The 144179-nt window shown below is 39.1% G+C and overlaps 1 protein-coding gene across 2 annotated transcripts; it reads left to right on the top strand.

The window, feature by feature from the left end:
- Positions 1 to 70126: 70126 nt before the first annotated feature.
- Positions 70127 to 142797, top strand: ARHGAP28 (Rho GTPase activating protein 28). 2 transcript variants are annotated; one of them, XM_077184326.1, is made up of 15 exons: positions 70127 to 70400; positions 111266 to 111465; positions 115983 to 116200; positions 121734 to 121821; positions 123728 to 123885; positions 127422 to 127587; positions 127701 to 127792; positions 129106 to 129183; positions 132418 to 132580; positions 133738 to 133820; positions 136736 to 136933; positions 137634 to 137777; positions 139887 to 140011; positions 140674 to 140738; positions 142576 to 142797. In XM_077184326.1, exons 1-15 carry the CDS (start codon positions 70270 to 70272, stop codon positions 142665 to 142667), a joined length of 2001 nt encoding a protein of 666 aa, XP_077040441.1. In that variant the 5' UTR covers positions 70127 to 70269; the 3' UTR covers positions 142668 to 142797. The 2 variants fall into 2 exon arrangements, with proteins under 2 accessions (XP_077040441.1, XP_054496531.2); XM_054640556.2 differs by having other exon boundaries at positions 139857 to 140011.
- The last annotated feature ends 1382 nt before the right edge of the window (positions 142798 to 144179 follow it).

Genomic DNA, 144179 nt, shown 5'->3' with positions numbered 1-144179 from the left:
GCAAAGGAGATTCTGCTGCTGAGGAAGTCATTCCCTGAACAGTGGGACATTTTGGGAACTCATTTTTAGTGCTATCCTTTTTCCATTGAATTTTTATTGCATTGCACTTGATAAGTTGTCTTCCACATGAAAATTGGTACTTGAGAGAAAAGAAAGGAACACCACTAGACATGAATGTGGGGTTTAAAAAGTATTCTGTCTTGGTAATGGCTGATTGGCCACCTCTTCCTTAAACTTGGATGGTTTTTTTTTTAGGAAAACAGACTTTTCTTTCAAAAAACCTGGTGAGAAAAGGCAGGTATTGGAGCAGTAACAGAAGGCCAATACTGTGTTTAAGTGATTGAGGTTTTTACATCAGGAAAAGTGGATTCTTCAGTAGAAAGATGACATCAGAGCATTAGTCACTGCAATTGATACTAACCTATACAACAAGAATGTGTTTGACTAAAACCATCTTCCATTCAGATTCTCAAAGGTGTTGAATCACCAAAATATGCATAAAGTAGGCATTTTTCTTTAGACTTTTAAGAAACCACCAAATATTAAGCACAAGGAAATTAGAAGAGGAACAAGAAAATGCCTCTGGGTACCCTCTCTATAAGTAGGGCACAGCTACAGCTCTGTAATATCCTTATGATGTAATTCTTTAAGGAATTGCCATGAGCTCTCTACAGTGCAAAGATATACCAGGAGCATTCAGAAGTTCTGCAAAAGTAAAACTCTAATACCATATTCACTCACAGGAGGAAAGAATAAGTGATATTTCATTATCCTTTTATTTGACATTCATTTTCTTCCATCAGCAAAAAATTCTTCATAATGGTGACTACTAGTTCTTGCTTCTTAATAAAGCATGAAGGATATTTCATTGGATTTTGTAATTAAATGGATCTTCAAACATATTCAAAAGAGGCCAGTGCTATTTAACCAAGTAGATCATAACTGTCCCCAATGACAGAAGTGCTCCTCACACCATCCGCCACTTCTCTGCTGAAACTGCAAACCATTCCAGCATGAGGTTTTGGGAACTTTTTTCAAAGCTCAAAAACATTCAGTTTTCTGTTATCACATGTGATCATAAGGACATTTTTTTTTTTCACTTTTGAACTACCTAACTCTTATACAGCTGGCACCTACAAAAATGAAGTCATACAGAATAGCTCAACACAGCCCTGGCTGTTTTGTGACCATTAATGCCAGACCTGCTTCCTACACTTGACCAAGCTTGGCTTTACCATATTATGTGCTACAGCTGATGAGAACAGCATTGTCCAATTTACAGCTGGATAGTCTGATTCTACCATTTCAGTATCATTTCAGAATTTAATGTGGTCAGACATGAGCACAAGCCAGGACACAGTTTCAACTCTTATAGCTTAGCGGCAATGCAAATGTGATAGTGACAAGACTAGTGATTTTATTTACAAGATAAAAATTTACACTAGTGGCTGCTTTTCATTCTCTTGCTCATTAGTGACATGTGCTACTTGCTGTAGGTAAAGCAAGGGACCATCTTGTCTGTGCAGTGCTGGGCACTGAAGGTCACTGCAAAGGTAGAGGGGAAAGCAGAGGATGGCCAAGGCCATTCTAGCTGGCTTACCCATAGCTTTTCATCAAGGGAGCTCTTGGCTTTAAACAGGCAAGTTCAACACTGAGGACAATCTAAATTTCAAGCATAATCCCTATGTAGCTTCAAAGAGGTTGGTGAAAAAGTATTTTCAAATTATTGGGCTCTCTAGGTTTTAAATGCAGAAGCTGTCCTTGTAAATAATTAAAGTAAATGCTGAAACGACTATCCAGGAGAAGATAAGTACCAAGTGCTACTGTACATCCACAGTGCCACCAGCTGCTGTGGTCATACCACATTCTCACAAAGACACCTCAAAGGGCTCACTCCCAAAGCTCAAACACTCTTCTGAAATAATTTCCAAGCATCCAGTTCAGTTAGAATATCCATGACTTTATGCCTAAGAAAAGCAAAATGCTTGACAATAATATTAGATTATAAGCTTTTGAAACCCCAGCTGATGCAACCGAGAAGATATACAAAGATGTTACAGGCCCAGTGATGCAGATATTTTTGATAATTTCTGGGGGTTTGTATGCTTTATAGAGTTCAGGTATCAAGTCCCATTAAAAAATTTACCTTTTGAAAGGTAACAGCAGTTCCAGCTGCCTCTAATGGAAATATAATTCAAGCAATGTATCACTGATAGTGTTTTCCTTAATTTGTTGCTTATTTTATCCTGTTTGCAAGGACAGATCACAGAAGTTCTTCGTTCCTTCAACACTGTCTATATCTGCATCAGTTGCAGATGTTAATGTGTATGTCCAGATTTTTCATGTACTACATACATAAAGATTCTTTGCTTAAACAAAAATTTTTAGACTTCTGATTCATTGACTTTGTTTGTAGAAATGCTTTAGTTACACAGTTGTTAGGACCTGTAGTTCCAGTAGTGTTGGATTCCTTTCATAGAGTCCCTGAGGACTTTTTCACAGGGGGAAAAAGTTTAAAGCAGCAATCAACATCTCAAACCCCAACTTACTTATCACAACCATTTACAAGACAAGGCTGAATTTCCCTCTCTGTAAAAGGGCAAATTTGACTAGCCTCATGGAGCCTAAAAAAAGAGTTAGGACAAACATAAAAATAGGACAATACAGGGAAAAAAAAAAAGAACAAGCAAACAAAAAAAACCACCAATATAATAAACAGAGTAAAGAGTCCTCTCACCTCAATTTTCCGAGGGCTGCTATAAGGTCCAGCCCAGAGAGTCCTCACTTTTGCTTCCTTTAGCTGTGTTTGAGATACTCAGTCTTTGCAGAATTTTGGTACCCAGCACACCACATTTTCACATTTTTGTACAACCCTCATCTCCTTTGTTCCTGCTGCCAGATGAACTGTGGATCAGCACTGACATTAGGAACAAATTGAAGCAATTTATTACCTGAGAGCTGCATACCACTGAAGAGAATACCAAACATTTATGAATGTGTCTACTCCGCTATAAATCCTGACATGAGGAATACAGTCTAGGAAATTATCAGTAGATACACTTTTAGCACACCAGTCTTATGAGTGTAAAGTACCATGCTCACAACTGTGCATGTGCTCTAACACTCACTACCACAGTCAAGCTGTAAGAAGCAATGACAAGACACTATATTTGTTTCTAACATTTTACTTCTGCCATCACTCTGTAAGTAAGCAACAGACCACCAAAGGAGCTCTTTTTACAATATACAACTGCAGGGGGGCTCAGAACTTCTCTGTTTATCTATGAAGCTTTGAAATGAATCCTGCTTGTTAAGTCTTGTTCTTGTCAGTGCTTGTTGACATAAAAGAATTTATTGCTAAGGAGCCAGGTGTGATGACAAACACCTGGTAACTTGATGATCTTCATAATTAAAAGCTGAGAAAATGCTGCTCATTGTAAGGCCTATCATCAGAGGAAACACCTTCTGTTAGACAAACTGGCATAAGGTTGAAAGTGCTGGTCAGTGGGATGTTCCCATCTCCTTAGGTTATAGTGAAGCAAAGATGTTCTTTTAAATTGGGAGTGTTGGATAAGTTGTAATGCAATTCTGGCATCAGTAGAAAAGAGTCTTAGTCTGTGATGGATACAGATGTTTGAACAAATGGAAATGTAAATATTTTTGAATTTGCTCATATCTTGATTGTTACATATCTGTGGCTTTTAGTTGCTCATCTTGGAAAAATATTTGGACCATTTTCACAAAGGTGTGAAAGATAATTATTAAGTGGAATTTTTGATGATGTTAAACTGGCTGTGATCTTCATGACCATAAAACAAAACCAAAAATAAATAATAACAAAAAACCCAAACAAAAAAAACTACTAAACCCCCAATCCTACTACCACTAGATGGCATTGATTCAGCATCCAAACTTAGAAACTTACTTCAGCTTTACCACAATTAAAGCTCATCCTAGTGACAGCTTTAATATTAAAAGCTCTCATAGTCATTGTTCTTCACTTTCCTTAATATGTATATTATCCATCCCATCATTCTATTATCTATCTATCTATCTATCTATTTATCTGTCTGTCTGTCTACCTATCTCACATATTAACATTGGTATTCATTGTCAAACTGCATCATTGCTGAGATGGATACATTTCAAAGATGGATGTCAGAGAAAATTTTCCTTTGATGCAATTCGACCATAGCTACCACCTGCAGAGTTTGGGTGAAACCTCTGAGATTGTCAGTTTACAACAAAATCCAGCAGGCAATGGATTTTGTCAGCAATTGTAGATTGTTTGAGTTGTATTGTTTTGGTGTCAATAGCCCCAAGAACTCCTGTTCTGGCTTGTCTTACTCTACCTTGGATTTTTGCAATCACCTGCTTCAATCCCTAAAGAATTACTTTTCATGAGCTTGAGGAGACTCCCCTCTCTCCCATTAGACAAGAAGCCTCTAGACTGGGGATTTAGTCCCAGTCTTTCCCATCTGTCCCACTGTCCTTCTGGAGGCACGTATCAGGCCTTACTGCTGTCTTGTGTATGAGCTCTGATGTGAAGCAAGAAGTTTTTTGTTCTTTCTCATTCTGTGTCAGTTATTTAAGGAGTGGAAGTGCAGTGTCTGCTGCCTGCACCATTCCTGGTGTCATTTTTGGTAGCTGATCAACCAAATACACCCTGGTGTAGGGTAATGGGAAAGGGAATATTGACTTTCTTCTTCCTGCTGACTTTTCTTCCTACCCTGAGAGGGCACTCATCGTGAAGAAAGGCCTTCCTATACAGGGTGGTGGTGCATATATGACTCACTGGACACAATTATTCCCCATATCACCTGAATTTCAGATCCCTGCTCTACCCTGTAGAGGTTTCCGTCCTCTCTTGGAGCTGAGACAGCATAGACCACCTGGGCAGCATATCAGGATGGCACTCATGTTCAGAATGATGTTTGGACCTTCACCTCTGAAGGCATGAGCATGCCAAATGTCCACACATGGGTGCACGTGGCACAACTCAGTCTAGCACCCGTGGTCCTGTCAAGCCTCTATGCTTTCTCTTGTCCTTCTCTGTGTGCTGGGATGTGTGTTGTCACCAGCCTTGGGGACACCAGACAGGACTGGGTCTGAATGATCAGCCAGGGAAAATGCTGATGACAAGGTGCAAGAGTGCACAGCACAGGAGAAAGAAGAGGACCTGTGGCCAGGGCAGAGGAATTTACTTGTGTTCTGCTCCACTCAGAGCTGTCAGGAGAGGGGGAAGCAGTGGGCAAAGGAAATCTGATAAGGTCTGTGTTGGCTTGGAAAATGAGACTAAGAGCTAGGAGGCAGAGCCTTCAGGAACCTCCTGCTAAGGAAGTCTTCTCTTCCCTCTTCCACCATGAATTCAAAAGCTTCTGGCTTCTGAAGCTTTTTCTGAACCCTCTTCCCCAAGACCCTCCTTTTCAGCTATACGAAATTATCTATCTGTGATCAGGTTTTTGAGAGAAAGTATGATTCTGAGTTATTCTAATAATACAAGCTTGAAGATATTTAGACAATCCAGACTTACTTTTATTCATGACTTTGTCAGGAAAAAGATGAAGTTCTCTCATATTGAATGAGGCAAAGGACTAGGCTCACAAAAGAGCAAACTTGCAAAAAGCAAACTCAGCACCTCCAAGTCTGTATCCCACAGAGCCTTGCTAGATAGAGTTCCTGGTTTTGGCTGGGGTAGTCAATTTTCTTCACAATAACTAGTGTGAGCAACTAGTATTTCTGTAATTTAGGGATCAAAATGTTTAGCATTGAAGTTGCTGAAGCTCCAAAGTAATTTATATGGGTTTTATAATCTGAGCATTCAAATTTGCATGTTGGATCTGTTGGAGCAGGCAATTTGATTGTGGGCAAGTGAGTAACAGAAAGTTGATCAAGTTGAACAAAGCTGAACAAATTAACATCCATGGAAGAGGCACTGAATCAGGCACCTAATGTGTCTGACACGCTGGAGGGAAGGGATGCCATCCAGAGGAACCTTGACAGACTTGGGAGGGTGAGTTTTCATGAATCTCATGAAGTTCAACAAGGCCAAGTGCAAGGTCCTGTACCTGGGTTGAGGCAATCCCAAGCAATACATGGACTGGGCAGAGAACGGATTGAGACTTTCCCTGGGGAAAATGACTTGGGAATATGTGTGGACAAAAAGCTCAATATAATTTAGCAATGTGCACCCCCAGTCTGGAAGGCCAGCTGCATCCTGAGCTGCATCAAAAGTGTTGTGACCAGCAAGTCAAGAGAGGTGATCCTTTTCCTCTACTCTGCCCTCATGAGACCCCACCTGGAGTTCTGCTTCAAGGTCTGGGGCTCCCAACATTAGAAAGACAAGAAACTGCTAGAACAAGTTCAGAGGAGTGCCACTAGGTTGATCACAGGTCAAGAACACCTCTCCTATGAAGACAGGCTGAGAGGTGGGGCTGTTCAATCTGTAAAAGAGAAGCCTACAAGGAGATCTCCCTTCCAGTACAGGAGGGCTGGAGAGGGGCTTTTCACAAGGCATGTAGTAAGAAAAGGGGAAATGGCCTGAAGCTGAAGGAAGGTGGGTTAATATTGAATATACAGAAGAAACTCTATTATAAGGGTGGTGATGCACTGAAACAGATTGCTTGAGAGAGGTTATGGACTCCCCATCTCTGGAATTGCTCAAGACAGGCTAGATGGGGCTCTGAGTAACCTGTCCTAGAATAACATTTCCTGCCCATGACAAGGTCATTGTATCTAGATGATCTTTTAGGTCCTTTCCAACCCTAACCGTTTTATTTTGCTACTATACTGTGTTCTTAAATCACCATCTGTGTTCTTCCCAGATTGCTTCTGAACAACCAAGAATGTACTGAAACTTTGATAATGCTAAGGGGCAAGGTAGTTAAAAAAAAAAAAAAGACCTGGAAGACCCAAACTGGTTTGTCTTTCTCAGACCACACTTAACAGTTTGGTTCTAAAGAAAACTTGGGAGGCAGGAGCAGAGCAGATAAACACCTGTATCCTGTAAACCATAAGGAAATCAGAGCACCTTCCTGTAATAGGAGAGATTCAGTTTCAGGTCACTTTTCTGTTTGCAAGAACTTCATCCCCCATTTCCCTGCTCAAGGCCCCAAGTTTCTGGCACCATCAGGTTTCTTTTGTGGTTTCGTGGCAGGTTGACCCTGGCTGGATGCCCAGTGCCCACCAATGCCACTCTATCATTTCCCTCCTCAGCTGGACAAGGGAGAGAAAACACAATGAAAGAATAGTGGTCAAGATAAGGACAAGGTGTCTTTTACCAATTACCATCACAGGCAAAACAGACTCTATTGGGGAAATTAATTTAGTTTATTACTAATCAAATCAGATAGTGTAATGAGAAAAAACCCCTAACTCTTTTCCCTCCTCCTGCCCAGGCTCAGCTTCATTCTCAGGTTTCTCCCCCTTTTCCCCTCCAGTAGTACAGAAGTAGTACTGTCTCTGCTTCTCCTTCATCCTTAGGACAAGGTCTCCTCAGTCTTCCCTGCCTCAGCATGGGTCCCTCTCATGGGAGACAGTCCTTTAGCAGCTTCAACAGTGTGGGCCCTTCCCATGGGTTGCAGTCCTTATGCACAGATGGCTCTGGTGTGGGTCTCCCCCAGAGTCACAAGCTTCTTCAGCAAATCTGCTCCAGCATGGGCTCTTCTCTTCATGGGCCTACAGATCCTGCAAGGACCCAGCTCCACTGTGGGCTTCCCATGTAGGGACAGCCTCCTTCAGGTCTCACCTGCTCCATCCTGGGGTACCCTGGCTGTGGGTGGATCTCTGCCCCTCTGTGGATCCCCACAGGCTGCAGGGGCGCAGCTGCCTCATCATGATCTGCTCCACAGGCTGCAGGGGAATCTCAGCTCTGGTGCCTGGGGCAGCTCCTCCCTCTCCTTCTTCAATCTCAGTGTCTGCAAGGCTGTTTATCTTGTGTATTCTCACTCCTCTTCCCAGTTCTGATTGTCTTTTTGGTTTTTTTGCTTGTCTCCTCCTTCTTATGTATGTCATCCCAGAGACACTACCACTGTCAGTGGTAGGTTTGGCCTTGGCCACCTGAGGGTCCATCTTGGAGCTGGCTGATGTTGGCTCTGCTGGACATTGTGGAATCTTCTGTCAGCTTCTAACAGAAGCCTTTCCTATAGCTCACCCTTTCCTACCAAAACCTTTCCAGGTAAACCCTAGGCTTTCACCTTTACTGCCAAATTCAAGTCCAAAACTGGACATAGGATATGCAAAGGTTGGTAATGCATTACTCAAATGCTTTTACGAAATCAGACCCTAAAACTAGTATTAGTTTCAATAGTTTTATGGGATTTTTTTCCAAGGAATCTTGGTCTCCTTTTCCAGAATGGCCGGGCTAACTTTTAAGGTTTTATTCCCTCAGAAAACAGTTTGTGGCATATTGCCATAGAAATATCCACTGAGTCTTTATTACAAAGAGAGACTTATTCCAGGTCATAAATTCTGCCAATAACAAAAGCTAAATTTACTACAGATTACAAGCGCATGGGATAAGTGGATAAATTGGATGGATATAACACTGAGGGCGGATGACTCCTGGTGGCAAAACTTGCCTAAGTCTGCAAATGAGGTGGGAGAGACATGAGAGGAAGAGAAGTCAGATTTTGTGAGGTCTTAGTGTGACTCCTTACGGCTCTACTGTGAAGCCTGACAGTAATCAGCAGGTGTTACATGACATATGCTTTTATTTCTGGATTTCCAGGTCTATGTTACTTGTTGGATCATGTGTGAAGCTTGATCCTTGCCTGACACAAAAACCCATGGAATATGTGGAAAAAAAAGCACTGCTCTAAATGCTCTTTTCTTTAACTGCAGAAGTATTAAGCCCTGGGGGGGAGGAGAGGAGGAGTGTGCTCAAAAAGAGGCAAATTTCATAGTTTGCCTGTTAACAGTGGAGCACAACTCTCTTTAGGAAGTGATTTTATTTACTGTAATTTTTTTGTTCACAGCCAGAGAGATTAACTCAATGGCAGACCTTTTAGAAGGCATTGAGCAATATTTCAGCCAAGTCAGTCAAGTCTGGTATCCTGCAGCATGTATCAATCTATTTATAGGTGTAATCAGATCAGCAGCCTATATGTTTTTTAAACTCTTTCACACTTCAGAAGGGACTGGTAGCACCCAAACTGTGTTTTGGGGTTGGTACCCTGGTTCACACAAATCCCTTAGTTGTGCTGTGAATAGCTGGTGCTGGTCCCCATGCCAAGGACCACTCTGAATGTTCACCAGCAGAGATTACCAGTTGTGTTTCCTAACATCACCAAGACATAAGCATGGGTATTTTTGACTCAATTTGTCTCATATTTGTCCTGAACTCAGTCTTCTCCTGCTAAACATAAAAAGCACTAGAACTAAAGCTTTGATTAAGTCCTCCCATATCTTAGAAAACTGTTTACCTTACCAAAACCAAACAGGATTGTGAAAATTTCACCTTTTGTAAGACACACTGATGAAACACTCATTACACAGGAATAAAAAAGCAACAGTCACTCCTATGTCTCTTGCACATAAATTCTTGTTAGTGGCCTTCAGCGCACTGGAAACAAACCTCATTGAAAAAAAAACACCTCTTTATCTCAGTATGAAAGTGAACTCCCCTCCCAGACTGGTGTACAAAGCACCCATAAACTCATGGACATTTATCATGGCACAGATGTGACTTCAGCTTCTACCCCAAGACTGTTGAGAATTAATGCACAAATGCAGAAAGCAATATTACATGGAGACACTTTCAGTGGATCCATGAGGATACTTTCACAATTCAGCCAATTAAGTCTATGTAATGAATATGTACCAAGGAATATGAAAAGAAATCACAAAGATATCTGCATGAATAAGATTCTTTTCTTATCCCATTGTGCCATTCGAATATGAGAGATTGCGTTCAGATGATATTTATTTACTTAAAAAAAAAATCAACAGAATTGCTAAAAAGAGTGACATAAAAACAGTGCTATCCATCACTGAAGACATTTTGAAGTTAACTGCTGATTTGTTCATATCTACCATATTTGCTTGAGAGATGAGCTATCCTAGGGCAACGAAAGCATCTTGGGTTTTTAAAAGTTCACTTGTGTTGCATACTGGTGAGTGCCTGACATCTGCCCCTCTCTTCCAGCATTTAATCATTGCCCTTCATGTGCCCTCACATGACAAAAACAGTCCTTTTTTTCCCCCCTCACATATTTCTCAGTTTCTGTATTATCTCTAACTTTGAAAAACCTCCACCTCAGGCTGTTTTCTCTTATTTGTACTTTGGCACTGATACTATTATTGTTTTTATGAGTTATCAAGTACATGGCTACAAAATCAAGAGAAATATTTTGAGAAGAAGAGACATTATTAATTTTAAATTCCCACATTTCTTGCCAAAATTTTAATATTTACTTCCAGTAGAACAAAGCAAAAACATTATAAAACACAACAAATCCTCCACTTTTGATCTATGGGAATTTAAAAAACCTTTTTTCTCAATCTCAGTCTTAAAACCAAAAGTGATTATCAGTTTTAACCTTGAAAAAGCAACTGTGACTTGAGATAAACTGTGGTTGGTTAATGAGGTTATCTAATGTAGCCCAATGAATTTGTCAAGGCTAATGATGATCAGTATATAGGCTCAAGGGATTTTTGCATCAAAGCACAAATCTCTCTTATGATCTTTTTATTAAATTGTTACTCTGTATGATTGTTGATAATCTTCTACAAAAAATTAATTTGTAATCATCTTCTTTTGTGTTGCTGTACAGAAATAACATACTCAAGGTTGTTGCAGGTCTGTGTAGCTGAAATCTGGCTCATTGATGGATCTGAGGACAGTATAATAAAATAGATTGATGTCACTAGAAGCATTTAATGCACTGTGAATTAAAAACACGGACAACATATTTAAGTAGAGTGGTTCAATAATTCATAATTTAGTGGACATGCAAGGGAAGAGAACTTTTTGTCTCCCCACAAAAGTCAATAGAAATGCAGATTGGAGGTCCAAATGTCAATGAGAGGAGGACATGGGAGAAAGAAGGAAAGTCAAAACTCCCCTATCGATAAGGCATATATATGCACACACACACACACACATATATATACACACATATATATATATACACATATATATATATATACGCTTGGCCATGAAGGGCACAAAGGGTGCAGTAACATAAAAATGAGTTTTAATAAAATATGCAGATTCCAACATGGACATAGCAAGTCTGTATACATTTGATCTAAAATACACCATGCTAAAAAATATTGTATAAAGCTATATTAAGTATTCACTTTGTAAAAATGCAACTTTCTGGTCTGTGGAATGCTTGCCTCAGCCTCTGTAATGCTTTCCTGTCCACTCTCATTGTTACAAGGACTGGCCCCTCCAATATCCAAATATTCTCAAGAATCCCAACTCTGTGGGATTCTTGAGAATATTTCAGGGAATCTAAAAACAGTATGTTCACCATACTTTTATGATCTACATCAAATTATTGCTGCCTATCCTTCAAATAAGTCACCTTTGTAAACCAAGTACAAACTACCACCATACGTGGTAATTCAAGAAACTCCTTTTCAGCCAGAAGTAATTGCTACTAACAGGCCTCCTTAGTGTAATTATTTACCATAACATCTCTGTTTACTTGTGCTGTGCAGCAGATCACATTTATGATGAAGTAACAAATCACGGGGGTTTTATTTTCTTTTTGCTGTGTAGACAGACACCAGAAGGGCTGTAAAAGCTAATATGGCTGTCTCCTGAAAAAGTAAGACAGAGACTTTTCCATATTAACATGCATTCATGTCATGGGATTCTGCACAAGCATTGTACTTTCCATGACAGGTGACATAGTGACAAGAAATTTCAGAGATTTTTTAAAATTCTTAGACAGATCCCTATATAAAAGACTGGTGCATATTACAGAAGATTATAATTTTTCTCCGTAAGCTAATAACTGGGAGATATGTATTAAAAGTGTCATCTAGTATTCACAGAGTGATATAATTTGGCATTTTTCTGACTATTGCATTTTGTTACTTACTAGTTTTGATTTAAAGGGTAGTTTTCCCAAATTATACTCTCTGTTTTTGCAATTTTCAGCTTCAGGTTCATGCTGAAATTTATTTTTCTTAAGGAATCTGATTGTACTGAATTGAAAAGTCATAAAAATCTAAAAAAATTTTTTACATTCATAAAAATATCACACTTTTAGATACAATTTTTTTAGGCCCCTTGAGGACTCAGAGAAATTGCTGGCATAATTGAGAAAATTGTGAATCTCTCTCTTTTTTTTTTTTTTAATAGGATAAAACACACTTATAGAACAATGAAACAAGGGGGTTTGAGTGTGTGTAATACACACTGCAAGTCATTAGTTTGAAAAGTGCCTGCCACTGATGGAGGGCTGTAACTTTGCTATCTATAATAATTTTCCCCATTATTCTGACAGACTTAATCTGCTCAAATCTGATATGAGAGCAATATCATGAAAGATAGGTATCAAGAAACACAGCAAATTTAAGAAAAGTATATGCAAACATTCAATTTAGCTGTCTGTCATCTGTCTGATAGGAGTTAATTTACTGTCTATGTGTTACAGAGCAGATAACAACACATCCTGTGCAGTCTGATGCATTTTTGGGGCAGAATCCAAGAGTGTGTCATCACTAGAGAATGTGCCCTTTCCAGAACTGCCAGTAAAATAAGACATACACAGAAACCATCTGAACATGTAAACAAACATGGAAGTGTTTTTGCAGGGAATTGGAGGAGGGTTCTGGCTGATTACAACATTGTTGGTAGTGCTATGTTGAAGTCATGGGTGGAAGCAGTTATGGACCACAGCTTCTGAGAAATATGTTCTTTTTCTCCTTAGGCAAAATTTCCTTGCATCTGTGGAAGTTTGGATGAAAAAACAAAGTATGTAAAGGTAGTTATAATTAGCTCAAATATCGTTGGTGACTATAAAGAAAGGCTCTTTTCTCTGGCTTCTTATCTGAGATGAGGGAAGTGACTGTATGTGAATGAAAATAGTATTCCTAGCTTGATCATTTTTACCTGGAAGATTTTACAGATGCTATTTACTGGAAAAACAATTTTTTTTAAAAAATGAGTGTTGCAATTAAACACAAACCTTATAAACTTCTTCTGGGTAAAATTTGAGAACATCTACAAAGCTATGCACAATACTGACTCCTACTTTATCTTCAACGATGCAGCTATTTGCATGTACAGATGCTTGTGCCCCTTCTTTGGTCCTGCTTACCTTACCAGTACTGGATCTGATAAGGTATAGTGACAGTATGTACTCTCAGTGCTCTGTTGTCGTTACATGTTTTGCACATCCAGAATTCCAGAATGGCAGAGAATTTTCTACATTGCCTCTATGCCATGGACAACAGCACTTAAGTCTCAGTTTGAGCCTACAGAGAGCTTGCAAACAAGATTAGGTAAAACAACTTTGCTTGAAGGGGATGCCTTTGATACACAAATATCCTGTCAGTATTCTTTTCATCTCTGAGCTCACTTCTTTCAGCCTCTTATTCTGCCCTCTTCTTTTCAACCTAACATGAAAATCCTAGCCAAAAATGGTTGTCTCACAAAACCTAGCCTGATAATGAGAATTGCTACAAGAGGTGATGATCCAGACAGCTCTTGATGCTATGACAATCTGTGTGTGCAGAAGCCAAACGTTTAAAGCCCAACTTCCTTTTTCGGCATTTCCTCAGTAAGTCACTGGCACCTGCAGTATCTTGTCTCCTCCTTATTTTTGCATGCAACATTATACAATCACATGCACAGTGATCTAGTAAAAAAAATTTTCCATAATACCCTCCTCCTCGTACTGGAGTATGAATTTCCTGCAGCACATCTGTGCTGCATGTCAGAAGACATATGGCACTCATGTTGCTTTTTGCCTGGGTAGTCTTTTCCAAAATTGCCTACATATCTTTGCTCTGCATGATGTTTCTTATTTCTTATAAGTGTGAAGGGAATTCACTACTTTCAAATTTCCAGTTTGAATCAATGTTGCATTTTGCAAGGGTTTTGGCAGATTTTATCATCTTGGCCCACTAAAAATGAAAGGTGGCTTAAATAATTATCTCCTTTCCCTTCTTTTATTTATCTGCTTTTCTATTATTAGGTTGTTGATACTGGATTACCTGCTTTTATGGATTTTTTTTTTCTAACCCTTCCCTCTTCACATCCTCCAAAAGGAGGAAAAGGCCCTTTTCACTAAATCCTGTAAATCCCACTGTTTTTGTCACCACTTTCTCCTGGTTAGTTATTAACACCACTGCGCTATCATCTTCTTTCAGTTTGTTATTTTGCAGTCTCCTTTACAGACCAATCATAGCATCTTAGTCAAAAATCTTCTCTTCCTATTTGCCTGCAGTGGTATGTCTTGTCCTTCCAATTCCATTACTAATTTTGGTCTTGGTTTTTAGCTCTCTTTCAAAGTTCCCCTTCACTCTGACTTGCAAATCACTTTTCTCCTCCTCTTCTTCTCATGAGAAATTCTGCTCTTGATAGAGAATTCAATTCCTGTTAAGCAAAGAAGCTGTGGATAATATAGTGGCCTCTATAGGTACTAATGAAGGAAGATTAGACCCTTTCATATATACAGAAAAACTACAGGGTCAAACATAGTGGAAAATTATGACATTTTCTACTACAGAAAAAAACACAGTGAAGGCAGAGAAAAAGGTGGAGTGGAATTTTCCCAAGGTTTGAGTTTGCAGGTATTGCATTTTTGCATATGGCTGTATCTGTACAGATCTCTAGCTCTTCCCCTACTGACCTCCAAGGTATCCTTTTTCTCCATGTGTCTCAGTGTACAGGGTAATTTGGGTTTTTACTTCAACAAACTACAAAGGCAAGATTGGTGAAGACGTAAGGTTTTTCAACCCTGAAGCCACTAACTAACAATCTAACTAAAACAAAGCTCTAAGACATGCAATAAACATGTTGTAGTTTTGTCATAGCAGCATTTGGAATACAATGCAGGATTAAGGTTCTGAGGAAAAGGGAAATATTTCTAAGGTTTCTTGGCATTTTTAGCAAAAACTGAACTTGGGGTAAAAGACAGAGATCTTTCTGGCTTAACATTAAAGATGTTGAATGTTCAACCTAAAATTAAGGAAAGAAATCACAGTGAGGAGGTAAATGAGGGCTTAAGAAATTATGGCTCTGAATTGTCATACTATGTTGAATATTAATAATACTGATAACTAATGCATGTATGTTCATGCATGTAGGCACATAAGTGTGCATGTTCACAGATCAATGCTATTCTGAATTTGTCTTGACTGGCTGACGCCTTATTGAAATGAATACTGCATTTTTTATAACCAAAATTTCAAATATGGGACCCAAAGAAGGTACTGAATCACAGCCTGTGGGAAAAATTAGTTTTGCTGTTTTGCAGGTTTTGCTTCGGTTTTGTTGAACCCGGTTTAGTTCATGTTGCTGTTATGAGGAAATGATTGTTTATATCTCTCATCTTGTGTGTATTGGAAAATTGGCAGCACTACCTTGTAATTCATCACTTATTGTGAGTCAGGGGACAATGTATTTTCAACTTCAGGGCAAAGGATTATACAGAGTCATAAAAGCAAAATATCACATCCCTCTGAGCTGAATCAACCTAATAACAGAGGTATTATACAACTTTGCAATAATATGCAACCAAATTAGCTGGTTCTCATAGCCCTTAAGTTGTATAAAGGATTTTTTTTATTTTATCTGTTTAGATTTTATTCAGCCAGCTGATGAGTCATGGTCAGAAACATCCCCTGTGAAAAGGAGGCTTTCTGAGAGCTCAGTGCTTGGTGAAGGGAAATAGAATTAACTTAGCTATTTTTTACTTTAAGTTGCTGTGTGTTTGCATTCAACTCCACACAGTAACAAAGCCAAGATACAGTATGCAGCAACGACACTCCTCTTCAAAGTTCACAAAGCAATTATGTAGTACTTGTATTGTCTGCAAACTTTACAGAGGTAATGCAGACAAGATTTTACCCTGTCTATGTAATTATCCTACTCAAGAGCAAGGGTTTGGCACTTTGCAAAGCCCAGATGCCAGCTTCTGAATGTATGACCCATCACATAATTTTCATAAACTTGAAAATATTTCAAATTCCTAAGGGAAGTTAATATTAAGACACACCAAGCAGTTCATCTTGAACCTTGTATTTTCTATCTTGGTGTGGGTGACCAGCTGGTTTGGGAAGCACAGAACTTACTACTCCCTCATCTGAACAGCATATTAATGTTGTAAACTACTTGATTATAAGCTAATTATACTCTACTGAAATAGATTTAAGTTGCTTAATAAATATGAATTTGATTCAATTTAATGTTCAATAATAATTGAATATTAAATATTCCATTTTGATTGTCAATTGTTTAAAGGAAAGAACAATATCTTTCTACAATATTTATGTGCAAATCATTAGTAGGTGCTAGCAAATACCAACAGTTCAAATGAATGAAGGTTCTGAGATTTGAAGAGTTACAATTCAAGCTAATGGCAATTATGACTCAGGAAATGTGTATTACAGGCAAACTTTAGGTTTTCTCTTTAATGACGCATACAATAATAGAAAAAATATTATTACTTAGATAGCTCTGACAAATCTAATAAGAATCTCATGTCTGGAAAAGAAATTACCCTACTCCCCTTCATATTATTTCCTTTAGTTTAAGGAAAAAAAGTTTAATTCTGTTCTAATCTTTTTTTCTCTCACTTTTTATGCTAAGTGGAAATAGAAATCACAAGACCTGTTTTCTTCCTGCAAACATGGTGTACCATTTCTTACTTCACATCTGGTAGCGTGAGTGGAAGAAATCCAACATCCTTTCCACCAGCATGCAAAGCAAGTTTATTTCTTTCTCATTCACTGTCCCTGCCAAGCTGATTGTAAAGGACAGAAATATATTTTTAAAAAAAATCCCTTAACTTTCATCCTATAACATTTTTTCAGCAGATCTAGTCACATACATGTAACAAAAAAGTTACTAATTTTTACAATTAATAACTATCTTTTTTATTTACTTTTGAAACCATTGTTCTTCTTAGTAGAGTTTTGGAGATTCTGGTGGAAGATTTTATCTCTCTTTCACCCATACCTGACATTTATAGGAATGTTTAATGAAGTAGGGGACAAAGTAGCCTGGCTCCCTGCTGCTCTCTGTGTTGCTCTTGCCAGTGCTTTCCGAGCCTCTATTAAGAAACAGCTGAACTTAGCTAAACCTGCAGCTACCAGCAGGGTTTTTGCAACCTCTTTCTTGGAGTTAGCCATTAAACTGAGGAAGATGTTGGCCACTGGGGAGAAATAAGAACCTCCATGTACACGCACCTATGTGCCCCTGTGCATAATAAAGAACTTGGCATAGAAAAACCCTCCACACATTTCCTCTATCTCTCAAGTGCGAGCAAAGCTATCTTTGAGACACAAAGTCTCTAGGCTGCATTAACGTTTTAAGTCATCCTGTCACTAATGGAAAAGAAACAGCAAAGCAAAGGCCTCTTCTGTTTTGTCACAAAAGCACAAGGCACTGAGTATGCTGGTGGAAATTACCATAACTGCATATAACTGAGCCAAAAATAACAGAAACTCTCCATTTTACATCCCATCTGACTTTAATATAAGCAGCTCAGGTTTCTGTAGGGATTATACTTTGTTTAGTCTCTGATAGAAGGCTAGTATTTAAGTAAATAGTAACCAGAAGGATGTCAATCAGTTTCACCATAAAATAGTGCATGGCAAGCTAAATCAGGAAATTCTTTGCTGCTCACTGAAAACTCTGGCCGACTTTTTGTGATTTCCCTTGTTAATAAAGTAGTGATTGAAATAATCTTGTGTTCAATTAAGTGTAACATCATGAAAGATCCTTAATAAAAGCAAGAAGAAAATGAAGTACCATATTAAAGGTCATAAGTTTTCCAAATATAGGTACTCATATTGAGCATTAAGTGTCCGTTAACATGCTGCTCTAAGACCATAAGCTCGTGCACACATGCTCTTTAGAAGAGCATGTGTAAAGAGCAGCAAAAGGACATTTTGCAGCACAAATTCATATTAGTCTGAGATAAAAAAGCAGGGCTATTTTATAATGCCTGCTTGTGTAGCCCAACCCAAATTACACCCTAACTTTTCTTTAACAAAGTTCAGAGAGTTTCTCACCCTTTTCTTTTTCCCTACTTGATTCCAGTGAGTGCTGGAGGCCTTGGACACAGAGAACTCTCACAGCAGCTGCAGTACCGAGGGGCTGAGAGCAAGGGAGGTTGGCAGGAAGGCAGGTGAGGAAGGCATTAAGGTTTTGTCTACGGCATGAAACATGTGGGCCATTAAGTGTGCTGGCAGCAAGGAAAGAGTTAATTTTAGGAAGGAGGAGGGTTTAGACCTGGACTGGTTTTAGTCTTACAGTATTAATAACAAAATATTTTACCTACAGACACTTCTTTTGGTGTTCTTCTGCTTATTTCTACAAGGTTCACATTGGTTATGTCTACACATAAAATACTTTTGCAAGTATATTACTTCAGCTCACAGGTTTGTGTCCACCAGTTAGACCATCAAAATCTTAAATTCTCACTCAGCTTAGTGCATTCAAGGAAGTCCTTACTAATTCTCCTGGCAAAACCCATGGTGTTGCCAGGACAAGCAGTGTCAATAATTGAAGAGTTAGTTACAAGGTCTGAAGGCAGGCTAGCCCCACTGGTCCTGCAGCCATGGATAATTTGTTGAGGAGGGAGCACACGTCCCATCAGCCAAGGCCAAGAGGAGAAGGAAGGTGAGAGGTCAGACTTCGTTTGGCCAATGTGAACTGATTCACTAATAAGAGAGCTGAGTTAGCCAGCTGCTCACAGATGAGATTAAACCTGAGCCTCTCTCTCTCTGGGACCCAAAGTACCCCTGCAAAACTATTATTTCTCACAGCTCATATTTACAGGGCCTGTGTACCCACAATTAACAGGTGATGGAAGAATGAGGAGCACAGCCATAAGCCAGCAATGATTTTTGACAGACACAGATTTTGTTTGAGCTCTGATAGTAGATGATATAGCTCCTATTAGGACATTCTCCTGGAAGGTAGTGAGGCATTCAGAATTATTTCTGTAGCCTGTGCAGAACTTGGGCTTATAGTAATTTTATTAAACAGATCAAAGAGCTCCCCAGCAGAATCAAGTGCCTCTATATTCTACTTTCTGAAGTTCAAGGGAGCAAGAAAAAGAAAAGAAAATTCTTTCTTAAAAGTGTCAGGATGCAGGTCTCATTAGGTGTCTTGTGGAAGCTGCCCCAGAACTGTGTTGCATTCCCCACTCCCAGCTTGAAATCTGAGTAACCCTCTCTGCAAAATCTTTGTTGAATCTAAAACAAAGCCAATAACTTCTGCTAAAGTTTATACTTGGTAGAATAAATAGGTTGTGATGCAAGTATCTGAATGCCATTTCTTAAAAGTTCTTTTGCTTGAACCATGTCTGTTTTATAATGGTCTTTGAATACTCTAAGAATAATGATCTTTGTTTTTCAATATAACATTCAAACATCTAAAACATTGCTCAAGTTACAAATTAGGTACAGCGGGTTCAGCAGCACTCAGGAGGCCAAGGTTGCTGTGTGTAACTTCTGAAATTAAACCAGGAAGGAAATCTGCAGTTTCACCCTGAGAGAGAGCAGGACTGTCACATGTTGTGTCTGAGCCTTGGAAACAAGAGTTGGGATGTTACAGAACTGTGTTGAAAAGAAATTAAACCTTACATATAGACCATTCTCCCTAAGAGAGCAACTTTATGGGTCATCAAAGAGCTTGCTGTTAAATGCAGAGTTTGAAATGCCTCTGAACTAAAGAACTGCTTGCTGTTGAAACTACTGTACATGAAATGACCATGTACCTGCACATAATTAAAATCATGAATTACAAGATGGATCATATTTTGGTAATGAGTTGCTTGGTAGAAATATTATCATGTAAAAGGACATGCAAAATATTGTCCCAGTATTTCCCAGCAAACCAATATACATAACTTTCCTGCAATTATGAGGCAAGAATACAAATTCTGTAACTTTTTGGGGCTATATTGTTAGTTTTAGCTTTTATTTCACAATCTGTTCTTCAGAGGTCTTTGCAGTGTAACAGTGTTTTGCCCTGAACACAGGATAAAATTTCCTCTATTAGCAAAATCTAGTAAATTCTTTATAGGACTATTCTGTAATTAGTTTTCAAGTTTTTAATTACAAAAATCAGTTTCTACAAATAAAGTCTCTTTTTTTTACTTTGATGAATGAAAGACTGAAATAATCATGTTACATGATTTATCAAGTCTTCCTTAGTATTTCCCCTTTATCATCTTCCCATTGCTCAATGCTATTTGCCAACAATTTCCAGTTAGAAGATTGTGCCAAAGACTTCTGGTGCTTACTGTGCTTGTGGAGACTATTTTGTGTTACTACATTAACAAGTGGCTTCAGCAGTTGTCACCTCCTTGGAAACACTAGACTGCAAAAACAGCTGGATCTTTTGTGTTGTTCCAGCTCCACCTTATCCCGGATTTCCTTCCAGGACAGACTCAAGTTGGTCATTTGCCTCGTGGGACTTTTTAGCAAAAAAAAAAAAAAAAAAAAAAATACAGGGCCCTACAAGAAATCTTGCCCCCTTGTTATGAGTCTTACCTGCTTTCAGATGACTATGCAAACACATAAAATCTGAAGAAATACTGAGCTGAATGAGAGCAAAGTGCCATCTGGAGTGTACAGTTTGGAAAATGTAAAAATGCAAGGCACACACAGCAAGGCCTGAGTACTTGCAGCTTCCAGCCAGAAGCACTCAAGATTTCAAAGTCAGAGTCTGCATTAAGAAGGTGCATTTAACCCCTTTGGAAACACCTGGGATCCAGCAGAAGTCCTGATTCAAACAGCTCCTCTCTTTCTTCATTGACTGCATAATAAACTCTTGAGACTCATGAGATTGTGTCACTGAACAGGAGACGAGCAGTTAAGTAATGTTGCTTAAAAACAATTTTTTGACCAAACAAAGCAGTGAGACTGATGGAAGCACAAAAAGATTTGTGCCATCGTGGCTGGTACAGAATAAAGACAGTACATTCATCTATCTTTATCTGTACCTTCAGCTAACAGAAGTAGGGATTATCACCTACTTCTGGCATCACACAGGCAAAACACTCACTTAGCATTTAGCTGTCACACCTATTTTTTCAACAGAATATAAAGGATCCTTGTGTGAAAAGAAATCTAGGGACACTTCATGTTTGCATTTGCAAATAGATTAGCAATAGTCATTTTCATGGTCTTTCAGAATGTTAGTTTTTGACAGTATATGGCCAATGATTGTGTTATAATTAATGTTCTTTCCTATGACTTATCACATTAAACTGAAATATTTAGTTATGGATATGTTCATTATGCCATGAATTGTTATGCAGTATTTTATTTCATGATACTAATTCTTAATTACTCTTTATTTTACATTCCTTCATTAAGAATAATTATACACATTAGGAGTGGAAAATAAATATTTTCCTTTGTGAAGGACAACTGTCTTGTATTTTCACTTCTTCTGTGCTGATGTTTAAAAATTGCAGATTAGTCCACACAATAAACAGTGCAACACTGTCAGCATACCAAGAACAGTAGCTATTCTTTAAAGCTTATCTTGTCTGCCTACTTAAGTGTTGAATAACAGCAATTTTAGCCTTATGGAGATATTTAAAAAGCAACAGTACTACAGTACAGAGGTATGCCTTAAGAAATTAGGGTGTTTCACTCTGGAAAATAAAATACTGTCAACTGCACCCATAACTTCTTAGATAGGAATGGTCATTTAGTAACAGTGACCAGATGATATCTCAGCTACTAATGTATCTTCACCACATCATTATAGTCTAAAATAATGCACCTTAATCTTTAATAATTAATTATAAGCATCTTGAATTTTTAAAGATGCATACACACATACATACATAAACAATACAAAGATTACTGAAAGAGCCTAGCACTGCAAACTGTCCATAGCTTTTTCAACAGGATAGCATAAAAATGCCATGAATGGAAGGGTCAATGTAATTTCATCTTTTTGAATACCTGATCTAAAGCTCATCAGAGTCTTTGGAAGTCATCTTAGAACATTCCAAATACTTAGTTATATTAGCAATTATTTTTGTTAATAGATCAAGATTAAAAATTCAGTTAATACTTGCCATTGGTAGCATGTACATAAATATAATGTCTATCTATCTGTGAGTAAAAGTTATTCTGCACTAAAGCTTCTTCAGTGAACACTTACCTTTCAAATATTTCTTTTCGGATAGTGCAAGGCACTTAAAGATCAGCTTTAAGTGCCTTGCACTATCTCACTAAACTCAGCCAACAGACCTGAGCACACAGATAAACATATATAAACTCATATACATACACAAATCATTACTGCATCTTCAGTGCTTTGGCATACCACAGGATTGTTGTCGTGCAAGCCTGAGTGAAATGTAATGACAGAATAAGTAAAGACAGCCCAAGTTAATCACCTAATTTCTTGATGAGCTATTGAACATTCTTGTAATAAGGATGAGAAAATGAGTAACTAGTGCATCAGAAGAACATTCTCCTGATTTGCTTCTTTCCATGACACTATAAACACCTCTAATTTCTGCAGAAAAAATGGTTGTTGTATGTCTTGTTGTTAGAGCCATCAAATCTAAGCTCTTATGAATAGATTTGTGTTATGTATAGTCATATTGCTTCATACATGTTCACTCTAAAATTCACACTCTCATTCATAAAATCAACACACATTGATTAAAAAATTAATATAAACATTTCCATTAGCTTCACCTCCTGCGGACCATATTTGTCCTATCCAGCAAGAATCCTAAATTCCAGTTACATAGATTAAATTGTATGTTGCACTGCTAAAACATAGGGGGCCTTTGCTTTGTTATGCAATCTTTCTAATATTATTTGACTTGAATACCAATTAAAATGCATGTGCTTTCAATACTGTTATAATCCATTGAATTTTTACCTGATATTAATGATAATTGTCTGCAAGTTATCAATAAGTACTAAGAACTCCCAGCTCTCTTGTTACTTACTTGGCTACTTCCAAGCCAGATAACCATCTCTCTTATAGCTTGAACACTCAGGAATTTCCTACCTGGTTGCTTCTAGGAGCTCCTTAGGAAGGTAATGATGAAGAGCTGGGTAGCAATCGGAGGCTCCTGTCTGTCACACAGAGCAGCTAATGGTTCCCTCTGGACTGTTGCCTCCTGAGCTGTAGACTGCATTTCCTCCACAGCTCCTGTAATAGGAGCTTTATTGGGGTTTTCCCTGACTTTTGTGGTTTAGGAATGGTATTTAGTGGCCCCTCCACCAGGACTCCAAAGCCACAGTTCCTCCCTCTTTCTTCCCCTCCTCCTCTCTTCTGCCCATGGGTGGCCAGAGAGGAGAACTGGAGGCACAAAAGGCAAAGCTGACCAGTTGAGATAAGAACAGTTTACTGGAAACAGCAATAAGGAAAGGAACAGTAACAGCAACAATATTAATAATGAAAGCATAAAAAAGACAGAGTGTGGAGCTCAACCCACCCACAGCCATGCCACCCAAATTGCTCCCTCTGGCTGGGACCGGTGTTACCCCACCGCTCCATCTGCCAGGCTAGCTCCACTGGAAAGGAATGCCCTGGCAATGACTTGAAATAGCATTGAATAATATTTGGGTCATGGCCACACCCATACTGTTCTAGGCTCCTCCCCCTTGCAGGTACTTCAAAATATTAATCCTGTCCGTGGTTAAAGACCTTGACAATGACTTAATTCAACTGGGAAGTATCAGATTAAAAAGCACGTATTATGCTAAAAAAATACTACCTTTCTTACCTGCATACATTCTCTGAGTTTAGAAGGGAAATTAAGCCTACATTTAATTGACTGTTTCTTGATTGTTAAACTTGCACATGCTATGTTTCAATTTCCGGTGATCATCATTTATAATTTAGCGTGCCTTTCTCCTACGTCAGTAACACAGATTTACTAATGCCTGCATTATACAGCTTGTACCATATTTAATTAGGAAACTTTATCTGATTGTTAACACAGTGCATTATGTAAAGAGCACAGCACATTAAACTATTGAGTTCCTATTCAACAACCCACCTAGAAATGCTCCATCCAATGTTACAAAATTTATGACTGCAATAAGTGACTAGAAAGAGTCATTAAAAGGCTGTACATTTCAAAACTGTGAATGCACTCACACTGCAAGGTATGAAATATATGTTCTGGAAGTTCTGAAAGAAATGTACATTTCCTCTAAAATCATTATAGTACTTTTCTTTCATAGATGTTGCAACTATAAAAGATCTATTAATCTCTAAGAAAGGATGTAGGAGAGAGGAATCCTGGTCAGTGTCTGATGAAGGCAAGATTTTGTTCAGCATGAGAAAAGAAAACATATTCTTTGTACAAGCTAAATAGATTACTCTTCAAAAGCAGGAATATGTACTTTTTTAAATAGGTCCAGACATGAGAATCTACAATTATACTTAATTGTATATCTTATTGCACATAAGTGATAAAGTTTTCAGACAGTGAATATTGTGGTCTTGACCCACTAAAGATTAATCATGTAATATCTGCCCGGGCTGTGAGTTAAAAGTCCTGGTAGTCAGTGTGATTTATTTTAATGAGACATTGGTGGGTTTAAAATTAAGGTAAACCTGCTAATAGGATTGTTAAGGTCAGTGAAGTTATCCCTGACTTCAGGCAAACTATGTACTTAATAAGCTGGCTGACTCATATTCTACATCTAAAATTTGATATTAAATTGGACTCATGTACACATTTTGTCAATGTCTCTTAAGGGTTTATGTACATGTTAAAATTATTACAATTAGAAATTATTGTATTTTGGGGACATAAAACAACTTGTCCTAATGTAGAAGAAAGAATAAAAAAACTAGCGGCAAAGAAGATGTAGGAGTCCCCCAGCTGTAAAGGGCCATTATATTGTAACAGACTTTTCTTTTTAAAAATGGTCCATATTTAATGATTTTTCTATATTTTTTCCAAAAAGATTTTTTTTCCTTTCATCATGAAAGCCACTAATGACATATTGCAGCTGTGTTTCCATTTTTACATGAGTATTCTGCTCTGCCTTTTTTTTAATATGTCTTATTTAAAATCCTTTGTTACTGCAGTTATCTGAGAAAGAGAGTATTTTTTTGGGGTTTGCGTTTTTTTTAAAGGCTGTGATTCATTCCTCACTATGAGAGGGAAAGTCTTGGAAGCACTAATTTCAATTCCAAAACCAAGGGAGACAAGAAGAATAATCTTTGTTTCTTTGGGAGCATGCTATGGAGGTAGCAGCATGGCCTCCTGTGCTGCAGTGCATGTGCTTGAGCAAGGGCAGAGGAAGGAGACAGACTAAGAGGAAATAAAAAGACAAAAGGTATAAGGATTAAGTTTTAGGCAAGATGCAAGACTTTAGGAGTGAATAAATGGAGGTGATGCTCGAAGGGTTGCACTTTCTTCTTTTGTGACTAGAAGGGAAACCATGAAGTGAATAGATATGTTGATAGCTAGGAGGGAATAACTGATGTGCACTTGAGCGCATCCAAGGCAGAGCACATCTTTCCTGGAAGCCTAAACAGACTTAGCCTGAGATAGTGGAGCTATTAAAAGTATCACTGTACAAGCTGACAGCTGGGTAACAGCTTTATAACCAGACTGGCAGAGCTGGCTTGCGGCTTCACAGAAAATGTGGAAAGCTATAAAGGCAAAATTCACATCCTGACAAAAGCACGGGAAAATCCAGTATTTCTGACAATTTTTACCAAAGTAAATTGATTTCTTTGTAAAAAGCTTTCCTTTTAAGTAAGGCTGGAGAGCAGGAGGGAAATACCACCATGGATTCTGAAACACACATCTTATTTTGGATACCTGCATCCAAGTCATTACTACAGGGCCGGTTTTAAAATAAGTTACATTATCCTTCCTCTTGTGGGGAAAGCCCCATACAAACTTAATCTACACAGTGAGTTTCCTACCAGGGATATGCTCAAGCAATACAGGCCAAGCAATAACATAAGTGATTACTTTTTTCTTGGGAGTTTAAGATGAGAGTCCTTTTGGTAAAAGTAATGAGCCTTTCCTGCAATGTAAGTGCTCAAAGGACATAATAAAGTTCATTCACTTTCAAAGTTTAATTTTAAAGTGCTGCATTTTAATTTAAACACAGTTTTCCTCTTAGTTATGTTAACCTGTTCCAAGTCAGATAGTGCTGTTTAAGAATAATCAGATTTCTGCTCCTCTTCATGAGGATTTCCATATGTATGTTGAACAATATAAAATCATTTCATGAAATTATGTTATTTGCTTACATTTATTAAAGTTGGTACAACATTGTGGCTTATAAAACAGCAAGGAGAACTAGAAACCTTCTGAAGCAGTTAGGGATAAACATTGATAAACATGTCACAGCTAATTGTTAAAATTTACTATGTAATTAAGAATTTTTACATTCCACAATAGATCAAATAAACAGGACATCCCAAATTCAGTGGAATGCCCAGTGGCTTAGCAGGTTGTATGGGCAGATCTTCAGAAACATCTCACAATCACAACAAACTGTGTGTGTTCCTTCAAATTGATGACCATCAAGTACCCTCAAAGTCAGTTGATGTTTATAATCAAATACCTTTCCAAAGAAAGAAACAAAAAGCTCGATATCTCTCCATTGTTAACAGGCTGAAATCTGGGTAAGCTAACCAGGCTCCTTCAAGGGAAAAACCATAATTTAGGCTCGAAGATGAAATCGAGCTGTGATCAAACTTAGTGAAGTGTGACTGGACAGTCTGGAATAGAGGACAAAAGCATTTCAAATTGCATCCTGGTTGTAACTTACTTTTAAATTGGCATTTTTTCATCTGGTTTTGCCCTGATGCTTTTTATAGTAGAAACTGCAAGAAAACAATGAAGAGTAGCCTTTTTTTCAATATAACCAATTTTCTTCTTATATGCCAGGAAGGGCTTTATATTTTGTATATTCTTGAGACTACATTTTCAAGGCTTTGAATGTTTTGATTTGTGAACATTTTTCAAGATTGAAAGATCTGTGATACTCTGAAAGGATTGATGTTGACCATAGTAAAACGTGTCTGAAAGGAAGAGATTGGATGAAAAATACTTCTGAAAAACAAGAAACTTCAGGTTGATCAGTCTCCAGCCTGTGCTGGTCCTTGGAGTTATTCCTCCCCATTTGCATGATGCTGCACTTGCTGTTGTTGAACCTTATTGCATTTCTCTCTGCCCAATTCTCCAGCCTGTCAAGGTCCCACAGAATGGCAGCAGAGCCTTCAGCTGTACCAGCCACTGCCCTCAGTTTTGTATCATGAGCAACCTTGCTGAGGGTGCATTCAATCCCTTTGACCAGGTCATTGATAAACAAGTTGAAAAAGACGGCGCCCAGTATTGATCAGTGGGGAATGCCACTGACTACAGACCTCCAACTCGATTCTGCTCAACTGATCAAAACCTTGTCCATTCATTTACCGAGCTTACCTATGAGGATGCTCTGGGAGACAGTGTCAAAAGCCTTGCTGAAGTCAAGGCAGACAACATCCACTGCCCTTCCTTCATTGTCCCATCCTGCCATGTCATCATAGAAGGCTATCAGATTGGTCAAGCATCACTTCCCCCTGGTGAATCCATGCTAACTATACCTAATTGCCTTCTTCTAAATGCTTGGTAATAAATGACCTTCAGAATGATCTGCTCCATCACCTTTCCGGGGGCTTGAGTTGAGGCTGGCCAGTAGTTTCCCTTGACCTCCTTCTAGCCCTTTTTTAAGATGGGAGAAACACTGGCCTTCCTCTAGTCCTCAGACACCTCCCCTGTTCTCTGTGATTTTTCAAAGATGATGGAGAGTGGCAGAGCACCAACATCTGCAGCTCCATCAGCACCCATGGGTGCATCCCATCAGAGCCCACAGATTTATTGGTGTTAAGTCTACCTAGCTGACCTCTAACCCAACCCTCTATGACCAAGGGGAAGTCTTTCTTTCTCCAGCATTCTTCTCTTACCTCTGAGGTCTGGGACTGCTGAGAGCCATCCTCAGAAATAAAGACTAAGGCAAAGAAGGCAAATAATTCCACCTCCTCTGTGTCTTCCATTGCCAGGACACCCATCTGATTCAGCAGCACCTCAACATTATCCCTAATCTTCATTTTGCTGCTGGTACACTTGTAGAATCCCTTCTTGTTGTCCTTGAGGTACTTTGCCAGTTGCAGTTCCAGGTGGGTCTTGGCCTTCCTCATTTCATTCCTGCATATTTTGACAATGTTCCCATAGTTTTCCTGCATGGCCTGTCCTTTTTTCTACAGCCCATAGATTTCTTTCTTGCCTCTGAGATATACTAGGATCTCTCTGTTCATCCATGCAGGTCTCCTACTCCTTTTGCCCAATTACTTTATCATGAGTATACACTAGTCTTGACCTTGGAGAAAGTAGTTCTTAAAAACTGACCATGTCTCTTGGACACACTTTTCTTCTAGAGCCATAGCCCATGGGATTCCGCTTAGCTGGTCCTTGAAGAGGCCAAAGTTAGCTTTCTGGAAATTTTGGGTTCTAGTCCTGCCTATTGATTTGCTTCCCCTGTGCAGGATCCTGAGTTCCACCATGTCATGTTCACTACAGGTGGCCTGTAATAACCATCCACAAGTGTCACTCATATTAGCCTGTCTCTTAATTCTCACCCATAAACCCTCAAATCATGTGTCTGTCCCAGGGTAGATCTCTATATATTCCAGCTGCCCTTTCACATAAACAGCCATTCCACCACCTCACCTCTCTGTCCTGTCCTTTCTATAAGTACACAGTCATCCATGACAATATTCCAGTCATGGGAGAAGTCCCACCCTGTCTCTGTAATTGCAATGTGATCATGGCCCTGTGACAGCACATAGGCTTTCAGTTCTTCTTGTTTATTCCCCATGCTGTGTGCATATGTGTACAGGCACTTCAGAAAGGTAATCAAGCAACCAGGTTCCCTAGAAAGAAATATAATAATATCAGAACTTTTCCTGCTGTTTTCCTCTGAAATCAAGTTCTGAGGAAATTTACCTCGCTCCAGAAGCATTTGCTCCTTAACAGATTTACTCTTTATAAAAACTAGCATATGGAGTTAGAACAAAAAAGCCATTTGCCTCAATATCCTGTCTTAGACAGTGATTGGTTTGCTTAGGGAGGTATATAAGAGATGGAGAATGCATAGAGGATAATATTTCCCCTGGTACTCCATCTCGGTTTTCAGCAATTAGGTAGTGACTTCCTGATCTGGAGATCATATCTACACCATCATTCTCCATCACAACTGATACAAATACCACTCAAGAAATCATCCAGTCCATTTCTGTTGAGTTATGGTGGTTTTAACATTGGTGCTAAAGGAACCCAGTTTGTGGCCTCATACAACCTACTACCAAAGAGAATGGTTCCACAAGCAAAACAATTCTTCCAGTTCATGCACTTTTTCATGAGTCCTGAAGGAACAGAGCAATGTAAAAGTAAGGAGCCTGTGAAAATGGAGTTTGAGAGAAGGAGCTGACAAAGTTAAATACTTACAGATGATTTGCATATTGTATTGCAGTAGGAAAGGCTTAAATAAGGATGAAAACAAGACAGAATGGAAACAAAAGGTTTTTTGCTAGAAACAGAAAACCATCTTTCAAATTGCTGAAATCATGCATGTTCTAATTAATATAACAAAGGTCTTAATAAAAATTCAGGCATATCAATTGAAATGAAAACCAGTGCAGACCTAAACCAGAATTTGAAGCTAATACTAAGAAGATAAAATGAAAACTAGTACTAAATCCTTCACACACATCAGAAGAAAACCACAGACTTCAGGCAGGACAGCTGATCATCAGGATATAATGCTACACAATTTTTTTGCCTTGATATTCACTGTGGAAGTAAGAGAAATTCCCCTTCTTTAACCTTCTTGTAGTGCGCTCTGCAAATGCCCTGTCTGAAGCTGAAGTGGTTGCAGGAGGGACATGGAACAAAGCAATGAAACAAACACTAAAACATCACCAGACCTAGACCATGTGCCCCCAAGAGCTCTGAGAGATCTCAAGGATGAGACAGCTGAATTACTAACAGCACCATCTAACTTCTGCTTTAAGGCTCCCATGGCACCTGAGGACTGGAGTGTAGCATCTGTGATATCACAGATGTGCTATATTTTTAAAAGCTCCTTTGAGATCAAGAAACCTCTAAGCCTTCTTTACTGAGGAAATTACTACTAGTACACACCAAGTGTAGGATTAGTGGATTCCTTGAGAAAAACAGCCTGCCTGGGAAAAGCTAGTGTGGCTCCAGTAAAGGTGAATATTTACCAAGTCATTGATCAACTTTCATACATACTAGAACTACACATCCTGTTTGCATTTATCCCAAAAAACTACTCCACAGTAAAAGAAAATAGACATAAAGAAAATAGACATAAAGAAAATAAATTTGAACACCTTTTTGGTATCTAAAAGTTAGGAAAAAATACCCCATAAAATATAGTACACTTTTTAATACATTTGTATATTTTAATGGAATAATATTTTTCAACACTTTTAGAAAAGTAAAGTTTCCAGTTGTAGGCAAAATAATAGATCAGATTCTTTTCTGTCCCATGGTATAACCTCATGAAGTTCAGCAAGGGGAAGTGCCAAGTCCTTCACCTGGGGTAGAACAGCCTGAGGCAGCAGGAGATGCTGGGTGCCATCCTGCTGAGAAGCAGCTTTGCAGAAAAAGCCCTGGAGTTGGACACCCAGCTGACCATGAGCCAGCAATGTGTCCTTGCTGGAAAGAAGTTCATCCTGGGCTACATTAAACAAAGTGCTGCCAGTAGCTTGGGGGAGGTGATCCTTTCCCTCTGCTCAGTACAGGTGAGGTCCCTTCCTAGAGTGCTGTGTCCAGGTCTGGGCTCCTCAGTGTGTGACACACGTGGACACAGTCCAACAAAGGGCCAAAAACTTAATTTAGGGTCTCCAGCACCTCATTTGTGAGGAAAGACTGAGAGAGCAGGGACCCTTCAGCCTGGGTAGGAAGGGGCTCAAGGGGATCTTACTGATATGTACAAACACGTCAGGGACAGGGTGCAAAGAGGACAGAACCAAACTCTTCAGTAATGTCCAGTGACAGAGCCAGAGGTGATGGGCAAAACCTGAAACACAGAAGAGTCCCTCTGAAAGTCAGGAAACACTTCTTTACTGTGAGAGTGACTGAGCACTGGCACAGGTTTCTCAGAGATGTTGTGGAGTCTCCATCCCTAGGGATATGAAAGATATCAAAACCCCTCTGGGCAGCTGGCTCTGGGTGGCTGTGCTTGAGCAGGGGAGGTTGCACCAAATGGCCTTCAGAGGTCCATTTCCACATCAGATACTCTGTGATTCTCTGATATCCTTAATGCCAGAAGAAAAGGAGAATGGAAAAGATGCAGAGGGATGATTACCTTCCTAATCCAGAAACTTCTTCAGCCCTGGATAAACTGGTATGCATTCATGGCCAGCCTAGTTTTAATTGTTACAAGAAAAATTCCACTCTGAAGGCTGCCAGGCTAGCTTTGGAATGGCATTGCTTCTCTCCCTTTGCTGTCTCTTCTGATCATTCTCTTCCTGTCCTGGCCATCACAAACAGAGCTATCCCAGTTTCACTTGTGCTGAGAAACCTCAGTCTCAAGATGGGCCTGCTGTAAGAGCCTTTACAGTTTTTGGTTTAAGATATTCCTCACCCTTTTCTCCACACTTTATTGTTCTGATTAAACTTAAGAGTCTTATTTCATTGAGGTCACCTGAATCTATATGGGTTGCACAGGTCACGCATACGTTCTTTTCATTACCTCTCTGTACTCTAGTGGTTTCCTGCCAGAAAGTACTTGCAGGGGAAAATTGGCAGTGCATTACTTTAAAACATGGAAAGTTCATGCTATTACCCAACATTTGTACCAGTCTAACTCCTCTCTGATCAATCTGCCATTATATACTTTTTACTTACTTACTTATTGTTCCTTCATTTACACAGCCAAATTTTATGCTTATCTGACACTTTTAAACAAAATTTTATAGAGGAAATACAAGTCTAGGTCACAGCTTTTGGTGGGGTATTTTTCACTTTTATCCAGGAAATCTGACTAGAGCTGTTACAATTCCACCTCACAGTTTAACTACTTTGGCTTTAAGAATGCAGCATAACTATCCTGTGTTTCTGCTTTCCTGAAGCATTCAGCTGGAGTGAGCTGCTGTAGTTGTGGTGCCTCCAGTCTGCAGCAGCCCTCCAGCTGGAGTAGTCTGGCCAAGAGGAAATAACTTGAAAGAATTCATAACTAGGATCTGTTTGGCTGATAAATAAAATGTTTGGTTTCTAGTTTGTTTTAAGCTCTCTTTTCAGAAGCAGCCTTCTTGCAATTCTCTAACCATGATTTTAAGCAACATTTCAGGCTTGAATCCTTGTGTTAATCTTAACACCCTCTGTGCATGGGCCAGGGATAGAGCTGGCCATACTTTGTGGCCCAAATCCCCTTCTTCTTCATAGGTGTTAACCTGGATCAAGCTCCAGCAATAACAGGGAGCAATAAAGACCTGCAGCAGAACAGAGCTGCTCTAAGGCCCCTTCCAACTCAGCATATTCTTTGATTCTGTGATCAGACCCCAGGACCTGACAGATACATCAGGAGGAGAGCCAGGCAGAGGGTTCTCGAAATGTGGGGAAGGAAAAAGAAGAGGGGAATTTCTCATAGGGTTTCTGCAGCCACTCTACAAGATTTGCCCCTTACAAACAGTCAATATATTGAGGTGTACAGGGACCTGTGAAGATTTATTGATGCCTGTTCTGAGAGCTTAATAATAACATGACACTTAAGATGCCTTTTTCATGTCTACTGGTCTTGTCAATTTGTAAACACAAGCATTTTCTTTAAAGTACTTTAAGTACTTTAGAGTAGGTAAGTAAAGTAAGTAACCTAGTAAGTTATTGCTTACTTTAAGTAAGTGCAAGGAATTTTATTTTTTTATATCTTTCCACTCTCCAAAATGTGGGATATTTAACCCAAATAAACTCTGTGCATGCCTAACAATAGCTGAATGCCATAGTTTAGAGAAGCCCTGTGTAAACATTTGTTTTGGCAAAGTTAGTTGCCTGCTCAATTTGTGGGGAGTAGATTCAGTCCAGGTAATAAATACAGCAGTTCCCTGGGAGGGAAAGCAAGAAGGAGTAAAGATTTTGCATTGGGGGTTCTCATAAATTTATAGCAATACTGTGTGTGTGAGCATTTTCTCAATGGGTAGGAGTACAATCAGAGAGAGAGAGAGACAACCTGGGCAAGGATTTTGGCTGCTGTGCTGGACTGACTAATCTTACCAACTCACACTGAATATCACCATCTGTCATTTGCAGCAGTCTGCATGTTGCTGCTGTCTCTGTATCACACACTCGTACCCAGCATACTTACCCAGGGTTCACAAACAGTGCAGGCTTTCTCTCAACTTGAGTAAATCAAATGTAGACATTATCTTTGGCCCAGTCCAGAAGGAGGCCATTAATACACTGTTTTGATCAATGATACAATAACCTCATTTCCTTTATCTAATCCAGATAAAGGGAGATAGGCAGATTACACAAACAACCTCAGGAACAATTTAGTGCTGCTAGAGAAAGCAGGCAGGATATTTCTTTTAAAACCAAGGTTTCAAGATTCTTTTTTGGCAATAATTTTATGTCCTTCTGAAGGCTCATGCTGCCAAAAGCCCATGAACTGCTGCATTTTATTAGCTCTGTTCATTATCATAGCACTGGAAAGCTCAAAGGGAACACTCTCTCTTACTGTTTCTGTCACCCTGGAACGCGTGGGTGGTTTCTCCCTTACCTCTGTTTCTCATAAAACACAAGCTGCTAAAACAGCTTTGTTTTGTCCTTCTGTTATCCTTCACCAGCATAACTTCATTTAACTGAAATTTCCTGTAGTGCTTGTTAAGCATTAAGGATCTTCATAAAATAACCATGCAGATTCCAAAGAGAATCCAAAGCCATCTCAAGATAATAAAAGTTCAAAACTTCTTCACTCTGTGTCCAAGGAATGGTGTGCAATTAAGTAAAAACTCCAGTTTTAAGAGTAGAACCATGAAATGCAAAATCAGTATGTGTGGGGAACTACCAGAAAGTTGCACATTAAAACTACCAACTGTATTAGAATTAGGAATGCTAATGCTTTTCTAATGAAAGGGACTCATTTGGTTAGATGGTAAAGTGAACTGGATCATTATTTTTGATCACTAAAAGAAAGTTTACAGTAATGGAATTGGATAATGGTTTTGCTGAAAGGAAAGACAAAGACACTTACAAATGATTCTCCTAAGTTGCACTTGTATAATCCACTACTGCACAATCCATGGGGTTTGCACAAAGACGTAAAGAGGCTTAGTTTTGTCCCATTATTCTTCTGCTCCAAAACAGTTAACAGTGGATTTACACAAAGAACTTTTGCTGCAGGCAACTTCAGTGACTTTGTCTAAGGAAAACAGGGAAGTTGGTTTATTTGCCTCATCAAGTGTAAGCTGTTATATAGCAGCCACAGCACAAGCTTGCAACACTAATTTTTAGAATATGATCATGTCTGCATCAGCTATCATCTGAAGAGGACACTAATGTGAAGAAAAGTGACAGGTTCAGTGCCAAAGGACATGAGCAGGTATAAAGACAGATACTCTGTTGTGCCACTTATGGTGAGTTGTCTGCAGATGTCTGTTGAAGAAAGCTAGACAGACAGATTTATGTTTTTTAATATTATTCATCTGAGATAATTTATATTTCCAGACATCTGAAAAACCTTCAGCAGATCCTTTAATGTGCTCGTTATGGTTAATCTCTTTTGCAGACCTCTGAAGTCTAGGTTCACTTATATGAACCAAGATAAATTTGACCAATAAAAATAGAAATAATTTATAGATTCCAAAGTCAGCCTTCTGCAAAATCCTTAGAAGGCATGAAAAATCATTGGTTCTAAAAACTTTACAGCAAATAAATACTATGTTAAGAATCATAGCAATAAATACTGTTTTTATCAACAAAGGTTTAGATAATGTAGTATTTCAAATTTTTTTCTTTTTAAGCAGTTTTTCCTTCCCATGTTGAAGAATATTACTGCATTATCAAACTGACAACACTTCCTAGCACTGTAAGTAATTATTCTTTTTAATATTGTTTGTATCTTTTTTTCTTTGAGGAAGAATTTATATTAACAGATGACATAGGGGGAAAAAAAGTCTATCCTTGGATTGCTGCTGCTTACTCTAAGGATGATGGCATCTTTATTCTTCTTAAATTACTCTATCCTCTATTCTAAACCAAGAATAACACTGGAAGGGATTAAGTAGGATCAGCCTGTTGAGACAAATATTGAGAATATAAATAATTACTCAGTCCCTAATGCGTTTGTTAATTTCGTGGTTGTCTTTTGGTTTTGTCAACCCTACAACCCTGCCTAACAAAGCACAATTTTCTGGTTGTTTCCCCAACAGGGAACACCAGGACTTGACTTTCCCACCACTCATACACGAGACCAGGAGATAATTCAGCTGTTCAACAGCCACTCTGACTTCATGGAGGCATAACCATGTCCTTAACCTCTTTCTGCACAATAGCACTTCATAAGAGAACCTTGAAATTGTGTTGGCCCCATGGTTTTGGCCCACACTTACTACCTTGTCTGCATGGCATGTCAAATTAGGATCCACAAGATATGATCATATCACATCCAGAACAACTTTGCCAAATTTCAGGGGATAAATAGTATCAGCGCTTCTTTTCCTCCCTTAGGTTTAAGGGGGAAAATGCAACCATGGTCCAGATGCAGTGCATCTTCTGAGTAGTTATATCTGAGTTTTAAAGAGATTTGGAGGCTTGAAGTACATTGTTGTGTTGAAAATAAAAACTCAGCCTGAGAGATAGGAGTCAGGAAAAAAGTAAGTTGTGTAAATAATTATTGATACATTCCTTGAAAATAACTAGAAAATGTCAACAATAAACATATCTATACTTGCAATCTCTAAAAAATGGTAGAATGAAAAATTTCAAAGCTATTTCATTCCAGTTAATGAGTACAGCCACCTTAAGAAAACACTTTTATTTATCAAAATATATATTCTTGGCTTCTAATAATGGACAGAACAGAAGATTTGATGCTGCTGCTCTCTGAAATAATTCAGAAACTCTATGTAAAGAGATGCTATTTTCTCCCTTTTTTGGTATTATCTGAATTATTTGTATCATATTGAGAATAATGTTGTGCCATAAATAAATTCTGAATGTTTTTCTTACATTTCATAGTATGTGCTAGAATTTTTCCTAGGATAACTAAACACCAGGTTGGATTCCTCCATGTGTGAACACTAAATACAGCTTCCTTTATTTCTTAAGTCTGTAATTACACAAAACACTACACACTCTATGTGGTTACAGGGAAAAGGTAATTCTTGAAATTTGGAGTTATTACAAATAAAGCTTTATAGTGTCATTACTTACTTGCATAAGTAAGTAAGATAAGACTGTAACAGGGTTTTCATCTAACTATCTGGCAATATCACTTCATGAGATTAAATATTTTGATTTGTGTTGCAGATGTGTATCAGCAGCAATTACTAATAGGGATGCTTTAACCAGAAGCTTGCAAAGCCAGAAGGAACAGAAGCTGCATCAGCTTTAGAAATCAACTTTTTGTTAAATTTTTATTTGGATTATACGCAAATATATGGTATTTGTTTTTCCACACTCTACTAGCATTCTGTCTAATCGCAGAATCAGAGAATGGTTTGGGTTGAAAAGGACCTTAAGGATCATCTAGCTCCAACCCTCTGCCATGGGCACCTTCCACTAGACCAGGTTGCTCAGAACCCCATTCAGCTTGGCCAGGTTGGGTTAACAGGGATAAAGAACAAGGTTTATTGATTTTTAAGAAGGTGTTTTTAGTTATCCCGAGGGCAGTGCTGACAACCTCAGGACCCTAATGTCATACATTCTGTGTTAGTTTGGATTGGAGGTTTCTTATTCTGAATTCTGCAGTGGGAAATTTATGGAGGAGCCTGTTCAAAGAGCAAGACTCCTTAATGAAGAAGTTGGCATATGCATTCACTAGGAATTCTTCCAAATGTGTTTTTTAGTCCTTATTCATACAATTTAGCATACTATTGCTGCACTCTTTAGAGATTTGTTGTCTTCTAAGCTTTCTCACACCAGCTAAGCTCATCAACACAAAATTTCACATTGAGGTTTTTATATAAAATAGAGTGGAATTATACAAAAACTGTTGAATTGTAAAATGGATCAAAGTTAGTGTACATTAGAAAAAAAATACCCAACAGAAAAAAAAAAGACCACTGAAAACCACTGAGAATTTTACCAGTACTTGGAACACATTTGGTTTTGTTCAACAGTTCAGCAAGGTCCACTCCTTATTTTCGTCCTCTGGGTGTCTCTCTTTTAATTTTAATGACCCCTTACAGAGTCCAGTTTTAGTCACAGATAGATGAGGATTTATTTTTATAGTGAAAGGAGTTTATTCTTAAGGTTCTCAAACTGTACCATGCTATTCTGTGACCAACTTCCTTTCTTGAGACCTTATGATTAATATACAAAAAAGGATAATCATGTACAAATTAAGATAAATACCATAGCAACCAAAAAGATACAGTAATTTGTCATGGATCTGGCATTACACATTTAACTTAATAGTCTGGACAGTAGAGAAAGATGTTTTTCAAATTAAGCTTGTATGGGATCCAAGAAAATTAGAAGACAAAATATGAGTAAAAAAGGTTGTTATTGCAATTTTCAGTAAGGAAATCACATTGCAAAAGGTCTGTTTAGTTACACAAATAGAGACACAGAAAGGAATTCAAGGTAAAAAAGACCCTGTGGCTCACATGACACACAAACTGAACAGAGATAAAGTGTGTTATATTCTTGAAAGAAAAACAGGAGTGGGAAAGGCCAAACCAGGATCTAGAAAATACATTATTCTTTAAAAGACTTAGTAATCTATGCTTTCTCTTGCATAAGAGAGAAGTCTCAGGTTAAATACTACAGAAAAGGGATGAACTACGTGATCAAAATTCCTTTTAGATCTGTAGCTACTGCTATTGGTATTTTTTTGAACATAGGAACTATTTTGTGTCCTACTAGAAAATCTGTCTGGCCAATGTCAGACAACTAACAGATACAACATACCATGTTTTTGAAGTCTGTCTGTGCTATACTAAATGTGGCAAAATATTTTTACATGTAGCATATATCATGTTCAATAAGCCCTTGGGAATCAGGAGGCAGGCACTTAGTAATCAGATTTGTCAGTGGTAGTGCTCTGTCGCTTTTATGAACTGTTCAAAAACTAAAATTGGATCAGTCAGTAGAGACTAAGCTCAGATTTTCTGGAAACACATAGTTTATTTGTATCAAAGACAGTTAATTTTATAGATGTTTACCTAAACTCACTTGTCTGATTAAAGATGTGCCAATGCATTTCTTATTGTACTAATTGAGTTGATAAGAATTTAGTTCCCACCGTGCTTACACAGCCTTGGCAATACTGGTGATTTTGGTGTCCTGAATAATTCTGTGCCTAAGGGTCATGGCAGTGCTGGTGCCTGCAGTGATTTTCCTGGCAGGGACTGCATTCTCTTATTGCCTTATCTGTGCCTTGCAGAACTGCAGTTTTACCTTTTCTGCTTCCATCAGCAGCTGCCTGAGAATTCTCAGATATATCACCTATTGCTTGTACTTTTATCTCCACTTAAGCCCTCATTGCACAAAATATGTCTCTAAAAGATAAGAATATGGTAGACTGATTTGTTAGACTGATTTTTAGCTTCTTGCTTTTCTCTTTCTTATTGAAAATGTCTCAATTCTTCTGTCTGTACAGTTCGTAATGCATGTTGTACCTTCTTTGTTATAACTTCGTTGTCTGCTAACTTCATTGTGTGAAAACTTCAAGTTCTGCATGTTTGCTTTTTAGTGTATTTTAGGCATAATAATAATAATAATAATAATAATAATAATAATACCAAGTGAACTTTTTAAAATGGAAAACACTTAGATAACATATGAAACAAACAAGAATGTTTTTCACATTCTGTGTCTTTTTCAATGCAGATCTCACACTATGGTAGATTTACTGAAGAGAATTGTCTCTCTGGAAGTTACATACTGCCACAGGAAATCTGAGATAATTTTAAAACTGATAAGTATTATTATAATCTGTGTGCATCACTCAGACTCCTCTTTGCAAATGCAATCAGCAACTAACTCAAGATGCAGGTTCTTCTGTCTTCTCATTCATAAAGTTCTTTGCTCTCACCTTTTATCCCAATTTGCCTTTATTCTGATAATATTGGAGGATTTATTGTTTTTTGGTTGGAAAAGATTACTGGAATAAATTACATTTTAGAATTTAGAAAATACCAAAATATGTAAAATAAAATCTCTGCATAATGAACATGGTTTTTTGGCACTTACAGTAAGCTCTGTTTTAATTGTCTTACCAGAACAGCTAAAGAGTAGGAATCCAACTTCATTTTCTGCTTAGAAAGTGATATTACTAAAAATGTATATTTGAGTAGTTACATGTAATCTTAATGCTTTTACATCTGAAACATGTTATAAATTTCATTTTCAGTTTCTCTATTTTCTCCATAGTAAAAAGATAATTTTCTCAGAATCCCATTGCACTGCACTTTTAAAATTATTTTAAATCACATAGTTCTGCAATTAGTATTTTGTATTTCACTCTGAATCATGACTGTACCATTTCTTCAGCATTAATTGTAAGAACAAATGTGTGGAAAATTTTATCTTTTGCCCATCTGAAAAAATGCAGGGTGATTTTGTAGCTCATTTCTTGACCCTTCCAAACAAAATTTTGTGAATTTATAGATTTTTGTTTCAGGTGGGAAAAATTGCCCTTTTGGCTGTACTTTTCTCATCATTGACTTGGAGAAATGGACAACATGGACAACTAGCTTAAAACAGACATGTTGGTTTAGAGTGCCAAAATAAGATAGCATTAATCCTAATGTCTTCCACGTGGAAAACACAGGCAGTATTGCATAGATTTTGTTTTCAAATGATGGTTTCCTATTTCTGCTGATTCCATGGGCTTGAGTTAAACAAGTTTCCTTTTAACAGCCCTCCGCTGAGTCTAATCACACTCTGTAAACAAACCTGGCATAAACTTTTCTCCTTTTGCAAAGGAGAAAACAGGAAACGTCTTTGGCAAAAAGATTGCTATTTTTCAACTCATTGTAAATATGTTCTATATTGGAAGAGTTGCACAATTACCTAATGCATCATTAATAATGTTGTGTTTCATTATAAACAGGATATATAATTTGTTTCAGGATTTCATTACCTCTACTCTTATCTGAGACAGATCATATTTTTACTATACACCCCTATTCAGCACTGGTCTGAGTGTCTGTGCAGTTTCAGCTCCAAAATTTAACAAAGTGTGTGCATTTTTGTTAGCATATTTTTTCTCACTGAATACTCCTTTGCTTCAAAGAAGGTAGCTATCCCAAGTGATTTAATGTTTAATGCCATAAATATCACACAGACCCTTTATTTATGTTACTATTTGTTTTTTATCTGTATTTTTAAAAAAGTTTTAAAATCCCTATTCTAAATATAAGTGGTCTTATAACTGAAGGTGTACTTGTTTCAAGGAATGAAGTCCCATAAATTGTGTTTATACTGCACAAGTAGGTATACTCTACAGAAAATATGCAATCCTGCTCCCATGACCATATGGATCCTGTATGTGTGTCCATCTTCCCTTGGTTGGAAAGGAGTAGGGTCTCACCCTGCCCAAATTTGGCCATCCAAACATTCAGGCAGGGATGAACCCCAGAGACACTCCCAGATGTGCTTATGTTAAATATAAAATTTAAACTAAATTCCACCAAATGGCTGCAAGGAAACGTGAACTGAATATATTGGGTGGCCAGAAACAGCTGCAATCTACAGAAAGTTTAGTGTCAAGAATTCCATTCTCATTAGCTCCAGAGCAGAAAACAACTTGCAACTGTAGAATTTTTCTTCTTCCTTTAGCTCTATTTGGCTCCATTTGTCTGGATCTAGCTCCATTACAGTGAAAAAGTATTTTGAAATATATCCAACATTGTTTTACTGAAAGAGGATCGGTCATTTCCTCACTGAAGAGGTGAACTATATACCTGATTAAACTATTATGTTATGTGCACTGTAATTACCTACATGAATGCAATGACTTTAAAAATATCAAATCAGCTTGACAAAGCTAATTAAAAGAATATAAAGACCTATTGACCTATGAAAATCAGGTTTCATTTTTCCCCTTAGGTAGAGTACTAAGAAAGTTAATTGCTTGAAAGTTCAAATAAGACTTGAAGTTTACCATGTCCAACAAATTCTGAACAGTAAGAAAATCTAAATGTAGGATAGAAACTTATTAGAAAAACTGAGGAACCCAATTAGTTAGAATTTGTGATGGACAACAATCAATTCATTACCAGAAACCAAACATTTCTTGGAAAATTTTATTACCATTAGATTATCAGAGCTTTTCATATGGCCATCACTTTCTGAAACTTATGAAGATTATGCACTCCTGTTGAAAGGAAATTAGTTGATACTTCACCTGTTTTCCAGTGCATTTCAAAAACTACGCTAAAATCCATTTTATACTTCTGTGTAGAGAAACACTGACAACCAATTTCCAAAATGACTGAAACTGTAAACACAGAAAAACAGGGAAAGGAAATAGAAACTCTCTGATTTGTAATCTAATGACAAATGAACCTTAGCTGAAATTTTCTGCAATCAACACCAGTTCATCAAAGCTGAGTATTCAACTGAGTCACACAGGCAAAACACTCATGGAAATCCATTCTCAAGTTGCGATCTCTGGAAACTTTTTGTCCTGGCAGCTTAAAATTAATGCACATCTATACATTTTAGTCTCAGATATCAGACTAGCACTTTGTTAGTTAAGAATCTCTACTTTTTTTGTAGAAAGCTTGTAGCTTGTAAAATCTTATTAAAGCTACTTTTCTGTGATGGAAAGGTGCTCAATTTTGTCTAATTTTCCTTAAATAATCTAAAACTGTTTTTTATATGTAGATTTTATATGGAATAGCTTTATACTGTGTGTAGAACTTTGACGGGAGTGAAAAGGCATCTACATGATGGACAGCAATGTAACTCTATTATTCAAAGCATCTCTGTGGGAAATTCCTAGCACATGCTTTTCTTCCTGACACGGTTGCTTTCTAACAGCTGTGATCACTGGCTTGATTATCTTGTTTGTTATCCATGTGTGAAGGATACATCAAAAAGAAGTGATTTTGTGAACAAATCTACTTCCCAAAGTGCCTCTGGCTCCTCTTGCAAGTTTGCAGAAAAATCAGAGCTTTTTCAGTTGAACATCTGTCTGCAAGAAAAGTTTTGAAAACACCCTGTCACATCAGATGGCTTTCTTCATAAAAATGCCACTGCTGTTCCACAAATGATTGCACTCATTTTCTTCTCAGGACTCAGCCTCCCTTTTAAATGTTGCTAGGATATCGTGTGCTTGATCAAATTTAAAGCAGGACAGCTTAGGATCACCACTTTTTAATACATCAGCAAATTCCTTTCAGGAATGTGCTGTTCAGCATATTCTACTCTGAGATCAATTGGTTCCTGTAAATGAGGTCATGAATCACTTAATCAGGATACAGTCCTGGAAAACAGTACAGTGGTTTGGAAATCTTAACATTCTGTGTTTTTCATGTGCCTGGGTTTGCTAATGTCATATTCAAATTTAATTGATACAGACAGATACAGCTGTAAGATTCCACATGACAGTATGCTTTTTTACAGCAGCCATAAGTAATTGTAATTGCTTTAAGGAGGTAAAGAGAGGTATCAACCAGAGTGACACACACACACACTAATTAGCTCTGGAGTTCTGGAACTTAAAATACCTACCCTGTATGAAGTAACATCTTATTTCATAGGTTTCTCAAAAAAAAAACTCATCAATCATGTCTGTAAACACATTAGTTGTTTTTCTACCTTCCCATCCTTTATCAGCAAGTAATTCCTCTGTTATGATCTTTCTAGATATCAAAAGTTAGAACAAACACAGCACTGGGCTAAATCCGATCCTTTTGGTCAGACAACAGACCCAAGAAAAATAAAATCAAAAGAGCTAAGCATTTATATTGGACTTAACAGAGTTATGGCTTAGTTTGGCAGTAAACTGTATGGCATCTCCTCCCTGCTCTACTGCCCTAACTCCACATTTGCATGTTGAATTCAATGACAAAACTACTATGAACTTCACATGGCCCGTAACGAAAATAAACTGCCACGTTCAAACCACACTGGGAATTATAACTGAAGGATTGAATTAAGCAACAGAAAAATAGTAAAGGGTTGGGAATTAAGAGCTCCATTCACACTGATCTAAGGAAAAGAAAATGCCATCTTCAGGATTTATTTCCCTATAAGACTATTCCAGGCAAAGTCCTTATGATTGTTAGCATGATAGAGTATTAATCCTTCATTTTTAACTGAAAATAATCAAAATCCCCTATGATTGTTCTGAACCAATTTTGTTAAAGAAAAACAGCTGAGACTACTTTAAGAATGAGCATGACAATGGTGGACAAGCCTGTGTTTCCTAGTCAGACTGAAAGGACTAAGCTCTTATTTTATGCTGTTTATAGCAGATTATGTGAACATCTCCAACCCTCAGCAGATTCATTCAGGGTGAATTTGGAAATAAGAAGGGTCTCCTAGTGAAAATACTCCCTCACCTACATTATCTGTATGCCAGATTCCCTTTGGAGTGAGTCTTGTTGGTGAATTTTTGGCTTTATGTTCTGCTACAGCAATTCCCTGAATGCTAGAGTGCTCACTCCAGCGTGCTTGCTCAAGTGTGAATAGATCTTTAGTTTAGCTCTCTGTTCCTGAGATAGGAGACACCACATTCCTGTGAGAAATGTCCTTATCAATCTTCTGTACTTGACATTATCTGCACAAGGGGCAATAGAGCCCTAAAATACCTTGTGCCTCTGGACAATCCTGTCATCAGCTGTAGAGTAAGCCTGTCTTCACTGTTTTCCTATGCTGTAGCTCTTCAAAGGTTATTTAACCCATACTGGCCACAGACAGCTAACTTGGACCTGCCTGCAGCCTTCTCACCAGCAGGTGTTCATCACAACCACGCATTCTCCATGGCAATAAAGCATGAAGAGAATCATCTTCATCAAGGAAACTGCCGTTTTCTCATCAAGCTATTGAAACAACAAATACATCAAGTTATTTATTTTTCCCAAACAGACTTTTATCTCACTGGCCTAAATCTACAGAACAATTCTATTAGCTGCCCTGGTCTTACTTTTATGTATTTGAAAGAAGAACTGTTGCCTTGATATGTTAAGACAGCCTTGAAACAGCTTTCAGACTCTAATTAGGAATCCACTGAAAGGGAAAAAGTGTTTGTTATGATAAATACTGGCAGAAATGTAGTTACATAAGCCAAGCACTCCTGGTGTAATAACACTACCCACCTGTAACTCAGCCAAACAGAAGGCTAATGCCAGACAGGGAAACAAAGGGGGACCAGGAGGCCCAGACAGAACAGGAACCGAAAGGCCGTTTGTCAAGCAGGGGCCTTTTCCTTCGCCAAATATTGGCTAGGACAAGTCCTTATATGTGATGGATCCATAAAACAACTAGGGGTGAAAGTCTGAATGATCTAGCTCAGCTTCATAGATCAGTTGCCATACAGAATATTTCCTCCCTGCAGTTTCTCCTCTGACTGGAGGAGATTGATGCCTTAACTTTGAAGTCTCATTCCTCACCTCAGATATTCACAATTACAAGAAGTTCCAAAGGAACATGGAAAAGTTACGTAGTAAGTTGTTCTAGGAATAATCCCACTGAAGTTAATTTCCACTTTTTCAGTGCAATTTATTCTTCAATATGGAGTTTATATTTGATTTAGATTAAGCTTGATTTTAACTAGTTTCTTTAGAGGCAAGGTATGTTGCAATCATGTCTTTTATGTCAAGCCTGCACCCCCTAATCAATTTGATTAGGGCTATATAAAGAGGTGTGATGGAAAAATGAAAATTTTAAAAACAGTTAAATTCATATGAGTTTCACAGAAACTGTCACAGGCCTAGAGAAGGAAAACCCAGTTAGTAGACTTTCTGTGCAAAAGTTAACTCATTATCTTTCATGTTTTGTCTGTTGATGTGCCAGATGGTGCATAAGCTTCTGGCCAAATTATGGCACATACCTCCCTGCCCACAATGGGAGGGCAGTTAAACTGCTGAGAAGTTCTGAGAATTCACATAAAAGATGCAGAAGGATGGATCTGAAGGTATTGAGGCAGATTTCTGAGGCTAAGGTATATGTACAAAGGACATGAACTGATGCAAATAGTTTGACTTTCTGTCATAAGAAAGCACAGGGTAATAAGCCATAGAAAAGATCAATGTTCTGCTTCCAGTTCTGTCACAGCTCTGTAGGGTGTCTTACCAGGTCACTCAACTAATCAGTCAGTGCACCAGATTCCCATAAAATAGGGATAAAATGCTTACTTTACAGGTTATAAAGAGGTCATTCACTTTTGCTAGAAAAAGGCTTTAAAGCATTTGAAAAATCTATAGAAGTGCAAAGTGTACATGAACAGAACACAGAAGTGAATGTAGGCAGACATCACGTCATCCATTTAATGTGACATCCATTTAAAATTGACACTAGAGTTGGCCTAGGTTCATTTCTTATCAAAATTCATTCAGTGAAAATCTCCACATTAAGCCATCGAGCATCAGGACTTCCTTTTTTGTGCGCCTTCTTGTTCTTTGATTGTGGAACCTTGCCAACCACCTCCTCTGACAAGCGGGCCTTTGAGACAGCCACCTGACAATGAGTCCAGTGCAGGCTTCCCAGAAGGACCCTTCACCCATCCTTCTCAGCATCTTCATGAAGTTTTGAGCATTTCTGCTTCACACACATGGTATTCCCAAATCTCCAGCACCTTTTTTTTCATATAAAACCATCTGAAAGTAAATGGTGTCTTCTTACCTTTCCTTAAGGGAACCTTTGGGAGTATAGCAACTATATTCAAGAAGACACATGTTGTCATCTGGGCCTCTTCTGTCATGAAAGCTGGTCTATTTGTTTCCCCTCTCCTCCTGTTCAAATTTTTCCATGTCTGCAGGAGGCTTACTTCTTGTGAAACCTTATTTAAATCTGTGTTTTACCTTTTGGCTTTTGTCCACAATGTTAGCACCCTCAGTAGCCATGACAGACTATCTGGCCACTCTGGTTTCTGTAGGATAGCTCTATCTGATTTGCAGGATATTGTAACCACAAATTAAAATGTGATCTATTATTATAATATCCAGCCTGAGTACCAGGCACGATATTTTTTTCAGAAGCCAGTTCTAGATATGGATATAGAGGCATTTAGGGGACAATAGATGCCAGATAAGCAAGTGCAGGTTAAAATAATGAATTCAACCTGCAGTTGAAAGTTCTCACATTAAGTTCACCAAAATACTGGACTTGCTTTTGCTTTCCTGGACAGCTCACTACATTTCTGATCTGATCAAACAGACATATCCTCACTGATGTTTGAAAAAAAAGCTTTTATGTTTGAAATACTTACAGTGGTATCATAAACATATGAACAATAAATAAGTTCAGACAACTGGGGTACAGAGAATGAGAATTATGCTACATCCATGTAGGATCACCAAGTATCTTTAGTATGGTAACCACAGACAACTGTTGGCATGTGGTGTGGGGTGTAATTGAAGCTTTGTTAATAATTAGAGTAGTTTTACTGGACTGCTTCCCTGCAGATTCTTGAGATTTTATGGAGGTCATTCCTCATACTATTACAACTACCATAAATACCTTTGGTTGTCTTTCTAACTCTCAAATTAGCAGCTGCTATTCCCTTTCTAAAATGACCTTGTCTACTCCAGAGATACCAATACTTAAAATAGCAATATGGGTTAAAGAATTGAAATGGTTTACATTTGAATTTTCCCTTCTCAGTGACAAAGGTTTCTCATCTAGCACATTTGGCTTTGCTATGGCCTTTGGTCCTTTTCATCACATTTGGAACAGGTTGTCATTCTGTTACCTCATTCACCAAAATTTTTGGTAAAAAGCTATATTTGATGGAGATCCATTCAGAAAACTACTCTTAAAACCAACAAAGATCTTTTCATGCATGTTAGGAATTTAAATCACTTCTGGTCCCAGAGCAACCTGACTCAATTCTTTAAGAATGGCCTGACAATTATAAAATAAGATTAATTACAGTAGGAAAGAATAAAAGCTGAAAAGGCTTGTCATTTCTATTTTTTTAATAAGATGGGTAAGCTAAGTTTAAAATATGGATCCTGTTAAATACCAGATCTCTTAGTACAAAACAGTAATATTGTTACATCAATTTACATTTTCATTATAGGCACTATATTTAACTGGCTTCATTTTATAGGTTATTAATATAACAACTTTTGTTGAATTTGACATTGTTTGATTGATCTCTCCTACTCTGAGAGCCATCTGCCCACATTGTTATAAGCAGCAGGACGGCAGAAATTGACCATTTGTTACTATTAAAAATGGAAAACGTTATGCTTTCATGATGTCCTTAAACCATACATGTCTACTTCTGTCCTCTATAAAACATAGCATATCGAACTTCAGTATTCATTATGTTCAGATGAACTATTTTCTGGTTTTACTAGAAGCTCCATTTTCTTTTTAGCCCAGGGATGTTGAATAGTATGTTAAGCTTAATATTTCATGCAAAACTAGGTTATGTAATGGTTTCACATGTAAAGTAGGTGAACAGATGGATTTCTGCTCTTGTGATCTGAACTAGATTAAATTAGAACTTCATTTAATTAGGTTAAATTGCATAGTCTTAATAAGGTCATTTAGAACAAGAAAATAATATTAAATAAAGGAAACGTGAATTCCATAAAAAGGTAATCAACATCACGTTTTATTTGAAGAAAAATAATTAGAACTTTCTAGCAATAAATTAATTTTATTTTTCCAAGTAGTAATAAGAAAAGTTTAAGAACATACTCCATGCTCGATAAGCTGTCTTCTAATGTTGGAATTTTCTGTTACAAGATTAATTTCTTCCATTCACATCTGCTATCATCTCTATGTGACAGAGGATTAGCAACAGCTCATAAACAGATGCTTGTGTTTGTCACAGGTATTTCGGCCCACAGCCAGCAGTAGCCAGACAGGTGTTTTGTGGAAAACCCAAGCCCGCATCACAGGAAGAGGCTGGTGTCTAATGACTGCCTGATAGCTGATCCTACCAGACAAAATCAGTATTAGAACCATATCTGCTACTCCTCTTGTGTCCCAGTAGCTGCATTTGAAACTCAACAACTTTCTAGGCTAAAGCACCTTTTCTTGATGAAATTCCTCAGCATTATTTTCATGCATCATGTTGATTTGTTGATTTGTTGATTTGTCACACTGCATGATGCATGAACTAAGTTATTCTGGCTAGACTTGCAGCTAAATGAGAACAGGATTTAAATAGTTAGGTAAATTTATATTTCATTAAATAGAGGTCAAAATATATTTCTTCATTCTTGTTCTGAATAGCGATTTTGGTGGGAAGAATAATAAATTTTGGCAGTCCGTAAACAGTGATTTGTATAGTCCAAAGGCTTAAAAATTAATTTTTCACACTGCAGCAAGCAATGAACAAGCAGACAAGGACAGAATACATTCCTGAACAAAGCAAAATGCTTTGGCCCATGGCCAAAAGTTTTTCCCATAATTTTGTTCTTTAAATGTAGTCAGAAAATCTTCCAAAATTAGTGCTACTAGTCTCAGAAATTCTTTAGATATGTAGGGGGAGTGCATAAACTAAGAACTTCAGATTATGAAGTATTTTTTTATTATCATTTCTCCAAGAAACAAATTCTAACTTACTCAAGCTCCATGACAAAATCTGATAAGATTGATGGGAACTGAAGACACTCACAGCAAAACACATGTGGGAAATTGCCAAGTAAAAAAGAATGTTCCCTTTTCTAGGGGAAAAATATTTGACGAAAGAAACAAGAAATGCTGAAATACCTCCTAGGAGCAGAGTGAACTGTTTTTTGACCCAGAGGAGAGTTTAGCAAAAATCCCAAAATCCTTAAAAGGAAGTTTTTTATCTCAGTTATAGACTTCTCCAGTGGTGTTTTGGGGGATTTCTCTGTGGCAAGGAAATTCTGCTTTTATTGGGATGCTTAAAAACATGATCAAGAAGAAGAACACAAAATCTTTGGAGAAGAAGTATTTCTAATTTTGATAATATTTTTTTGATCTTATGGGGAGATGAAGGGAGTCTCTCAAGTTGGAAGAAGAGAAAAAAAAGAAAACTCTTAGGAAGGACAGATCATCTTTGCTTTTTAATGTTTCAGTTCAGTTCTTAACCACACTTATTTTGGTTAGAAAGGTAACATGAAAAATCCCTATCATGCCATGATGCATTTCCTCTTGTTTATAAAAGAACTATCCAGGCACAGTTTAATTTTCTCTTTTTTGGCTGGCTATTTTTATAAGGACCTTGAAAATCAGAGGGTTTGAAGGTGTTTTAAAGAAAATATATCACGAAAACACTTTTGTTTGCCAGTCTTTCACACCTTTCCAGTCTTCTTGACCTAATCCAGAAAAGGCTAAGCAAGTAAAATTTTTATCACAGTATTTTTATCTTTTAAAAGGATCTGAATGATCCCCTTTTGGAGACAACCAGATTTGAAGGATTCTAGTCAAAATTTTAAGGCTATTTAAAATACTCAAGTAGATTCCATAACTTTATTTACTTCACAATGTCTTGCATTTTTTTAGTGTTTACCCTCTTACCATTTTAAGTGGCCCGCGTAAAAAGCTATTCCAGTGTCAGTAAACAAAGGCAATCCCAATCATCTGAATTCTCCCCTTTGAAGGGAAAAAACCCCAGAAATTCCTATTTTTCCATGACTTGTTCTGCCGGTGTCTGGCAACCTTTCTTGAAATTTATATCTGCCAACTCTTGCTGGACTTAGAGTGGTAGGATAAGATGGTGAGTTTTATTGCACAAGCAGAACCCATTGTGTTATGAATCTATGGTAACACTGTACTTATCAAACAAGAAAAAATAAGTTCAATTGCACTGCCAAGTACTTTATGTGCTGACACTATTTTCATTTTTATCAAATTTCATGCAGGAATTAATGGGGTTTGGATAGATCCTGGTAATGTATGTCACTTCTGAACTCTGGAGGAGTGTAATCAAATCTGTAAGTGTTCTAGAAACTGATACACTTTCCTATCATCAAGCCTATAATCTCTATGAACTCATCAGAGCATGGAGAAGACCAGAAACAGCAAGACATAACACATAAGATCGATAGTATATCATTGCATACGTGTCTCAAATATTCCCACAGGGTTTAGTTAATGTTTTTTTAGGTTTGTGGCTTTATTTCTGATTCCATTTTCAACTAGGTTCAGAAAAATTCATGAACTTGCACTACCAGGAACAAGTGCTTTTTGATAATGACATGGTTTAAAATACTGTATCAGTGATGCACTCATTGAAGTCTGCTCATTCCATGGCCTGTAGATGCACAGACTGGAGCCTCTGAATTACTCATTTCTTTTCACCCTTTTCTAGACTGCCTGGAGCCCCTGGAAAAGAGTAGCAAGGAACAAGCATTACTACCTACTGAAGAACATGATCAGGGAAAAAATCTTTGACAATTGGAGGGGAACAGTCTGCACTGATAAATATAAGACTAGGCAGGATGTAGAAACCAAACTAGACTCCATCCCACAGACCCTGTGCACATTCAGGTTAAGTGTGAAAAAGCTGTGAGCAAATAGGTCCCCATTTCCCACAGCTGCCTTTTAGAGTTAGATTTCTCATAGCACTTTGCCAATTCACACGGTACCACCTCAGCTCCACAGTAGTTCATTACAATATATAATAATGAACTTAATGAGCTATGAACTCCTGCAGCCTGATTTTGATCTGTGGTATTGTACTGAATCAGAAATAATAGCTCACAAGACTAAAGAAAGTGGAATTTTATAGACAAATAAAAGTAATTGTGAGACCATAGTAAACCAAGAATATTAATAGAAGCATAAAAAAAATTATCAGCCTTACCTGCCAAGAATTACGAGCTGAACTTTTATCATTTTACTTCACCAAGGTATTTGGCACAGGAATGCTTAATGATAATCAGTGTTGGTTTCTGGTTTATGTTTAACCTCTGAATGTGCTAACCAGGAATGTAGGGAATCAGTCTGATTTTGAAATACTACTGAGTAGTTATGTGGGAGGGACTGTACAGCATTGTGGTCATAAGGTAGAAGAATGATAGGGAGTAGATTATACTCTGGAACTTTCCTTTAATCCATCTGGGAATATCATTCATCTGTGCCACCACAAGCAAAACTAAAAGCTGCCGATAATGCTCAGGCAATGGATTCTTAACAGCAACAGAGAACACTGCACATGATGGGCACAGTTCTAACTCACCCAGGCTCAGCTTAGTTCTATTCCCTTCTGTACACTGGTATTGTCCTTCTGGCACTGTCAGATCAGCTGTGCAGGGCATCATTCAAATGCTGCTGTTGAGCCACTCTGTCACTGCAGGACAGGAGTAAAATCTCCCGTAATCTTTATGTTTTAATTGATGCAGTCTTGTTTTACTGCAATCCTTTTACAAATCACAGCTTTCTCTAACTGAATAAAATTACATTAATAGTCACTGTTTACATACTTTCTCTGCTTACTGAAAGTCAGCTGTCATGTAAGAAGTCTTCAAATGAATAATACAGTTGGAAGTAGCAAATTCTTCAGCTTTGCAAAACCAGCAGGGCTCCAAAATGTATATAAAAGCTTTAGTTTGCTAAGATTCAACCTGGAATGCTGAAAAAAAAAAAAATAAAGAGAGCAGATTCAAGAATAAGGTTCATTTCAGGACTTTTCAGTAATTCCCCATTTATTTACCAGAAAACCCTGACAAAGTTCCTCTTCAGAGTTTTTGAGAGAGGTAGTTCAGTGGAAGATTTAAAGAGTGAACGACTTTTATCTCTGTTCATGGTGTATATTATGATTGACAGAGGAACATGATACTAGACTCCTTGCACATCTCTTTTAGCTGAAACATTATTGTGGAACCCTCTGTGTTGTTTATATTTAAAATGGCATTTCAGCTTCCAGGGCATCCTATGGTCAAGCCACTATCTACCAGTGTATTCTGATAATATTGTTTCTAAAATCAGATGGCACATTGTGAATACTGGTTTCAAGGACTGGTTAAAAGCCTCAAGGTTACACCCTCCTTGAATGTTTAAATTCCCAAGTAGGAGGATTATTAAAAGAGCATGATCAAGGTTAGTGGTCCCTAAAATTAGACCTCACAGCTGTGTTTTGACTTTGCTGTCTGTGTATGAACACAAAGATCATTGATGCACTTGGACTTCTTTAAAACATAACAAAAATCTCTTTTTCTTTCCAGACTACAGTACATTCATTAGAATGCAGGAACCTCAAGGCACAATATTTGTATTTTACATATATTCTTGTATCAGTTCATGTTGCATGTTAACTGATAACACAGACATGTAAGGAATTCCCTTAGAAAGGTTTTTGGAGGCAGGTAACTCAATTCGTCCCCTAATTTCAGATTTAGTTGACTTTTTCCCAGTTTAATTTATGCTAGATACTGTAAAAGGCTGACACATCATACTGATATGATTAAATGATACTTGTAGATGAATCAGCTCTAAAAACCTAAAGAGATGAGTCATTCTTTTCCTTGCTTATTTTTAATTTGAGGTTTGCATGTCAGTCTTCTGCTTTTACAGTAGTTTCACTTTTTAGGAGGACATAAGGGTTGCTTTGAATTACAGTGACTTCTAATGACCCCAAGGCTATTAGAAACTGAGGGACTGCTATGCTGCATTTGCTCATTGCATCTGTGGTACCCTCTCCATGCCAAAATTGCGTATTTGGTGGTGGAGGCTGGTGACCAAGACTGGGCTCAGGTAGCATTTGCTCAGCAAAGGGGGACAGAATGCCCTCCACAGAGAGCTGGGCACATGTCCTGATGGCAGGGTCTAGTTGAACCACATCAAGCACTTTGATACCCAGAGGGTCTCTGTGATCAGTAAAAGTGAGTTAAAAGTTTCAATTTTAAGCAAATAAAGCCGACAAATGCAAAATTTAATAAACTTGTGGGAAGAGGACAACCAAGAGATAGAGTTTTTACTTCCACAAAGTAAATAGATACTCTGCTCACCATATGCTTATCTGGAAACTGAGGCAGCTGAGACCACTGCTCAGTTTTGGAAATGCTCTCCTCTCCAGGATGTTTAGCTTGAAGTCTGCAGTAGAGAGCAATCTTGACCATGCCCCTGAAATCCCTGTAAGAGCTAAACCATTGTTGTTACCTTGACACTTTGCTACTTCACCTTTCCTAGAAGCCACCCATCAACTGTCCCTAGATTCCTTTATTCTGTGCCAAAGGGAAATAATGTGGTGAAACAGGATTTACCAGGCTGGTTATATCTCTATATAAATGTTAGGAGATTTCAAATTTCAATTTCAGTATGTGCTTTCCCTCAGATAGACTGGGCTTTGCTGAGACCTTTGGACTGCAGAGGTATTAAAGATGTTTCAAAAGCAGGAATCCTGTGTTGAAATATGAGCATATATAAATATCTAGTTGGGGGTTGCTGTTTTCTTCCAAAGGTCAGTAATGTAAATAGTCATGTGAGAGAAGGAAGTGGTAAAAGGCACTAGACTGGAACTCCAGGCTGGTTTGAGCTCCTGGCTCTGTTTCAGCTTGTGACTGCAGGCAATTCTTATAGGTATAGCATTTCACTGCCTCAGCAGGCTGCTATTAATTAATGTCTGTGCCTGAGGTCTGTGTTAAGAGGGATGAGAGCAGGGAGTCCTCTCTGTGAAGCAGCAACAGGGATCTTCCTGTGCCCAAGGCACCTCTTTCAGAGTTGACACTGGTGTCTCAGCACAGCTCTCCACAGGTAGTCCAGGCACTTACCTGCTTCCTGGGGCTGAGCTTCACTTCTTCCATGCTCACTGCAGTTATAAAATTATCATTTCAGGCTATGAGAATCAGTTACAGGACTATGAAAATCAGTCATGGGGGGAAAGAAAAAGACCTCATAGTTCAAGAATGAGGGGATGGGGTTTTTTCCTCCAGAACATATGAATTCAATTTTGGAGAGAAATGAATCTCAGACTGTAAGCACATGAGGAAACATATGAGGAGTCAGAACAAAGGGCCTCTTAAATGACAATCAGTCATTCTATCAACCCATGACTGTAGCAAAATGTTTTTGTTGTAAAACAGTTGTCTGACACATGCTTGTAAACCTGCCAAAAAGGATATCCCACCTAAACAAAACAGAAAAAAGTGGGGTTCCAGTTCAATATACCCGATTTTTCATAACTTTTGTTTAGTTCATGCAAATACCAAGAAAGTACTGTTAAAGTAAACCAGAGCACCACTGAAGTCCTTCTGTTTAAACAGAAATGCTTATACCACTGACACCACCAGACACAGAGACCACTGCAAACCCATCCAATCTGCAGGTTGGCACAGCAGAGGAGGGAACAGGGCTGCTTCAAGCCCTCAAATGGGGATGCTGATGAGGGCTTCCCTCTCCTTGGGCACTGCTGTTTAATTTGGGGTCCTTAGCCATGATTTGCAGGGCTGCAAAAGCATCTGGTTAACTCAGTGCTGGTGGAGGCCCAGAGCCCTTCTGTGTGTGTGGAAGCTATGGGAAAGGAATTGAAAAGTAACTCACTACATGGTGGGAGGGACCTGGCAGCAACACAAATGGAATCAGCCCAGGCAGCCGTTCAGCTCAGGAGAGACAAGTGTTGGGAAGGTAACTGGTACTTTGCAAGCACCAATGAAATGACTAAGAAAAATTAAATTATTCCAGTGTAAGCTTAAGGTATGCTTATAACTATGCAAGAGGAACAGGCGTTGGCAAGCTGGCACTTTCAGCACATTAAGAAAAAAAAAAAACAAACAAAAAAACCAAACTAAAACCAAACCCGGGAAATTATTTTTAAGATTACATTAAAGCTAATCCATCATAAGTGATAGGATAACTTTCAATACTAACACCTTCTATGAATCCAAATGCTCTTGTTCCATCTATCTATCTATCTATTACCTATTGACTGGAATTTTGAAATGGAAAAGTTATTATGGGGTTAAATACAATAGAATTATTAAGTCTATATTATGGTTCCATTCTTTGTACAGGAAATACAAAACAAATTGTTCTCACTAGCAATCATTCTTCAAAGTCAAAGAGGAAAAAATATATTCCGTTAGGTATATAATGTAATTAGTTGGTATAGTTTCATTTAATCAAAACAATGTCTATGTAGTTAGGAGGAGAAAGAGAATGAGAACCTTTGAACATAAATTTTACTTTATGTTTTATACAAAGTTCAGTATCTTATGGGGATCCTTGTATAATACAACAAAGATACATAATTTAAGGTCAATTATCAAAAATGTTACATGGGAGAGATAGGATGAAATGGGGATCCAGTAACTTTTGAAGACTGTTTGAAGAATTTATTGAAAGCTATTTAAAAGAGCTCTCTGTTAGGGGGATAACATCTCAAAATACTTGCACTATATTGAAGCAAAAATATTCAACCCTAACTAACCTCTTAGACTTCTTTGAAAATGTTACTGCCATGATAGATAAAGGGAATTCCAATTTAATTAGATTTTGAGAGGATACTTAGCACTGCTGTACATCAAAGATTACTAGATAAAAGGTATAGAACAAAGACTAAGAGCCAGAGTGGAAAAAGAATTTGTTTCTCAAAGAACAAAAGAAAATTATGTATAGCTATTTTTAAGGAAGAAAAGAGATTGGTAGGGTAACTTGAAGTATAAGCTTTAAACATTCTGAAATTTTTGAGGCATGTGTAGTTTGAATGGGACTTTTATAAATCAATGGGGACAGTTTCTGAAGCAGTATATCCACTTTGTCCCTCACCACTACCACAAATTTACCTGCCTCATTCAATATGAGAGATGTTTCCAAGTTGATTAAAAACTAATGGACTAGGGGAACTTACAGATTTCTTCCAATATTCTCTTGTCCTGACAATGATTAAATAGGAAAAGAAAGACTGATGTGATGTCTTCATGCCAAACTAGTCAAAAAGCGTGGTAACGGTGGTTATCTAAAAGTTTATAAGAGCAGTTTTCATGCTAATCTAAATTGGCACATGAATTTTAAAACTCAGCAAAGTTATAAAGCATACACAGCTATCAGACCAAAGCTGTGTGCTCACTGTCTGCACTGGCCTTTAAAACCACAGGCAAAGAGATTAGAGCTTCCCCAAGTTCAAAACAGAAGAAAGTGGGAAATGTTGCCATCACAACTACTTTATGCCAAGACTTTATGTAGTGCTAATGGAAAAAGTGCTGGAAATTAAAGACAAGTTGAGAATGAGTTAGAGGAGCAGAGAGAAAAAAGAAGGGAAGTGAGTTTCAGATAAACAAGGGCAGAAAGAAAATACCGGGCATATTGAGTCGGACAGGCTTTTCCTGTCCTTGTGCTGAACATTTCTTATGCTGCCTTCTCTGTTTCCTAGTTGTGCAGTCCAGGTGAAAGGGCATGCTTTGCTCTTGGAGCGAAGTTCCAAAACTTGTGGAGTTTTTTTCCATAAATATGATAACTGTTACCACTCTAACCCTTTCCTAACAAGTATGTTAGTAGTATCAGTCTAGAAAACAGTAACACAAAATTCATCATTCACAGCAGTCAGAGAGCCAAAGCTGGGGACTATATACCAATTTTGGGGACTGTGCCTCCCTCTTTGCATCTTTGTTGCACAGTGAAGCAGAATACTATAAAGCCCTTTAGGGGACTACTTGCAACTTAAAATGGCACATATGTATTATAATTACACTGTATTCCAATAGAATCAGCACACCATTTGCAGTAAGAAATCCCTCCACAAAGGGATCCTCTCCACAAAGTCTGGTGAGTAGGTTTCTCTGACAGAAAGTCATTTTATTGAGTGATTTGATGGAAACAATCTTTCTTGGCTGGTGCAGTAATTGCAAAGCAAGAAGATCTAAGTAGCTATTCCAGATCATGAAAATATTTTTTAAATTATATTCTTTATCCTTAAGATAATATTAAGGATATTCTTTATCCTGGAGATGAAGAATATAATTTTCAACTTATTTTCAGCATACACAGGCTGCAAGAATTTTGCAGTCTAAATGAGGATACAGTTCTCAGACAAACAGTGGGAATAGGAGTTAGGTTGATTAGTAAAGGGCAAATTATCAAAGTATCTGCAGCACCAAGGGTTGCTGCCACTGCAGAGGCAGCCCTGTGTGTGTTACAGAGCAGAGTAGATTTGGATGGTTGCCCTCCTAGCTGCTGCAAGCACAAATACCCATTTTCATCAGCTTATGAAGAAAAAATTGGCTCCCATGGACAGCCGTGACTAAGAGCTCAGGCTGTGGCACAGGAAACACAGTCATGTTCAAGCCTTTTCCTCTGTTTAAGTTCCACATGTTCAGTGTCTGTATTGTTTGCTGTATATGCACTACCACTTTGATGTTCTTTGGGGGTCCTCAAGCTGACCTTTTCCTATTTGCCCAAAGAGAATCATCCTGAACAAAATTCAGCCCAGAGAGAAAATTAAGAACTGAAATGACAGAACCAATCTGCAACCTTGTCTATGGGGTTCAAAAAATCACTGGAGAGATGGCAGAGGGCCAGGGGACTAGGAGGGTGGTCTAACGAAGGACCAAAACTGCAGCAGAAGTTTAAGGTAATAAAGTTTTCTGGAAATGAGCCTTTTCCTGAGCAGTGCAAACCTCAGAGTCACAGCTCCTAGCACCCGTCCTAAGCCAGCCATTACAAGCTGGAGCAGTTGCTTTGATCAACCATTTGTGCTAACATTGTTTGCAGTGGCATAAATAAGGAGTACTTCTATTTTTGTCAGAGAATTTTAGCCCAGAATAAAACTGCAGTGACAACAATATGAGACCACAAGGATCACAGTCTGCCAGTTTATGGAATAGTTATGATCCCACATAGACAATGTTTCCCAGGAACAAGAGTTTTCTATCATTCATTACTAAACTTTCAAATCCTCAGAAGAGTGACAGTAAATCCATTCCATTTATTGTTAGCTCAAGGTCAGCTTTGCTGAGTGTTTATCCTCTAGAATACTCTCACAGACCAGGTTGGATAAAACAACTGGTAAATAAACCATAAAAACATCATGTGCACTCTCCAAAAACACCCAGTTTCGTGGTTGCATTCACAACTGCCCCAGCATGATGCAGCTTTTCTGACTTTCTCTTTCTATACATCTACCATTAACAAAGTGCCTAAGATTAAGCTGATGGCCCTGCTGGTGTTTTTCTCCAAAACAGGAACAGCCCTTTGTCATGGACTGCCATCAGGGGATGAGGGATTCCCAAGGAGACAGATTCCAGGCTGCCTAAATGGGTGACACAAGGCCCAGGTGGACACCAGAGCTCAGGTCCAGCACAGGTTTCAGCAGTCAGGAGAACACTAAAAGCTTTGCATTGCACCAAGGTCTGCTAATACAGTGGGCATCCAGGAAGCCATAGCTGACATGAATGCAGATTTGGGAATTTTTCACTAGCAGGATGGTTATTGCAACTTTAAGGGCTGTATTGCTAATGATAATAGGGTGAGGAAGTCACTGTAGTGTGTTAAAAACAAGTCCTCATATTGCAGTAATTCTCCCATGAACTGAAACTCTTTTTAAGGAACATTATTGTTCCATATCATTCCTGGTGTTTTCTAATAGTGTTCAGAGGAAACGACTGGCTTTCTGAGTGCCAGTTCCCGGGGTATAGAAACAATGGGGGGCCATATTAAAATAAAAAATAAAAATTAAAAAAAAGTAACATTTTTCAGGCAGCCTTCTGACTTGCTACAGAAACCTCTTCAACTTTATTAATGTTCCTTGCTAGGGACTGGGATTTGTAATTAAGTCAGTGGTTTTCAGACAAAAGATCATTACTGTTTTCAAACAAAATGCTCACTGTAGCCAGATCAGCCTTCTCATTCAGTTTTCTGCACTCTCCTCCTTGTTTCAAGCATATTTCTAGGTAGAACCCTTTCCTGACCTTTCAGGTTATTCCTAGATTTTTCTTTCAAGGAGTGGGTGGCATTTCAGTAGTCTGAGTTCACTTGCTCAGTCACAACAAAGGAAAATAAAAATAACCAGCTGAAAAACTGAAGTTGCTGGAATGTGTAATACTCAGCATTAAAATGGCACAACGTGCCTGCCTATTTATAGCTCTTGTTTTGAGAAAGAGTGAGGCACACTTTGGGCACAATGCATCACCCAGGAAAACGCGTGGCCTTGCATTCTGTGTGTGAAAGACTTTTTTGTTTGTTGCAATACCAGTAATTCCCCAGGAAAATGAGGTTTATTCAGCATTTTGTTTATCTCTTTTATGCAAGCAAATGCCAGATTTGACATGCCAGTTTGATTGCTGAGTAAAGACTTGGATGACTAAATAAAACTCTGTGTTTTCTGTAATTCAGATTAATCCACATATCTTCATCATTAAATCTTTGCTGAGACATGCATGCTTGGCATGATTATACAAGAAATGTGCTTTTGTGTATTTAAAGACCTGTAGTATCTCATTCATCAAATGATAAGAGTTTGAGGAGGACAAACCATTCCCAATTTACCAGTACCTGTATTTTTTTATGTGCTTCTTTGTCCTTATTTGGTTCATGCTGAACTATATTTAATAAATTATGACTTTCTCTCTTTCTTTCAAAGTTTCACCTACTTTTTTGTTTTGTTTTCCAGCTCAGTAGAAGGTAGGAAAGAACAAAATGTCAGAGAGCAAAACAACCAGAGAGAAATAAGGAAACTGTTGTTTGCAAGAAATAGAAGAAAGCTATGCTGCAAATACCATGCAGAAGACATACACAAAAAGACAGCACTCTCAGGAGCAGCCCAGAGATTTTTGATCTTGTGTTTAAAAGTAAGCCAAGCCTTATTGTGCACCATGTGGACTGACAGCAGAGAAGGGTAAATAGTAAGAGTACTTCAAATAATAAGTAAATAAGAGTTAATAAAAACTCATTCTGTGAGCTGAGGGCCACAAGAAAGAAGTCCCTGTAAAGTCAGAAGGTCAGGTCTGTGATCCATCTGGCTCACTCCTCTGTTTCCAACAGCAGCAATAGGAGATGCTGGTTAGGAAGAGCACGAGCTGAGCCCTGCAGGCTCTTCACTGTGTACTCCCCAAAACTCCCAATTCCTGGAGCAGAGGCCAAGGGGGCACCTTTCTGTCGATTCCCTTCAGCAAGTCCCCATATGTGCTCACTTTGGAAAAACAGCTAGACACTCTCCATGCTTTTTGAGTCTGAAACCTGTAATCCCAACAACAAAGGTAGGAACAAAAAGGGGGGAAAGTGCAGTAGAAAAATGAAGCAGATTCTGGAAAGATTCTGAAGTGATTCAGCAGAGCACAGCCACTAAAAAAAAAAAACAACAGAGAAAAAAAAAAAAGAGAGTGAAAAAAAAAAGAAAAATAAATTCTGAACTGAAGCCAAATAATAAACAGGGTCCTGTGGATCCATTAAGGTACATTAATGCTGCCACTTTCCCATCTGTTCCCTGAAGTTCCAAACCAAAACCAAGTAATCTGCAGTCTTGGCTCCTTATTGTGTGAAACATTTATCTATTAAATTAATCTGGAGAAAATGTATCTATTTCATCCCTGGTGGGACTTTGTTTTGTTTTGATAGAGTTGCATACCATGGATTGTAGCCCACTGAGGCCACAGATAAAAAGCATATGAATAAAAAAACCAAAACAAATGAAATAAATAAGTAATGGCTGCATGCTATTTTTTTTTCCTCTAGCAAAAATGCCTCTGGAATAACTGTAATTTTTTCTGTTGTGTTGAGAAGGCTAGCAATTTACACTAACAAAATTGACACAAGAACCCTGGTAATGCTTATTTTTCCATGAACAATGTACAATGACAGAATTTAATGGGAAATTTCCATGTTCTTAAACTCTGATAGAACTTTCAACTATGAAACAAAATTCCTTGTGCCAGTATCACAGAGGGAAAAGCTCGTGCCTGACCTTGTTAAGCAAAAAAATCTAAAATGTTCTTTGCAATCTCCCAAGATAGTAATTCCCAGATCCTTGGTATTGCAAAATTCCCTTCTGTTACCCCGATTATGATAACTCATTTAGCTCACTATGGTGATGCAACCACCTCCTTGCAGCAGTGACAATATTTATTTCTTGTGCTTCTAAAACATATTTAAGTTCACGGTGTTCAATACTGTGACATAAAAGTAGCCTAGAGACATGACTGTTGATATATTTAGCAAAGCTGTGTTCATGTATGTGTTTTCACTTAGGGCTAATCTGTATGATTTAATAACCATTAGGTGGAAAGCCCTCAAGTCTCCCTAGGTACTCCACCAAAATTGGCACACACCCACTGCAGGGAATAAATCTCTAACTAGCCACTTCCTGGGAAGATGTGCCATTTCTGCAGCTCACATGGTATGCTCTCTGTATCTCCTGTTGTGGTTCTGTTTCTGTGGTTGATTAAATGCATTATCTTTTTACCCATTCCTTTACAAAAGTGCTTTCCAAACTGTTGATTAATTAAGCTGCAACTTCACAGGTGATTAGGGCACAGGACTGTGAGTCAGGCAGTTCCCTCTATAGTTATGTCTGGCACCCAGCATTTTCCTGCAAAAGACAGTTACAGCATCACAGAATCCCAGACTCAATTAGGCTGGAAAAGACCTCTGAGATCATCAAGTCCAACTTATGACTGAACACCACCATGTCAGCTGGACCAATGCACTGAGTTCAGTCTTCTCTTGAACATCCCTGTGGATAGTGACCCCATCACCTCCCTGGGCAGCCCATTCCAAAGTCTAATCATCCTTTCTGTGAAGAATTTCTTTTTCATGTCCAACCTAAACCTCCCCTGGCACAACTTAAGGCTATTGTCCTTGTCCTTTCCCTAGCTGCCTAGGAGAAGTTGATCCCCACTTGGCTACAACCTACTTTCAGATATTTGTGTCATTAATGAGGGTTTAAGAGCACTTAAAGAATAATTGGAAAAGTTACCAAAAAACCCCCAGGTTTAATATAAAAGCAACAGCACAACAAAATTTGCTGGTGAGGTTCCCTCTACTACTTTCTCTACTATGCTGCTGCTAGGGTTACAAGAGAGTGGACTTTCCTATTTAGTCATAATAATGTTTCATCCTGGCCACACTTGGGGTTGGAAAGTTTCTTTGGAAGTTTGAAAACTCCTTCCAGCCCTTCTCGTGGATGGATGTCACACTGCCAAACATTCAGTCATCCAGGACCTCCTGATTCAGCCAGGGCTGATGATAAATGATGGAAAGCAGTTTAGCAAGCTCTTCCACCACCCTAGGATGAATCCCACCTGCTCCCATAGACTTGAGAGCATCTAAGTGACACAGCAGGTCACTAACCACCCCCTCCAGGATTTTGGGGCATCCATTCTGCTCCCCACCCCTGTCTACCAGCTCAGGAGGCCAGCTGCCCTGAGAATAACCAGTCTTACTGCAGAACAGTGAGGCAAAGAAGGCATTAAGTACCTCAGTCTTTTCCTCATCTTTGGTAACTGTATTCTCCCCACATCCAATAAAGAATAGAGATTTTCACTGCACTTCCTTTTTTTTTTTTTTTTTAATCAATTTTTGTATTTATAAAACCACTTTTTATTATCCTTTATGTAAGTGGTCAGATTCAGTTCTAACTGAGATTTTGCCTCTAATTTTCTTTCTGTATGACCTAATGACATCCTTAAACATTTCCTGAGTCACCTGCCCCTTTTTCGAAACATGATACACCCTTTTATTTTTCCTGAGTTCTTGTGAAAAGCTCCCCTCTCCACCAGGTTAGTCTTCTTTCCTGCTAGCTGGTGTTTCAATGTCTCTATTCCTAAAACACAGAGTGCTCATAGAGGGGTTTATGAAACATTACTTTCCCACAGGTATCTTTAAGTTAGTAATGCTATAAAGTGAATGCAGACCTTTGATAATATGATTTCAAAATGAAAATACATTTATATCAATAATGGTGCCATCCAGTGCTTTTCTGCTGCATATTAAATTTATTTAGATATATTTAGTATGTTTTATTTTAAATTCGAAAGCATCCTCTTCCTACTGTTCATAAATTATACAATTAGGGTTTAAATTTGTAACAAACTTTCAAGTAAATTATAGCATTAAATTTACTTACAGAGATTTTAATTGGGCTTATTTGTGCTTCCTCTTTCTGAAAAATCTTTAGAGCTGCTGTAAATCAACATTCATCAATTTACTTTTGCAGCAGATCTAAATTTGAAGTTACTAACTTATAAAAATGTCTCTATCAAAAAAGCAAAATCCCTTTTGAATCTAACTCACTTCATTGTGCAATAACTTACCTAACACAGGTATTGCAGGGAAGTTCTGAGATATCACTCCTGCATGATCAATATAAGATTTCCTCTGAAAACCCTTATAGCTATTTCTGCGGTGATATGGCAGTACTATGAAGAAATTAGCAGATAAGAAGAGAACTTTCTTCACTTTTGCATAGGAAAGGCAATAGTAAATTTAGTAACTTTGGGAATTCAAGTCATCAAGCCACAGAATGCGAAAGCAGGATGAAGATGTAAGCCAGGCTTTTTGAAACACACTCCTCTTCTCTAGACAGAAAGGAGAAATTGAGGTTTCACCCCTTGTATGCTGACATGAAAAATCCAGTTAACACTGCTATTAGACTCTGTAATTTTAAAAAACGCAGCTTTTGATTTAAAAAAAGGAGTAGAATGCAATCAAAACAAGGCAGCTGATATTGACACATCTGGCTATGTGCCCAAGGAACATTAGTGGTTCCTGTTAACACCTTTCTACCTTGCTTCATCAAATTTCTCACATATTCCTCCAACCATAGCTCAAAGCATGGTTTAATTAACAGAGCAGTCCTCTGGTGAAACACATAGCTCAGTACAGCTTTCAAATACACCAGCAGAGATGTGATCTACTGCTATGGCCTGGGAAACAGGCTCAGCTATGAAATGGCAAAATGGAAAAATCATTGGCAGGGTTATGGGGAAATACCCACTGTATTTTACCTAAAGCCATCTCTAGTAAATGTTGTTGTTTCAGGGTTAAAAATGTTTCAAAAATGCTGAATGTAAAGTGATTTATGAGTGTAAAAAGAAAGAGGCAACAGTCTTTTTCTTGTGTTAGGTATACTACCAAAGCGCTGCTGTAAGGGCAAAGGCAGATTCACAAATCATTACTAACTTCAGAAATTGCATTTTTCGTTTGTAGCCTAAAAAAAAAAAAAAACAAAAAAACAAAACCTTTCTTAAATGCTAAAATGGTGGTTAAAGGTGGAGGGTAAGAAGGTGTAATGTGAATATATATACATATCCTAAACAAATACATATACATACATATATACACAGCCTCTTAGGTGTTTGACTGGCCCCTGAAAAACAGTACTTTTTAAAAGAATCAAGTTAGAAATCTCTGTCTGGTTGGCTTTTTATACAAAAACCTATCTTCCTATTTCATTTTTCATTACTAGCCTATTTGTATGATGTGTAATCTATAAATATTTATAAATCAATATAATCTGAATATGAGGACTCAATTTCCTTGCACCACATTTAAATACCTAACCCAATTCTGCTCTTTCAGAGGTACCAGGACATAGGCATATGTACTGAAAATGCTCATTGCTGTCGAACCACAACCATTTTTCCCCTTCCATGCTGCAGAAACAAATTCCCACTTTCAGCTCGTGCTTAGAGGAGCATTTCAAAGAGGGAACCAGCCTCTCCCAGTGCTACTTTTCTTAACCACATTACCACTCCTTCATGTAATTTTAACTTACTGCCTCAGAACAAAAAAAAAAAAAAACCAGACCACAGCATTCAGCTGTGGATGTCAGCTGTCCTAGCTGAAGTGCTTGGATCAACATGTCATGAAGGAGCATAAACCTCATGGATGAATGAAAGGATATGAGCTTTTTCTTAAAGTAAACCTCCAGAAAGCCCTATTGTGGCAGACAGATTAAGGAAGTTTCCTTTTCTGAGCATAATTAACATGGGAATAATATATGGGTAGTTTCATCTGGGCTAAGGAGAAACAACTTTTGAGCTTCTAGAAAATAAATGAGGGTCACTGTTAAGCAAGAAACTGCACAAAGTTGCCTAAATATTTTTTTTTCTATTCTTTAGTATCTTTTTTAGGATAAAAGAAACCATAGTAAATCAATTTTAAAAAGGTCATGTTAAAATTCACCAAAATGTGATATATATTTAAACTGAGCCTGGAACTGCAATTTGTGAAGCTATATTTAACAAAGATGAATGTTTTGTTTCATACTTTAATTACAAACCTTTGCAAAACCATCGGTTGCCACAATACCTGATTTCTATTCTCTTTGCTTAAATAGCCTTGTTAATTAACCTGCTTTTAAAGGACAGCAACAGTTTTCTTTGTTGTTTCTGCTCTCAGTTTGAAAAGACAAATCAGAATAACAAAGATTTTTCTCTATTTTTTTTATTTTTTGATTTATGACTGTTTCAGTGGTAAAAAGCAGTAGATCTCACCCGTGCCCTCACATTCCCAGCTGACCACAACAAGGCACACGAACAGCTCTCCTTTATAGTAGAAAAAAGGACTCTAATCCTCCCAACATCACCAGAATATAAGGTTCAGAGAGGCTAAACCAAGATTAAAAACTATCCTTCATGACACATAAAATTATCTGAAAGGATATAGACCTCAAGACACAGTGAAAGTTCTCCTGACACAAAGTCAGCCCCTTCTCAGACACTTTTTTCATGTGAATTGAGCAGTAGAAGATGCATGCACCACTGCCCTTGTTTTTTATGCAAGGTTGTGTCACTGCTTGCTCTCAGACTGTCCAGGTGCTTTCTGCTGACACCAACCCTTTGGTGTGATGAGGCTTTCTGCTCCCCACCCCTCAAACATGCTTCCATCCAAATGAAAAATTAGATAGAAGTAAGTGATACCCTTTGCCTCCCCCATGGCCCCTGCCCCCCACCCCCCAAAAAAGAAGAAATACAGTCATTCTGGTTTTGGTTACTTTCATATAGATAGATACAAAATTTATTGCAAGAGGGATGCTGAAATTTAGACACAGAGCTAGGATGACATTTTTCTATGTATTACTCATTTCCCCTTGATTTAATCAGTGAAAAATGCTGTGCTTTACACAGCTTCCTTATAAAACTTAATCTAACCCAAGTTGAAATTAATCTGGTCAGAAATTACCTTCTGAGTTTTGCTAATTTTGTATAACTTTGCCCAGGGTAATTTAAGCTGGAAATGAGCAATGAAATTCAATACTCAGAAATTTTTGTGTGTTTCATAGTTTAAAGGGGAATCTTCCACTGTCCAGGGCTCTGTGGGTCTACTCTTATAATATAATGGTGAATGCTCCCACCATGTCAGGACAAGAATCCCTAGATGACAAATCCCATTCCTTTAAGTAACAACACCCCCTTGACCTTGACCAGAAAAGGCTACTTAAAATCTGCTTGAAGTCATTGTAGTTCCTTTTGAACCAAGAGATACTAAATGTGCTATGTAAATGCTGCCCCTCAATTTGCCGCCAAAATTATTATTAATTCAATGTAAATACAAAATTAATTTTGTACTAAAAATGGTATTGATGACAGTGACACTTTCTTTTTCATTTCAGTAACCTTGAACTAGTGACTTTCTGTGTGTTTATATTTCTTGTTTATGGCTGTCACAGATATTCTTCAACAGATGAGCTGAAGGCTTGATCATACAAGTATACAGCCACCAACTTACATTTCTGAAGTAACAAGTCAGTAAAGATTTCTCACTCCCTGTTCTCCAAGTTCAGGCCCACTATTCTTTATACAATTATTTCTTATTCATTATTTTGCCAAATGTGTGAAAGTGCAAAGCACTCCCCTTGACAGAAACACAATATAAGATTTGAAAGCACAAGCCCCTTGCCTATAAACCCAAGACAGCTGCTCATGGGATTATGGACCAGATTCCCCACAGACTCTTCTCTTGCTGCACCTTCACTTTACTCCTTGCCACCAAAAGCATCCTCACAATATTTTTTTCTCACTAAAATGGCATTTGCATAGTATTTGAAAGGTCTAGAAAGCTATTAACTATCTGAAAAAACAATTAAAACAGGCACAATCCTGAGTACTTCACAATCCAGTATTCAAAGGAATCTTGCAGAAACACAAACATGTTGGATTAAAATACTTTCCTACTTGTTTCTTTATAAACCAGGAAAATAACTTTTCCACTGGGAACAGAATTGCTCAGAAAGAGCTGAAGTCCAGCTCATGCTGTCTTGTACACTTTTCTTATGGCTGCTCACCAGCCCAGTTAAAACTGTTTAAAGGCTGATGTGTGTGTCTAATTGATTTAGCATATTTTTGGGGTTTCAATAATATGCAGATGTCTAACCCCAAGAGCCATTAGGCATATAAACATTTTTAGCTCTTGGTCTGATACATGCCTTTTGGCTGATCAGTTTTCAAAATATCTATTTGTACTTGTGCCAAATAGTCTGCCATTTCCATATATGCCTCCAGTCTGTGCATCAGCACTTTATAAATCTCCAAACAAAATCTTCCATGTTTATTTTTCTTAGAGAGAAAATCCCATTTAATAAGTCTGGGCCTCCTTTATTTATACGTATTTTTCTATTGAGATGATATCTGTATATTTTTTAAGTAATTTTGGTGTTTGAGGGGTTTTATTATGGAAAGAGAAAATAATAATAATACTAAAAATATATTGCATTTCTACTGTGGGCTTTATCTATACATAGCTTAAAGAACATAATCATCATTTTTTGGCTGATGGTACTGCCAAAAGACTAGTGTTATGATAGAAAGGAGAGAAAAAAGGCTTTCCTGAAGTTAAGCCAATATTTTGTCAGCACCCTATCTCCTAAAGGATACCCACTCCCTTTTTGATAGTGTTTTGTTCCTTTCACTACATGTGCTTTTTCAGGTGTTTAATTTCTTGAAGTAAATTGTGAAGAACGTCCTTAAAGGATGTCAGCAAATATTTTATAACATATATTTATCTTTTTTTTTCTGTTCTCATATCCTGTTTTATATATACATTTTGGCTAATCAATATTCAAAATACATATTTGCATTTGTGCGAAATATAAATTTCTATTAACAATTTACTCCACCTCACAAGAGAAGGGGATTTCTCACCTTCTGGTCCAGGAAGGAAAATGTAAAGATGGGACTGAATATCCCAGTAATCACAGAACACTGGTAATTGCATTCACCCCAGTCATCACTGGTGGCACCACTGCCCATGGTCCCAGTGGTGCTTCCAGAGATAGCTCAGAGCCTTCTCCTTCACTTCTGTCATCTCTGCATGGCTGCATGGAAGCTCCTAGAAGGCATCCATGCTGCCATGTAAGCAGCCGTGATTTTATCCCGGGCAACCTGGCTTGAAAATATTTAATCCAGGATATCTTAAGCGCACTGCAAGAGCAGGCTTAGAGGCTCTGTACATTCAAATATTTATGCTTCCTGGGTGAGTCTGGCAAGAAGGTCTGCCAAGTGTACCTTTATCAGTGTCCTACGCTGGCTAATTTAAAATTAACTTGGGCACTGCCTACATGAGTCGCGGCAACGTGTTTGACCGAAACCACCGTGTCCCTCCAGGCAGGGTACCCAGTTCAGGGGGAAGGCAGAGCTGAGAAGATCATTTTGTGATTCAAAACCTGAGCTACTTCACCAGAGAGACTGACAGCATAACATAGCACTGTATAGCAGTGATGGAGAGAGCAGCCTCACTCAAGGGAGATGCAAAAGAGGAGACCAACAAGCATTTTGGAGAGAACCTGTGCCCAGGATGCTGCTGGAAGCTGTGACAAAGCTGCACTGAGGTTGGTTTTTCACACCTGTGTTCACAAGGTGCTCAGAGACCCATGGCCCAATGAGTAAAATTAGGGACATCCTTCAGATGATTTCATAGGCAGGATAGTAGTTTCCGGGAATTGGCTTTATCAGAAAGCTTTCTTTTTTTAAAAAAAAAAAAAACACTGAAGGGGTGGCAGAACCAAATAAAGGGATTTGCAAGTTTTCTCACTTTGTCCTACAGAGTTTTCTCTGAGTATTATTCCAGAATTAGACCCTGATTGTTCTTTCTGATTGTCTCATTTTAAGTGAAAAGCACTTAAATAACATAGAGAGATCAAGTTAAAAAATGAAAAACTATCAAGCATCTTGGTGTGTATTTATATACAGGATTGCTCCAGAAGAACACACACTGTTGTAAAAGTAATTCACTCATTTTCCAGTGCCTTTCAAATTATGTACACAGCCATATCAGGCAAAATGAAAGCTTAATCTGTTTTCAGGAGACAGCAAGTGCTGTTCCCCGCCATAGGAATGATCCGGCTTGTAGGAAATCACAGCTCTCTCTGCTTTTTCCCGGTGATTGAAACGGAGCAGATCCCGCTCGGTTTCTGCATCCCTTGCAAGCCCTGCTCCACCAAACCATGTGTTTGCTGTGTCTGAGTAGCGCTGCCCCGTCCAGATCGGTTCACTTCGACTAGACTAATTCAGGAACAGGAGGAGTAGTACGAATTTGATGTTAAAGAAAGAAACAGAAAAAAAAAAAATAAAAAATAAGCAGAGAACTATTAGGGGAAGAGGTAAGAAGTGTTGTGTGCGGGCAGGAAGTGTCCCGTTCGCAGGACTGCAGAATTATCTCAGGTTTCTCGTTTCCTAGGAACGTAGTAACTTCCCCGTGGGTTGTTTTGTGGGCGGTGTTTTTGAATTTATGCTAATGCAGCCTCGCTGACAGGGAGAGGAGCCGTGTCTCGGTGCCACAGCTCTGCTGACAGCCGGCAGTGGCGGGCGCTGCCGCCCGGCCAGGCCATGGGCCGGCGCTGCTTGTGACAGGGTCCCTCGCCCGCCCCTCGGGTCGCCTCTGTCGCCAGCAGCGGGGCCGACATGTGCCTATGACCATGGAGATGAAGGACTCGGGCAGCGTGGTGCTGACAGCCTACCATCCCCACAGCCCGGCCAGGATCCCGGGCATGGAGCAGAGCTTTGTGCAGGATGTGCCCCCCAGCCACTCGCCCGGCAGCAGGTAAAGGCCGAGGGGGGGAGCGGTGCCCTGGCCCGGTGTTTTGCCAGGGTCGGACACTCGAGAGCGCTTCGCTCATTTCTTGTCCCTCCCGGGGAAAGGATTCAGCCCAGGGGTGCGGGTTGGGGTTGGGAAGGGGAAACACGAGTGCCTATGTTAAATCTTGTAAGTCGACAGATCAGGCCAGTTTCCTGCCCAGGATACTCAACAAGACAATCCCTCGGATAAAAGGCACGTGAATCAGGCTTCTGCTCAGATAGTTTAGGACTGTGCTGCCAAAGAGTGAAGTGGTGGGACCGGCTGAGTTTGGCGCTCAGAAAGTTGATTCTGGCTTTGGTTTAGAGGATTATTTAATTCCTTCTCCGTTCACTCGCCAGGTCAGAACCAGCCCTTGTGCTTCTCTCTGTGAAACTGAGGTTGCTGCTTTGCTTTGCACGCACAATGGGGGACTGCAACGCTAAAGACTTAGTCTAAATACGAAAATTCCTTTGTGTTGCAGGAAACTAAGTATTGTCCTAATTAATGCAGTCGCGTGTATGTTTACCTTCCTGCCTTGTAAGAATGCATGTATTTGCACAGTTCAGAACCAAGCGGTTTGAGCAGTTTTGCTATTTTAGAAAATCTGATCTTTCTCCTAAACATACGTATCTGAGTTTTGCAACATTCTCCAAAAGAAGTGATATAAAAGTTCATACTGTAAAAAGTTGAAGAAAGTAGCAAATCTTGCATTATATCTTGACTGAAAAAAATAAGTAAGTTTAAAGAAACAGCAGATGACATTATCCCCATGAATTGTCTGTGTCTTCTCTTAATAAAAATAATGATATTTACTTCATATTGTTTATTTATAGCCCAATAGCTATTTTGTTTTCAATGTCATTATTTAGATTAGCTGCATCTTCCTGTTCTTTGTGTGTTTCCCTGGCTGTCCCATAAAGATAACTCCTTTGTTCTGGTAAACTGCTGTTGGAGAACAGTACCAAAATACACAATTACATGTTGAGAAAAGAAACTGGAGTCTGGGCGTTTAGACGCAGTAAGAATGGCATTTGCTACTCAAAACAGAGAGCAGTGGTTTGGCATTGAGTTACAGGGAAATGCAGTTTTTTTTTCCTGTGCTCTTCCCTTAAGAAGAGTACTAAACTGAATCTCCCTTTAAGTTTGTGAGCAACAGAAATGTGGTGTTTTGCTTGTTTTCGTGTAGGTGTGCTACTTGTTTTGAAATTCACTTGAAACTTAAGCTCAGAGTGTCTCCGGGTTTAAATCACACACATAAATCACATGCATATCACCTACAAAAAGCAGAAGTGCCAATTACAGTTCCTGAAAGAAAATAACTAAAGTGGATCCCGACATTTTGATGAGGAACATATTTTGGAAGCTCCTGCCATGAGCCAAAGCCATGTGTCTCTCTCCATGTCTACATATCCATAAGATTTTGGTGCTGTCTCCCCTTCCTTGTCTTCAACTTCCCACAGCTGTCTAATAGCAATAGGCAAATTCTGCCATATGGGCAGTCAGTGGCTGTCTGAGTTTCCAAAGCCTGTTCAAGAGAGTGATTTTATTAACCCAGCATGAAGTCCTTTGGAATGCAGAACCCATGAAGGCAAATGCGCTGAGTGTTTTAGCAAATGGTAAAATAGGCTCTGGCTTAATCCCTACTTCATCTTCTAAGAACTCTTTCCTGGACTGCATTTTCTGTATAGTTTCCTCTGCCACCATCCTAATGCAAGAGCTTCTATTATAGGTTCTGTCTGGTGTTCTTGATCCATAGGGCAGCTACCCACACTATGGTATGTTAACTCCTTAACTCTTCAGGAAAACAATTCAAAAAGCAGGAAAAGAACAGAGGTGTCACCCTTTTCTTGTTTGATAACAAAAACAGTTGGGACCCAGAGCCTGAAGTCAGCTGTTTAAGTTACATGTAGCTCTAAAGCAGTCTGTGTTTGAGATGTTTATCCATGAGACTAGAATCTGTCTTGGATATTAGCCTTTGATTTGGTAAACTGCTGACCAATTCTCTCTCATCTTAGGAATCAAGATACTTCATTTTCCTTCCTCTTCTCGTAACATTTTGGTTGCTTTAGAGTGATGCAGTCTTTATTTTAGAATAGGTCCACTCACCGGAGTCAGGCTTGGAGTTGTCTTCCAGCTGTTTTCTTTTGCAAAAACTTTCCCTTTGGAAACCTTCTGGTCAGAGTTTTCTCACAAAAAGTGGAATCTAATGCAGCCTCAGCAGCAATTAACTGCACCACTCCCCACCATTAAAAAAGACACTAATAAAAAAAGAAAGAAAGATTTAAGTAACCATTATGAGCCCCTAAACAAATGAGTAATCTTAAACACTCTTGACAACCCAGACACACAGCTGAGTAGCCCATCTGTATGAAAGGTTATACTAACAGATGCATCAGACCACTTGGATTCATATTCATGCCCAACTCTCAAAGGCTGGCATCCTGTGTGCATTTCTAAAACACAGTGCCAGCATCAGGGTCAGCATGAAGTACAGCAGCTGCAAGCATTTCCGATTCTAAGCCCAGTGGGTATATGCTCCATCATAAGTTAGGGGATAGTAAGTGGTGGGCTGTAAGGAGAAAATTTGCTTACATTGCTTTGAATGGAGGATGGATCAGTGTGCAGTGAAGGATGAAAAATTCATAGAAGTAATGAAGAGGAGAATGGGATGAAAATTTGACTGCATAATGATGCCATCACCAGTTTGCAAAGGAGAATTCTAGCTTCCAAATGTAGCATTGGATAATATCAATAAAGTGGTTAAGAAAAGGGCCACAGATGCTACCCATCCTCCAGAACGAGAGTTCATCAGAGGGACTAAAAACTTAAATATCTTGACTTCAGTTAACCATATAGTTCAATTCTATCTCTCCTCATTTGTTGCATCTTGAAGAGTTATTTAACCTGTTCTATACATGGGCTGGGGCGAGCCCTGAAAAATGCACTGTTGAATATCCTAGAGTTCCAGGAGAATTCGCCAGACAAACCTTCCTTTAATGCTAATATAACTAGCAAGTTCATTTTCCATTCTCTCATGGGATATTAAGGTCTCTTTCCTTAGTTTGCCATCTCTTTTATGTGCATTTTATAAGCATTTATAGTAGTCATATCTTTTTTTTTTTTAAATTTATTGCTTGTGAGAATGAGGTGTTGGGGAGATCTCTGTTTTGTTTGCTTGGAAGTCAGGCTAGCTCTACAGCATATGAGTATAGTGGAAAAGATTCCTGTTCTTGTGGCAACTCCATCGCTTTTTTAAATTCCTGTTTCTTAGAAAATAGATGTCACAAATACCAGCACCAAAGAACCCAGAATATCACACAATGCCTGTCAATACAGATCTGTCTCAGTGCAAAGGTGAAAGTGTTGATTTATGTTACATAATGGTCAACTTTGGCTTCCTCGTTTCAGAGAATGAAGGACTTTGTAGCTGTGCACAAATACTGCTCCTGGGTTATATAGAGGAAAAGTGGGGCCATGGCCATATGTCTTTCTCACATCCCCTTTTTATCCTGTTAGGAGTAGCTAGGAGGAGTTATTCCTGTGCTCAAAGGAAACAGGCATGACCTCTATGCCAAATGGCCAGAGAGCTCTCTAAGGTAATTATGCAATTAGGGGAAGACAAAGCATTCCTAAGTGAGTCATGCTCCAGCTTTCCTTGACTCCAGTATGATAATTAGTGTGTTCCTCTGTTTGCTACCAGCACATCTACCAGCAAAGAACTCATCCTGCACTACAAATCACATTTGCACTGCAATGAGTGGCTGTCACTTATGTGAGCATGAAATAAGAATTAGGGCAAAGAAAAAGCATGTTCATAGGGTTTGCTCCTGCAGAATGGTGTGAGAGCAGCTTTTAAAGTGCACATTAAGCTTTTTATACATGGAGTAACCTTTTCAATCAATAATCATGCACAGAGCAGCATATATACTACCAAACCTAGGAGCTTGCTGCATAGGTAAAGGACAAAGTAGATGTCAGCACTATTGATCAGCACAGCCAAGAGCCATTCTTACCATCTTCCCTAGTCAACTGCAAGTCTGGTACTTCCAGTTGTTTCAGAAAAATGCCTTCTTAAATGCCTTCTTAAATCTCTTTGCATTTAGCATGTCTCCCTCCTCCTACTGTCAGAGGGGTGACTTTCAGACAGACATCACTAAACCCAAGAGTCAAAAAAGAACAGGAATATTTTCTATATTGGTTGAAAAATACTGTGTGGATTGAGTTACCTGCTGGCAACTTCCAGGATCCCTGCTCTCCGAGTCTAAGGCTTGCAGAGTTGGAGCTGATAGTCAAGTCATTACACTGGACAAGCAGCATGACACCAGATTATTTTGTAGGATTCATTCTTCCTTGGAAGCCTCAAGATACTACAGATAAATGTCAAGGTGAGGTAAAGCATCATGAAATAACTCCCTGGAAGGAATACAACTGCAGGAGCCGTCTTTATGCACCAAAATTTGTCTTGTGACAGGAGGAGCTATGTGAACAGCTCAAGTTTTATCCCAACAGAAGCAGATTTTATCACACTGAAGTAAGGTCTGTAAGCCCTGGGGCCAGGTGATCTGGGTTGGATTTCTGTCAGTGCTGATTGAGCAGCTCCCCAGCTCAGTTGTTTACAAGTGATGTCAAGAATGTCTTCTTGGTGATGCAGGATAAACAACCTTAACTATTTTGGATGTTTATCTCACCTTATCATAAACTTACCCAGAAGACAAAAATAAAAATCCGGCTCCTTTTCCACAGTAAATCTTGACATGACTTGAGCCTTTTGCAACTTGGACTTCAAGGCTATGAATTTAAAATTTTAAAATGTACTAAATGTGGTAAAGAAAATCCCACCAATCAGTAGCCTAGGAAAAAACAGCATTGGCACCAGCTGCACAAAAAATAAATTTTATGGAAAAAATAACCCTTGCTGCAACTTATAGAAGCTTTCTAAAATGTGATTTTAAAAGTATATTTTTATAGATGCTGAGAATGATAATTCTTAATAAAATATTTACCAGGAGGATGCATATAAATAAGTCAGACAATAGTAGACACGCTTTTCCTGTAGGTTTTAGAAATATCCTTGTCCTCTGGGAGCCACACTGAAGAATGTAGTATTTATAGCCAGCTCCTCATGTTATGGTTGAAACTAGAGTTGGCTTCTCTGGTTTCTTTTTAGTTTGGTGCTCCTGCTGCTCTCCCTGGTACCTCCATATGTAGAGCTAATGAAAAACATCTGGCACTGTCCCTTTGATCATTTTGTTGGGTTGAGCATTTAGCCAGCTGCCCCATTCATTTTTAACTAAGTCACTTATCTCTGATTACACGAGTGTTGGAGCTGCCTGCAAAAAAAAAGAGTAGGACCTGAGAGTCCTGCATGCCCTACACAGACATGTTCAGATTGCATCTGGTAGTCTGACATTACTGGCATAACAAACTGCCAGGAATCCACAACCTTAGTGTTACTTTTGCACAGGAGATCATATTAATTCAGTGCAAATGTATGGAAAATGTGGAGAGGTGGCAACTGCGAGACACAACTATGGAGTACTAGTAAAAGTACTTAGCTAGAGCAGGATCTGAAAAGCATCTGGTTAGTGCTGTACAAATATAGAATCACATCCTGAAATAGTGTTGGGTATCCACAGCAAACAGCCAAGCTGACATCCTGGATTTCAGCTAACCACAGTAGAGCAGCCATTTGGCCCACTGTGATGCTTAGCTCCAGCTGGCCAGGCAGCACAGCAGAGCCCGCCCAGCTGGCAGCACATCTGCCAGAGGGGCAGGACCATGCTCTCTGCAGCCTTCAGCTACCACCATGGTGGGTACATTCAAAGAGCACAGGATGGGTACCCAGAGAATAGAACCCAGAGTCCCATCCCAAAGTGGTGACTGAAGCAAAGCATCCCACCTAGCATTTTGGCCCCCCTTTTCCTGCCTCCTACTTTCTCTCTCAGTGAAAATCAACTCATACCACCCTGGTCTTCCAAGTCCTGTCTGAGTTCTAGGGACTCAGAACAGGGAGACAAAAAACAATACAAGGGGGCAGGAAGAAGAGGGGAGCACAGGAGGACATAAGAAGGACCACATTCCGAGGTGTGCAAATAAAAGGACCTGGAGTCAGAAAAGAAATAACTCATAAATGTTGTTTTGTGGTGGGGAAATTTACAGCTGGGCCTCAAGTTCCACCAAACACATGGGGTTTGGAATGGCATTTAAGTAGTGATTTTGAAATCAAAACATGAAGTGGTTTAAAAGACAGGTTGTTTGAAAAAGTGCTCTCTCACTCTGAAGGACTATTTCAGCAGAGATCAGCAGAAGTGCTCGAGTTGGCATCCCTTGTAATTAATGCAAGAAAAAGATTGATGATCTGTGAGGGATCCCTCATTTCTGTAATTCATTTTTTCCCCTGCCATATCTCAACTTTCCAGACACTGTCAGAGTCTCTGTGGAGAGTGGAATAAACACTGGAGCAGGGAGCCTTTTATCAGCTTGTTCGTTTAAATACAGTTACGTTGTCTCATTTAGGATGCTGTGTAATACTCAGCCACTGTAGGTCTGGGGGATTTTCAGATGGGTAAAATCATCCAGTTTAGGATGGACATATATTGGATGCTTAGGCAGAAGGTGGGCCTTTCTTAAAATCTTTTGGTGCAGAAGGTCCTCTGAGTAGATAATGAGCAAGATAATGACCATAAGTCTTTTTGTGGAAGGCAGAAGTGCCCAACCAGATAGAGACAAAGGAGAACAAGTATATATGGAGAACAAGTATCAGATGTAGAAGTCCAGCTGTGTTGACATCATTAACCAGATGAAAGACAAGATTAAAGCAAGAGAAAGCCAGGGAACTGTGTTTTAAACACCTGTGCATGAAACCTCAGGACATCAGCCATCAGGTCACTCTCACAATTTGCTACCAGTGATGGAAGAAGCTCTAGAGCTGTAAGTCTTCATATTTTACTAGAGGTAATAAAAAATCCCCTAGCTTTCAAATGGTCAGACTTGGGAAGAGCATAAGAAATGTATAAAGGCCTGAATTTGACTCATGGAATAGTGGGTTCTTTGCTAACTATACCCCTGCAGAGTCTGCAGAGAGCCAGACTATGAGTTAATCAATGCAAAATATAGGTATGGCAGTGGAGAGCCTCCTCAACATCTTTTTCTTTTTCTGTTTCTCTTTTTCTGGCTAATGAAAACTCAGAAGAAAATACCATCCAATCATCATTTCTGGCCCAGGGCTTATCATATCTAGTGGTCAAGAGGGAATTTAGAACTGAGAATGACAGATCCTTTTTAAGGTTAACCTTTGTATAAGAGGAAGAACTGAATAGTTGTAGCATTCAAGCCAATATGAATTAGTCCTTTTTTTAATTCTAATTTAATAAAACATCAATAATAAATCAGGCAAGGAAACAGCAAGTGGGATATGAGTCTTGTTTGTACATATGGACTGAATTAAAGGACACTTAGTTGTAGTTATAGAGGAATTACTCTGAATTTAGTAGAAATGGAATAAGTCATTAGAACTCATATATTTTTGTCAATAATTTTACTTACAGGGCATTATTTGATTATGCTATCTCCTCTCTCAAGTCAGGCTGACTTCTTTAACAGTATTCTTGCAGAACAGGGCATCCATATGAAGTCTTAGATAATTAAAACATAAGAGTGACTAGGCTTGTCATCTTTTTGCAGCACTTCCCTCCGTTACTCAAATATTTTGAAAACTTGAGTTCTAAATATTTGTCTGGATGTATCAGAGATGATTATAAAATCTTTGCTGTAAATACGGGTGAAACCTGACGCACGAGGGCCTAGGGCATTCTGCAAAGAAGTTTTTCAGGCTCGGCTGTCCTTGGCCATTTTGGGCCAGATGGTGCCCATGTCATGCATGTGCAAGGAGGTGAATGGAAGCAGAGAGTTTATCCTGATGAACAGAGACAAGGGAAGCCTTGGCACTCAAGCTGCAGCAGGATTTTAAATTGCAAGTGCTCACTTTTGGAGAGAGGGTAGGGAGAAGGAAGCCAGGACGGCCTTCCAAGCAAAGGAAAGAGGTCTTTGAAGTACATGGGAATCTTTTGTCACCTGCTGAAGCAATAGTGTCTTCCTCATATGAGGTCTTTCTTACATCTTCCACTCAGAGGATGCATTTCACTAAAAGACCCTGTGATCTGCTGCAATTCCTTGATGCTTCCTTGTTTGCTTGCTTTCTTCCCTCCTTCTTTCTTTCAATTAGCAAAAGCAATTAACCCATGAAAATTTTAATATTACTGGTAATTTGAATTTTCGGGAAGTATTCGTTTATTCTAATTTACCTGTGCCTGTAGAATATGTGCAAGCCCATAGATGGAGCATGAGGTTTATGCTTACCCATATGTCACTGACAATTCACAGAGTATATGGCAAACATTAGAATTACTTGTCCTCCAAGTCAAATATTAACTGGAATTTTCTTCAAGCATATTTGTTCAAACCATCTGTTGCCTCTGAGAAAGCGTAGAATTTAAAAATAAACAAACAAGAGAACCTATGTCAATTTTTGAAGAGCTTTCTTCATCATACAGGACCTCCATGTTCTGTATTTAGGAAGCACACCACATATTTTTGGGAGAGACGTTGATTCTGCAGCTATTTTGTGTGGTCAAAATGCATTTCATCCTTAATGGACTCCATCTCTTATGCCTTTTTTTAAACTACTAAATTTGTTTTACAAGATTTAGCCAACCCTGGCCTGAAGTTAACTGTGTCTCACTCAGCATTGCAGGAAGATCATGCAAGCCAAAACAGCTTGCTCCAGTCTACACTGAACACAAGCAAATCTGCAGCTGATTGCCTTACATGTCATGCAACAATAAATCACTAGTTTTAAGTAATCACACATTTGTACACGGAGTTTATTGTCATACGATGTCCTTGGAGGCTCATTTTCTCTTTCCAAATGCAAACATGGGGTATGGTATTCATGTAGGTAACAAGGATGTCTATAATTAACACTTATTGATATCAAGAATTCTAAAAGATACAGTTACAGTTAAGTTGTAGTTTTCAGAGGTAACCTTCTCCTCCTCACATGAAACACTTTCTGAAGTAAGAAGGATGTGTATTGCTTTTTTATTTCACAGTATTTTTTTTGCTCTTAGACGCAGGACACTGGAATTTGTGTACTATTAGTATTTAGGCCCAGCTCTGATGTCTGTATTCTGCTGAAAATCTGCATTACAGGCAAAAAAGAACCAAATAAAGCAATGAAAAGAAAATATAAAACCGAAGAGATCCAGCCTGACATCATATGGTTTAACAGCAAGATAATAAATCCGTGGCTTTAGTGGATATCAAGATTGCCACGTAATGACTGCACACAGGAATTCAGAACATACTTTCATGGGGTGGCTGCAAGCAAATCTGAGCTCCCTCTGCCTGTGTCCAGGAGCTGTAGGGCCACATTAGCACAGAGTTTTTGCCCAAGCCAAAAAGCAGCCATGGTGATGCACCACCTCAGCTGCTGGCTTCTGGCCCTGGGAAGCCATGTCCATCCCACTGACAGGGCTGTAGGAAACTTGATGGCTGGAATTCCAAGTGTTTAAACTAATGCTTCAGGACTGATAAGGGGGAAAAAAAAAAAAGGGGTGTGTGTTTTTCTGAACAGGCCACTCTGCTGATTAATAGGTTAGGTTGGGTATTTTCAGGTTTAGGTACATAAACAGATATAGAGTTACACTGCATTTTTCTCAGATGCTTTGCAGCCTGGAAGGGAAGCTTTACCCAACTTACTTGAACCATTGCAGAATAACTTGTTCTTTTGTGCAAGTCAGATTCCTACAAGGGAAAAACACATGAAAAAGGAGCGCTGCTTGTGATACTCACTTAGAAAAGCTTATTGACAACAATAAGAAAGTATTCATCATCTGAATCCCTGTAGACTCCAGCAGAACAATCAAGGATACAGCAGGGATCCAGCACTAGTTCTGATGAATAAATTTAAAGAAGATTTTACATTTTTATTAGGTTAGAGTTTTTTTCCCTTTAACTTAGGTAATCCATTTGAAAAGTAGAGTTCTGATTTTCTGGAAGAATAGAGCTTGAAAGCCTTTTATTTCTTAAACAAGACTGAGGCCAGTCAGCATCTGAATATCCATTAGAATCTCCTTTCTAATTAAATTTCATCAGCTAGATCAGAAATATGATGATGTTCAGAAACTGTATTGAGTCACATTCAAACACTGTAAATAAGGTTTATAACCTTTATTCTTGAGCTGTCAGTTCAGTCTTTGGTTTCTGAATCATTTCATGGCATTGATCCAGTGCTTCAGTTATGCTGAAAAAGACATTGACCACTGCAGAAGTGGGTGGAAAAACATCATTCAGCAGTCAGCTGGGTATATCTGCTGAAAGTATGTCTGTAATTTTGTGAAGGAGATGGTGTTACTAAGAACAGATTGGTTTCTGAGACTGCCTTGAACCCAGCCAGCTGTAGTTAAACCCTCAAAGGCTGACAAAGTGCATTCCTAATTATATCAGTGGAGTGGATGGCTGGATTAAGTTACCTCCTTTGAGACTATTGGTGATGAGTTTCCATCACTGGGATAGATTTTGTATTTCATACAAACCAAGGGGACCTCAGGCTGTGCAACAATAGGAATGGCCCAAATTCTGACATGATACATACACACCTGCAGGGCTACCTTAAAGCCCACAAACAGCCATATCCTGTTAATTCACTGGACACAATGATAACATGTAATAGGCAATCTTTGAAGACTTTTGAATAAATTTAAACTTAGTATGGGATTAATCTTTGAAATTAAGTACATCAGTTTGCACCAAATACCAGAAAAAACAGGAAAATCATACACAGTTCTTCTGGTATCTTTAGAGAAAACACATATTTATGGCTTTGGCCATCTTCACAGGGTCTTAAAACACTCACTGACATCATTAGACTTAAGCAGCTAGTATAGCTGAAGATAATAAGCTCAATGTTTATTTTTCTGTACTTTTCTATGGTCTGTATTTAGTTAAAAACTTAATACTGCTTTTCCATCATTGTTAAGTACCTATAAAATGAGTAATGCCCTGTAATGTGGTTATAGCAGACCAAACTTACCATCTCCTGAAGATCACCTGAAAGCTATGAGTAGATCTCAGGGATAAACAATGAACAACACATCCTTACATGCAGTGAGAGGAACGACATATTCTTACAGAAGGCAAGGAAACCTCTTAATCTTAGATATCAATTTCGTATTTGGTGAAAAGAGTTTGCTCACTTTGCGAGACTGCTGTTGTGCATTTTATGTTTGGGAGACATAAGGAAAATTCTCTTTGCTTGAGCTGACATTTCTGCCCTTTCTTGCACTTAAACCGTGATATCTAAAGCCAGAGAGAGAACACAGTGCTCTGTTGATGACACCTGGAAAATCCTGTTTAGAGTTAGGTGCTGTGGTGGGCTGATCAGGAAAGTCACTCTGGAGAACAGTACATGTTTGTTTTAACTGCTGAACTGCGGAGGCTTGACAGAGTTGAATCTTTGGATTACAAATGTAATTGACATCTCACCACACTGCAAGTCAGACCTAGAACTCCTCCTGGTGACAGTAGGCTTTGGGCTTGCCTCTGAAGATCTAGATGGCTTGTGGCAGCATTCTGCAACTGACTGTATCTTCAATACATGTTGCAGTTCTTTTTTTTGTCATTTATCCTATTCACTCCATTCTCTTATTTAGAAACTCCTAAATTCCTCATGAGGATGAATCAGTTATTGAATTTCTCTGTAATTGCATTTCTATTGCACTCACTTTGTGCATTTATTGGACTTTGATAAAAAACAATGAACATAGCCAAAATCTACTGAGCTACACAGGAAAGATAATTGAGTGGGCCAATTCTGTAATGGTCACTCATGATGGAAAAACTTAGCAAGTTCAATGGGATATTTTTCCTTTTAGATTCATCACAGTCACTTTTTTGGATTGCACTCAGAGAAATATACTTACAAATGGAAATATTATCACAAGTTAGCACTGGACCCCAAAATCCAAACAAAACAATGAAGCAACACAGACTTTCCTTCCTATTCTGATTGCATCACTGGAACCACTGCCTAGTAAAGGGATTTTGTTTGAAAAAACTTCCTTCTGTGTTTTTTTACAGTGCTGTGTGTCTGCATTCCTGTTCATTTGTATGCTTGATTAGCTGAAATCAAATACAATGATGCAGATCTCGAAGCAGCTATAAAAACTGAAAGTGAGCAATACTAACAGAAAAAAAATTTCTACGTTGCAATCTTCATGGGAATTGATGTGCAGAAAGCAAAAGAGCTGATGCAAAATCATGTATGTGTTTTTCCTCCATCTTATTTTGTCATTTTGTAACAGAAGTTTACTTTTTAGTGGACTTCAAACAGTCTTGTGAACAGGTAACAAAGGATGTACTGTTTGTGTCTCTGCTTCATGCACAGCTGTCCTCTGGCCAGCAGCTTGAAAGACATAGCTAGATTTTAATTCTGTAAGTATTAATTGTAGGATTTTTTTTCTCTACCTGTGATATTCTGTGTGCTTTTGGTAATACTTTTGCCTTTTGCTGAGTTAGTCTTGTGGTTTTGGAATGAGTCCTGTAGATTTTAAGAATGGGGAAGGTATTTTGGTTTTTGTGGTTGATGTTGTATCTTCTAAAAATGAATCATTGAATTTATTCTGATTATAGATATCAATTGAAATGAATAGAAATATATAGATATATAATTTTAGGTGCCTAAGATAAGAAGATATGTATATTCAGAATCTGTATATTCTGCTGTACCTATCTGTATATTCAGAATTTATCACTTCTCTAAAGATAAAAGAAAATAATACAGTACACATCTGAACCTTAAGCAAGAAAACTTCCAATCATTAATAGAATCTAAAGAGACTTAGAAGAAAATTCAAAAGTTAATGCTAAAGTGGCAATTACTTAATAAGAAGTACATGAGTAAAAAAGAAAACCTACCTAAGATCTACTTGAATGGCTATTCCACAAGTGCCTCTTGCTCGGTGGTTGAGGGATTTTTTTGCATTTGCCTTGTTGTTGACAAAATCTTGGCTAATCTTTCTTTGAAAATGGGTAATATTTGACAGCATTGGAAGAGATCTTTCTGAGTAGATACTCTTTTCCATTACTAAGTTGTAAAGTGAAGGATAGACTAAAACCATGATGAAAGTAGATGAAAGATCATCAAAATTCTTTAGCTGAGGCTTGTTCTTGAATTCAGGGGTTTGTTTTGATGTGGTGCTTTACTTAAATTACTGATTTAATCGTGCACTTGTTGAAATTAAAGCTGTTGAAAAGTTCTGTGATTGGATTATGTGGAAAAGAATGTTTGTGACTAGAATATTGAATAGGGATTGTAAAAATTGTTACTCAGAAGTCTGAACAAGTAACTGAAACACATGTTACTGGGCATTTTCACAAAGAAAGCATTTGAAAGTACACATTCATAGCAGATGTGATGGCAGAAGCTTTTTGATTCATTCTGTACATTTCTTTGATGGAACCCTTGAAATGCCAACAGCCAAATGATTTACTGCACTGTATTTGAGTTTTGACTGCCATCCTATACAATATGTAAATAGGAAAGTCCTGCTTCCCTGGAACTTATGATAAGAGCGTAGCTTCTTGGTTAGCTGAGATTGACCTCATGCTACTATCCAATGTTTGCCTAAAAAAATGAAATTAATTTGTTTTTGCATGAAAAGAGCAATCAGATAATATCTTGAGTGGAAAGCCTTGACTTAGACACATGTACTGTCTGTACTATAGAAAACTTTGATGATTTACAGTATTTCTAAGTACTTTGAACATTTTTTGATGGATGGGCTGATTTAATCTCATTGTCAGGATAAATAACGAGAGCAGCTCTGTGGCTCCTCTGATTTGCTGTGGTTGTCTAATTTTCATTGGACACAAACTTTATCATAAACTTACTCTGAGTAGCACTTGCCCTGCGTTTCCTGCAAGGTTTGCTGGACTTGATTTGCACATTGTTAGTCATATTCTGTTTCATATAGAAATGTTCTATGCAAAATTGTTGGGTTGTACTTTTTTCACAGATGGACACCCAGGGCAATTAATTGCATTGTCCAGTTGCTCATGAAGGACAAATTCAGGTGACTTCTAAGCTTGACTGTGGGCGGAGTGAGGCTGCACTCTGGGGTTCTCCTGACCATTTCCCCAGCTCATATCATTGCCTTAAAATGTTACAGTGAACCCAGAAAACTTTCCCTTGTCAGTTTTCAGAACTGCAGCTCTACAGCAAATCTATGGACAGAAAGTGTAGGATAACCAAAGCAAAACCCACCCATAGACTGGTGTTCCTCCTGCAGTTGTGCCAACTGCATCTATGGGACCATCTTCTGGAGGACAGCTCTAGAGGACTAGGAAGTTCACATAGGAAAATGGCTTAGTTTCAGTTTGTTTCTTGCTTGATCAAAAGTTATTGTCAAATTCCCACCAAACTCATAGGTTCTGTCTGGTAGTCAGCTGTCCTCAAACTGCTTTCATTCTTTCCTAGTCTATTGGGGCTCAGAATCACAACCAAGTTGTGATGACAAAACAAACTGCCACTTACACTGTGAGCTTTTATAACCATTTAGGGACTTGCTTGTAGTGCATGGCTAATAAAAAGTAACTTAACTAGGCTTTTACTTATTTCATGACAGAATTACTTTGAATAATGTCACATTTGCCATGGACAAAACTTTCACATGGCAGTTAATATAGCTCAGTTGCTAATTAGGACCTTTTCCAGCAGTAGCAATAACATTATTTGTCTTAACTCTTATAATTATATTCATCTGAAACTCCTTTCCCTGGACCACAAGAACTCCATAACTACACCTAAGAAAAGATTTTTCTTGGATGATACATAGATGTAGAATAAAGAGGCATTACTGCTTCCTCCAGTCTCCACCACCAACTTTTGTGATAGGAAAATCCATGTTTCTCAAAAGTTCCAGGTCATGGTAGTCAACTGTCAGCTTCTTACATAACAACACAGCAGCAGGAATTGTCACTAAAATTATTATCCAGTGAAGTTTAATTTATATTGGCCAATTCACCGGCATTATCATTCATCAGTTCAGGATCCACAGCATAAATAACTTTGAGAATGAAAGTTCTGAGAACACATGTTAAGTTCATCTAAAACTTCTCTCCAAGGCCAGGAGAAGATTAATGCAGTCATGAAAGCAAAGGTCTGGCGCCTCCATCAGCTCCTTTTCCAGTTGCCTGAATGCTATAATGATCACAGAAATTTCCTCTTCAGTCTTAACTGCACAACCCACACACATGCACAGCTCCAACAAAGTGATGACTTGCAGCCTGTGCAGAAATACCCCAAACCTGCCTGGCAGCCAGCTGGCGTGCCCTAATCCAAGCTCTGAGGCTCGGACTTGAGCCCAGACTGCTCTGTCTTGACAGTCAGCAGTGCAGAGAAGGAGGCACGTGTCCCACCTAGGCTGGAGCCCACGTCCTCCCTGCAGCAAAGTGGCTCCAGCCAGGACAGCTTCCAGTCTAGCAGAGCTCAATTTCAAAAACATCCACGTAAAAACTGGCCTCTGCACAAATCACAAGTCTGAGGAAGTTCTGGAGATAGTTGTAACCATGCTGGAAAGGAAAAAGGGGAAAGCCATGAGCTTGTTTAAAAAAACAAAGCGGCAACTAGAATTTGATTTTTTTTTCCTGCTGCCTCCTGGCAGGTGACCTCTGTGGATGCATGAGTACTGAACGCTGCCTGGCAGCATTCTCACTTCAGTTCAGTTTGAACCCAGTTTATAAGCAGGCAGAAAGCTGCCTTCCACTGTTCCTGCTCAGCCATCCTACCTACCCCCATCCTCAGAAAATTGCATGGCATTAAAATAACCTCTGATGCAGGCACTGATTCTCTCAAGTACAGTAGTAGCACAGTAGCACACTCAACACGTGTTTGGAGAGCTCATTAGAGGCCAAGTCAGCATTTTCTTTCCTTCAGCAGCTCCAAACTCCTGATGGTCCTTTACCAAGCACTGTTGATTAAAAAAAAAAAAAAAAAACAAGCAGCCGCTTTAACTCCATATTTGCGAAAAGGTGATAAGGGGCAATTTCAGTAGATTGCCCTCCTCTGCTAGTACACATGAATTGTTTTATAGAAAAGGCAAAGCAAAAAGGAGAAAAAGGAAGAGAGAGATTAAAATGCAAAGTAAATAACTTATTAAAATGGCAAAGCTGACATAATGCCATCTGGTTTATGTCTGGTCCCTATTTGGAGCTTGATCCTGCTGGGTACTTAGTGCTCAGGCTGTTCCCTGCGGCACTCTCCAGAGCACACTTAATGTTTAAGTGCTTTGCTGGATCATGGCCAGTGTGCTGAGCACCTCAAAGGAATCAGACCTTGCTTAAACCTTTCTGGTTTGTAAAAAACTCTTTCCAGCTCTGAATCCTGGCACTTCTAAGTGAGATTTTTCCTTCTCCACTCCACCCCAACACCCATATTTTTTATTCTGAATAGTCAGTTCCAAGCAGGATTAGACCACTGAATGCCCACAGTGGAAACTCCAGAATAGACAGCTGGCCTCTGAGGAAACTCCAGGGGACAATATTTTCACTTGAGTGAGGTCCTACCTAGAATTATTCAAAACTCCTTTTGCTCAGCCTCTGAAAAACTTCAGCTATAGAGCAGAGAGTGTGTAATAAATTCTCGGGCATACTCGGCATATAGTCCAAAGGGGCAATAAGCTGTTAAATCAAATCAGAGAAATCCCTACCAAATCAGAATTCTTGGTGTGTCTGACAGCACACACTACATTAAATATTTCAAGTCGATAACTCCAAACGTGGCTGTCAAGATGATGTGCAACCTCCGTGAACTCGACTTTCATCTCTTTCCAATAATAGTGAATCTTTGTGGAGAGCTGCTGTAAATTACAATTACTAAGTAAATTTTCAAATCTTATACCCAGATTTGTGACTAGTCTGAAGACCATGGTGAGAAAGGAATGATGAAGCAAGTAAAGCACTTTTTGCTGTCATGGCAAATCTGCTCAAGGTTTTAGTTTCAGGGTCAGGCTGTGTAATTCCTCTATCAGCTGATCCTTAATGCTTTAAAAATCCTTGAGGTGTACACACTCACTGTGGTGTCGTCTTTCTTGTGCTCCACATGTATCCATGCATGTGTGTTTGTGTGTGTGTATTTGTGGGGGGTGTGTTTGTCACCTGCAGTGCACCAGCTGTGCTGCTCAAGTGCAGACACCCAGCATTTTAGCCATGTGGAAAAACACACTCTCTAAAACCACCACTTCTGCTCCCCTGCCCCCTGCTCACTCTCCACTTCCATTACAACAAAGTCTTACTGGCTTTGCAAACATCCCTCAATATTCAAGTAGCTGATGTGGTGTCTAAACAGCCAGCCAGAAAGAAAAACAAAAATAAAGGAAATATGTACCTCTTTTCCTCAGTTTTAAGATTAGCCTAAGTCCTGAAAAAGACCAAAGTATAGTCCTGGATCATTGATTGGATTGAGTTCACATATGTCCATACCCTCTGAGACTAGAAATCATTCTTCACTGGACCAGAGCACTGCCTCATAGAGCCCAAGACTGCAGCTTTAAAATTGCCATGTAATTGGGTATGGGAAAATCTCTGGCTTTTTGTTTTTATTGCTACTCTTTTCTTATACCCCTAACTTTCTGAGTGTATTAGTGAGAAAGAAGCAATTCCATCGCTGAAATGTAGCCATCTTAGGGTGATAAAGTGATATTTTCTGCCTGAACTGCAGTCAGAGCATGGCTAGGGATCACAGCACTCTGCATGTGCACAGGTGGGCTGCAGGCTGCTGATGGTAAACAGTAATTTTCAGGGTAGCTGCTGCAAAGGACAGCAAGCAGGAGGCTTTTGTGTCTGACTCACACCTCCAGTGAAGAATAAATAATAATAATAATAATAATAATAATAATAATAATAATAATAATAATAATAATAGTACACAGCAGCATTTTCACAGCACATGGAAATAGACACAGGTGGCATAAGCAGCAGACTAAAATTTCATGATCGCTATAAACAGAGCTGGGTGTATGCTGGAATTTGTCCAGAATACTGGACACAATACTGCAGACCTGTCAAGAAATGGATTCTTATGGGAATTCCTGGTAGGTCTTTTGCACCCAAACCCCCAACCAGATGTTGGTGGGGCAGAGAGTAAGGGGCATCTTCATCAGTTAGTGCTTGTATGTAAGCTGTGTGGGTGGCATTGTCAGATTTCACTGCCATCCCTTTACAACACATGTTTTTTGCCCATCAGCTGTAACTCGCCACTAAGTTACCAGCTCATGTCCTGTAAGACATAAATTGCCTTCTCAGCTCTTATGAGGCCTCGTGGAACACTTGTCCATTGGAACATCTGAAGAGCATTGCCTGCAATTGCATGAGCTGGCAAAGAAGACTGTTATTGTAGTCTTGGCAGTGTTGCCACAAAAGCCTGTTTGAAACATCATCTTTTATCAAATATCTTGAATTTTCTGTCTCTCTGATCCAGAGCTTTCTATTAGTTTTAATCAACAATTTTCTTCTGTCTTGCCAGTGCCACAAAAGCACTGCCAGTGAAACCATTTGGAGCTGGGATCAGTACCAGCTGTTAAATGCACAACAGGGAGCTGAAGAGCTTTACTGCAGCAGTGTTGCAAGAGGAAATAACTCTCAGATAACCATCATGCAGGACTCCATGAGACCTGTGACATTGTCATGTGGCTGGTGTCCTCCCCAGGCTTCCCGCCTGGGTTTGTACAAGTGTGAGAGGGACTGGGAAACCAAAGTTGTGAAGGGCAGGTCCAGGCTGGCCCTGAAGTGCTCTTCTATGTCTGTTCATGAAAACCATGGGTTCAGGTATATCTTGTTTGCGGGACAGTGCTGTTGAAGCCAAAGATTTCTCAATGCTGAGGAAAGCCTTGATCTTGAAAGCATACAGGAACCCCATTCAGGCTTTTGAAGGCATTTACATTGACGAGGAGCATGTCCATTTCCCAGTGTGTTTGCCAGCCTGAGTCTCCAGTACCTTCAGCCATTAAGACCTGCACAATTAAAGGAAAAACACCACTTTCAGCAGTGCTAGTGATGGTCTTGGTTCCTTAGGTGGCACTGACATGAGTTTGGCTGCTCTGGGTGTGCCAAGTGCTGACCATGGTGGGCCCTATTTCTCTGGATTGAAGCCAGGAAAATAAATCTGTGGTGTCAGCTACAGTTCATGCCCTATGGCAATGGTAGATAGTACTGTATCTACTTTTTTTTTTTTTGATCTCATACTAATATTTTCACAAGTCGTGTATTATTGGTTTTTTATGTTGAAATGTCTGTGATAGAATGGGTAACATATTCTTTCTTTTAAACTTGGTAATAGAAGTTTTTTGTCCTGTCTTCTATTTCACTGCATTTTACAAGACAGGCATCCCAAATTCTGCCTGACTGCTAGTCCCAGTTCTGCTTTCATGTCAAATAATTAGCAAAATCTTAGACTAACCTAATATATATATATTTTAATTACGTATTTCTTGGACTTATGTATGTTTCTGTTTAAAGGAATGGACCTTGGGAATGGGCAATTTGTGATGGATTGAACATATTCAAAGTCATGATTGTGTACAGAAAGTAAAAACTTCTTTTTTCCTTTGTCTGTTTGTGTCCAACAGAATTCTCAGATGTGATGCCTATTAGGGATTTTTAAAAGTCATTTTACTGGAACACATTTCATGATTTACAGTCTTGCTCAAGTAATATTGCTGATTAAATTAACATTACCTAATAAGTGAAACTAGTAAGGTATTTTGTCCAAATGAAATCTGCTCCTTTATGGAGAAACAAATTGGTCATCAGAAACTCACCCCAGTTCTTAAAATAAAAGTTAGTGGCCAAATATGAATCTGGCAGTTACTTTTGAAGTTGCATTCCAAAGAGCAGATACTTTTGAAGAACATCTGTTAATATAAAAATATCTCAAAACATTACAGTGGTTTAGCTTTAGTTAGTTCAGAAGTACTTGGTTAACATCTAAGGGAGGAAGGAGAATAAATTTCTTAACATTTAGCAATCAGTAAGCCAGAGCTTGGCTTTGTTTGGGTTTAAACAATGTTCCTCTGTTTTTTTGCTCAAGCTGCAGTAATCCTTTAGCCCTTGATGTCATGCATCCTGGGTTTTCTATACTCTTTATAATAATCTTTGAACACTCAGCCCACATCATATGTTATGAATATTCTTGTTTTGGAGTAGAGAGGCAGGCAATCATTTTAGACAGCAGGAACCCTACCCCTACCATTTCCCTGTGCGTCAAAGACATGGAGCAACATCAATCAGAAGTAAAAGAAAAACAAGTTTGAAAGATGGTTTGGGATGAGAAAAAGTAAAATGGGGAAGGACCAGCAGTAAAGATTGCTTTTAAAGGTCAGAATTTTACTTCTTTTGAGGAGTAATCCAAACTATACCTGGAAAAGCCTCTTTGAGGCAACAGTTGTTTCAGGGTGTAAGCATGGTTGGACGCATGGTGAAGGGTTGGAACATGGTTGGAGGTTGGAACTAAATTATCTTAAAAGTCTCTTCCAAGACAAAATATTTTGACATTCTATGGTTCTATGATTCTATTGCCAGGCTGTTGTGAGAAATTGGTTCTGGAGAATATAGGTAATATTACAGACAATTCTCTCAGGTCTTTTTTTCCAGGTGAAATGGCCTCAGCAATATCATCAATGGTGTAGTTTATAACAATGCATCAGCAACATCAGCAATACGAGCAATACGAGCAATTATTTTCTTCTTCTTGCCATGTGACTTGGAGTTATGTTAGTTTGTTAAGTTTGTTATTCATGTCCTCCTCAGTCAGTAACTCTTCTTCCAGACTGCAGTCTTTTTATTTTTGGCATTCCTGGTTTAGCTTTTAAAGAAATATGGATCTAAGGGACACTAAGCGGCTTCCTTAGGGCACTGTTCTGTAAATCTTTGGAATTAGGATAACTAAAAGCTTGTCTATGGTACTGTTTAATGCAAGAAGCAATACAGGCTTTTCTTGGAAGACCCTAATAGGAGAATATTTTCAGAAGTCGCCTTGGACAATTTGACTGAAAACGAAGGGAGGAAATAGTGTTTGTCCAAAGATCAAAGAGCCACCTGAGAAAAACTGTGTTTGTGAATTCAGCACAAAACCCAGCTGCCCCCTCATTCAGCTCCAGCCACTGTTTCCAGTGTATATATGGCCCTGGCTTACGGCTATCACAGTGGGCCCTGCAAAACAAGCTCGGTCCCTTCCTGCTAATTTACTAGTGGAGGAGGTTTTCTCTGCCAGGCAAGTTCATTTGTCAAGGTGACCTTCCCAGCCTGCACGAGCGCTCCTGCAGATAAAGAAAGCTGCCGCAGCCCATTTGTGAAACCCAGCTCGACGCCCTCCTGCAAGGAGGCACAGGGGCGTCACCAAACTAAACCCTTCCTACTGGCACGCCAAGGAGCTCTCTGTTCCACGGCTTTTGTCAATAAAGGCTGCGCATTTTGAAGTCCTTTTATCATGCTCTGTAAATCCTCTTCTCTTGTCTGACTGCTTTTATTGTCTAAGTGGTCTTGAGGTTAAGTATTCTCTTTTGAAAAGTCCCTATTCTGTAAATTAATGGTCTCCTAGGCAGAGATAAGACTGCAATTAAATCTTAATCGATCATGAGTGTAGGTCATGATCGAGTGTAGGTCATGATCTGGGCCTTGGCAGAGGATCATTTCACAGATCCTCTGCCAAGGCCCAGACAGAAGAAGCAGATCTTCAGAGATCTCCTAAGTGAAGGTTTAACCTTCTGTGGCATCTGAGGAGTTGATGGCAAGTCTGGACTGGGTGTCCATGAAATACTGTTTTCTTTCTATCTATATAGTTGCTTTCGAATACATCACTTATTAAATTTTAGCATATTGCCATTTTTATACCACAAAAAACAAGCCAGATTTGGAGCATGTGCACTTAATGTATCCCAGCATTAATGTAAAATCTAGCTTGGAGAAGAGCCTCTGGTTTTTACTCACTACAGCTGGAATAGATCAGTATATATAGACTCTGGAAAGAGCAGTCATGTTTCAAAAGAAACCACCACACACTTATAATCATGCCAGTTGAATTTCTGTGGAATAATTAATCCAATGATAATTATTCCAGTTCCTTCCTTGTAGTTTTATTTTCATGCCTGCCATATGACATCAGTTAGACAAGTCCTTAAAGCTATTCCCCAGCAGCCATGACCTGTTAAAACAGGAGACTGTATTCAGAAGTGGAACCAAAATAAAAGGAACATTTCTTTTTCAAGGGAAAAAAAGTTTGTGTTGATCAGAATAATCTACAAGAGCATGTTTCGAGCCAAAGAAAAGAATTGGCAAAAATCAGAAAAGCCTGAAACATTTCATTGCAACATATTCTAAAATAACCTCTTTCTGTCTGATTTATGTGGATTTAACTTTCAACAGAAAAGTAAAACAAATCTCTGAGATCAAACTGTTTATTGTTCTCCTGAAGTTCTACAGGAAAAGAAAATGGCTTTGTTTCAGAATAACTTTAAATGAAGACCTTGTTCAATTACTTGTTTGGCCAAAGCCCTGAAAAAAATCAGTTATTTACACAGCTAATTGTTTATGACTGGTATAACATTAAAATTTAGAAAAAGAATAGCATGAAACCATGTGTCAGTATTTATCAGATGTGGCATTCAGTATATCTGCTGAAATATTCCATCATTATGTCCCATGTAAGGAATTGGTTCAGAATTACTTTTCTACAAACCATAAGACAGAAAACTCAAATATGAATAAAAATACTAGGGCAAACAGATCCTCAGAGGGACATCTGTGTATATGTGTTTACCACTTTTTGTTTTTCATAGGACAGATATGATTAGGGCTTACCGCTATGCTGGTCCTGAAAGAGTGAGGCCAAAAAATTATGTTTAGGGATATTTACACAGTTCTATGGCAAGACTTTAAACCTAAAGTTTTGTTTAAAATTTAGCTAAAGAAGATACTGTATTTTTGGAGGTAAAATATGTTAAATAGGACATTGTACTAGAGGGTCACACTTCTCTTAATTTTAAATGCCCAGTGAGCAGTTTTTGCATCATGTATTAGCTCTCTGGTGAGTGCCTCACTGTTTCTCCCTTTATGGAGTGCAAGAGAGACCTCCGAGCCAAGGGTGAGCTGCATTGCTCTCTGGAGGTGACTTTCTGCTGGCTGTGGCAAGCAGCATCCTAACTCACACATCCTGGTTCAACACATAACGTGAAATGAGAGGATGTAGGACTTCTTGGAGTCTGGGGAGTGTTTAATTGCCAACAGCAGCTAGAGGGAGGATACACTCATTGTAAATTGCTTCTCCAAGCTGACCTCCATTTCCTCATGTCCCTTTCCAAAAACATTTACCCCATGGGCAGCTAGCTACAAGAAACAGGGGTTGAAAATTTCATATTTGCAAGTGAAACCAAATGTCACCTTAGTTTCTAGGAAAACCTAAGTCAGTGTTACTGATGATTGTATAAATTTCATTAGACAGCAACCTTGGGAAAAGGCAATCCTAAATCTGTATTTATATGACACAAGGAGAGCAATAGTGAGGGCAGTATATCACATCACTGAGAAGAGGGAGACAGCATCCTTGAAGGAAGCAGAGAGGGCAGTCTCATGACTATTCAGCCTAGAGGTTACCTTTGAATGCCTTTATAAAGTACCACTGTACAGGTATTTAGATGGGATGATATGGACTACCATAATTTTATAATTCATTAGGAGCTTCCATGCAGTTTCTGGTCACCATCACCATCAGCTGGATTTGTAGCATGAACAGCCCCACAGTCCACTACCAAATTCTTGAGCCATGTTCCCTCTTCCTTGTAGTTTGTCCTTTAAAGCATGACCTAGTAGTCCCCAGACAGACCTACAGACAGTGGTAAATGACTAGAAGTTTTCAAAATTTTCAAGGATTTATGCAATCATAAAATTTTCCCAGAAGAAAGAAAAGTGACGTTAAGTTTAAAACACAGAGCAGATTTAACTTCAAGATGAACTGTAAAATCAAATGACTTCTGGTTTTGCTCTTTTCTTTCCCTTAGGAAATCTGTGTCTGATTCAGGAAGTCCTTTCCCTTCTCTCTCCTTTGTTTCAGTCTTTTTTTTTTCTTTCTCTGATTAAATAACAGGATTTCTTTTGCCTTTATTCTGCTGTAGGGTTTTAGCCATGTCTTTGGAGGAAGTGTAGGATGTCAAAAAGCTTATAACCAGAAAGTTAGCTTTTCCTCCTGTATTTCAGGCTGGAGGAATGATGACAGGAATGCCATAAATTTGACAGACCCATTTAAGCATTTCAGTGCATAAACAAAGGTTTGGTGGAAGGAGTAAAGTTTGACCAGCTCATATGTTTTTCATGTTCAGGAATTATTTCTTAGGGCTCCTTTGACAACTGCCTCTGGCAGGGAGCATTTTGCACAGTGTGTTTTCTCACCCCTCAAAACCATTCCCTGAATCTCACGACTTTACCGATCTTGTGGCCACAACCCAGTTCTGGGCCACTATTCATATAAACCTGGTGAGTGCTTTTTTCAGTATTCATCTAGGCCCCCCAATGATCATCCCACTGTAAGGAAAGGAAGAAAGGCTTCCCCATAAATATTTCATTTCTTAACAGCTGTACTCTGGCTCCCTTCTCCTTCTTCTCTGGCTTTGCACACTAGGCTTCTCCTCTGAGTGGAGCAGCCATCTCCATGCAGAAAGAGCTCCTCATTAATTTGCATCTGGCCATTTAGGAACTTCTGCATTATGCTAATGACAGTGTCTCATATCCCTTTAGAAGAAAACACATAGGCTGGCTCTGTCTTTTTCTGAGCCACCCCACAGGGACTCTCCTGAATTACAGAGCAGCTTAGTGCTGATTACTTTTTTATTTCTCCTCTTAGGAAACGGATAAAAGGTTTAAGTTCTGACACAAACAGGAAAACATACTAAGAGGATTTATCCTGAAGGCATCTGCTCTTTAAATAGTGATGGAGCAGTGTCAGTCTATTTCCCAGAAGGGCCAGAAGCTCCACCACTCTTTGTTCCCGCAGCCCTTGTGTGACTAGAGGCAGAATATCCTGTCACAGGCTTTCAGATAACTCCCAGAATATGCAGCTTCGTGATTATAGACTGAGGAGGGATTCACTGCCACTAGGAGCATGAAGAAGTTGGGTTTAAGAAAGACTCTGCTCTGCTCCTTTAAGGATAACACCCTGGCTCTATTCTCCTCTGAGGTAAGACTTTGCAGAATTTACTAAATCAGTAATTTCTCAGCCTTTCAGACCATGTTCCCTCCCTCTCGCTTTCTTAAACAAGGAGCGACAGGAGGGGGAGTGAGCTGTCAGAATTATCACTAGTGGAATTTTCCAGCTTTACCAGGCAGGAAAGGGGGGACAAAAAAAAAATGTTCCACTGTAGAAAAACAACTGGACACAGTGCAAGTGTAAGCAACTTCAGAAAGTGCATATGCATGGTTTGATCGGCTCAAGCTGTATGAAAATATGTCTCAAAAATCTATTAATAGATAGATCTTTCAAGGTTTTATTAATGTGGTGTTCATCTAGGAAGTTATACTCTGTTATAATATTTTATTTTTCTCTGTAATAAAACACGTTCCTCTGGAATATTATTCCAGAGAGAGAAGAACCTTCACTTCAAATTGGATTGTTCACAATTTTTCCTATTTTTGCTCTCATTTGATTTGAGGTCAGAAATTTGCCTTTTTCAACTTTTGCCTTCTGATTTCATATGGTTTTTTATGGCAATTACGTGGATTTCAGCTCAGTGTCATGGCCAGACTCTAACTTAGCTTTGTGCAAACCTAGCCATAAGGAAAGAAGAAACTAATGACTTATTCCATGGGAGGAAAGCCAGGTCTGACAATTTAAGTGATGCATTCATAGAGATTACATGGGTAAATGAGCTAAAAGGCTTCTACATTCACAAATACATTATCCTAATCCTCATTTTTCAAATTGTGCTCAAATTTGGGTTGGCCCTGTACACTTGGCAGACAAGGATTTGCAGATAGTGCAGTCTCTTTCTAATGGCTACTTTCAATTTGAAAGTGCTTCTATCTGATAACCAGGTAAAAATCCAGCATGGCAGGAGACTGGTGGGGAAGAGCAGCTAAAACTGTTTACCTAGTAATGAAAACAGGAGAAATTCAAGAGACTTGGAAACTAGGACTTGTCCACAAAGTTTTAAGGAAACTGGAATCTTGTTCATGCAGTCTAAATAAATGGGAACAATAGACCATCAACCCAACACTCACAAACAGGCTCTCTCCTCTGTTCCACAAGGATTCCAGGGGATTTTTCTCCTACTGACTGCCTGGCATGACGCTCACAGCTCTGCACCACCAGAGTAAACATCAGGAGTGCTTGTAGAGTTTCTTTTAGCTGTTTTTGCACTGGGACAGTTTTCTCACATACTGAAATGGCCAGCGCAACCTTTCTGGTTCCAAAGTCCCCCTGCAGCAAAATATCATGAGCTAGGGTCATGACCATCAGCAGAAATAATACTCCTTGCCTTGGGGAAAATTTTTCAAGGATTTCTTACCCTGTTATTTCCTCCATAGGGGCAGCATGAGGCCTGTACTGGGGGTCAAAGGGAAGTCTGAAATTGCATCAGATGCTGTAGAGCAGCACAAAATTATGACCACGGTCAAGATGATGAGTACATAATTGATTTTAATTGACTTTGATCAGGATGAAAGAGCAAGTATTTTCTTCTTCCCTTGTCAAACATGAAGTCTCACTGAAAGGAAATCCAAGCAGCTAATATCTCTGGAGATTTGACTTTTGATCCTTAGATTCTAGATTGATTTGTTTGGAAAAGTTAGTCTAATCAGTGGGATTATTGAGAAATATCTACTGGAGAATTAGACTCCTAGCACCAGTCGAGTTTCCAAGTCCCAGCAGTGTTCTGTCAGCATGGGAGATAGAGTTTACTGGCATAAATGATTGTCCAAGCTCCTTTTTCTGATTTTGTTACCCATTTCTCATATGAGTTGAAGAAATCTGAAAGATGTCCCATCACTGGGTTTTCCTGTGTTTGCTCCCAGTGATCATGTATATACCATGAAAAGGCAGCTCAATCTTAGATGTTAGGGCTTTTTAAGGCAGGGCTTTACAGGAAAATTGCAAAGTGATTCCTAATTCAAAAAGTCTCTGTGAAGCACTGAAATGTAGATGTTTCTAGACAGCTAAAAATTCTCCACTGTTGAGGTTTTAAGATGATCAAATTCTGATGAAAATTAACCTAGCAACTCTAGGCAATATTGTATTTTTCCTCAACACTTCTAATTACTTCTTACTAGAAAGTCTCTTAAAATACATTGTTTTGGAAAACCTTAGGTGGTGAGCAGCATCTAAGTTATCATAATGATACAGCAGTCTTCTAATTTGACAGATCTTTGTCCCACGCAAATGATTCCAACTTCTTTGAAGAAGAAGTTTTCTTATTTTGATTTATGTTTTCATTAAGCAACTGATTAATGTTGATCCTCTGCTTCATGTTGTATAAAACATTCCTTTTTATGCGTTATCCAGACTTTTTCACAATGGCTTTTAGGAGATTACTAAAATGTTCCCTCCCTTTGTTGCTATCTTTGTTGTATATTCATACATTTATTTATATGTGAGTACAAATCCATATAAATGTATAGTAATCTTCCCCTTAGGATACTGTGAATGTATGTCATAAAGGAAAGGAGATTAACAGTAGAATACAATACAAACAGGCTGACTTTATGGCAGTCTTGCAGAAAATCCTGCCAAGCAAAAGAATAAATAACAGCTGTGTTAATCAAAGACAAATTTAAAAGATAAGACTTGAATTTAGATGGTCAAAGTCCCAGAAAACTGGGCAAGATTAATGCCCACAGAAAAAAGAACTCCAAGGACAAAGAGTGTAATAATATACAGTTAAGTTGAAGGGAAATTTTCAAAAGTTCTCCTGTGATTTAAAGGCCTAAGTCAAAACTGACTTTGAGAGCAGGAGCATTTACTTTCCTGTAAGTCCATAGGGTTTGTGCTCTGGAATCCTTCAGTCTTTCCTGAAAATAGGAGTTGGGTGATGGCCTGCCTTAGTCTCTTTTTGGAAGCATAATCTGTAGCCACCTGAAAGTCCAAAACATGTTCTTGTCCAAGCAGAGGCTGAATATCAACCCGGGCTACTGACTCAAACCAAAGAACTAAAGGTACGAGCACCATGATTCCCTGTTTTACTGGAAAGCTGTGTGTCATCTGGTTTGGATTAAACTCACAAAGATGTGTTAGCCTGTTCAAGATCCTATGGAAGCATTTTGAATCAATTGTAACTGACGTAAATATAGCCCTGGACTGGAAATCATCCAGAGAGAGAGAGAGCTGCAGCAGTTCAGCCAAGATGCATTATATCAAAAGCATGGATAAGTAATTTGGTGTCCTTATGGGAAGGATAGCATTACAGTTTCACAACATTCATAAAGTGCCTGCACAGTGAAAGATCTAACACAGTCATTAAAAGATGGATGAATGCCTGATGAATCTTCACCTCCTATCATGGATCATGGCTCTCTTATCTAGGCAGGTGTGGGAAGAGGAGCATGAACCCACAATGACAGAGGGCACAACAACAGCTTAGTTGTACTCCTTTGACAGGAGTATGTGAGCTTCCAGACATGATTTACTGTGTTTGCATAGCAATATTAATTACTTTTTAGTGGTTATCTTGACAAGAATATGTACAGGATTGCAAAGCTCAGATGGAAACTTCAGCCAAGCTCTGTAGGACTTACAGAAGCAGTCCTTTTACTCACAGTGTAGTGTACCATAGCTTTAAGTCACAAACTAGTACTTGTATTTTTAACCCTCTTCTGTAACAAAACATTTGTGTCATTTTGGAGATTTCATTTCACCTGCCTCCATAATTTTTAATTGATGTCCTTGGAGTTGGGATATGATGAATTAGCTCTTGCCTATATAATTAATAAAGTGCTACAGGGAGTGGTTGAGGTGTTTTGATAATTACCAAATTCTGCTGTTATCTACTGCATGATGGCTTGATATCTGGGTTCAGACTCTGGGCTATGACTGGCAGGGAAGTACTCAGCTTAAAGACGAAATTCTCTAAAGTCCTCTGTTCCATTGTCTCAGAACAACCTGGTGCACACCCCAAAGAGCTTACAAAAAGCCAGGACAAAACAGTAAATGTCAAAATAACCAAGAGTAATCCCTTCTTGTAATACACGATGTCTACAAAAGGTGCTGAGAAAATTTCTAGTGCAGCTCTGGGCCATCTAAGGTTTCTGCTTCCCAGGAGAATGTGAATGGGCATTTTGTGCCTTTGTTAAGATAGCTCAAACTAAGGTAACCATACCTCTATGTGTCTTGAAGTCTTCCTCTCAATGAGAGCTTTTTTTTCTGTGAGATTTCCAAGAGCTAGATCTTACTCCCCCAGCATCAATACTAAAAAAAAGTTAGGAAAGTCAAACCTTACGCACAGGAGTCATTTGGCTGACTTCAACAGGACTGCTTGTTGGATTCAGAATTACATCACTGAGGCACCATATTTTGTAAATATTAATAGCCTCTGTAGATCTAAGAGCTTCAGGAGCTGCAGTATATTTGAAAACCTAGTTTTAAATACCTGACATGGTATAGCTTTCCTCAGAGTCCTCATGGATGAATTATTTGAGACAAACCTCAAAAATCATATAGGCAGGAGAACAAAATGGTAGTTGAAGGAAACTGGAAAGGTGTTGTATTGAAAGCATTTTGTATTAGTTTTCCCATTTAAAAGGTGATTTTTCTTGTTCTGGTATTTGCCTTTTTTATGGGTATTGTGAAAAAGTGTGTCTTAGTCTAACATTTCGTGCTCTCACTGGAGTCCTAGTGGTTTGGAAGCACCTCTGATTCATTTGACTGCTTACTACATAGAAAGGTCATGTTTTTCACAGGCATGTAGTACAAACATTTGGACACAATTAGAAAACTACCACTTAAGACCTTGAGGGTGTTGTCTTGACAACTCTCATGAAGATGTTCTTTCCATCTCTTTACCATAAGCTTAGAAATCCCTTTAAGATTGCAGAAAACCTTTTATACTCCTCTGATAGGAACTGTATGGCCAAAGTATAAGAAAATGCATTGGTTTTTTTCTCTTGAGTTCTTCATTCCTCCATTGAAGACCTGAGAATATAATAAACTAAATTTGATTTTGTTGTTCACTGTTTTCTCTTAATCTGGGAATTTCTGCTCTTTAAAGGTCTGTGAGGACCTATTTGGTGTTCCCTGTCTGTTGTGTTTGTCTCCATGAAATTTTAGCTTACGCTCATTCTCAGCTCTTTTCTGTCACTTTTTAAGATGTCATTTGCCATCACCTCACCATGACCTTTCATAGTACTGGCAATGCTACTAGACTTACCTGCCAACTCCAGAGGTTCTTGCCAGCACAGTTTTGTACCTACATTTTAAATGAAAACTCTCTAGACCAATCTCCAATAGGAGTCTTCTACCAGCTTTTGATTTAAAATTAGATTTATGTTTACACAGTTATGTTTGTATAATTACTGATGTCCTGAATAGGAGAGATTATCAAATAATATACTGAAATTTAATTTTAAAGTGAGTAAAACTGCCTAAAATTTTCACTAAAAGAAGATGAGTGAAGTAGCAAGAAATGCAACCTTCAGTGTTCCCCACAAAATGTGGGTCAAAAGCCTATTCTGATACAGTATTCTTCTTAAAGCTTGAGGTTGAAATGTGCACCACATTAGGAAAAACATCTGTTGGTTCAATAGAGACAAGAGGATTTACTTCTGTTAATATTGCCTGGCTGTTTGGGATTTTTTAGTCATTAATTTTTGTAGAATGTAAAGTGCCCTCATTGCTTTGACTGAGCTTTTTACAAATATTTGAAACTGAGTGGAAAGAGGGGCTGGTGTGTGACTTCTGCTGATAAGGAAATATGGCAGTCAAATGCTGTTGGAGAAATGTGGGGATATATCCACCAGCTACAATGGCCATCCCATGCCCTGTGTGTTTTGGCAGTGTTGTCACCTCCCCCCTGCACAGAGAGCCCTTCTCAGTTTCTCTGCTTGCTACACTCCTACAGAGCCTCTCACCCACCCAGCAGCACTTGATTTCTGGAAAATGGGAAGGAGAGGGAAAGAAGCAGGGTTCAGGGACGTCTGCAGACAGAAAGGGGGACAGAATTAGAGATGAGGCCTCGCATTGCCTCAGGTCATCAACAATAAAGTCACAGACCATTGACAGGAGTTTCCACATTGATGTATTTTCCATCAGTTTTCAGCTGATGTATAACCATTTCTGTTCAGGTAAAAATAGAAAGCCAGTGCTCTGAGATATTCTCCATATATATTTATTTATTCATTGCACATTCTTTATCTACACTGCTTTTTAAGCACTCTCATTAACAAAAAAACAGACTATTCAACAAGTGTGGAACACTTTCCAAAGTAACTCATAAAATTTTTACCAGTGTACTTGAGTGGCAGAAAATAAAATTAAGCCCACATCTTGATTCTTGTTTGGTTACAGAAATTTCCAGCAACTTATTCATTTCTTCTGACTGATTCAGTATGGCACAAAGTACAGTACAGCACAGAAAATACAAGCTGAGAGTCCAGAATTGCCAGACAGCCAACCCAGAACTGCCGAGAAAAACTGAAATGGTGTACATTTGCTCAGGAATTTTTCGTGATTTGTAATAACTTCAACATTAGCAGTACCACAAAGAAGGATGTTCTGGATTTAAACATAAGGGATAAATTAAGCCAATGGGGTTGTAACAGTTTATTGCAATCTGAGAATCTGATCCAGGATTTTCATGATGATGTGAAGTTGTCCATCACTCTGTCAAAAGATTCAAGAATATCTTCAGTGAATATGCATTTTTTTTTCAATAAAATAACTTTAAAGGTAGTGTTTTGCTTAGCTTTAAAAGTTCAGTGTGTTACTTTACTTCAGTCCAGTCCTGTGCATACTATTAAGCCCAATGTTCAAAACATTTTGTCATGAGTACCATTCATGATGAAAACGTAAATTAATACATTAGAGTTTACTTATTCATAGTTTCTAGCTCAGCCATGGCCTTCAATATAAGTTAAAAACATCTAAAGGAAAAACCAATAACTCAAGTAATGCTTGTTTGCTTGGGTCCTGAAGCCTTTGAAAAAAGTGTAATGGGTGGAGTGGTGACATTTACTTAAAAGCATTCATTAATTATAGGAAGGAAGAAAGTAACTGCTGGACTTCACTTAAAACTAAGCACAAAGAAAACTTCAAACACATATTGCATGACTTTAAGCTCCTGTTTACATGTTCACTCTCTAGATGTATCTGCCTCCCTTCATTACTTATATCAGGACCTTAAAGTGCTTACATTTGCAATATATGCAGTTTCATTCTACCTTCCAGTAGACAATATAGTCCAGTTCCTTATGTTCTTACCTTAAGTCAACCAAAATGACTGACTTTGTCTTTTGAAGTGTTTCAGAAAGTCATACAAATACTCTGAGTTTCTTAATGATAATAATCATTCTGGTTGAAAGGATAGCTCCTCTAGAATGATATAAAAATAAAAATGTATATTCTTTCACATTTTCATCATAAATGCAGGCAATGTTAGAAGATGTATTGAAAGCTGTAGAAAGTTTGATCCCTTGTGTTTCAGTGCTTTATTGTGTCTGCTGAGTATTTTAATATTTATTTTTCTTTAAAAACCTTAATTTGTGGTTCTAGAGGCAAAACTCTCCTAATATTGTCAAGTTTACATCTCACATAGATTTTACTTTGTTGCTCCTTTGCTTGGTCAATGATTTGAGCCCCATTGGAGCTCTTCAACCTGTGCATTTCCTGTAGTTTTAACTATCCTATTGTGTTATAAATAATGAATCTGGCTAAATGTGAGTTGCTGGTAGAGGCTAATCAATTTTATTGTGAGAAAATACTCTGGATCAGTCTGCACATTACTTTCCTCCTCCTCCTTCTAACTCCTTGGTACTTGTAGTTGCGCACAGAAGGATGCTCAGTGACCTGATGTACTCCAGCTGACATGAGACCATGCTGTACCCAGGGAGTGTTTACAGGGCTCTTGGTTACCTTAGAAGTGACACTACCAGAGCAGTAGGAAGCAGAAGAGCATGACAGCTTCTCCACTGCCTTTTGTGAGGTTTTCCTCACTGCTACAGATAGCTCTCTGAGGAGGGACTGAGCGCATGCAGCAAACAGCATCACATTTCGTGCAGTACCAGTGTTTAGACAGAATCTAATTTATTTGTGCTTCCTGCTCTCCTTTTCCTTCATGTGACTCTTAATCATCTTTGCTTTCTACTTTAGTTAACACACTGCTTTCCCTAAACTGCAGAACAAAACACTCCTGCCTCATGCTATTTGTGTGCCTTCACTGAGTAATTCATGCCAAGAACTAGTAGCAAATGCAGGGCTGCCACACAACCTTTTTTCAGGGTCAGTCCAGGTGGAATCTGAAGGGTTTGCCTTGGATTTCGGAGTGCTCAGCTAACTAGGATCTCTCTGGGTGAGTGCCAGATGCAATTTATGGAGGCATCTACTCAACAGAAGTGGATAAATTGTACAGTGCATGTGCAGTGAGCCTGGTGCTCCCAGAGCCTTTCATCGGCTCTAACTGATAAAGTGTGACATCCAGTGGGTTCAGTGCTCAGACACAAGTCATTTGTACTGTAAAGGCACAATAGAGCAAACATTTTCTGGAAGCACAGGGTTTTCTAAGCCCACAGTACATGGCCCACATGCATATGTTTCTTTGTCCTACCCTGGATACATGGATTTGTTTTTCATAGAAAATAAATAGGTCTTAGGCAAGCATCATGACAACAAAAGAATTTGTCACTTCTAACAATAAATACGTGTTGGAAATGTTTAAGGTGTTTGAACCAGCTGCTCATGTCCAGCTTTTGCCTCCTGTAGGTCGTGTTCAGATGTTTCTTATCTTGCCCATACCCACTGAAAATTACATGTAACACATTCTGCCTTGATCTGTTCATGTTCTTGATCACCAGCATTGAAAACTGGCTTATACTGCTTCCTCTTAAAGTATATGAAAAGAATTCTTTCCAATTAACTTGAAAAAAGATGCTTAACAGAACATACTCTTGTTAATCATTTGGGAACCCCTTCTGCCCTTTAGCAACAGCTTTGTTAGGAGAAAGAAGATGAAATAGAGTCCCTTTCAGCTTTTGACAGACACACTGCAGCCATGTAGTGCACTGTCTCTGTTGCATCGGGCCAGCGCTGAAGTGATGTGATTGCCAGAGTGGAGGAGAGGTCTGGGTTATGTCCCCAAAGGTCACTGTTGCCAGCAGGCAATACCTAGAGAGTATATTCCCTGAACTCCCCAAGCTCAAAGGGTTTGATTGTGAGAGCCCTCACACTGGAACCCACAAACAGAGAGAGATTCTTCTGCAATCTCCATGCTTGGCTGAAGAGGGGCCACAATGTGGCCTTTGTTACGGCAGGGAACTTCCCTGCCACTTACGGGGATGTTGCGTAAGAGACAGCTGAAGAACCCAAGGTGAAATGCATCTTTAAATGTTGGCAGGTAACACTGGCACGCAAATTCTGCAACTCAGTCTCCTAACTTCTGTTACTACCTTGATGAATTGCAGACAAAATATAATTAAATAAACAAAGCTTTTAATTCCTGTAAATATTACAGATCTTTTTTCTTTTAAGTCTTTAAATCTTAAGATTCAGTAGACAACCTCTTTTGGTCCTAAAAACCATAGAAGCGTAGAACATCCTGAGTTGGAAGGGACCATAAGGATCATCATAGACCATCCTCTAGCCCTGTGCATGACAGCCCCGAGAGTCACACCATGTGCCTCAGGACATTGTCCAAACTCTTAGGGAACTCTGTCAGGCTGATGCTATGACCACTTCCCTGGGGAGCCTCTTGCAGTGCCCAACCACTCTGTGGTTGAAAAAATCTTTACCTAATATCCAGCTCAAACCTCCCTTGACCCAGGTTGATGCCATTCCCTCATGTCCCATTGCTGGTCACCATAGAGGAGATCAGTCTCTGCCCGGGCTCTTCCCCTCTTGTGGAAGCTGTGGACTGCTGTGAAGTCTCCCTTCAGTCTCATCTTTTCCATGCTGAAAAAACCAAGTGATCTCAGTCACTTCTCATACAGCTTTCCCTGTAGACAGTTCACCATCTCTGTAGACTTCCTTTGTATGATCTCTAATAGCTTTATATCTTATACTGTGGCTCCCAAAGCTGCCCCAGTGCAGAGCAGAGCAGGACAATCCCTTCCTTGCCAGGCTGGCCATGCTGTGCCTGATGCCCCCAGGACAGGCTTGGCCCTCCTGGCTGCCAGGGCACGGCTGACTCATGTTCAGCTTGCCATCAACAGGACCCCCAGGATCCTTTTTTGTGGTGCTGCTCTCCAGTATTTAGCTCCTCAATCTGTGCATATATCCAGGGTTGACCCACCCCAGGTGCAGAATCTGGAGTAAAATTCAAGTTGACAGAAACATATTTTGAAGAATGTTTTGTAGAATACAAAGACAGGCAAAATTGAGAATTCCTGTGTTTTGAAATCTAACCAATATAGTAAGGTGATAGCTTATTTTCAAACCCATCTTTGTTAACAAAGAATTATGAGATTCACATGTTTTTGGAGTTCTGCTGGGCCACAGGTTGAGAAAATTAATAATGAAATAAAACCTTCCTTTGTCTCTCACTTAAATACTCTTTTACAAAGCAGGGCAGTGTGACAGCAAGAGTGAGCATGATATTTAAATATTTGCTATACCAGATGCTAGAGAAAGGACAAGGAATCTTTAGCATCCACTCTCTACAATTTGCCTAACATCTGCAAGATAATCAGAAACAGAAGTGTGTAGATGGAGTTGGGGGGATATTGTCTGATATATTCCCTTCTCTGTGATCAGAAGCCATGAAGCATGGGGAGAAGGAAATAAGCAGACCACAAACAGTGCAGGAACAAGGTCATCAGGAAGGAACCAGAAGATGAGAGATTTGGGTCAAGAGTGAACTGTGCACAAAAATACTATTTCCCATTGCTGGTCTCTTCCTTTGCCTGGAATTTGTATACATTTTATTTAGAAGAAAGAGATATATTGGTACATGACTGCTAAAAATTCAGAACAGTTCTTAATAACAAGGAATAAATGTTTTTCCCTGTGAATGCAAGCTACTATCCCCTTTTTTAGATATGGGAAAAGCTGAACAGGTAGTTATCCTGATAGAATTATTGCAGTGTGAAAGGATGGATCTTCATCCTACAGTGACCTGGGCAATTTGATTGCTTCACCTTTCCCATTCTTATAAATGTGACTAATTGTGGTGAAGCAGGTTCAGGACCCACTGAATGAAATGAAGGATAACAGCCCACAAGAATAAGATGTCCTCTCCCTCTGTGTAAACAACAATCAAGTGCTGTTTTAACTACAAGATGGCTTTATTGCTCCCATTTGTTTTATGGATTCTTCACCATCCATTACTCAACTAAACTCAAAATACAAGGCTGGCTTTATCATTACTGAGCCTGTGAGCAATCATTAAGTGTCACTGAGCCAGCTCTTTGTGTGGTTTTACAAACCTTTATTTTGAGAATAGGGTGGGAACAGCTTATTGGATCTGGCTTGGTTATCCCAAAATTGATAGGTGGTATCAGAGCCTGAACACACTACTGCAGTACATATGCAAGATAAAATATAGGGTCAGGAGGCCTGTTTAGCTGATGCATTTCATCAGTGTTATAAATATACACCAGGCCAAAACCAAAGTCAAACACAGCTGAATTAGCTTTCTAGTGCCCCATGGAAATACCCTCCTTCCCTGCAATAGTTTTTCCATGGAAAGCTTTCTAAATTATATCATATTTCTCCTTCCTGACACTCTTTAACTCTTTCTTCTGCAAGTATCCAGTAATAGACAAGTTCTTTGATAACAGTAGTTTTTTTCCCTTCTTTTTCTTTTCTTTCTCAGTGTTTTATGTGGCTTTTCTTTTTTATTTTATTCCATCCTGAAAAACATTTCAGCTCATTCAGTGGAGTTGCTATAATTTTTGCTCAGTGCTTTTAGTTTCATACTCCTCTCCCAACTTTTTCCATCGAGGAAGCCAGGATCTGAGATCCCTCCCGTGTTTAATTTAATCAGCATTTCAGATTAGCTCACTACCACCCATGTGTGTGAGGGAACAAAAGAAACTTAGCATGAACTTTGTGACTGCTGCTTGCTTAACAGGACTGGTTTACCACTTTCCTGTAGGAGCAGCAGAATCAGCTTAGTGAAAACTTTTTATTGTTCTGAACTTCTCTTGAGACACTGAGAAAAAAAGACCAAAACAAAGGATGGCTTGAGGGTGAAAAAGGTGTCATGAACAGAGGTTGTCTGCTGCAGGGGTTCCCAGGTAACAGGCAACCTGGGCTTCTTTAGCTATTTCTGAGACAGGCAGATTGCTGAGTCAGTGCTCTTACAGTGTCCTTCAAGAATTAATTAAAAGCAGTGAAGAATATGCTTTGCTTCCTCAGTAGGATTTTTTTTTTTTCCTGAAACTGTTTTGAGCAGCTTTGGCTGGAGGAAATGGGAGACAACTGCCATTATCACATAAAGGCAAGACCACTTCCTCCAGGACAAAAGTCACAGGTATATGGGTCAAAACAGCAGCTGGAAGAAAGCTGGAAGTCTTTCAAACACATGAGCTTTAATTAGGCAGACTCAGAATAACTGGAGAAGGTTTGTACCAGACCACCTGGAAGCAAGCTTCAGATGTTTACCAATAAGGATAAAGCACCTCTGCTTAACCTTTCTTGTTACCAGAATTTTACACAGCTTGATTTAATCTGGGTTGAGATAACAAGCCTCAAATATGGAGTTCTCAGGAACTTTATTCAGCTGATTTTCCAAATAAGCTCCACTTGTAATATTGTTGTAAATGCACATTAATTACACAGGAACCGTAGACGTATTTGGCAAAGCTGGTTGCCACAGCAGTTGTTGCTGTTTTACGTGGTCTATTTCAGCAGTTAGCTTTCTGGTATGGTAATATTACAAAATAAGCACACCCACTGTGGGGAGAAAAGCAGCAACCCACTAAGCCTCTTTCTTCCTAATATGGTGAAATAAAAAGCCTTGGTCCAAGCCAGCTGAAGTGCTGATGGAGCCAAAGCCCAAGGATCAGTGTGGTGTGGCGCCTGAAGAGCACAAAGGTCGTGGTCAAGATTCACACTGGGAGGGCAGGAAATGTTTAAATTCCCTGAGCATGACTAAATGATGGGAGCCAGTGATGCTATCAGTGGTGCCCTCTTCTCATCCCAGCTCGTGTTTGATTCCAGAATGGTGAGAGCGTTCATTCCTGCAGTTGCTGGCTCAGGAGCTCTGGGCTGTGCTATATAGCATGTGTAGGGACCTACTTTCCACAAAGGTTTATATTAAGCAGGGACATGAATTTCTCAGTGAGAAGCAGTGTTGGGGTCTCAGGCCCCAAGCTGAAGAGGAGGCTGGTGAGGGACAAGCTGTGGCAGGAGGACAGACAGCCCTTGGTGTCTCCTCTGCTTGCACAATGTCCAGTGAACGGAGGCCCCAAACACCACTGGAGTTCAGGCAGCTTTGCCTTTTTCCTTATTTGTGTTCACTGTCACCTTTTAAACAAATGAGCTCAGGTTTTCACAGCAACAAGCAATGGGTTGGTGGGTGCTGTTTGCCCCATCCCACCTAGCTCCCAGCTGAAGAACTCCCACATTCTCAGGAGTTCTGCTTCTGCTGGTTAAAACCACTGCTCAGGGATGCTTGGTACAGTATTAACTCATCATATTTAAGTCCAGTGATCCTTGCATTTTTCTTACTTGCTAATGTGAGGATGAGACATAGATGAATCCACAAAAGAAAGGGAAATCCATACAAAAACCTCAGAGGCCAACATGTCCAGATGCACAATTCCAGTGATTGTAATTTATCAGGTACCCCAGCCATGTGAGGCTTTGGGAATAAAAGCCAACTGAAACTCACATCTCCCCAGAGGGAGAGCTACAATGAAAGCATTTTAACCACACTTGTGTCACAAATTCCTCTCGCATTTGGCGACTGTGGCTTGTTCTAATTAAAACAATAACAGTTTCAGCGCTGTGTTTTAAAGCAAACAAACTGTTTATGAGGGGAGGAACGGAGAGAAACACTGAAGACAGCACTTCTCTTTCCAGAGAACGTGTCTCCACCACCACATAGCGTGTTCTCTCCTGCTGCAATGTTGTCACCCATCAGAAAGCTTTGCTTCCCAGCTTTGCTTCCAAGAGCACAGGGGCTGATTTGGCAGATGAATCATCCAAATTACACCTGTGAGTGTTCAAAAAGAGGCAAAGGCCTGAGCTTTGCCTTTTATAAAGCCTGATCATGTCCAAAGCTGGGTTTGTTGTGCTCTGTTGTTCCCATCACAGCTCCCCAGCCTGGAGCTCAGATCTAGCCCAGAAGGACCTGCCCAGATAAAGTGGAGAGGCCCTGCAAGCCCCAGGGAAGCATCCAGCCCTTCACTGGCAGGGAAGGATGAAGCAGAGGCAGCAGTGCAGTGAGGGAGAAGCATGCTCAGTCAGCTTTATGAAATAATACATTGTTCATACATCCATTAGGAAAACTTTGATAAGGAGGAAAACACTGAAAAGGAAATATCTTTTTTTCTAGTGGAGTAAAAGTGATGCCTGTGGTTTTAAACAAAGTTGTTTTGGCAGGATCATGCCGTACAGAGGAGGAAGAGAAAGGGAAACTGCATTTGAATTAATTCAGATAAGTGAAGGTCAGAAGACCTTAGGTCAGAATTTTCCATTAATTCCTATGGTCTAGCTCTCTGCCAAAATTGTGTTACCTCCTAACTCCTTTGTACAAATATTGTTGTGGTTATTACTACTGATTGCTGTATCTACTGCAATTACACATACAAAAGCTGTTTACAGTATTGCAGCCATAATAATGCAAAAGAACAAAGTCAGACAATTTTCATGGTGGGTGTTACATGAGATTTCGAATGAATTTGTATCTCTCTTCAGCTGCAAGTACTTACAGTGGGGAAAAGACAAGAACAAAAGAGCAAGGAGCAAACTTTGTTTTAATTCAATCCCTGTATTAAATCTTGACTTGAAACTTGATTTTTGGTGAATCATAATTTTTTTGAACCTCTGATCAAAACCTTTCTTTGACATAGAATATACTACTTTAATTCAAAGTCAAATTTTATTTGAAATTTTTTTAACTTAAGAAAAAAATCCCAAATCTTTTTTAAAGGATTTTCAAATAAAAAGTAATTATTTTTCAAAATTGAAATCTTTCAAGTTTTTTTTTCTTTTTTGGAGTGAAGATGAGTTTGTAGAATATTTCAGTGTTCTCAATTCTCATTATTTTTCCCCAGAGAAGTTTTCACTGAGGCATTTCAGCCCGTAAGCAAAACAGGAAGAGATAGAAAGAGAAACTGAGGCAAAAAGAAGTGAAAATAGTTTTCCAGTGTCTCTTTAGATGGATACCAGTATTGGAAATAGAAATTGCGTTTCCTGAGTTCCCCCTAGACTGGAAAATACTGAAGGACATTAAAGAGATAAATTATCAGATGCAAAATACATGTCCAGCCATTATTGTTGTGAGCAGTGGAGATCATGACAATTACCAGGACTGTGTACTTGGCCTCTGAAATCTTGTCCCTACTTCCTGGTACAGCCACAGGTCAAGCACTGGTTGCCTGCTCCATTTGCATGGCACAAGTTAGCGTGATAGAAAGATGATTTTCTTTTTATGGCTTTCTCTTTTCAGAAAGTCTTTCTCTCGTTGTCGAAGAATTAACAGGATGCTTTCCAACGAGTCAGTGCCTCCTGCCTTCAGTCGCTCCAATTCTCAGGCCTCCATGGACAGCACTTCCATGGAGGACTTCTGGTGTGAAGTAGAGAGCATCAAGGAGAGCAGAGAAGATGGATCTGAAGAAGCAATGCTCTTGGAGTTCAAACCTGCTGATGGTGAGCACATGAACACCATTTGTTCCTCATTCCCTGGCTTTGCCTCCTCTCTAAAGAGCCATGGCCTGATCTCCTTCCTCGCGTCACTCAGTCTGAGCAGAAGTACTAGTCTGGGTCTATAATCATTGTAGCTCCTCTTATGAACATCACAGTTAACCACTGGCAAGAAACAAGAATTGTCTGGTTTAGGCACTGAAGCCACTAATTAACTTCTGAAGTAAGTTTTGTTGCATTGATTTTATTTGTGCTTTGGGAAGACAGATACAGTGTAATTCAGAAAAGAGAGGCACTCAATGAAAACTAAATTTACAGCATTAAATAGATTAAACCAAAACATTTAAAGTAGCAAAATGTTAATTTAGTGTGCTATAATTTCAAACTTTCTGGCTTTTCATAGGATATGATTCAGAAATAATTAAAGTCTTGAAGCAGTTTTTGGGTAGATTTAGTATTCTCCTATCAGGAATTTGATATCTGCCTGTTTCTCTGAGATTGCCCAATTAAGATATCGTTCAAGGAAAGTTTAGAGGTAAGTCTGAATGTAGGGATGCCTACATTGTTCAGGCTCCCCACTTGACCAAATTCATTCATCACTTATACAACATGTCCTGAAGGTATTACTGCCTCATTCTGTTACCTTAATGTTTTCCCCTCTCGTTAGGCACTCTGTTTGGAAAAACATGCAGTATGTGATAGCTTGTTGCAATGCACCTTTGTGTTAGAGGATTTGATAACATCTAGAAAAGTGGTTCTCATTTTTTTTTTTCCAGTTAGGACCCCCCTCACAAATGTATTAGATTGTGTAACACAAAATACCAGGTGTTACTATACAATGAAACCAAATTTCTTCTGAGGTCGTGACCTGCTGATAACTGCTGCTACCCTTCTGTGGCTCCTGGCCCCTGGTCTGGTAACTGCTGATGTAGGGATAGATTTTGAAATGATGGCATGCTCTTTCCATACAATCATTAACACGAGTCATGATGTATTTTCCTACCTTGACGTGCAATGGGATGTCATTAATTCTGCTACCAGGAAGAATGGTGGAAAGTACTGCTTTATTAAGCAATCAAATATGCAACCAGTCATGGTAAGTAACCCATGCAGAGGTATCTAGCTCCAACCATGTGCTGTTTCCATGGGAAACACCTCTCATTCACTAGTTTCTGGCTGGGCTCTCCTGGAAGAAAAAGGAGAAGACCACCAGAAATCTTGGTCTGCTGTGAGGGTTATGATCAGTCAGCCTAAATCCAGTGTTCTGCACTCCTCTCCTTTTTGTTGGGAAAACTCCTGTCTGGTCATACTCTTCAGCTTGGAGACTCCATAAGGAGATTGTGAGCCTCTTGGTGCCTCCTCCATGCAATTGTCAGCACGAACTAGCAGGTGTCCTTGACTCGTCTGCAGTCAGGGGAATGACACAAATCTGTCAGCTGCCAAGTTGGATAACTTAATAGGACAAGGCAATACAAGATCTTACTTTCCAGAAACTTTTCCATCAGTTTCATCAGTGCTGAACTACATCTTCTCAACTGCCTGAACTCTGCTGCAGTCCCATGTTATCCTTTGTCTGAGTACACCTCATTAAATCACATTGATTTTTTCCCCTTTGCCCTGAATTAAAAATGAGACTGCAAGTCAAAATGCAATACATCTCCACACTTCATTTACCTTCATATTGTTGTCTTAAACACATATATATATGTATTGCCTACACCCACACGCAATCAGGCAGTGCTTGTCCTAGTTATTAACATCAGGAATATATTCAGTCTGGGATTATAAATCTTGGAAATAACAGTGAGTTCTATTAAGGTCCTAATAGGATAATACTCCTTGCCAGTGATCAAAACACTAAAAATCAATGTGGAAACCCTCAGGGCAAAATAAAAGTAAATATTAATTTCAGATGTCTTTGAGAGGAGGAGATGAAGATCCTTAAGAAGGAGGCCAAGGGGTGATAGAAGCCAGGCAGGCATGACTGTCAGAACCTCAATGTGATTTGCCAGACATCATGTGCAAAGGGCAGACAACAGCATACTTATTCTGTTGATGTTAGCAAATATAGTCAAAAAAGAACAGAAGATCATGACAAGTGACACAAGTGATGAAAATGGGGAGGAGAAAGTCATGGTGTATTTAAGATGCCCATGCTGTGCAGAATTGCTTTACAACTTTTGTTACAAGGCTTGAATGCTGGGAGTTATTTAAGGTTATATCTCTGGGCTGTTTCAGGTTATCTCTGAGATTCAAAGCAAGACATACATCTTTCCTAGCAAACTCTATGAGAAAAAGAGAACTACTCTCTCAATTATCTGTCTTCTGGTGCTGCAGAATCAAACACAGTATCAAGACCATGCTCTATTAGTAGCTAAAACTATAAAAATAATGCTTTCTTAAACCACATGGGGGGGGGGATTAACCTTAATTTAATACTAATGTGTCATAAAATTTTGAGCATTTTTTAATGCAATAATTTCTTCTCTTCAATACTTTTACTCCTCTGATTGCTGTCATTATGTGTAAGTCTATTGTTTGTGTGTGGTTGGAACAGGAAAAGGGAAAAGCCAGAGAAAACACATCACAGGGTGACTCGTAAGCAGGCAGAATTTAATGTCTGCCCTGATATTTTTCATAGCAAGTTTGATTACAAGCTCAATTCTTGGAAAGAATATGTCAGGACAAAAGCCAGAATTAATGTAATTTAAAAGCTGAAACATGGACAGATGTGGCTCCAACAGCAGCGCACGAGAAAGAGAAGACACCTTCTTAGAAAGAAGAGTGAAAATGGCAGAAGAGTCACTGGTTCAAAGCTTACAGAGAAGGCAAAGGAACAGTCTCCATCCTGTCTGTGGATACAGAAAGGATAAGAGCAGAGACAAGCTATTTCATGGGATACAGGGCTGGTCACATCCCTGGCTAACACAGAGCAGGGGTTTAGAAGCAGCTATTTTTGTAGTGCTTTGTAAAGAGGCAGGGCAGTTAACAATGGAGTCAGTGATGGCACATGCATAAGATGCTTTTGCTTGTCCCTACAGCCCAGTCCTGTAATTTTCTCTTTTGTGTATGTAACTGCCAAAGTGCAGCAAACTGGTGTCCATCAATCAGCCTGCATTCTGATGTCAAGAAGAGGCAATAAAGGGAGAGTGGAAATACCAACCTGCCATTAAGACTGGTGCTGGGACAAGAACAATAAGTGCATTGACGAGTTGTTTTATAGAACGTGCTGCAAATTAATCCATTTCCTGTTTGACATGTTTATTTGTAGTACCTCTTCTTCAGTCAGGGCTGGAATGAAATTACTGTCTTGTGTCAAGCAGCTTACTGCTGAGCTAGGATTGCTCACAAAACTGAAATGAAGGTCCTCAAAATCTCCTACGTGAAGAGAGATTTTAAAATACTATGACCATTTATTTTAAAAAGAACACAAACCAAAAGGCAGTAAGAGCAAAGTTTAAAATTACTGAATGATTCAGAGAAGGTAGACTGGGACCTTTCCACAGCCAGATAGTGACAAGGCACAATTATTTCAGGTAACAGGTAGCAAGCTGAAAACCTATATTGTCTTCACATGGACAGGTTTTGGTAGTGAGAGGACTGCAGGTGTGGCTCTGTGAGAAGATGCCAGAAGCATCTGCCATGTCCAACAGAGCCAGGATAGAATACAATTCTTCCCACAATGCATACCCTCACTATGGAACCAATTGCAGTATTGAACCAGTTGGGAAGCAGGTATTGAACAAAGAAAGTATTAAAATTGAGATCCCAAAAAACACTGGGGTGTACAGTGCTAATGAGTCTTTAATAATTAGAAGTTAGAGTGATACCTGGCATGCCAGGATGGCTATTTCTGCATCTTCCTTCCTTACAGGACCTCTTAGACACTTACCCCTTCCTGACCCTTGTTCTTTAGTGAGCAGCCCTGGTTCTTAATAATTTTATTCAAAACAAGCAATTGGACTAGGTGGACATCAGCCTTCTCTCAGTGTGGCTTCTTCACTAGCTACCAGCCAACCTTCTGGAATCTGGAATTGCACCAATAGAGTGCAAATCCATTGTTCTGTTGTATACATACCTCCGGTATTTCTGTTTATTTGAATTGGAATACTGATTTTACTTCCATCAGCCAAATGGCTTTCTCCAATACACCATGCTACAAATGGTGAGTATGGCATAAATGGGAACTGAGGAGATTTATGCTTTTGAATTACAAGTTAGTTTTTAGGACCCTTGCTTTGTCAGCCTGGTTACTCTGCTGCCTTCTTCACATGCATATGCTGATGAAACGCCTCTTCTGTTCTCCTCATAAGCCTCTCTTGTGCAGACACTGACAAACTGAACATTTTTCGAAGACAATATGTTTACAAACCTAACTTAACTTGCACTTGTGGCCTAAGAAAGGTTGGAATTAGAGTATTCTCAAGGTAAAGGCTGTGGTAGCAGTCCATCATGCCAACTCTTTTCCTTCAGCCCCCTCTCATTCCTCGCCAGGCTTATTAACATGCTGTCTTCCTCCACAGAAGGGGAACTGGAGGCGGAATGGCTGCAGGACGTAGGTTTATCCACGTTGATCTCAGGAGCTGAAGAGGAGGATGGCCAAGCCCTGCTGTCCACTCTGACCAGAACTCAAGCTGCTGCTGTACAGAAGAGGTACAACACCTATACTCAGACCCTGAGGAAGAAGAACAAGCACACAGTCCGGGATGTGCGAGACATCTTTGGCACCAGTGACTCTTCTGTAAGTGTCCCCATGCATGCCTTTGGTCCTAATTTTTATGCACCAAAGTTTGTGCCAGACAGAAACTCTTTCCTGCTGACAATGCACAGACAGTCATTAGCAGTTTCTGACCATAAGACCAGACTTTTAATGCTGGATACAGTATATTTGAGAGGAAAGGAAGAAACCAAATGCAGTGGGACAGTTTTGTAACTAACCTGTAACATAAAGTATCTGTTGCCAGCCTTCCTCCTGCAGCTTCATGTCAAGACTAACATTTACTCCTTTATTTTTTGGAAATTGGTGAGTTACTCTTGGCAGCTATTCAAATTTTTGATGGCTTCTGGGGACACTTGATATTTACTCAGCAGTCTCAGTGGTGAAGTAAAACTTGTCTAATGAAGCAACTGGGGTTAAAATATGCATAAGCAATTAAACACCTGCCATCACAATTGTAACTTGTACACTGGCAGTTACATTTCACTTACACAGCAAACAAAAACCTATTAGCTTCATTTGCTTCATGGCTTCAGAAATCAGCAGTACCTCTGGAGGCTTCATCCACTTTTCCCTGGGGATAGCTCTGAACGCACCAGTTCCTGTCAGTACATGTTTTGGTTCAGGTGAATGTAGTCAGCTGTGTGAGTTTAGTCCACTGCTCAAAGCAACACTCATGATTTTATGTTTATCACTCATGATGTCTTAAATGGGAGTCACCAATAAGATCACAAGCTTTGAAATTAATATTAAAATTGTTGCCATTTTAAAACTCCCAGAAACTATTTTTCATTATGGCATTGCTTTGTCCTTTCCTGTTTGTTCTACCATCTCCTCAAGGCTTGATATCCTGGATTATTAAAAAAAAAAAAAATTGGGAACAAAAATTGTAGCTGCGTAGTTATGTTAAAATTACAAAGATATAATGTCCAGATGTTTAAACTTTTTGTTTCCAAATTTCATATCTGGATTCTTTTGAACCTCTTGCACATATCCCACTAATACATCCAGAAGCATCCAGTAGTTTCCTGTGGGCAGACATTCTTTAATGAGAGATATCAGGCATGTTTGCATGAACATTAAAAAGCTACTGGTACTTCTACTTAGATTAGCTCACTTCCCTGATTCAAGTATCTGTAAACCATAAGGTGTTTAATTTTTTTTACAAAAGCTTGAGTTTCCTAATTAATTTAAGTCAGCCAAATAAGTATGGTACATTTCCTCTCAGATGGCCACATTATTGATTTATTTTTGACCTGCTTATTTTCTCCTTCTAACTTGATAAAGTTTCTCACTTGCAAAAGGAATTTGGATGCTCAGAGCAGCTGCCCTTCAAATCAGTGTTTTACCTCCTCCAAAAGTCAGTTTGCTTACTGGTTCTGCATTGTGAAATCTAAAAGATAAGATCAAATAAGTAATTAAGTCTTCTAATTTCTTCTTCCCACAAAAATATGCAGTTCTGCAGGTGCTGACCTAGATGTTAAACCCAGATGCCCAAACACAACTGGAGAGCATGCTATCACCTCCCTCCAACAGACTGTGAAACGTTTTAGTTCTAAAAGCCTACAAGGCCCTAACACTCTAATTTTCCTATTCACCAGTGCTCCTATCTCTGCTGCTTGTTATGGGATTTAGAAACTCTGTACTAATTATCAGCCCTTCAGGGATAAACACACTTCAGGAGGGCTTGTGTCCCTGACCTAAGGGTTTCCCAAGTAGTTTTTTTAAGGGGTGTCAGCAGTCCCTGGAGCTTTGCTGCCTCTTTGGGCATGGCCCTACCACTTCCAGAGAACCTTTGTGATTTATCAGTTTGGGGAAGAGAAGCACATTGAAAACAACCCAGCCAAAAGAAAAGAGTGGCAGGAGATGGGGACAAGCAAATCTTTTCTGCACAGCTGGGGAAGAGAGGCTGCTTGAAATGACATGCAGTTCTGCTTTCCCATCCTGCCTTTTAGTTGGGAAGGGCAGAAGTAAACAGAACATGCTGCAAATAGCAAATCAGATCTAATTGTTTCACTTAACTCTATAATCCTCCCCATTAGGAGAATGGATTTACACCTCTTCCCAACAACCTAAGAATCACAAGAGCCCAGAGGGATGGGTCACAGGATGGATTACTCTCTTCCTTGGCTAATGATGAGAGAAAAGGGGATTAGCTCACTAGGGTCACCTGAGATGAGATTTAGGGGACCACTAAAGAGGCATAAATTAGTTGTCATCTGGAGTGGGGGAAGAAAAAGATAGATTTGCTCTAGTTTTTTCCTCTCTGTTCTGAAAAAACCCTGCCTGCTCGATGTTTTGCTACTACTGCCTAGTGGCCAGGCTCTGCATGGGTCAGCACAGAACAAAAGTTGCTTTTCCAGTCAAGTTGCTTTTCCAGGGTTCATGCCCTCATGGCAGGAGTGTCCCCTCAACAGACAGAATAGACTGAAATAAAAGGAAATGCAGCTATTCCTTTTCTTGTTTTGGTAGCTTTGGGGATTTTTTTGTTTTCTTCTGCTGCCTGTCCTGGAAAGGAGCCTAGGGGCAAAATGCTACCCCTGTGGTACCACAATGCTACCCCTGTGGTATAAAAAACACCACCCCTGTGGTTACAAAAGCCACTCCTTGGCAAGTAGAGCAGCCTGTCCCAGCTGAGGTGCTTTTGCTCTGCTTCAGACAGGTCCACAGCCAGAAGACTCGACTGACAGCCACACTACTGAGTTTTAAATTGCATGGTTTATTAATCACAGTGGCCTGATTTTCCTTACTGCTGGTACCCTGCTGCTTCCATCAGAAGCGTTCGGCTCTGCTACTGCTCAGAGCTTAGAAAAATCAACAGCAGAATACAAATGGGGGACACACATAGATTCATTCTGTTATTGGACAGAGGAGATGAAGCACTGTGCTCATTAACAGCCCAACCCTGTACGTTGTAATTAACTAAAACTCCTGAAGACTTTCTACAAGCATTTTACTTCATCAATGCATGACAAAATCATGTCCTAGTTAAAGAAAAATCACTTACTAACCCAGAGCTATTTGCATGAAAAGGTGTTTGTGGTGGCAGTGCTTGGAAATATGAATATATTCAAAGCATGGGCAAATTGTATCCTGGTCAGAGCTATAAGGTTATCCTCCTTTGCCTTTGTTTCCTTTAGCTTCAGGGCTGAATATAAAATTTGGTCTCTTTGGTGCTCCAATGATTTGGTTTTACATCTCTACAATGAGTATAGCTACTAAAGAACTGTCTGCCTACGTCATCTCCATCCTGTCCTTGCTCTTCTGATTTCATCTTCCCATTGGAAATTCCTGTGTATGTTGTAGCAGTAAACAGTGGGCTCATTTTTAGTGTGTCTAATGAATCACTTTCAGTCAAAATCAGGATATGGGAAGCCTCACCTTTGCTGAAGCCCCAGGCAAATGAATAAAGCTGTCCCAGTTTATTTAAGGACACAGTTTGACTCTTGGTCTTTCACATTCATTGGGGAAAGGTCTTCAAATTTCTTTAATTTTCTTTTACCCTACAGAAATAATCTGGATCTTTAAATTCATACATTAAAAAGGTTTTATTCCCAGTCTTTCTAACATTAAAAAAAAGTAAGGGCGGGGGGGGGGAAGGAAGACATTTTAACAAAAGAGACAGATTTGGTTTCATTATAGACTCTCACTGTGGAGGCTGGGAAATGGGGCTGAGAATATGACATTTTCAGGTACCCCAGGTATTGTGCACAGTTCAGATTATGCAGTTCCCCAGGCTAGGGTTGCCTGCTGCCAGCCCTGCTGGGTGCCAGGCAGAGTATGCAGTCCACTCCATCTTCCATATCTCTGTCTGCCAGCTCTGCCCTGCTTATCAGAACCAGGATACTGAAGGTGCTTCATGACTCGTTTCACCCATGTAACAAAGCTGGAAGTGGGTTTTTCTTCATGAACTTGATTTACCATAAATCTATTCTGAGTATTGTTCACAGGGTCCGACATTTTGAGCACTGAAAATAGATGAGCCAGTTGCTAATATTTACCATTAATTTTTCCATCTGGATCTTAAGCAGAAGCATATCTGCTTCTATGGTTGATTTTCCCAAATTGCTGAGACAAGTATAGCAATCCTCTCCACATCTATACTCCCACCTGAAATTTATGGTGCTTTTTTTATGTCCTGAAGCTTTTTGTGTTAAAATGTTGTGGGATTTTATCATAAAAGTATCCAGCTCTCTTTTTTAAAAAATCTATGGTCCTTACAGTCTTCTGGCAAAGGAAGCCCATGTGACTCAGATCCTGTTTGCTATCAAGTTCACAAGCCATTGAATGGACTTTCTCAGGAGAGATTTTATTCTTGTTACATTTGACTTTGTTACCCAAATAGCTAAAGGATAAGATTGGATAAAACAACTGAAATCTTATTTCAGGCTTCCAATTAGAAGAGCTTTCTGTCATTTAAATATCTGACATTTTTTGACAGCCTGAACACTTCTCCCACACATTGACTACAACTGGGGAAAACAGAATTTTTGCCCTGAGGCATTGCTACTTGTTGATAAACAGCTGACTTAGCAATTTAAAGAGCAATTAAAAGAGCTGCTATTAAGGGCTCATGGGGGCCTACAGCTACAGGTTCAGCTGGAAAACTGGGTCTGTTCCATCAGGCTCAGGGTATGTGAGACAGCAGGTTTGAGAAGGGCTGGGTGCTTCCCACAAGGACACAAATAACAGCAGAAAAAATGTACACATTGTAGTTCCTTTCACTGAGTAAGCTTCAGAGCAGTTTTATAATTCCTGACCTTGTTTTTGTTTGTTGGTTTTGGTTTTTTTTTTTACTCAAGAATGAATAGTTGAGCTGTTATTACCTATGGAACACAAACACTCAGATTTGTCTTTATGAGCCACAAAACTGCTGAGGACAAGGCCAAAACTCCACTGCTAAGAAGAGGTGACACTGCTTGAAAATCACCCTCTGGGCTGCCGAGCCACCTCTCAGCAGTGCAGAATGGTTTCTGGAGTGGAAAGAAATGAATTTGAATACAGAAAATGTTTCTTTTTTCCCTCAAGTTGTTTGTTGCAATTCACTGATGAAAGTATTAGTGCATAACCTGTGGGAGGACATCCATCCTTTAATAGCTTTCTGGTGCCCAAATCACAAGAGGTAGCAGACTAACTGATTTCTGACAGGTCCCTGGGAAGAGCAGGTATTCAACTTGTGCCAGAGAGTCTTCAAAAAGATTTGTGGCCAAAATTATTAAAGCCAGGATGAATTACAATTTGAGGAGGACCTTTCAGTTAGCCTAATTCTGTACAGCAATTTACTTAGCTAATTTCAGTCATTTTATAGGACAGGACTCATTAGGTACAGCAAGCTGCAGTATTACTGACCTCCCCACGGTCCAAATCTATGCAGTCTGGGGAAGATTGATTCTCAGGCTTGGCTTTGAAATATATGCTCTGAAGAATCACAACAGATTGTTTAATCTTGTCAAGAGAGTGTATGCTGAGAATGATACACCTTTGCTTGAACTGTAGCAGTTTCTGTCCGTAGACGTTTGCCTTCACTGCAGTCTGATCATTTTTCCTTGCCTATCAGCCCACATTTGAGACAGTTCCAGTGTCACCAGTATCTTCTAATGGTATCCAGCTTCCTGGGCAGAAGCCAGTTTGGAAATCAGTTAGCTGTGAGTATGACAACATGTAACCAGTGTTCACTTCCTCTTGGTAAAATGACAGACAGAAAGACCCTTTTATGGTTCAGAGGTCCGTCCCCTCTTTCATGTTGGGGCAGTGCTGCGTATATTTCTTTAAAATCATTGTCAGCTTATTGTCATGCAGGAACTAAAGTTTGCCATTAAAGATCAGTGTTGTACAGACACAGAATGCTGCCCTTGAGGCATCAGCATCTAAAAAATGCTGATCACTGCAAGACTGGGAATGTGAAAATAATATGTAAGCAATATCATGCAGAATTTGTCCCAAATATATCAGTGTATTTTCTTGTTGCAAATCAAAGAGGTATATTTCCTCCACATTTCTTCTCCAGTACTGCAGAAATTGTAGTATTAGAAATTTATAATTTTCCTAGTTCTGCCCTGTTATTCTGATCTATGAATGGTGTTTTCCCTTAAATTCTTTACCCTGACAGTGATTGGCAGTGCTAATGAAAGTAATCGCTCTCCTCTACACAATGTCTGGATAATTGTCAGCAACCTTCCATGAGAATGTTCATCTCTTAGTTTGAAAGCTCTTCCCATCACCATTGTTCAAGGCAGGGATATTAGTATCCAAATTTCTAAACTAGTCCCTTGGATGTTTACCTCTGGATACAGTGGCACAGACATTTTCCTTGGTGGCAAAAGCTGCTTTGCTGATACTTGTGCTCTGCAAGCAGTTTTACTGAAACAGATGGGGAACCAAATGCCCAGAAGTACCATGAGCAGTCTGTGGTGCCGTGTCCAAGAGAGATGGGAAGAGAGATGGAAAACACCTTAAATGGCTTGGACATTAGACAACAACTAAAGCCACAGTTCAGAAACCAGAAGCCACCTAATAACACACTTAACTTTTTTCATATTAGACTTGTAAAATATGTAGTGTTGCAGAAAAGTCCCTGTAACTGTAAATGCAATGATTCAGAGAACATGGGGCATGCACAAGTTTTTAAGACATGTAATTTTTTTTAATTCACTTTCTGATTGCCACGGCTTTTGAATACACTTGTGTCATGTTAGTAAATTCTTCTCTGTAGTCCTGGAGGCTGAAATTTTACTTCATTTCAATTAAATTTATGATTCCATCCCAAATAGATTTAGGAGCTGAACCTTACAGGAAATCTAAAAATTGACCTGAGATACTAGAGATCCATCAGGAAAGTTGGCAACCCTGTAACTCATTTATGTTTTCACACTTTGGCCTCCATGACAATAGCATATTTCTGGACTTGATTGTACTGATTTCAAGAATTTTCCTCTGACATCCAGTAATTTAAGGAGGTGACTAAATTTTAGAGAAAAGCATTAAGTCATTTCACAATATCTACTATAAATGCCGGTAGATACAGTGTTTTTCGAACTGGAATATTGTATGTTTTGTCCTTTTATGGTGCTGTACACCTAAACTATCAACAATGAGAAATATGTGTATGTCACTACAGAAAATATATGCACAATGTCTTGTGATTATATATAAGTCATCAGTAACCTGAGAAACTGTGTCAACAGCATTTTTCTGACAAGACCTTTTATTTTTAATTGTTCATTTGACAAGTGCCACCACAGTTTGCTGGCCTGGGAAGACAAGGATGGAGTAAAAAAACTTGGTAATTCCTGATAAACAGGAAGTTCCAGTTTAACTATCTTTCTCACAGAAAGCAACAAGTTAAATAATCTAAAATGAAAATAGGGATTTTATTTCTAAGGGGTTATTTCCTCAAGACAAAACAGGAACATGCTGTGGTTTGCACTGAAATTCCTCTTTGAAGCACTTCCTTTATTACTTTCTCAAGAATTTTGTCTTCTTGGTTCAAATTTTTAATGTCTCTGTACTAAATGCAATTTACTATTCATATATAATTTCCCTTATTTTCAGCTAAGAGCTGTCTAGACTGTGGAACAGATAAAGGCAGCCCCTCCATAACAGAAGAGCTCTCCTATGATGTCTCTTTCTCAGAATCCATTACAGTCCTTCCAAAAAACCAAGAGTGGCCAAAAAACCAGAGGTTCAAAAAGGAAGACTCAGCTTTGCCAGTAAGTTTCTTCTCCATATATTTCCTCAATTGTTTTCTTTAACACAGCAATTTCCTGTTTCATATCCCCAGCACAATGGAGTCTGTTGAGATACATGATCTGGCCTTTGCAGTGTGTGCTTTGTAGAGGCTTCTCTGTGTGCCTGCCTACTGCCTGTGACTCATTCCCAAAGTTAATATGGATATCCAAGCCAGGTTTTAACTTGTACTCATCATGAACGTGTGCTCCCAGATGAGTATGTGTAACTCAGTCCACAAATATTGCATCATCCACAATTTTTTCACCCAGAAATAAAAATTGCTTATTGTCATTAAAACTAACAATCATTTTTGTTACCTGTCTGCTTTCCTACTTTTTTCCCCCGCAGATTATCTGCCTTTGTTAACATGTGGATTTAAAGTTGAAGATGAAGGGAGGAAAGCAAACCTTGTTCCTGCAGCAGTACTGGCTGTTTCCAGTCAGTATTGAGAGCAAATCACACAATAGGAGATTGTACATGAATTTTTCAAGAAAAATTTGCCATATCATCCAGACATGCACTGAGCAGTTGTGTCATTGTCTGGAATTATGTAATGAAGTCATAGAAGTCACTTTTCTACTCAGATCAGCCCTCACAACTTCCACCACTGAAAACTGGAGCATTAATTTAGTGCTTCCAGTACCACCTTTTCAGTGACATGTATGAAGTGTCTGTAATGTATTTGGAAAAATTTCCTGAATGTTATGATGTCCTGAGGTCCCAAACTAATCTAAAATGGTTACAATCCACACAGACATTGAATTATCTGAGAATTAGTCAGTTGCCGTCTCAGATTCCATCAAGGAAGAAGCTGAGATGCAGAAGTAAGCTTCTCTTTTAAATGATAAGACACCACATAGATTACATAATTTATGTGAAATCCCTGTGTTGTTTTTTCTGTCTTTGGTTGTTTGGATTTTTGGGGTTTTTTTGGTGGGGATAACTTGGTGGTGACTAAGGGCATTTCTACACTCATCATGATTTTGGTCGTTACTACCCATATGCACACTCATGAAATATTCTCTGCAACAGCACAGACAATTCCTAGTTTATAGAGCTGGGCAACTGATGACAAAAAGGGAAGAGAAGATGCCATATTGAATATAATGGATCTGTGGATTCATAATTGATAAGCCTTAGAAAATGCCAGTATTGTGCTGGAGTTGAGCTGCTCTGTGTGCAGGACAGAATTTTATGAGTTCAGAAGGCCACACAAGAAACATGCCAGGTCATTGCAGAGCATTTCTGAAAAAAGTGAGCAATCATAGCTGTTGATGTTGGCCTTTCCCTAGCTTCAACTGCTGCTGCTCGTGGTGTTTGGTTCTTTCCCATAATGACTCAGACTGTAATGGGCCTCAGCAGAAAAATCACCTCACACTCTGTTACCCTGAGCTGCCAGTCACCTACACTCAGAAGGACAATGGGGCTACACTGGAGGCTATGGAACATCACACTTTCTCCAGGGTGGGCCTGACAACGTAGCCAACTTCATTGATGGTGTGTACAGAGCTGCACAGATATTGTATATCATAAAATAGCATGTCCCCTGCAGCAGGCAGTCCCTTGTCTCCTACAAGAATCAACTCAACATCCCCAGGAGCATAGGGATTTCCCCAAAGTACATGTGATTTCTCCAATGTGGGACCATGGTCCATGTGACTTAGTTGAAGATACCACAGAAGTACAAGTCTGAGTACACTGCACAGAAACAACATTGCAAAATATCAGACATGATCCTTAGCCAAAACATTGGTAATCTAATTTCAGGATAGCACAGCCTCCTTCAAACCTGCATATTACACCACGGTAAGAAAAACCACTGGAAAATTGTGACACAAGACAAAGAGAGCCAGCCCCAAAGTTTGTATTAACCACAGCATCACATCATAGTGACCCCTAGGAGTCAAACAGCCACTGTGGAAAATCTTTGTAGTACCCTTTTTAATCAGTTTTGCAGTGCTTAGAATTTTTTCTCTTTCCCCCCTGAAAATACATGTATACAGTCTGGGTTTTTTTCCCTTTTTTTCAAGGTGATTTATTGTGTTTTGACTGCTTTTGTACTTTTTGCATCACTGGAATCAAAATGTGTAGATATTCTTTAGTATTTTATGTTTCTTCAGAAGGCTAACTCCCATGCCGCTTTTGTTACATTAGGTCTCAGAAAAAGGCTAACAGTGCATTCTAAGGAGGGAATATTCTGGGCTAAAAATGCCCCAGGCAGCAAGTAAAAAAGTCATTCCATTCCCTACACTCTTTCTCCCCCAATTATTGTTAACCCCTATTGAAAGACCATATGCAGTGTAGTTTATGAAGTCCTAAACTACATGATCTAGGTGTCCTTTGTACCCTCTTCCCTTTGAAATCTGGTGTAAGTTTAATTTCTGTTTCGATTAGGTTTAAGGTTTGTTTGGGTATTTTTTTTTGTTTACCTTTTTCTTAATCAGTTTGACTGGCTTAATTTAAAGATGGGTTAAATCTGTTGAGTCTAAATTTGTTTAAAAAAATGAAGGACTGAGCTGAAATCTCCAGAAGCAAAACATTAATAGAGGCTGAGTTTCCATTCAGTTCCGTAAGGAATGAGATGATTTTGTGATACTATTTATTTATGCCTCTTATTAACAATACCTGGTTTAAATTTTAAAAAAAGTACAATACCAAAGATACACAGTTCTTTGAAAAGCATGTTTTTTACCATGTTTTTTTGACTATGACTTTGTTATTATGTCTAACAGTTATGTCAGAAACTGATGGGTGTTTGTTCTTTTTGACATTTGTACAAATGCATCTGTTATGGCACAACATTCCTGGCTCTGGTCCCTGACACTGCAGTTTCTAAAATATGTAGACATCTTCACATGCTCCCAAATTACTCAGTATCATTTAGTTTAAGTCTACTTGAATAAATTATTTGTTGGCTGCCGGGAGTCCTGTTTCTAAGCTTTCTTGAGTAATAAAAAATACCCCTAAGTTGGCAGGTTGGCTTCTGAACTAAGCAGTTTTGCTTCTGGGCTTTTCTTCAGATCTTCAGTTTGAACTCCCCTGTAAGACCTCATAAGTTAATAGCATTATGCAAAGCAGGCATGAATTCATTGCACATACACAACTGATATAGAGCCATATCCATGATTAACTGTGTCACCCACTTCAGCAGCATTTGAAGATGTTTTGGGGAAGGCAGGAGCGGAGCAAAATGCTACATCCTTCAGAAACTGGGCAAAACTTTTAAAGAAGCACATAACTCATTTGTCCCAGCTGAAGTGCAGACACTGAGGTGCTCCAGCACCACTTCCCAGTCAAACTGCAAGGGTGCATGGTGAGCAAGAAGCTCAGTTTTATGTTCAGGTGGATGCCAGCTGTGTCACCATACCAGGCCAATCTACAGGGCTATAGTTATCTCTTTATTGTTATCCATCTACCTGAACGTGACCTCCAGTCCCATCCGCGCGTCTCTTTTTAAACAAAAACCCACTTCCTGTAACTTTGGTGCAAATAAAGACGCGGCCCATCTCTGCTGTAGAAATTCATCGTTCGGAAGAGCCGCTTTGGGCTGACGGAGGTCGGGGACCTATCTCCCGAAGACATGAAGAAGATCCGCTACCTCTCCCTGATCGAGCTCACGGCCTTCTATGATGCACTGGGCGTGGAGCTGAAGAGGAACCGCGTGGAGAGGGTGCGGGGACGAGGTACCGTGTGTGGCATCCCCTCTGCAGCCACCTTCATGTTCCATCAGCTTTGGAAGAAGGTGCTTACAGGGCTGTGTTTCCTCCTTTTCACATTTGTTGTTGTTATTTTTAAGAGAATGGTCTTTTCGGAGTCCCCCTCACCGTGCTGCTGGAGAATGACCAAAAGAAGTTTCCTGGAATAAAAGTGCCCCTTATCTTCCAAAAAGTGAGTGTCACTTGGCCTGCTTGGTCACTAGGATTTGCTTTTCCACCATTTGCATTGACACTCAGAGGAGTCATCAGATCAGAGAAGTTTCAGACTGGCAGGTGTCTAGAGACTGACTGAATATTGTGGTTTGAAAACTTTGTGATAAGGAGAGAAAATTGTTCCTTTTGTGGCTTTTTATCTCTGGTGGGGACCCTTTTTGATTTTTGTAATTATGTGATACCATGCAGGAAACTTCAGGAAGAAAATGTCTTTCTGTTTCCCTTTTTCATTAAAATAGAGAGCCAAGCAAAATTGTGTGTGTGCAGAAGAGGCAGAGATGAGTTGTTGTTTCAGGAGTTTTAATTTAACATTAATTCAAACCATAGATATTACTTGGCTACTGTTTGCAGAATGGAGGTGGTATCTTCTGATTGAGGTTTGTATGACAAGACAATGGTATCTAAATGAGACATTTGGCCAGGGATGTCCTGTGGATGTCTTGGAGGCAGGTACACCGACACAAGTACGTGTGCAGTTGCACGGATTTACACAGACTCAAAATGGCAACAGATTTCCTTGTAAATACTGACAAAAGAAGAAGTGTTGGGGAGTGTCAGGGGAAACACTGACCCAACTTGAGCATTTACATGACTTTGTGATTAGCTCCACTGCTGTCCTATCAAGATAACATTGGAAATCAGAAGAATCAAGGTTAGGGCAGGAAGTAGATCTGGTGGTGAAATTCCAGAGCTGTATGATTAAATGCTGGAATTTTTATTTTTTTCCTCAGTGTTCAAAATTAAATAAAATCAAAGCTTTTTTTTTTAATAACCAATTGGAGTGAAAAGTTTAGTCCTCTATTCACAGAAATTTGAAAATAAAATATCCTGGGATCGTTCCCTAATCAGAGTTCTCAGTTCCAAAAACCTATGTTATCTATAGGCCTTTCCATTGTGCCCCTTGGGGCACACTTAAACATTCCTCAGAGGTTATTTTTCCTTCAAAACACCATTGTGTTTAAGCATATCTGCTGTTTCATTAATATGTTTATGTGTTAATTGTTCTATAGCAGTGCTAACTCTCAAGCCAAGGACAGAGGGGCCTATTGCATTAGCAGTTTTCTATACTCTGCATACTCCTTACTTCAGGATCAGGACTATGGAGACAAATTAGGCAGATTTATTTACATGAGCTGGCTGGATTTCGTTAGCTGATTGCATAGAAATGTATCTTTTTCAGATTCATTTCAAGGATACCTAGGTTGAAAAGAAAGTCAGGAGTATTAAGCACTTCTGAGTATTTTCCTAGATTTTTTTTGTCTCTTCTTTCAGCTGCTGCTCAAGCTTGAGGAAACAGGTTTGGAAACGGAAGGAATTCTACGGGTTCCTGGATCTGCCTCCAGAGTCAAGGTACACACTCAAGCCAGTTTTCTGTCTTCTGGACCACAGACTCTATGTAAAATAATACAGCATACACACAAATTCAGACTGCACATAAACACTGATCTGTGTAGCTCAGCATTCCTACTCCTGCCAGTGAAAGGTCAGGTTAGTTCCTGGGAACCAATAAATCACAGACCATTTGGTCTATTACTTTGATTTAGTTAACGTTCTATATAAAGCACAGAGGATGTTGAATGTGATTTTTCTCCACAAAACTTGGAGAAAACTGACATCCTTTCAGTTTATCTCTGTCATCCAAAATTGCTGTGATCTTATCTCTGTTTTAATTTATTTTGGAAATGCAGAGTTCCTAAACTGAGTGAACATCAGATAAAGATCTTATTCTATGTCATTTTAACCTCTGTGTCATTTTATTTTCCATTTATCGTCTGTGATCTCGCAATTTCATGATCCAAGTGAGAGAAATTTGGCCTCTGTTCACTGCTGGCAGCCTGAAGTACTGCATTTTCACAGGCTATTTGTGGGCTATGAACACAGTATAATTGGCACCCAATAACCTGACACTGTGGGCCAGTAATATTTGCAATTGTTTCTCCAGACCAACTTCATTCCAGGAGCTGGAGGAGGCAAATTAGAAAAACAAGGCAGTTTTTTGGTTGGTTGGGCTTTTTTCTGGGCTTAGTAGTGTCTATCTCTTTCCCAGATTTTTGCTTTTTTTCTTTTTTTTTTTCTTTTCCCTTAGGCTTGTTTTTTTATCTTGTTTAAGCAACACCTTACAGTGCATCCTACTCCCACTTTTTTCATCCTCAAGGGAGCTAGTTTTGTGTTCTGAGGCAGGAAGTCTCAACATTGTGGCAGCCACACAAATGATGGGGATTGCTAAACAATTGGGTGGGCTGAGGATCATAAAAAATGGCTGAATAAGAAAAAGCAGCATCACATGAAACACACCAAAGTTAGGCAGCAGCATCCCAGCTCCTTCGACTCCATGCACTGATAAAAGCCCCGAAAGCCTTGAAAAGTGCCACATCTTGCAGAAGGGAGCTCCTAACTTGCCCTGTACTTTTCAGCTTCCTCATTTTTTCATACAGATGATTGAATGTAATTTCACACAATCTCAAATTTTTCCAGTCTTTCCTTGGAGATTACACAGCAGGGCTGTGCTCTAATTCAATTATTTTCATATTCTTTGCATACACTGCACTGTGTCTTGTTCACTTCTTTTTCACAACCTGTATCCTGGGAGCTGCTATGAGATATGACTTCATATGCAACTCCTCCATACTAGGTGGTAAGTTAAACTGCCCATGTCAAAGTTTTTAAATTATTTGAGTTTTGGTTTCATTTGAGTCTGCCCAACAAACCAGTGAGCAAGAGAGAGATTTTTTCCAAAGCAGATCCAGATTTCATCCTTGAAAAGCCTTCATACATTATTATGACATTAGGACCTAAGGGCATTCCAACTTTATTTCAGTCTTGTTTGGAGAAAGAAAAGGCATATGGAAATGATTAAAGGTTGCTCTTCTATGAAACAAAGACTAAAAGAAATGAATACAAGTTTTTCCCTGTAACAAAAGCTCCAGTGAACCAAAACTGTATGACAGTCTAGTGAAGGACCAGTCATGTTAAAAAAAAAAAAGCAGCACATATTTTAAAAGTATTAGATGCATACATAGATACATGTATACAAGGCAGGAAGGGAGAGAATTGAGTGTATAAAATACATGCTTACCTGTGTGGAGAGAGATATATATAACTATATATATATATAGTTATATATAGTTATATAGTTATATTTAAAATGTTTATGTTTCCAAAATCTTGCATTCTGTTTTTGTGGCTTTTTCCCAGTACTCAGCAGAAAAATATGGAGTAGAATTCTGTCCTCTTGTGCTTTTGATGAGGTGAGGATTTCTGTTCCACATTTCCAGTCAGTTACAGGAGAGAATTCAGTCTAGGTGTTTGTATTGATTATGTGCAAAGGATGTGAATACAGAGGAAGCTGAGATAGCCCAGATTAAAACCAGTAAAATGTGCTAGTCAAAATGAGACTGTAGCATTTTATGCCAAATCCTGAACGACTTTCTACTTCCGTTTGTGCAGCCATTCTACTTCATTATGTGTGGCTGTACTTGATATGTAATTTCCTTCCATTCATGTGAGACGTGGCAAGCAGAATTCATTTCTAAAAGCTTTTCTGCCTGAATGGACTGAACTGTGCATTATATTAAAGTACAACTGACAAAATCATGATCCAAAACCAAATATTTGCTACAGATATATTTTGTCATAGATGGTCTCATAAAAAGCAGCAACAAACTTCCTATGGAGAGGACAGTGTTTGGCCAGTAATAATTGTGAAAGCTGCATTATTTATGGACATTTTTATATTAAAATACTGTCCTTCAATCTTTTAAACTCAACAATTTTTTGAGGAGTGTGCATTTTTTGAACAGTGATCTGGGTTTGAAGCCAAATCCTGTTCCTACTAGGAGCCTTGCTGAGTATTTCCCTTTCACATATGTGTTTTGAACACTGGCTAGTGACCCTCCAGAACTTTACTGACCTCTGTTATGGAGCAGGATGAACAAGGGGATTAAATGGGAACCCAAAATGGTATCATCATCAATTCTATCTTAAACCTCTCCTGTGTCTTTAGAGGTTTGCAGGGGGGGTTTTATGCATTAAGGTTTTTTCTGAGAGTAATGGTTTCGAATCTTTATTTTTCTACAGTTTGACCAAATCTAACTATAATTATCCTAACATAAAACTTCCTTTCAAAGATGGGAAGACCTGAATTTTAAGCCATTTGCTGAAGGCCCATGGATTCAGAGTATCTAGCAAGTTCACTGGCAGTGAGGAAGAAACACCACTCCTTTGTGACTTAAGGGTCAAAACCTCTGGAGAGTGTTTTAAACAAAATGAACAGCTGTGCTAACTGAGTTTTCTCCTTCTAGTTCTAAGACATTGCACAAAATGCCTTGCTTTAAGGTGGTTCAAATTGTTCACTGGCAGAAATCTAGCTATAGCAAACCAAATTTAGCCTGGGTTGCCAAATATCTGCAGGAACTTGACTTGTTAACCTGCTCTGAGCTCCACATGGCTGTCACTGGGTTAGGGCTGCTTTAGTTCAAGTACTGTACAAACCTGTCTGCTGCTTGTAATGGGGTTTCTGAAGTGATCACAAATTGCTGGATCAGCAGCAATGATTGAAGGCCAAATGTTTCTTTTCTTTTTCAGAATCTCCATCAAGAACTTGAGGCAAAATTTTATGAAGACACTTTTGACTGGGACCAAGTACGAAATAATGATGCAGCGGGACTGCTAAAAATGTTTATAAGAGAACTCCCCAGCCCACTCTTCACAGTAGAATATCTGCCTGCATTCATCACATTAGTAGAAAGTATGTGGAAATGGATTTAGTATGGACTGATATAATGATAAAATGCAAGAGTAGACATTCTCTCTTGAAGTCTATAAATAAAAGTCATATAATTTTTTTCTCCCTCTGAAGTAGAGAGAAAGACCCAGTGCTTTGCCTAAACATTTTAATTTTCTGCAAAGTTTTGTTTTCAAATGAGAAAGGTGTCTGCATTCAGCTAATGGCACAGGCTTGTTATGTGAACAAAACAACTGTTTAATGTAAAATTTGGAACCTGTGAGTAAACAGTGACTGAGTAATGACTTTCATGTATAGACTCTGATTCACATTAACTGTAGGTTTCACAAATGAAAATTTCTGCAAGGTAAACTCAAATCACTGTCCTTTATCTACTGGACCTACTGGACCTATTTTATTTCTGTTAAAGTTTATATTGAGGTCAGATCATTGTTACAGCGATATGTGTGAGCACAGAAAAGTTCAGGCAGCTGGGCTTTGTTTTCAGTGTACATACACCCTCTCAATCTCAGTACATTTTGTTCATTTCTCTTCCAGGAAGAATGCAGTTGTACCTTGCCATACCTATGACTTCACTGTAAAGTTACTCAAGCTAGGACAGACTTAAAGTCTCAGGATGGTGAATTTATTAGCAAATTGGTACAGAAAACTTTACATAAGGTTGCAGTCATGCTTTCAGTGTCTCCATGAGTAGCTTAAAGGGCAGAAGGAGGTGACCTCTTTCCATAACTTCACATACCTGAGTGTGTGTGGACTCTTTATGAGTCCCAGGCTGCATGCAGTTACAATGGCTCAGCAGTTTGGAGGAGACTGACCAGGACATGTCTGTGCAGAGTAAAGTGATTTTATTCCCTACAACAAATACACAGATATCTAAGAGAAACTAGCTAGTACTAAAAAATACTGGATTGTTACTGTGTAGATAGATTTTTATAGCGCCTTATGTCCCTGGTTTTTCTCATCATCCAAGATGATGAGAAAAAAAGCCACTCATTAAGGTGATTTTTTATTAGGGGAAAAGTGTATGGTTAATCAACACCTAAGCATGCTAGTCTCAGCCAGACACTAGCTGGTATGTCTAGAACTGCTGACACACAAGGTTTTTAGAACAAACCAATTGCAGTTGGGATTTCAAAAGCATTAATTATTCATGTCCTTAGAAATCTCCAAGATCAAGTTACAGCTACAAGCTTTGCATCTGTTGATCATGCTGATGCCTGAAGCCAACAGAGACACAGCCAAGGTGAGTTCTTCATTTGCTATCACCTGCCATCTGTGGTACTTTTGACTTTTAAGTGAGCGACTCATTTTTTTCAGATGCTATGCTAGAAAAGTATTAATCTGTGTTTTTGATGATTTCCTTGAAAAGATGTTCAAATTTCCTGGCTGTCATTTCTTTTACAAGCAACTAAGAAATAGTTGCTGGGGTCTCCAACTGCTGGATGTCAGGCATCATTATTATGGAGCACTCATTTCAAAGAGGCATATTCCTCACTTAGGTTGGACAAAGGAGGTCCAGTTTCTGGATTTTCTGTATAACTGAAATTCTCCAGGATGAATTTAAAAGAGAAGCTGCCCTGTAGGAGCTTTTCTAGTACACTCCTGGTTCTGGAAGGGCTTTCAGGGCACTGGACCAGACTACAGCATGTAATCCAAAGTAAAAGCATGCATCTGTAGTACACATGTCAGGAGCTCACCCTCAGCTGGCTTGCCTTACAAACCCATGCCCACCACCATGTCCTAATTCCTGATACAAAAACAGTGGCTACAAGCATTTTGGATGCTTGGGAGATCCCAGATCTGACTGCAGCTGTGTCCTGACCCTAAGAGACACTGGTTGCATCTTTGGGTCTGTTTCTTCATCAAGGAAACCTGGGTGAACAACTTCCTGGGAACCTCCAGACATTTCACCAGGTCCCCTGCTCATCGGGACCATGCAGGTCTCCCACTTCTGGAAGCCTTTCACTAGTCAGTTTAGATGCAACCTTATGAGTTCAGCTGCCTTCTTTACCTGAATTTATTTATACAGTAACAAGGGACAAGAACAACTGTCTTCAAACTACCTGGAGGTCTGCTAGTGCTCTGTGAAGAATGGGGTTTGTTTCTGCTACCAAAGTTCTTATGGGTATAGAGCTGCATATGTAAAACACCTGCTAGAGGACTAGTCTTAATTATTACTCTATCATTAATTAGGCTTCTGTACAAAAATATAAGTAATGACAAAACTCTACACAGCTCCACTCTCTTGTCTCTAATGAGGTTTTAGACACTTCTCCAGCACAGTTTCTACTTTGTAATTCTTGGGTTTGTAAAAATGTTTGAATTGCTATGTCAGGGTACAAAGACATTGGTTTTAATGGTATGGTTTTCATGGTTTAACTAAGAGGCAGCTAATACCTGTCATAGTTTAACCCTTGCCAGCAACCAAGCACATGCAGCTCCTCTCTCCCTCCCCAATCAGTTGGATGAGGGAGAGAATAAGAAGTGTAAAAGCTGGAAAATTAATGACTCGAGATAAATGGATTTTAATAGGAAAACAAAGGCTGTTCATGAAAGCAGAGAAAACAAAGGAACTCACCACTTCCATGGGCAGGCAGGTGTTCAGCCATCACCAGGGGAGAAGGGCTTGATGTCATTCATGTAACAGTTGGGAAGACAAATGCTATCACCCCAGAAGTCCCCCCTCTCCCTTCATCTTCCTCCCACCTTTTTACACTGAGCATGATGTCCCATGGTCTGGAATATCCCTTTGGTCACCTGTTCTGGTTGTGTTTCCTCCTGATTTCTCATGCATCTCAGCAGTGTGGCAGTACAAAAATCAGAAGAGGCCTTGGCTCTAAGCAAGTCCTAATCAGCAATAACAAAAAAAGAATCTATATTATAAACACTGTGTTCAGCACAAGTCCCAAACATAACCCCATACCAGTCAGCGTGAATAAAATTAACTCTACTCCCTCTAAAGCCAACACATCACCACACAGCCATTCCTTCATTCCTCCCCCCTCCCAGTGGGATGGGTGAGAAAATCTGAAAAAAAAAGTAAAATTAATGGGTTGAGACAATAACAGTTTAATAGGACAGAAATGAATGGGAAAATAATAATGATTCATTAATTAGAACACACAAAACAAGTGGTGCACAATGCAATTTTTCACCACTCGCTGACTGATGCCCAGCCAGTTCTTAAGTAGTGGGCCAAGACCAGTTTTACCCACAGTTCAGATACTGAGCACAATGCCATGTAGTATGGAATATCCCTTGGGAGTCAGCTGTCCAGGCTGTGTCCCCTCCCAAATCCTTGTGCAGCCCCAGCCCCCTTGCTGGCAGTGCAGCATGAGAAGCTGAAGATTACACTTGACTAAGTGTAAACACTGCTTAGCAACAGCTAAAACATCAGTGTGTTATCAACATTATTCCTATCCTAAATCCAAAACATGCCCCTGTACCAGATGCAAGGAAGAAAATTAACTCTACCCTAGCTGAAACCAGAACAATATTGCAGAAGGAGTCATTGGTAGACCCCAACTCTAACCACAGCTGCAGTCTGTGCTATTTAATCATTCAAGCAAAATTCTGAATAAACTACCCAAAAGGGGAAATTCATTTCCTTGGACTCTGCCAAGCATGTGCAGAAGTAATGTCAGTGAACAACCACTTAGCTCTTCTTGCTTTTGTTATCCCAGAATAAAAGTTTGAGGGTTGCTGGCAGAAATTTCAGGTTATATTGCATGTGGGACTGGTGCAGATTTGGAGAGACTAATCACCCCAAGTGACTGTGACATAAAAAGCATTGGTTAGATGCTTCCAAATGGACACTTGGTAATCTATGAAGTAACTATTCCCTTGCAATATGTGTACATCTTACCTCTAGTATAGGATTCAGAGCCTTACTGTAGACACTGTATTTGCCTTATAAATTTGGGATTATGGTCTAAGTGATAGATAATTTATTAATGTGTGTTTTGATAACATTAACTATTCCTCTGTGGTTGACAAAGGTTGTTGTAACAACAAATATCAGAGCAATCCAAATACTATGAAAAAACCACTAAATTTCATTTCCAAGTGCAGATGTAGCAGCCAGACATGTGCATTTGAAATGTTGCATTTCAAAAGAAAATTATTCCCTGAAATTAAACAAGTATTGTTTTTTTCCAGGCCTTTCTTCAGTTCCTGAAGAAGGTGGTTGCTAATGAAGGGAAAAACAAGATGAACTTGTGGAACGTGTCTATGATTGTTGCACCAAACCTCTTCATCTACAAAGGGAAACGTGCAAACCAACAGGAAATGCAAGCAGCCGCCACCACCGCGCACATTGTGCGGCTTTTAATCCGGTACCAGGACATCCTGTGGACTGTGAGTAGTGCTGGTTCCCCCTTGATGGTCCCATTTCAGTGCAGGACATGTGCAGAAATCAGAATAAACCGACCTTCCAAGGAGAAACAGTTTCTTTGGAAACTGACTGGAGTCTTCCATGTCTGGAATGAGGCACCCTGGCAGATTTTTCTGGATTGAAAAATTACTTACTACCTTTAGTTATCTAAGACATCTATTTTAGCATCAATTGCCTTCTGGAAGTCCCTCTCCCACACCATTGTTTATACAGAGTGATGCATAGAAGAATGGTTTCATCTGGATGTGTAGATGATATGACTAAACTTGAATGTGATTAGATGTCTGTTTAAAGTCTAGCCTACAATAATATGGGACAAAAGTGTGTACACCTTTCTGGGCTTCTGAAGGTTGGCCTGAAGATATTGACAGTCTCAGCTTGTTTGCTCATAACAGAGGGAGAGTATAATGGGGGTCGCAAAAGACCACCTCCTAATAAAGCTCCTGCAGCTGCAAACATCACTTTAAAGTTTCATATGGCATGAAAGACCATCTACAGTTTCACCAAAGGATAACTGCAGGTTGTTAGAGGAAGCTACTGATTGCATGTATCTTCCAGGAATAAACACAGTTTCTGCTGCCTAAAATTCAGTGCCCTTCTAAAGACTCAAAACAATTGGGAAAAAATTACTGTATATTCTCAGATCTGGTTTCCTCCTTCTAGGTCCCATCCTTCCTGATTTCCCAAGTGAGAAAAATGAATGAGGCAGCCATGAACAACAGCAAGAGACAGCTGATGTTTGACAAAGGAGTGAGAAAACTTTTGAGGAGAAAGACCATGGAACGGGAGAGACCTGAAAGACCAGAGGTGTGATGAAAAAATACAGGTTTCAAGGGCAGCTTTAAACAGTGTTTATCTCATGAAAGATTCTGAGTGTGGGGAGGAAATTTTGCCATACAAAATAAGCTGATTTGAGAATTATCTTGAAAGATGTGGTTCCCAGTCTAACACTCTGATAAGACAAAGTTTTGGGAATTGATTGAGAAAAGGTAAGGAAGGCAGAATGATTTCCAGCAGCCAAAGCTGCCAAGCTGGTTTTCAACCTGTTCCGTAAGAAATGGTTATATGTGGACTGTCCCTGGCAGCAGTGATTTGTAGATACTCAACAAATGCATGGATCTGTTGATGAATAGTAGAATGATCCATATTAGGATTAATTGCATTTATCCATGTCCTGGTACAGGCCACTTGATACTCTTCTTGCAAGATTTAGTCTTACAGCTTGCACTAATTTTTTAAGCATAGAGAAAGTTCAGTTTGCCTACCATAGACACCTAAACTGTGCCTAAATGTGCTCTGTGAAGTAGATTGTGTTGTTATTCCCTGTATAGCAGAGGAGAGAGGTGGACATTTTTGAGGATTTCCAGGGCTCCAGAAGCAGTTTGGACTTAAGAAAATCTGATAGAAAAACCTTTCTTGAAAGTCTTAAAGCCACCAATTTTAATCTACTGCCTAGAAACTTACTTGGGGTATCCTGCTTTGATAGACAACTAAAACTATCTTACATATTAGGTGCAACATAAATTTGGGCAACAAGACATATCATGTCTCTATGCACAACCTACACAGTCCCTATAGCAACTTACATGTATTTTCATGTAGTAACTAATAACCTGGAGAGGAAATATTTAGAGTCTTCCATGAATGTTTGAAAGAATGAAGGCTGGTGTATTGTAAGAGAAGCAATCAAGGAAATGGTGAAGAACTCTGTAGCTGTTGAATAGTCTTGAAGAACAAAAGAAAAGAAAAATTAGGAAGGAATGATATCACAAGGTTATGAGAAATAGAGAATGAGCCACTAGTACAGACAAGAGAGAAAATGCAGAAGGTAATGTATGGAAGGAAATGTAGAAAGATAAATGTTATGTATGAATGGTAAATACATTCCAATTCGCCTTTCTCAAGAATTTGCCAGCCCTGACTGAAGTATTTTAGGTAGGGTAGGACATCCATTGGTGCTGCAGATGGAGACAGAGATGTTTGTTTAAAATGGCAGTGTAGACCACTGTGCTGCAAAGTTAATTTCTGTGTGGGATGAGCACAGATAGACTCCTTCTCTGAGGAGAGTCCATTACTGAAGTCATTGCACCTTTGGGAAGACAAGTCCATTGATCAGAGTAATTGGCTTTACATCTAATAAAAATGAGGGTAGCCATGGCAAGAAGCTGAAATATGAAGGGTAAATTGGCGGCAGACTCTGTTTGGATAACTGAGTTTAATGTTGAGAGCACTTAACGCAAGCCCCAGGTCTCAGATGTTCTAAATTACACAGAGACAGAGACTGGAGAGACTATTGTGTTCTGGTCAGCATGGTATTAACTGGATTAGAACTGGAATGCAAACCTTGCTAATTGATTTATCCACCATTAATCATGGAAGAGTGCCTAAACTTCATAGATGATCATTTGAACCCTACACAAGGTCAAATTTCAAATTAACAGAAACCATATGGTACTTGATGTTTTACTGTACACACACTTCAATCTGGTTGAAGTTACAGGAAGCAGAAACAGAGAACTGAATTTTTATGCCTCAGGAGAATTTCATCTTTAGAAGGAAAACCAGATATTCTTAATAATTTTTTATGTTTTTAAATAAGCAGCTGGTTCACTGACCAATGTTAACAGAAATAAGTTAAAGTTACAATTCAAGGGCTTTACCCTGTGTGCATTTATGTGCTACTTACCAAAGAATTTGTGTCTTTGTGTTGTATCTGATTTGTGTCCACAAATTTGCATTTGTATGACTGTAAATGTCTTTTGAATAGCCAAGAGAATGCAGGACAGTGAATTTTGCAAGCAACCTCAAATGAGGTTACAGAACTGCTTCCAAATTGAGCTAGAGCAATATTTGCCTTAGACTTACTCTATTGAATATTGATTTTAGGGAGCTGTCACTTTCCCTCCATACTTGCAGTCTGACATACCCGAGGGGGTGATAAGAGTTTATGCTCCACTGCATTCAAAAGTCTCTATGGCAATTCAACTCAACAGCCAAACAAAAGCCAAAGACATCCTGGCTCGATTCCACTGTGAAAACAGGTGGGTAAAGCAGAACATTTTGTTTTTTCTGAATAACAATGTCAGAACTATAAATGAATATATTCCTCCCTCTTCAAAGATTCATTGTGTTACAATAACTCTTTTTCTAATCTAAAATTGCTAATTTATGGTTATGTCAATCAAAGAAATTTTAACCACTTATCTTACTCTTTTTATTCTACTTTATAACTGGCTCCTATATAGAATCAATCTGCCCTCCCTTATACCACAAATAAAAATGTACATTAAACCTATATTTTATAGACTTACCACATAGAGAACCCAAAGGGATTGTTTTACTTCTATCCATAAGTCTAGAATGTTTTTATTTCTGTAAGGTAATAATTATTAACAGCTATGGGAAATGGTAAATTGTGTCTGAAAGTCTTTTCTGCAAAGTCTTCCCATGTTACCACATAATTCTGTTCTTTGAATAAATAATATAAAATAAATAATATAGAAGGTTTGGTTGATTATGATGTAGTAATCTACCTCTGTGGCAGATTCATTATTCTGTAGTGGTCCATTTGGTAGAAGTTATTGGTTTTAATAAGGCAGTTCACAGGGGAAAAAATACCAAACTTTAGCTTACCATAGATGGTGTATGATAAGGCAGTGGTTATAACAGAAGGACAAACTGAAAGTTTTTTTTTCTATCCTAGCCATGGAGCATCACAGAACGTGAGAGGCCAGATCCAAAGTTTACATGAAATTGGAGGAAATATAGGTAGGTCTCAATTTTGAAAATTAATTCTTAATGTCCTTAACCTCCTAAAATACCTCAGGGCAGCACTGTTTTGACACAGCTGGGTCTCTCCTACCCTCCAGTCCATTTGGAGGAAAGGAGCCTGACCCAAAAGCTGTTAGAATCCATGGCATCATTTATTCCAACTCTAGAGTGACAGGAGGGGTACCCCAGGAGAGAATGAACCCGGCGGCTGGATCTCAGCAGCACTTCTTACAGTCTTGCCAAATTCATCTGACCTTTTGCTTAACCTCTCTCACTCTCATAGCTGAGCATTTTTCCATGGTTAAGAGATCCTTAGTCTTCCTCTTGCAAGCACACTCCACCTTGCTGTCAAGCATTTTTCCAAGATCTCTTTCTTTCTTGCTGTATGCAAGTGTTAACCTCCCTCAAATGAAGACCTACAGAATTGTGAATTCAGCCCCTGCACATATAGGTGTTCTGTACTCACATTAATCTGTGTGCTTTATTTAGATTGCAAATTCCTTGCAATAGGGTTTTTGTCTTCTTCTGTTTCATGCAGTGACACTTTTTATAATAACAACAGTGGCCCACAAGTTTCTGGCCTAAAGGTCAAAAAAAATATTTTAATTTGATATTACACAATCCTTTCTCTTCTTACTCTCTCTCCTTTCTGTGTTCATGCCAAAATTCTGGATGCTGTGTTGGAGTCAGTTGTAAATTACCTGAGTAGATCATTCCTTATTTCTTCTAGATTCAGCTCTAAAGACTTTCTGTAAAGTTACTACAAAACATCACAGACTTACTTCAGCAGCAATCAGGAATCAGTCTTTATTACTGATGATAACAAAAAACTAAATTGGATTAGTGATTTGTTTTGCCTGTCCAAACAGGATGACCAACTGATGCTAAAACAGAAAAATGATCCAAAGACCTTGTGAAACAATCCTAAATATTCCTACCATGATCTTCCAAAAAATTGGGAGATTTAATTTGCATCTTCATTTAAAATCATTTTTATAGTCCTAGATCCTTCAGGGCACCTTAGTCCACTGATTATGCATTAATTCATTTATATTGCTTTCACTTGAATAAAATCATTAGGACCCCAGTGACCTCATAAGTAACCATACAAAAATTTTACCATAATCTTATGTCATAGCAAAGTAACCTTACCAGTGAAATTACTTCATTACCCCATGTAAATGCAATATAGTCCAACAAATCAACTTAACTCTAGAATTTATTGCCTTATTACTCAACTAAGAGGCACAAAATCCTCATTCAGGCAAAGGCAGCCACAACTTCCCAATCACCAGCTAATGAAACAGCCAGAGTGCAAAAGATTTTTTTTTTTTAACTAGCAAATTGGCAACTCCCAAAAACCTTGTTAGAGTCCCTGCATTTCTTTCCAAGATCCTACTGTATGGGAACACATTGTTTACAGAGCTACTTTTTCAGCATTTAAAAATAGTGTAGAAGTCAGAGAGTTGTAATTCCAGTTCAGTAAATCCAAAGAAATAAAATCCCCCATACTGCAGCATTTACACTAACAATGTTGTTGATGCTTCTGAAAAGACCATATTCACCGTTTGACTAAATGTCTTGTCCATTACTCAGTGTAATGCAGGACATCCTGCCTGGAAGTGGCAGTAAATTCATGACTGTCAGAGAGTAAAATCACTTGCAAATTTACCAAAGGCCCTCTCTGTATCCCGGCAAGATGTTAGCTGGATGAACACACCAAACTGGGCTAGCTGTGTGCAGGTCAGAGAAACATTCAAGGACATTTTAACACAGCTCTGTCCCTGTGTGCTCAGAACATCTTATGATTCATGTCTGACAATTTCCTTTTCAGGTCAGCACTGTTTGGATCCAGATGCGTTCATGCTAGATGTCTACCGTGCAAATCCTCAGGCAGAATGGGTGATAAAACCAAAAGCCAGCTGAAGCAGAAGGCAGCAGAATACTGGACAAATGCCACATGGACAAGAGTGATGCCTGTCATTTTAAGCAGCTCTTGCAGAGACAGAACAAAATGGTATCCACAGGACATCATTCCTTCCTACTGTACTGTCCAGGTGATGGTCAGCACATAGGACTTTTGGTATTCCAGCTTCCAAACCATCGGAAAAATATCACATTACTTATGCTTCCATATGGATTACACTTGTGCCAGTTGGCCCAGGAGGTGAGGAGGGCAGACCAAGGTACGGTGTTCGTTTCCTGACCTGGTGTTAGAACAATTTTTGGAAATAATGCAGTGGCATCAGATGAATGAAGCACTACTGACCACAGCATGACACAGAAGCATGACAGACATTGGAGAAGGGAAGGTGTCTGTCGGGCATGGAAGGCGGGAGCTCAACATGCAGCAGTGCCAGACCGCTGTGTGAAAACCAAACCTTTCTCCTGGAAGTAAACCCATACAGTGTGTGTTACTGCAATGCTTGTGTCTCTCAGTCACTCCTCATGAGTACCTGATGCTGGGGGAGGGAGGCAGGAGGAGGAACTACAGACAGCTGTACTGCTCGGTGTATGTGCCACTGTATATCTCATTACCAGTCTTCCAAAATCATCTGTCTGGATCCCTCAGCTGTGTGCAATTGTAATGGCACAAACCACGCTCCCCTACCTTCCCCTGTCAAACAAGTTTCAGGAGACAAAGGCTGGGTGAGGAGGGGCATATGGCCCTAGCTCTGCCTTTTACTTGATACTCTCAGAATTAAATCTGTGTAATGCCAGACTATGAGATGTGTTTATGGTGCCACTTACAATCATCACCTTTTTTGTTAACCATTATCATTTCTAATTTGTAACCTAATTCTTTTTATTTTGTTTATTTTAGCTTTAATATGTAAGCAATTTTTATACTCTTCAGCTGCATCAACAAGAGAGATCTTTGTTCAGGTCTTGTATAATACAGCATGGAGAAGAAACAGGGCTTCCAATGAGAAAAGGGATTTAATAATTTACACATTAGGTCTTTAAAACCATAGCCAGTCTAGGCCCAGTTGTGCTGGGGTTTTTGCAAATACATAGCAAATTGCAGCTGGCATGCAGTCTAAGCAAGCACACATGCTGACAAGAGAATACTGAGCTGCCACTGAATTTGGAATGTCAGACAGGCTGTCTTGTTTGGAGCTAGTCACAAGAACAAGTGGTGTTCAGTCATCTCACTTTGGGCTGTGCTGAACTAAAGAGGATTGTTGAGTAAGGAAATCACAAATCCCTGGAAAAGAGTATTTTTTTCATCTGTGTCATATGCAATAAGTGGGAACCAATGCCTTCAACTGCACTGCAATGTCCCCATCACTAATCCCCCCGCACAATGTCCCCAATCATTAATTGTTGCACAATTAAACCATCCCCAGCCTGAGCAATGATTTTTGTTCCTGATCTGGACACAGGGATAAGGCAGAAGCTCTGTTTATTACATAGCAACTTAAAAGAACTCTGAAC

Source organism: Agelaius phoeniceus, chromosome 1, assembly GCF_051311805.1.
Source record: "Agelaius phoeniceus isolate bAgePho1 chromosome 1, bAgePho1.hap1, whole genome shotgun sequence".
In the NCBI taxonomy this organism is placed as follows: domain Eukaryota; kingdom Metazoa; phylum Chordata; class Aves; order Passeriformes; family Icteridae; genus Agelaius; species Agelaius phoeniceus.
This window is presented reverse-complemented; position numbering and strand designations above follow the sequence as displayed.

What these genes read in the sequence shown, in the direction of transcription:
- ARHGAP28 (XM_054640556.2), top strand. Translation starts at nt 70,270, where the DNA reads ATGACCATGGAGATGAAGGACTCGGGCAGCGTGGTGCTGACAGCCTAC. An exon ending in GGAGTTCAAACCTGCTGATG is followed by an intron (nt 111,466 to 115,982) that starts GTGAGCACATGA and finishes CTTCCTCCACAG; the next exon opens with AAGGGGAACTGGAGGCGGAA. An exon ending in AGAGACCTGAAAGACCAGAG is followed by an intron (nt 137,778 to 139,856) that starts GTGTGATGAAAA and finishes TATTGATTTTAG; the next exon opens with GGAGCTGTCACTTTCCCTCC.